Source organism: Glycine max, chromosome 15, assembly GCF_000004515.6.
Source record: "Glycine max cultivar Williams 82 chromosome 15, Glycine_max_v4.0, whole genome shotgun sequence".
Classification (NCBI taxonomy): domain Eukaryota; kingdom Viridiplantae; phylum Streptophyta; class Magnoliopsida; order Fabales; family Fabaceae; genus Glycine; species Glycine max.
Genome location: NC_038251.2, coordinates 52807148 through 52916147, shown reverse-complemented (window position 1 = coordinate 52916147; position 109000 = coordinate 52807148). Strand labels below are relative to the sequence as shown.

At 32.3% G+C, this 109000-nt stretch overlaps 9 protein-coding genes and 2 pseudogenes across 12 annotated transcripts; 7 read left to right on the top strand and 4 right to left on the bottom strand.

Moving 5' to 3' along the window:
• Positions 1-10532: 10532 nt before the first annotated feature.
• LOC100785696 (transcription factor bHLH130) lies at positions 10533-13644 on the top strand. 3 transcript variants are annotated; one of them, XM_006598189.3, is made up of 7 exons: positions 10533-10740; positions 11051-11684; positions 12211-12548; positions 12646-12816; positions 12926-12991; positions 13080-13148; positions 13252-13644. In XM_006598189.3, the coding sequence occupies exons 1-7, from the start codon at positions 10720-10722 to the stop codon at positions 13321-13323; spliced, it is 1371 nt and encodes a 456-aa protein (XP_006598252.2). In that variant the 5' UTR covers positions 10533-10719; the 3' UTR covers positions 13324-13644. The 3 variants fall into 3 exon arrangements, with proteins under 3 accessions (XP_006598252.2, XP_014622874.1, XP_014622875.1); XM_014767388.3 differs by having other exon boundaries at positions 10567-10740; positions 13080-13159; XM_014767389.2 differs by having other exon boundaries at positions 10702-10717; positions 13080-13159.
• Positions 13645-16090: 2446 nt separating this feature from the next.
• On the bottom strand, positions 16091-34667 carry LOC100785880 (clustered mitochondria protein). 2 transcript variants are annotated; one of them, XM_006598187.4, is made up of 29 exons: positions 34461-34667; positions 33631-33862; positions 31789-31850; positions 31296-31485; positions 30939-31079; positions 30670-30826; positions 30386-30579; positions 30190-30291; positions 26623-26761; positions 26366-26494; positions 25666-26053; positions 24910-25014; positions 24524-24642; positions 24050-24158; positions 23832-23969; positions 23093-23227; positions 22798-22968; positions 22556-22642; positions 21552-21686; positions 21193-21348; positions 20665-20733; positions 20069-20227; positions 19580-19636; positions 19463-19503; positions 19158-19277; positions 18071-18380; positions 17889-17996; positions 17251-17322; positions 16091-16969 (listed from the first exon to the last, which is right to left on the bottom strand). In XM_006598187.4, exons 2-29 carry the CDS (start codon positions 33851-33853, stop codon positions 16481-16483), a joined length of 4305 nt encoding a protein of 1434 aa, XP_006598250.1. In that variant the 5' UTR covers positions 33854-33862; positions 34461-34667; the 3' UTR covers positions 16091-16480. The 2 variants fall into 2 exon arrangements, with proteins under 2 accessions (XP_006598250.1, XP_003545968.1); XM_003545920.4 differs by having other exon boundaries at positions 26623-26758; positions 34461-34630.
• A 1326-nt stretch (positions 34668-35993) lies between these two features.
• On the top strand, positions 35994-37535 carry LOC100785157 (thioredoxin-like protein Clot-like). Its single transcript, NM_001252715.2, is given in 2 exon segments — positions 35994-36219; positions 37023-37535. Coding segments are annotated over 2 exon segments (399 nt in total). The 5' UTR covers positions 35994-36074; the 3' UTR covers positions 37277-37535.
• A 10577-nt stretch (positions 37536-48112) lies between these two features.
• Positions 48113-54872, bottom strand: LOC100784630 (chaperone protein dnaJ GFA2, mitochondrial). Its single transcript, XM_003546824.5, has 18 exons — positions 54652-54872; positions 54398-54488; positions 54085-54171; positions 53729-53811; positions 53264-53347; positions 53108-53146; positions 52687-52779; positions 52150-52200; positions 51980-52067; positions 51789-51853; positions 51629-51703; positions 51381-51453; positions 50885-50976; positions 50705-50776; positions 49155-49211; positions 49027-49075; positions 48800-48866; positions 48113-48514 (listed from the first exon to the last, which is right to left on the bottom strand). Exons 1-18 carry the CDS (start codon positions 54721-54723, stop codon positions 48418-48420), a joined length of 1335 nt encoding a protein of 444 aa, XP_003546872.1. The 5' UTR covers positions 54724-54872; the 3' UTR covers positions 48113-48417.
• A 5643-nt stretch (positions 54873-60515) lies between these two features.
• Positions 60516-64423, top strand: LOC100785340 (FT-interacting protein 1). Its single transcript, XM_006598185.4, has one exon. The coding sequence runs from the start codon at positions 61729-61731 to the stop codon at positions 64159-64161; it is 2433 nt and encodes an 810-aa protein (XP_006598248.1). The 5' UTR covers positions 60516-61728; the 3' UTR covers positions 64162-64423.
• A 1735-nt stretch (positions 64424-66158) lies between these two features.
• On the bottom strand, positions 66159-68392 carry LOC100784101 (60S ribosomal protein L6). Its single transcript, XM_003546823.5, has 4 exons — positions 68071-68392; positions 67173-67279; positions 66514-66695; positions 66159-66421 (listed from the first exon to the last, which is right to left on the bottom strand). Exons 1-4 carry the CDS (start codon positions 68322-68324, stop codon positions 66266-66268), a joined length of 699 nt encoding a protein of 232 aa, XP_003546871.1. The 5' UTR covers positions 68325-68392; the 3' UTR covers positions 66159-66265.
• A 4952-nt stretch (positions 68393-73344) lies between these two features.
• Positions 73345-77883, top strand: LOC100783567 (RNA recognition motif (RRM) domain-containing protein). The gene is made up of 4 exons (NM_001361086.1): positions 73345-73755; positions 75519-75620; positions 75733-76032; positions 77478-77883. Exons 1-4 carry the CDS (start codon positions 73456-73458, stop codon positions 77514-77516), a joined length of 741 nt encoding a protein of 246 aa, NP_001348015.1. The 5' UTR covers positions 73345-73455; the 3' UTR covers positions 77517-77883.
• Positions 77884-85326: 7443 nt separating this feature from the next.
• LOC100784279 (serine/threonine/tyrosine-protein kinase HT1) lies at positions 85327-86686 on the top strand. The gene has a single exon (XM_006598592.3). The coding sequence runs from the start codon at positions 85327-85329 to the stop codon at positions 86311-86313; it is 987 nt and encodes a 328-aa protein (XP_006598655.1). The 3' UTR covers positions 86314-86686.
• Positions 86687-87984: 1298 nt separating this feature from the next.
• Positions 87985-89288, top strand: LOC100783748 (pentatricopeptide repeat-containing protein At4g01030, mitochondrial-like; annotated as a pseudogene).
• LOC121173517 (sucrose synthase 2-like) lies at positions 89288-91461 on the top strand (annotated as a pseudogene).
• A 7571-nt stretch (positions 91462-99032) lies between these two features.
• LOC100783037 (vicianin hydrolase) lies at positions 99033-102706 on the bottom strand. The gene is made up of 13 exons (XM_003546821.4): positions 102502-102706; positions 102072-102141; positions 101526-101584; positions 101362-101437; positions 101205-101276; positions 101031-101118; positions 100685-100937; positions 100437-100552; positions 100109-100323; positions 99985-100016; positions 99715-99817; positions 99481-99589; positions 99033-99381 (listed from the first exon to the last, which is right to left on the bottom strand). The coding sequence occupies exons 1-13, from the start codon at positions 102670-102672 to the stop codon at positions 99213-99215; spliced, it is 1533 nt and encodes a 510-aa protein (XP_003546869.1). The 5' UTR covers positions 102673-102706; the 3' UTR covers positions 99033-99212.
• Between the last annotated feature and the right edge of the window lie 6294 nt (positions 102707-109000).

The following is a 109000-nucleotide window of genomic DNA, read 5'->3' as shown; positions in this document are numbered from 1 at the left end:
ACACGTTTCCAAAATCACTTTCAATTGCTAAAAACTTCGAAAGCTACAAATAGTTTAAAAAGCTAAAGGAAACCATGTTATAAAGAGGAAATCAAATCAATTAGGATCAGTAGATCCAAGCTTATGCAGCAAAATGAATAGTCAGTCAGACATAAACTGTGGTATTAACCCACATTTTATTATCTGCGTGCTTGAGTCAAATTTTATTATCACTTCCCAATTCTAATTCCTAAATCTAGATATAAGGCCCAATAATGTAAATATAGTCTATTTCAAATAAAGGCCATGCTCCAAAATGTGAATGGAATCTCCATCAATAATGTATTCCACTGAAACATGTCAGCCGACATGCCAAGTAGGAATCTTTGTCCAATTATGCAGTTCAAATCAAGGGTCTTCATGCATACGAATCACCTGCGAATTTAAATTGGTGCAAATTAATTCAAATAGTTTGGGTTGATATTTTTTTGTGGTAGGTCAAATTTAACTCAATCCATTCAAATTTGTTAAATTTTGGAGTCAGATTTTAATATCTGAACCTTGACTTGATCCATTGACCTGCTAATTTATATCAAATAATTATTATTTATTTTTATATATAACATATTTTTAAATTTTAAAAAATTAATTACTATTATGCTTCAAATTTTGTGGTTCAAATCTGTTTTAATGTTTCAAACTATTTTAGATTTAGTTGATGTTTTAGTTGACACTACTCATTTGACTATTTAAAATCATTGGATTGTAAAATTATATTATAATAGTTTTAGTTTTTGGACATTTTTAGCTTCGTATGTGTTGTGCTTGTTTATTATATTTCAATTTTTAAATCATGTTTAATATAGTATGTTAGTCTATGTGATAATGGTGATAATAATACGATTCTTTCCTTGATATTTTTTTTTACTGGTTGACTATAGGTAACAATTATAAATAATGTATTTGATATTTTATTTAATAAAAATTTAACTTATAAAAAATATTAAATTACAAAAAATAATAGATAAATTTAAATATTTTGATACATTGATACAACCTTGATTTGGATTAGATTTTCAATTTTTTCTTGAAAAATCAATTCAAACTAACACGTTTAAATTTAATTGAATTGACTTATTAGTTTGACCAAATCCAACTCAAAAGTGATCCTTATACTCTCCTAGTTCAATTCAAATGTTGTATGGGCATTCCTAAGTCCTAACATATCCAGAAAAATAGATTTAAATATGTTTCTGATTTACATAAATATATCTGATTTATAGTTTTAGTTCCTATCCTTTTTCCTTTTTTGTCTGTAAAATTTCGTTTCACGATTTTAGTTTTTGATATTATGTTTTTAATCTTTATGAAATTGTAAACGTATAGATTCATCTCATGTAGGAAGACATTCATTTAGTCCATGTTATTTAAAAGAAACATGAGGCCTGTTGCCTACTATATGATTTTTACATTATTAGTAAATATTGAAAGGGAATAAAGCTGTAAAACAAAATTTTGTAAAAGACCAAATCCGATCAAAAAATTATAAAGAGTAAAACCATAAAAAAATATATTAAACAGAATAAAATCACATTTAAGTCTTATTGTATTTTTTTTACACAAGTCTTGTCATATTTATTTGTACAAGTTATTTAATCCCTCAAATATTTTTTTATCATGTTATTGGTACGAAATATTCATAAATTTTGTTGATGATTAATTTTTATAAGAAAATATGACTAACTACTCCCTTTAGGGGTGTTTGATAGAGAATATGTTTTTTCATGTTCGAAAATCATGATTTTTAAGAATCATATTTTCTAGGAATGAATAAAATTGATTTGATTGGTCATTGAAAATTTTTAGATAAGTTTTTATCAAATTAAAGAGTTACACATATTTTTATCGATTATTTTAATTATTTATCAGATTATATAATTTAATAAAGAATAACAACATTTTTATTGAGGAAAAGAAAAATTAAATGCGAGAAAGTAAGAAAAAGTTAAACTAATTAAAAACCATTTTGGGAAACATCCCTTTTCAGGAACATATATTATTTTTCAAAAATACTTACCAAACATGAAAAATTAAAATTTTCAACCTATAATTCCAGGGAAATTAAAAACTTTTCTCCTACCAAACATCCCCTATATAAGTCAGATTCTCCCTCCTAATCATATATATTTTTTTCATCCAAAAAACTTAAACTTGAGATCCTGCTTTGATCAATCCCTCTAATATGGATAAAGATAACAAGATGAAAACCTTTTGATGCCAATCACTAACTATTATTTTGTGGTTAAGGTACCTCTCTGCATGCATGCTACCCAACATCCAACAATTTTTATTTTTGCTCAATTTCAATATTTCTTTTCCATATGGATTACAGCTAACGCGCAAGAGGGGGATCGATCTTATGAAATCTTGCCTTTTGTTAAGGATAGGGATGCAAAAAAGAAGTGGGGAACACAGTGCTTGTGCAGCTTATCTCAGACATTGGAATAAAAATAAAATAGTTGTACTTCATTTCTATATTCTCTTTTGGTCTTATAATGTGGCATATTCTCGCATGCAACCTCTAGAATTTCGGAACAAGGAACCTATCTAATAATATATGATTGCAAGAGAACGAGATTCCAGTGATATCCTTATACTGCTTTTCGTCTGCAAACCTAATCTTATCTTCTAGGCCTTCATTATATTGGAGACTTAAAGTGACAAGTGCACGCTGTAAAAGTCTAAACGCTGAATTGGTGATTGGTGTAAAATGCAATTTATTAGTTGAAGTGAGGAAAGAAACAAAAAGGCAACAACAAGATTTGTCGTTTTGGTGTATCCTAAATGATACTATGATTCTGTACCTAAAATAGGATCAGGTGAAGTCATTAAAAATAACCTGAGATTTTCCATGACATCAGAGTGTATATTAATTATATTTCTAAGTTTTCTATGTTAAATTACTCGTAAGTGAATTTGACAATAAAGGAATGTTATAAACATCTAAAGTAAAGTGCTTAAAAGTAGAGAAATGTGTTTTATATGCAATAAGAACACTAAAGGGAATCGTAAAACATACCAAGAAAAGTGAATTTGATTTATAGGGATAAAAACGATTACATATCATATTCAACTCCTAACCACTACCATAAAATTTAGGAGATGATGGTTTACATGTTTTCAACCACCTATCCATTTTATACGTTACCTCCCACGTACCTTAGGCTGTTACATGCTCCAAATAATGAGTATTGCCCAATTGATTTTGCCAATTTTACCCCTATCTCCTTTGTAAGCTAAAATAGTCGTTGTCATTGACCAATTTTACCCCATCTCATCAACACTGTAACTTATTTTTTACAAGAAAGACAGAGAGGAGTAATATTTGTAAATTATAACTTGAAAATAAGTGAACACGTTTTATATTTTAATTTTATTATATCCGTAACGCTTAGATGATATAATAATAAGAAAAAAAGATAAGTTTTTATAGTTGAAGTTGTGGCCCTAACTTATAACAAGGGACATCTAAGAAAACTGCTTATTGAACCAGCGATCTTAAAACTAAAACCTTCATGGTTTTCATTTTCCTTCTCCAGTTTTGTTGTCCCTTTCATAGCCTTTTTGAGTTAATTATTGTTTTCGGTCTTATGTCGACAAGTTGCAGAATGTCAAATGATATTCTTGTTTTGTTTTTATTTATTTATTTATTAATTTGCAGATTTTGCTAATTAAGCCTTCATACACGACCCTTCCAATTTCCAAGTGAATCAAACTTGAATCTTTAAATTTGGTTGCAGTTCACACGCTTTGACTAATTGAAGGCCGTCAAGAGTATCTGAATCTCAACGGTTTGTATTGTCCCAAATGTTATATTAATTTGTGGGGCATCTTTAAAGACAAAAATCTACTTTAATAAATTCATGGTTGTGTTTTGGAGCAAGATTCTGAGAAAGAAAAAATGAGTATTTTCACACTTATATATGAGTTTCTATCTTTTCTTCTGAGTTTTGTGCGAGAAGAATAAGTTTTTCTAAAATAAAAATTTCATAAATCTAATCATTGAATTATGTGATGTCATGTTAATAATCATAAGTTTTCAATTTTAAATAAATTAAAAATTTATAAATATATGTAGTTTTATAATCAAAATTTATTTATATCTTAGAAATTAATATACATTAAAATAAAGCTTATTGATATAACATAAAACATTTTTTAAATCATATGAAATTTTATAGACATAATCTATTGATTAGTGATTAGATTAATTATTTTTTTTATAAAAATATTAAATAGAATAAACTAAATTTGGCTTATTCTTTTATACACATGCCATACACAAAGTATCTCTCTTACTAGAATAGGCTAGTATTATTATATGTATGTCTTAAGTTTTTTCTACTTATTCGACTCTAAAATTTCATTCTATGTCAAGTTAAACTAATTAAACAAAAATATAATATAAAAATAAGAAAGATTAATAAGGATGTCTCTCCGAAAGAAAACAACAGCCCTTCACTTAAAATAAAAGCTAACAAAAACATATTAAAATAAGGTTAAAAAATGCTGCACCAATACATTTTAATGTGCTCAACATAAATACTTCTAACGACCCTTCACTTAAATATGATATGTTTTACTTGAAAAAAAGAAAAGAAAATTTGTGCAATATAGATTACGAAATAATACGACTAGGTTGAAACACTCATAATGCAAGAACAGAAGTTATATAAATATTTATGTAACGCTGAGATTACCATATTTTAATTTAGTTGAAACACTCATAATGCAAGAACAGAAGTTATATAAATATAAGACACTATAGGATGTTTTTATCCCCTTCTCATGTGAAAAATCACCTATTTTTTGGGACAAAATTGAGGATTTAAAAGACAAAGGCCAAAGTCCAAGTCTTCAAAAGGGACCCAAGTTGGGGTAGAAAGTATGAATGGCAACAAACAAATATACGTAATATTTGGGTCTAAGTTTTTCAAATCCTTAAAGAGAAATTGCAGATAATGTCGGCCATGGGAACTGCAACTACTGTACAATGGCTAGTTTGATATGAATAGGGAAAATAAACTGTTTACTTATTGAGTATCCCAACAAATTTTGAAAAAAAAATTGACCTGGGCGCATTTTTTGGTATGAAAGAAACACTGGACTTTTTTTTATTATCAAATTAACGGTTGAGAGGTTGTTAGCTAGTGTGTTTTCATTTTTTTTTTACAATTTTGTTATAAATAATTTCATTATTGGAACATTTTATTAAATATTAAAGTTGTAATTTGGTAAAATACATATATTAAAACTATAAATAATTGGTTAAATTAATATATTTTCATTTATTTTTAAAGGAAATATTTTAATAGTATTATACTTTTCCATTTTAAAAAGAAAGTACATCATCATACATAATGTTTTTTTATGACAAAATTATTGGATTTTATTGATCAACAATGTTCAAAGAAATTACATTGTTGAGAAGGATTTGGTGCACCTGAAAGAGAACCTCCTCTATCCAGCAATTATCAACAAATTCAAAGCTTTTTTTTAGTGAAGCTGAGCACTTGGGATGAGTTGTGTGGTAACATTCTTTTATTTGGAGATGCCCTTCGACCAGGACCAAATATAACAAAAGTTGCACAGTCTTTCATATTTAAACGTAACCCTAATGGGTTCTTTCTCTCCATTCCTCACTTTCATAAATTGTCTGAGAGGTTTCTTCACATTCAAATCGACTTTCACATGTAATGATTTACTCCTTTTGTTCGCATACCCAATGGCAGATTGTATATCGTTATCCAGAAAGGACATGCATATTGATAAATCCAAGGAAGATCCTTGAGATAATGTTTATGAAAAAACAGGGTGCAAAGATCAATGACATTCACAAGAACTCTGACGGCTCCTAGGGTTTTGTAGCAGGGCATACATAATGTTATTTGCACTTTCTCTACATTTTATATGTACGTTATTTTAATGGTAGTTTTATAATTTGTCAACATAAACTTATCATAATTAGAGGATGTGGAGGTTGAACAAATTGAGTGTAACATAGATATTATTCTTTGATTTACTAAAAAATGTTAAAATATATAATAATAAATAAAGGAAATATAATTTGTATTAACTGCTTTTTTCGCCACTTTTTAAGACCGTTTTACCCTTAAAAATATTAAATATTACATACATATAATATGAACAACTAGCAAATGAGCAGAGAAAAATAAAGGCAAAAGCTTAATATGAAGGGTGACAGTGGGAAGTTACAAAATCATTTTGTTTTGTATATTAAAATGATAGCACTTGGCACGACCTATACTTGAGGGTGAAATATTTGGAACTTGGAAGCAACACACACACAAAGTCACTTATGCCTATATAGGTGGTAGCAAAACCTCTTGAACTGTGTTGCTATTCAATTCGTTGAGCTCAAACAATGGCAAGAACTTCCTCCATTCTCTTCTACCTGGTTGCCTTTTGCTCCCTTATAATCATAGGTAATACTATTTACTCTTCTTCCATCTCATTGATTCCTTTTCAATATATGTCATGTAGTGTAGTGTATAATATTACTGTCATAATTCGTGCATTGAAGATTTCAGAGGAATCATTTGCGAATATTAAACCACCAACTTTGTCCCCAAATATTTCCCTCTCTCCTAAATATTCCATAAAACAATAAGACTATTTATTAAGTAATTAATTTTTGAAAGTATTGAATATTAGTAAAGTTCATAGAACAGTTTGAGTGTTGTTTTTTAATATTTGGATAACTATTTAGTATGATTTTTACTAATACTTATAAGACTAAGTGTTTTTATTTTACTTTAGGGACCACTTAAGAGAAAGTGTAATACGTTATAGATGAAATTGATGGTTTACTTACTCTATAATGATCATAGCTTATATAACAACTACTACAATAATACACACAAATACGATAATGAAAAAAAATACAATAATTTTAATATAAAAAATACAATAGCACAATAGAAATGCAAATATACATACAAGTGTTATCATGTCTGTGTTTTCACTAGTAATAATAATAAAAATATTAAAATTTCTAATGCATATTATCCAAACTCCCTCACTAAGTCAATCCTAGTGAGTTATTTAGTTTATTTTAAAGAAATAGTTATTTATATTTATCACAATTTTGAGAGATATTTTTAATTAATTATTTTTTAAAATAATATATTTTTAAACTTACTTATCATACGGAAAGATTTTACAAGAGAAAAAAAGAAAAGATTTTTACTCGTTTTTATTAACTTTAGTAACGTAGGTTAGCTTACGGGGATGGGCATATATATAAATTTTTAATAGTTGCCAATGTATCAGATGTTCAAGAGGAACTAATGGGTCAATCACACTTTAGTTATACAAAATATTAATTAAAAGAGTAATTTTATCTTTTTTTTCTACAACATTTGTATTAATTTTTTATTCATTAAATAAGACTATATTTTAAGATATTAGATTATACCCTTTTCAAAAATTTCTATAAAATATTTTTAAAAAAAGGATAAAACACTGCTAGCTACTACAAATTAGTTTTTTGATGTTGGTGTTTTGTATTTTTGTTTGGAGACCCAAGTTGCTCCTTAAACTTCGTTCTTATCCATGCCACTGCATTGCTTTCTGCAGGGGCAACGAATTGAAGTTATTGAAGACTTCTGTGTCTTAATTTGAACCTTTCACAAGGAAAGGTGTATGCTCTTATATATCCATTTATTTTGTCTTTTTTTATCAAGGAGTTGACATTGAATCGTACTTCACTAATTATAATATCTTGAGTTTTTTATAGTGCCTTGCAACACGAGAAATGCGTGCAATTAATATCAATCGAGAATGAGTTAGGTTCAATCCTCTTCAGAAAAAAATGGGAGATAGGTTCAGTCAAACTAAGACAACTAATTAATTACATATCCCTTGGTTTTAAGTAACTGGTTAGAAGACGAGGGATCCTATTATTAAAAAAAAGTATTTTAAATCAAGAGAAAACAATTTATTTAGTCTTAATCTCTAAATTTCAATCAAATATTTACGGAGGAATATATTTGCATCAATGATAAAATGTATAATTTTCATTTGCAATGTCTAAATTTTAGTATGGTAAAAAATGTTAATAATTGAATAATTTTGTATAATTATTTTAAAATAATTCATTAAATATTTTTCATGAATAATATCATATGAAATGAAAATTTAATAAAATAAATAAATAAATATTTTTCCTGTGATTAAATTTCAGTCAAATATTCACAGAGGAATATATTTTCATCAATAATAAAATCTTGTATAATTTGTATTAATAGTAAAAAATATTATTAAATAAATAGTAATATTGTCATATTATTTTGGAACTAAAATATACAGCAGATAAAACTTATATAAGAAAATAAAATAAAAATTAAATTTGCATAATAGTTAGTGTAAAAATTTAGTTACAAAGTATTTTTTATTAATTTGACAGAAATAAATATATTATAATTAAAGTAACTATTTAAAAGATAGCTATTGTTAATGAATAAAAAATAAAATGGTATTAATTATATTTATTATTTTAAAAGAATTGAATATGAAACTATCATCTGACATTCCTCTGAACAAAATATTATATATATATATATATATATATATATATATATATATATATAATTATTAGATTTGCAGGAAAATTGAGTATATTTCTTTATTAAAGTATATATGTTAATACTTTGGTACTAATTTTACTTATGTTCTCTTATTTATGACCACAAATATATCTTACTGCCACCAAGGGATTAGTTCTCTGAGTTTTGTACAATAGTTTATTGTGAAAGGGGTAACTCAGCTGGAACTTGGATGCATGCTTAAGAACACCTTGACCGAGACTTATTTGTCTTCATTGAGCATTAATGGCTGGTGAAACTCTGTGGTCCTAACTTAATTGGGGCATTCTGACATCAGACTTTATTTTAATTTAAAATGTCCTTGTTGACATTTAAATAAATACCAGCCACCCTGGTTACAGTGTACAAGTTAAATGTTTTAACTGAAATAACGAGGAAAATTAATTGATATACATTCTCAATGTAAAAATATTTGTAACTAAAATATGTTTTGGATTTCTCAAATTTCGAACAAAATTAGTCTTAATCTCTATATTCAAAAATGATGATTTTAGTCATGTATTTTTCTTATAATAGGTGAATTTTGTCCCTCGTCCTAGTACTATAAACAGAAATGAAATTCACAAATACAAAAACTAAAAGACTTTAAAGATATTTTGCTCATAATTTTTATACAATTATCTAATAAAATTGGACTATTTTACCACATCTTAAATTTAATATAATATGGTATGTGTAAAATTATACACTAATATTAAACTCTAATGAGGCAAAAAGTAATAGACAGCTCTTGTTTCCTTTGCTTCCACGTTCTGGGATGTAATAGACAGCTCTTGTTTCTTTGTCCATATTTACAAAAATATAATAATAACAATATCCGCAATCTGAATACCAATACAAGCTACTATACCATAACCATCCATAGTTTCTTAGAAAACAAAAAACCTGCCAGTTTTTTGTAACTCATCCTAAGAATTGTACTCTTTTTTCCACCTTTGACTAGTAAGTTCAATGAACATTTTTTTTCTTATCCAAATCAACCATACAGTTCCAAATATCGCCCAAATAATTATTTTCCCAATTCATAGAATAATATCCTTTTAAGGATAACCAACCTCTTCGAAAAGTACCTTTCTTTGGTAACCTACAAATCCCTTCTTGAAGAAAAGGACAATGTTAAATAAGATAATAGAATCGCTCGTTAGGGATAATGCATGAACATAACAATCAAGAAAAGTAAAAGTTGGTGTCCTTTGCTACAACCAAAGAACACCAACCATACAATTTCCCTACACCACAATCATCCCTAATGCATAGACAAAGGTCGCTTGATCCATAAGCAAAGTCATTGTTCCTACTATTAGCAAGTTATGTACCAGCAAAGTGAAATGCAATTTTCATATAATTGAGTCTCTTGAACATAAAAGAGATTTAAATCTTAATCGTGTATATTGAAGAAACTTGGTTAGAAAAGCAAAAAGTTATTTTAATTATCTGGAAAGAATTAATATTGATTCTAAGTTAATACTCTTGGCCAAAAGAATAAAAAAGCTAGCAAGTACTTATTAGTATCTCAATGTGTGTATATTTATTTTAACTATTATATAAATATTTTTATATAGTTTCAACAAGTTATTAACTTACATAAAAATGACGTGACACTGCCTGCTTTTCTAAATTAGTACATCTATGTCGTTATTTTATACTTTAATCTTATGAAATTAGAAAGTCTAATAATAAAAAAAAAAATATGTTGTTATCCACTTTCACCATTCCATATGCAAAGCCAAATTTGATCCCAAGACTAAGATTTTGATTATTTCTAATTCAATGACTTTAGTGGTCAACGGCAAATGGACCCCCCTTGTGTCGTCAAGGTATAATCGTTATTTTTGTGGAATCACAAGGGTTGTTACTGAACATGAAACTGCATAAATATGTCAAAGGTGCAAGACAAAATAATAATCTCTGCTTTCTACTCTCACAACTCTTTATTTTCTTCCTCTATCTCAACTGTGTTCGTGTGTATGCTTTTGAGTTCAGGGACAGACTCAAGGAGCTGAAAGACAAGAAGAAACTTGGATTTGAATCAGCCAAGATTTGAGTTACACGTATGCCCTTTGTGCCTTTCAAGGTTTTCTGAGCTTTCTAGTCCCCAAAACTAGTTTAATTGCAGTAGGCACAGAATTCAAGAAAAATTCTCATCTGAAATGTTGTTTTGTCATCAATGAAATAACATGTTTTTTTTTTTAACACTTGAAAGATGTTTGCACTCGGAAAAAAAAGGTTGAGCATATAGTTTGAATTTTCCTTTGGAAGCATAATTTTTTGAGATATATCATGCATAGTAACCTCACCAAGGCAATACTAATATACTACCATTTACTTAGCTAGCTATTATATAGAGGAATTATAATTTACAATTACAATGATGATTTTTTCAGGTAATTGCAAAGATGAGTGTTATGTATAGTCCTGTTCTCAATTACTCAGATGTGGAGTATCAGCTATGGAAAAACCAAGACATGGATTCAAGTATTGGACATCCACAACAACACTGTCACCAATCCAATTCTGGACTATTGAGGTACTGTTCTGCTCCAAGCTCAATGCTGGCAAGCCTTATTGACAACACCATTCATGGCTGTGTCAATGAGGAACCATTCACAAGTGAGAATCAGCAGCAGCAGCAGCATTATCTTCCATCCACGAGTTCAGAAATGGAGACCATGTTGTCCAAAATGCCACCATCCAACATTGGATGGAGTAACTCAGAACCTTTGCAAGAATTTGGAGGCAAGCCTGTGAAGCAGGAAATAGGGCAATCTGTTCCACAAGGACCACCAAAGCAGAATGGTTATTCTTATGGTGGCTCTCAGTTAATTTACCAATCTCAGCAAATTCAAGGCTTGCCAAATGGTTCTTCCATTGCTTCTATCAGTGCTTTTGATGGCTCTTTTGGTGCGGTGAACTCCATGGCTTCAGAGGACTCCATTCAATCTAAAATGGGTGTCAGGAATTGCTCCAATCTCTTTAGGCAAAAGAGCTCCCCTGCTGGATTTTTCTCCATTGAAAATGGTATGCTTTTTGTCTTGCTTGCTAGCTATTTTTTTTAGTCTTCTTTCCTATGGTTTTCCTTTCACAGTCTTGTGAAAAATGAAACATGTATGCTCTATCTAATCAGTCTCAAAATCAACACCATATATTGTTGAAATATTCAGAATTAACTACACCTTGCAAGATACTTATTGTTAAATCAAATCACATCCCTATTTTCTGTTGTGATGCAATTAGAGTACAGTAATTGGGAGTTAGTTTTTCATATTATTCTTGCAGAGAATGGGAAGCATATTTAGGTGAGAGGTAAAACGGCAAGAGTATGAGAGTTGTTAATCTTAATTAAAGAATCAAATTAAATAGTCAAAATCAGATTTGAGTAGATCATTGTGAGGGTTGTATTATCAAAATTGACTTCTCTTATCTCTCATTAAATATGTTCACTATATGGCTCTATACATGTGTATGCATACCCAATTGCACATAATAATAAAAAAGACATTAGTTTTGATGTTATGACTAATGAAAACTTTTCTATTTATTATAGATCTTGCGGCATTGAGAGAAGTAGGAAGCTTTAAAGACAATGATGTTTCAAATGGACAAGCCACCGCATCAACTAGTGGGTTGCATAGTTCTCTTACTTTCTCATCGAGATCATCTTCATGCTTGAAACAGATGCCACCACAAATAGCTGAAAATGGAAATGAAAGCCTAGAAGAAAATTATGATCAAAGTAGAAACCTAGTAAATGACAACGGTAGCTCAAAATGTTACATACCTAGCTTCACCAATGAATTCTGGGAAAGTTCTGCATTCAATGCCCCCAAAACAGAAAATGAAGATGAAATCATGTTTTCCACTTCAAATGGTTTGGAATCTCAGGTACGTAACAAATTTTATGAATGCACATTCAACCAATTGACCAATTGAACTTTTTTCACTGTTGATCACTGAAAATTGTTGTTGTTATCATCATCAGGAAACAGATTTCAGCTATCAAAATCATGGTTTGACTCACCATTTGAGTCTACCTAGCTCTTCTACTAAGATGTCATCCATAGAGATGTTTCTTCAAATTCAAGGTTCTGTTCCTTATAAAATTCGAGCCAAAAGAGGCTTTGCCACTCACCCAAGAAGCATTGCAGAGAGGGTAAAGTTCTATCACATTTAACAATTATAAATCTATAGTAGCCAGTTAGTCAAATTCCATTCTAACAAGACCATGCAACTCAACTGTTTTTTTTATTTATGATCACCAGGAGAGAAGAACAAGAATTAGTGAAAGAATCAAGAAACTGCAAGACCTTTTTCCAAGATCAGAAAAGGTAATTGAACAATTGAAATTTGATTTTCATTGAAATTCCACTTGCACTTTGAAATTTGATGATAACTTGATAATTCCTCCCTTGGCAGCCAACAAGCACAGCAGATATGTTAGATTTGGCAGTTGAGCACATTAAGGACCTGCAACAACAAGTTCAGGTACAAGAGAAGTATAAATCTTCCCATAATTTCTGAAGAGAATAAACGCATTAAACTCCACCAAAGTCATATAGTCTAACTAAATTTCTTTCACCTCATGCAGATACTCTCCGATCGTAAGGCAAAGTGCAAATGTACCAGGAATGAGAAGCATTACACTAGAACTTGTGCCTGATTTATTTACATGTAGATAGCAAAAGGATGGAAGATTTTTTAGTGTGCCAAAGTAAGCAATTGTAATTATATAAAATAATGCTGACACTTGTCTGATGTGAGTTTAGGAAGAGGTGATTTTTTTTTTTCATTTATTTCCCTTTTTCTTTCTTCATAGTTTGATCTAAGGACCATAAAGTCCTAGCATGTTTAGCAGGAGTCATGTAGCTTTTCATTTTTTTTTTCATATGAGAAGTTTTGTTGGGTTAAAGAATTATCTGAAACAAACTTCAATACAATGTTCAATACTGAAATTTATAGAGATTGCTTTTGAAACTAAAAATTATGATCTTTCAGTCAGCTTTGACGTTCACATCTATACACAATTTTCACAAATTCTAGCATGTTCTGTCCCACGTGGAGATACGACGTGATTTTTCACTAGGCATAAAGTAAGTATATGTAACTTTCACGTTTTTAACTGAAATGTACGCAGTTTCGGACCGTGATTCATTCACCTTTTAATTATTATTTCAACTTTTACTTTCTTTGATTTTTGAACTTAATAACAACTAGGTAATTATGTTATCAATATCTGGAAAAATTGTTAGTAAGAAAATCTAGTTCAATTGATTCAATGTGTGAATCGTTGTAAATTCTTAGAATCTATTTTGATTCTTATGGATAAAAAATATCCAAATTACTTAAAATAATGTTTATAACCGGTTAGAATACAATCTTATATGATCTCTTGTTAAAGGAATCATAAGTATTTCAATTTTTCCATCAAGCTTGAAAAACCACTAATTCATTACAAGGGTTTAACTTTACCCAATATAAAAAATATATATTTTATCAACTAATTAGAAATAATCATAAATATACTTTTCAAACAATTATTATAGAAATCATCGATCTTATCATACATAATAATATGTAATTGATCGTAAATATAAAAAATATTAAAATTAAATTCTTCATTTCAAACATAATTGTTATTGGAAAGAGCCACCTTAAAGAAACATAGTTTTGTATAAGTTGAAACTAGTCCCTTCAAAAACAGAATTAAATCTGAAATTATTTTCAAGAATTCAATTTTTGGACTAATATATGGCTTAATGTTAAAAGTATTTTTACTATTTGTATCATTATAACAAGACTGTCAGTGTAAAAATTCTACACTGTCAACAAATTAAATATATATATATATATATATATATATATATATATATATATAAATTTTTAAACTAATTATTATAAAAATTATCAATTTTATCCTACATGACAATTCATGACTAAACATAATATAAAGAAATATTTATACTGTTAATTTATTCTAATTAAATTTCTTGAATTTTTTTATCACGGAATGACCAACGCAAAATGAATTCTGATAGTCAGAAACTAACTACAAAAATTGATTTGTTAATTAAACTTATAGCAGAAAAGAAAGAAGAAAGATCCAAATAGAGATAGTAAAGAAACATTACAATAACTAAGACCAACATCATGTGAATTGGGACATGCATGATGCTTGTAACATTGTGAACTTGTGTCTTGTTTTTTCCATCATTATCTTATTTTTCAGGCAACAAAATAAGACATGAAGAACAAATATTAAACAGTTTTCTCATGTCTCTTCACAGGCATCAAATGATAGGAAAAATGACAGACCATTTAGTTAGGTTTCTGCTTTACATGATTTAAGATTGAGAAAAGATATTTAGTACGAAATTAAAATGTAAGTGCAAAAAGTGACGAATCTGATGTGTAAGTATTTGATTGGAAACAAAAATATGCACCAGATTAAGGTTATCATATAAAATTTCAAACTAGTCTCAATATCTAACAGCAAACGATAAAAACCCATACATTTTAAGTCGAACAATATCAATCACGTAAACATAATTAATTTTATTAGGTTAAACATGTAATTTAATCTATATATTTGGTTCCTATATGTAAAACTAACATATTAAATTAGTCCCAACAAGTAAATGTTATCAATTTGGTCTTTGTCATCATACATTAACCGTTAATTCCCTTAAATATACGTATAAAACATTTTTAATAGCAAATTTTCAATTAGGAACCAAATTAAGAATGTGCTATTATATCCAGAGACTAAATTAAGAATGTCACATTTATAAGGACCAAATTTACAAGGCATGAGGATGTTAATGGAAGTTGGTACCAAACCGATAACGCTTATGCATACAAGGACAAATTTAATAAACTTTTACATATAAGAAACAAATTGAAAATCTAAAACATATAGAGAGACTAAATTATATGTTTAGCCATTTAAAGCAACTTAACAAACGATTATCAATTAGGGACCAAATTAACAATCTATTCAATTATTCAACCACTTTCTCATATACAATAACCATGGGAAACATATCGCCACGAACAAAAACACAAAAAGCTGACAAATGACTTGTTAGAATCTTAAAATTCCCTATTCAATTCATACAATTCGATACAATATCTATCAATTTGAATAGGATAATCTCATTCTCAAATAACTTCAAATCTTACTATACAGGAATAAATAATCAGTATATTGTTGATACAACGTCATCATACACACAAATCAAGCTCATTTCAAAACATGTTTACCCCAACAAAACTCAAACAAGTCACTTGTGAAATATTTTTAAGTAATTTAACACTAGAACTAGATAAATATAGGCACCAAACCCGTGCTGAAAAGCTTATATATTCAAGATCAAACAATTCACAGACAATACCAACATTTTATTAATGATAATAATGTCATACAAAAATTGCAGCAAAAAATTCTACAGGATAGATTATGCATTGAATTTGCCTCAATTCAGCATCAATTAAATTTGTTACAGATGCAAGGGTTCGTTATCAAAATGATCGTCGTTACCCTATATCCCCAAATATATAATTTACTGAAAGATTATCAGTAATTGACCAGACAAAAAATGCACTTGATCACTGTCACTTGCATTCCATGTGGATATTTAAATCTACCAAATCTACAGAGAAAGGACAAAAAAAGGCGCCAAAATTATTTCTGATCGCTACAACACTCTTCAAAAAAAAAAAACTGAGCAAAGTACTGGTCAATCCAACCATCTCACAAAGAATATTTGATCTCAAATAAATCTACCATTGCCAACTACCAGAGCTTACAGTTCAAAATTTCAAGCCCCAGCCTTTGGTTTCGATTTTTGTTTCTTAGCATCCAATGATGACAAGCCCTTGCCTAGTCCAACCGGAGAATGTGATCCAACTGGAGCATGTTCCTGTTCTTGCACAGGCATTGTTTGGCCTTTCTTGGCATCAATTGAATCACTTGGAGGAATGTCATTTGCTTCCTTCTTTGCTCCGTCTGCATTCCCATTGTCCACTGCATCTGGAGTCACACCTGAATTTATAATATTCAGAAGTTGGGTAAGGGGTGGCAAGGATTGGACTGGTACACCGTGGGGACGAACCGACAGGCCCCTTGCTGCAGCCTTTTTCCTGACTTCGGCAGCTGCACGTGCAGCTCTTTCATCAATTCCCCTTCCTCTGGAAAGTGCCTCACCCATTACTGCAGCATTGAGGGATTTGTTAGCAGATGCACCTGAACTTCCAGATCCTCCAGCAATTGCGGCAGCTTGGAATGCATGCATCAAATCGGGATGAGCCTGTAATATAAAATGAATTTTTTCAGTAGGAATTAAAATACCAAAGAAATGACAAAATATAGAATTGGAACAAAATGTAATAATCTCTAGCATGTTAGGAAGCTTCTATAGTCATATGTTTTGTTTTTTGTTTTTTTTTTCGAGGAAATAAAATTCTAAGAAAAAGAAAATACACTGAGAGTGTTGCAAACCTATGAAATGTTAGAAAAAAAAATGGAACCAATGAGATAGTAGAGAAGTTTTGACCAAAAAATAAACTAGACCAAAAAAATATAGGGTACCTTCAAGATATCAATAGCCTTCTGAGCTGAAGCTGCATTCAGAGTTTGACCCTTTTGCTTTTGAGCATTCATCTGCCAAAACAAGTTGTGAAATGTCAATAGTCAATACTACATGACTACAATGAAAGACGTTCATTTTCAATGTCATTTATAATTCACAGAAAATAAAAAATATAAAAAAAAGTCTGTAATCCAAAACATCCGCATTTTACTAACATGAAAATTACCTAAGACAATGTCAGGTAATTCAACCTGTCTGCAAATGCTCACAAAATATAGGAATGCTGAGGAATACATATTGATATGTTTGATAGCCTTCATAAAAGTATAACGCCCAAACCCACCTAACCAGCTAACCTAGAAGCCCACTCTTCTCCCTCTTGGACACTGAGCCTCCTGCCATATCTTCATTGTCATTTCGTAAAATATCTCTATCTCACTTACACCCAAAACACTATCTTCCTCTTCCCTCCGGTGTTAGTTACCTGATTTGATGTGATAATTGCCTAATTCCCCTTATTACAATATTAATCTCTTAAAATTTCCAAGTCTCTCGAGAAATACATTTTAAGTACTGCCAGTAAATTGATGCCATATAAGAATGTATAATTCTGTGAGTTATGGGAGTGTACACATACCTGCAGCTCACGCATCTTAAATGTGTTCATCCAATTCTGCGAATCCCGTGTCCTTGAATCATCTTCACCAAGTTGTTTGACAAGTATATCATATGTTTTCTTCTCATGCTGTCAAACCAAATGCCAAAATCAATTAACCACGTATTGCTACTATCAGGAATCAACTTTACCACCACGTTTACCTGGTGAGAGAGCTTGAAAGCACCCATACAATTAAATGCAATAGCCAGAGCATGATAACAAACAGCAGTTTGAATATGTTCCTCGCCAAGAAGCCTTTCATTCTTCTTTAAAGCTTCTTGCAGATAACGAAGAGCTGTGTTCATCTTTCCTATATCCTGATACATCATTGCAACATTGATAAATGTTGCTGCAACATCAGGATGATCTGGCCCCGATGACAAACTTAATAATAGAAAAGCACGGGACATATGGCGAAGTGCAAGTTCTGTCTGGTTAAGGCCATGGTAGAACAGAGCCATATTTCCATAACTGCAACAACAGTATTAAATATCACAAACTGTTCTAGACCATACTTTTTTATAACATACACTTAATGTTTTGAAGACCGGACCGGTCCTTGAACTGATTACAGGAGAGATTCAAGATTGTGGTCAACCAAGGGTAGAACTAGGTTTGTGAATATACATGGTAAGAGTGAGAATATAAGTAAATCATTCACAAAAATAATATAAATATATATATGGCAAGAGTGAGTAAATAAGTAAACCATTCACAAAAATAATATAACTATATATATATATATATGGCAAGAGTGAGTAAATAAGTAAATCATTCACAAAAACTGAAATTTATCTCATACATGATCAAATTGCTTCATGACACACCTAGTAAGCCAAAACTTTAAAGATGTACACAATACCAAGCATAAAATCATGAAAAGCAGCAATTCAAAAACTTGGAGTTAAGAATGAAATTAACAACTTTAATCAACCAGGAAAAGGAAAAGACCAAAAAACCAAATGAATTCAAAATAGGTTCAAAACATTAAAAAAAATGAACTTGTTAAACAATGATCAAATGGTTCAAAAATAGATTTGACACTGGCTTTTAATCTCGGTTATAGAAATCTGAACAGGCAGTTATGTTCCCAATCTAGTCTAGTTTTTAAAACCATGCATACATCCCAATTTTTCTGTAACTTGATTATCCAATTTATATTTTTGGCCCATTTTAATTCGTAAGATTCCAATACAACCCCTAGATATTATGGGAAAGAACCAAGAAGATCAATAGAACAGGGAATGCCTGTGAGCAGTGTCAGGATGATCTAGACCAAGACAACGTTCATTTATAATTAGCTCCTTGTGTTGTTGCATAATAGCCCCAGCCATATCTCCAGCATGATACAAAACCATGGCAAGATACCTGAAATACAATATTTTCAATAGGGATTAAATATACCACATACAAATATGTCAACTGAAACTTGACAAGCAAGACTTTATAACAAAGAACACAGATGTTGGCAATAAATCTTTAATTTTACAAGGAATGGCAACTGAAAACGATGAGATTCAATTCACATTCATTATCCAGGTATATTGACATACCGACAGCAATTAGCAACCTCCCGATGCATGGGACCAGTCACCTGCAGCCCATGTAACAATAATTATTTTATGCACAAGTCATCCAAAAAAAAACAAAACAAGATCAGAATTTCATGCCTGTTGTAGAATCGAGAATGCCTCGGAGAATAAAGTGTAGGCTTCACTGAGCATGCCCTGCAACAAACAATAAATTACACATTAACACATTCAGTCAGAAAAATGAAATAAATAAATAAAATCAAGCCTCCATAATTTATAAATTTATATCACATCACAGTATTGAACACATTTAAGAGTTCTGTCTTATGAAGCATAATTACTTCAACTCTAGTGAAGTTATACCAACTCTTGTGCAACTTCAAGAAGATAGCCCACTAGTAACAAAATCTTGATTTCTGTTAAAGTTACACTACTTCACCCAAAAAGTAGAATCACATTTAACACCCAAAAAAGAATACCACAGGTACCAATAACATCGTAGCCTAAAATAGGTACATAAATGTGTATTGTATTCAATCCTTTTTTGTTGTTTGTTACAATGGCAACATAGAGGTTAGTGCCTATGATCTGCTACAAAATACCCAAACCACAAGGCATGGTAAATACCTCAGCCAATTGAAGTTTTCCAGTTTCCACAAGTTCCTTGGCTTCTGAACAGGCAGGAACTGAATGCTTGACAACCGGACGGAGATCTAAGACATCTGATGTTTGGAAGGGAGTTGCAGAACTAAGATCATATTTACGAGCTGCAACAGTTATACCAACCTGAAAACCAAGTATGGCAAAACCCACTCACAAGTTTAGCAGCTACAAAATTGAATGGGTTAATGGAAACATGGTAAAAGCACTATATTCAACATAAGAGTTCCAATAATTCATACCATGACCAATAAATTTTAAAAATATTTGCCAACAGCAAGTGCAAGCATGCATTGAACAGATGAGCAAAGTTGGAGAGATTAAAATACCGAATGTATTATAAATTTAGACAATATCACGGTGTTTGCAACATTAAAAGGAAAAGATAGCCATAACATTTTACATGATATAAAAGATCACCAAGTTGGTATTTTTCAAGAGCTTCATGCTATTGGAACTCTTTAAAGATTAGAAAAGTCTGAACACGAAAAATCCATAAAAATTATTTACATCACAAACATTCAAATGTGCACTGACTAAATTGTAAACAGTCTTGTGCTTACCTTCAGACAGAGATTACGTATAAGAGAAATTTTCTTGACACGCGACCTAGCATCTGCTGGCAATTCAAACTGAAACAAATTGATTTGAAGTTCAAATGTATAGCAAAAGAGTTAGGGTGTAAAAGATAGAAATACAAAGCATAAAAAAGACATTGCTGTAAATATTCTAGTTAAAAAAATACATATTTTCTAAAAGAAATTACATGTGAAATGTAAGAGAATAAAGAAATTGGGGACTTCAAAGAACACATAGCTATGCCCCTGCTAGTGGGGTCTGAGAAGGGTAGATGTGCACTGCCTTACACCTGCATGCACAGAGGTTGTTTCCAGGATTTGAGCACAGGACCTCTAGGTCACAACATATAATCCTACATCCTTACTATTGTGCCAAGGTAAGCCCTCATTCAACCAAAAACAGTTAAAATAACAAAATTTACATACTTTCAGACTTATTTTAAATGGATGAGAAAAACCCAACCTCAATGTCCCGGTTAATATTATATATTCAGGTTAGGTAATAGCTGATACCTTATATTTAACCATTGCAAATTCTTGAATGTCTAACCAAAGAGCTTCCGAGCTGATACTTGCATACAAAGGTTGAGTCTTTCTTAAAGATGCCCTGCCTTTCCACCGAGCTAGCCCTTTGGAATGTTTCCCTGGAGACCGTTGCCCTGCATGTTCCTGTAAATAAAAAAGACAGGACCATAGATTGATTAACTGGAACTTAAACGCTTATAAAATTAGACAAGAAAACAGAATGTGTTCCGTACTAGCCCAAATAAAAGGAGAAGGAAAAGTTCACAGATTGATTGAAGTAATCATAGCACAAAAGAACAAGCAAATTAAGTTGCAGCTATCTTCATAGACAGCCATAAAGGACATGCCTTTTTAGGAGTGTTGGACTGCGTGCTATTAGCAGGAACTTTTCCACTGGGAGCTTGACAACTTCCAAATAGGCAATTTAAGAAATGAGATACTGCTGGTGCAAGATCATGGTCCTCTGTCTCTCTCAATAAATCCTGATCAGAAACACAATCTTAAATATCAATCATGTTCTCGATGCAAGTGGATTAAGAAAGTTATTTTCAGAGTATGTTGTCTACTCTGAATGATTCATCATGTCAACATCAAAATATATCATGTTTCTCATGCTCAAGTAGTACCTTATAGCAGTTAAACAAAATTATCATTTATCAGCTAAAACATGAATAAGATATATGCATAGTCGATAAGGACAAAAAATATAGAACTAGCAAACTAAAGTCTCAAGCACTCACAATACAAAACATGGTTATCAAATAATGAGTCAAATGGCCAAAAAATATAGAACTAGGCAACTAGCAAACTAAGTCTCAAGCACTCACAAGTTATACAAAACATGGTTATCAAATCCGGAGTCAAATCATGAATTGGAAGCCTATTTCATAATCATTGATCATTAATCATAAGATTCATGATCAATAATTAGAAATAGCATAAAATGTATTTTTCACATAATAGGACATTACAAACATTTAGATGATAGCATTTTTAAGTCAAACAACGCATTAGATAACAAATATAAACCTTCTTCAAACAATATTGAAGTCAAAATAGTCAAAAAGGCAAAATTAAATTTCAGGGCATGATAGTGACTGTATGGTTCAGCCCCTCCAAAAAACATAAAGATACCACATCACTATTTCCTTGCATATTTAAAAACATTCAGAAGAACATTGCTTTTTTTAAATAAAAGAAAATACTAGTTTTGAGTGTCGGGCTTTTGCTCTGTGATTTTATCAGAAAGCTTGCTGAATTGGACTGAATTGCATGAATTAAATCAAGATTCATATTATGTTCAGCAGATCAAGAGTAAATGTAGTGCTTAATGTACAAGAGCTTTTCTCACCTTGATAATATGCTTAGCAGATCTGACAACAATCTCACTATTACAAAGATCCCACAGATGAGGTAGATGTTTAGTCCCCCCAGCCACCTTTACAGAAAAGTGGGCATATCAGAAGTAATATAAGAATTATCAAAAGTATGCAAGCAAACCAACATATATTAAACGGAGTGTAATTCACTTGATCAGCATCGAAAAGAATAATTACAACAGTACTTTAATTGACCAAAATACACAGTGCTTACTCTGCCAATATAACGAACATTAATTCCATGAGCATGCAATGCTTCAGTTAATGTCTGGCCATCCATTGGCGAAACTTCAAGTGTACATAGGTCTTGTATAAACTTTGGAAGTACCACATCTGTAAGATATTGACTAACTTTTCTAACATTATCTTCATCAGCTGCTATTTCCTGGTGAATGTGATCAAAAGCAGTAATGTAAGAATATTGTGCTAAGAGGCAAATGTTTACATAGAGAGAAAAAGTAAAGTTATAGTTAGATGTAAAAAAAAGGCAAAAGAAGGGGGAGAAAAACCTCTGGACTCCCAGCAAGTTTGAATTCAGTGAAGACATTAGGATTAAAAACAATATCCTCACAACCATCAGAGGCTTTGGCAATCACAGAAGCAAGCTCTTTAACATCCTCAGCTTTTTCTTCCTTTGTTGAATCCTGCAAAAAGCAAGTAAAAGACTTAGTTACAGTCTACACATGCAATTGTAGGAACTTAATCACAAAGACAATATTCCTACCAGACATAAAGTAATAATCAGTCAAATACAGAAAACACAATACCCTTACCAGCATTACTTTTGGTTGTTCAACCAGACAACTAGTCAAGCATAAAAGCACAACCATCTTTAATCAGAGCCAAAGGTTGGATCATACAGTTAAGATAGCCATTTTAAAAAAATAGAAAAATATAAAGAAAAAATAAACATAAAAGGCAAGCAAACAAGAATACTCAAATAAATGCTTCTGCTTTTCCATTCCAGCAGTAATTCTTCATGTGAATACATCAACAGAACACCCAAGTTACTAAATATCTTTTACATACTTTTGATCCCACAGAACCTGGATAGATAAAGTGTATGCAGTATGGTATCATGCAGTAACATTCAAACAAATGTACAAGCATTTTCATTTAAGCAATTCAACAAATTTGTTTTCAACTTGGTATCAGATAAATGCAGGAAGAGCTGGATAAAAACATTAGTTTCAGATAAACATAAATTAGAAAAGGACAAACATATGTTAACACTGCTATAACACTTACCAGCTTGTCAGCATCAGCAGCATTTTGGGAATCATTTACCAGCTGGTCAGCTTCAGCAGCATTTTGGGATTCAGTGGCCAAACTGTTTGCCTCTTGAAAATTCTTCTCCTTAGATTTCAATGCCTCTGCTGCTTGGGCCTGTTCCCACAAAGAGCCAGCTGTTGAAAATTGAAAATACAAAGAAAACCCAAATACTCTTAACATCATAGTGTACTTACCTGGCAATAGGCAGTAATTAATTCTGGTCTCAAGATACAAAATCGGGAACCAGGTCCAGTATAGTTGGCATCACGAGGAGTTACTCTCAACAAATCAAGAAGATAATGTCTGATTTGGTTACAAAAAGGGCAAAGCATCAGAGCATAAAAGTAGCACAACAGGCAATAGGCTACCGGAAAAAATAGATATTATAAACTAAACTAAGAACATTGCAACAGATAACAACTTGAATTAACTTCAAATGTACTAGCATTGAACAGCACATATTCAACAATAAATAACATGCAAAAAAATAGCCAGAATGGAGTTAATACATAAAAGAAACAAATAGATTAGAGATGTTAAAATCAAAATCTTCCTGTAATTGGAAATTATGCCTTTCAAATGATGCATTAGGAAATCGGCAGAGAGCATGTAGCATGTCACCAACAAAACACAAACTGTAAATAACCAACTAACTCAAAAATAATTACCGGTCATCACCACCAACAATGCCCTTGCATTCCACTGGTGCAGCTAATTTGAAAAGATTTCCAGATCCATCAAGGACTAAATGTTCCTTCAAATGAAGGCATTTGGCAGCCTCTGACACCTAATAACATAAACAAGCTTAGCAGACATAAAATAAAATCCATCTGATATGGAACGCATGAGATACAGAAAAAATACCAATTGATAAAGAACACGGCAAAAAAAAAACGTAGTTACACTTTACAGATAATGCAATTTAAAACATACTTATTTTCTTTACCCTAGCAACAAATTTTCTTACAATTCAAATTAACCCACAGTAAGTATTCAGTAAAATGCTTAAAACTCAAATCAGACAATGTTAAACTGCCACACCCTTCTTCCTTACCTTAGAATGAAAATCTTCATTCCAGCAAATTTTCTTTCCATTGTCAACAGAGCCATACAAGAGAGAGTCTGACTTGTCCCCTTGAAGAATGCCTGGTAAGACACTCTACAGTAGAATATACAATTTGAAATCAAAACAACAATTTAAATTGAGAATTTCACGAGATTTCAAATTACAAAACTAAGGAATTTTAAGTACAAATCCAGCACATAACTAAAGCGAAACAACATAAACTTCTATAGACTTCATAACCAATCTAGAATTATTAATAGAAAGCAATTTGGTACATCACAAACATTTATCCTGCACAGTTAACAATAATCAGACAATATAAAGGAGCACTTATAAAAGATATTGAAAATATATTTATGTACCAAAATGAATATAAAATCAGTTCATATAATAATAAAGAAAATAACTGAAGAAAAATAATATACAACATATGTTCATCCTATAAGCTAATAGAAATAAGAAATTCAAATGATTTTCCATGTTTTAAAACCAACTTAATACATTTCAGAATGTCCTAATTCTTTTTTCTCACCATTGTGAAGCTGTTTTGACAAGTTCTAATCCATTCAGTTGCAATTCAAAATAATTTTGGAGCAAATAACTTCAAAAGGATAAAGGATTAGTTAAAACACCAAAAAGCCATATCTATGCTTCTTAGACAAATTGATGTTATGAACTATAACCAAACTTTCATTAAAAAAAAGATGAAGTCAGCAATAGGTAAATTTGTGCTTCACTACACACCTGAGCTACCACTCTATGACCCCTGTAGTCAATTATAGCCATAGCAAGATTATAAAGTCCAGGAACATCAGCTTCTTGGTAAGCCTTTGTGCCCTTCAAATCATTGTTTGCAGAAGCATATGTGGCTTGCTCATTCTCAGCCAGCTGAGCTTCTGGAGAAACATCTTGAGTAATTTCTGTGCCATTAAGATCTTCTGAACTTGAACTGTCATCTTTACCCCCATTAGGAACCTGACTTTCTCCATGAAGTGGAATGGAATCTTTATCAGAAGAACTTTGCAAAGTGCTGGAGCTCCAAGATTTTGAATTAGCATCCACACGTTTCTTTGGCAGCTTCTCAAGGTCAGCATCAATAGCAAAACTAAAGAATATATTGTTGTGCACATACCTATCACATAAATTACAGCAATGAGCCAAAAGGCATTCCAAGTACAAAGGAAAACTCATGTGGGTAAAGAGGCAATATCAAAGATACAAACAAAGTATATGAACATGCTTTTCACTAGTAATATTTCTGCGCCAAGGAATAATTATCTTCAGTTCCCTATTTCCCTACCCCCTACCCCAAAGAAAAATTTAACATGCAACTTCCTCTAGACATTACTTTTCAACATTTTAAAATAATATACTAGTAAAATGCAGGAATAACTATTTAGAATTTCAAGAAAATAAAGTTTCAGGATTTAAAAGACCTACTAACATGTGAAAGCATTCAGGGTCAGTTGGGTTTATCGGAGGAATGCAACCACTGATCACTCCAATAGCACCATTAATAGCTGCATCAACAAAGTCTGATGTCACTTTATAAAGTGCCCTATCCCGCAAAATCCTACAGCAATGAATAAATCACACAAGAAACAAAGATAATCAATGATAATAAGTTATTGCCGACGAACCAAACTACAAAACAGACCTAGTTCCAAATCCATTTATACGAATGAGAGAAAATAAAGGCACCTCTCCTGAGGAGATGTATGAGGAAATTCTCTACAAGACTGCAGCTCTTCATTCCAGTCTCTTTGCATGCCAATTGGCTCATTGCCATAAAGAAGAGTCAAAGCATTCTCAGCCCTGGCTGCATCACGTCTGTGGTCTGCTAACACATGAAACCAAATTAAGAATACATCAAGTCAGTCTGAAATTCACATATTAGAAACCTGATTACAAGGTTCCCCTATAAGTCCATGTCATTATAAAGGTAGCTTCTAAATCATAAAACAACAACAAACAAACAAAACAAAAGTCTTTTTTTTCCTTCAAGGTAATAGCTACATGGGTCAAATGACTCAGTATGCTGGGAGTTTCTCTTGTATATGATGAGGATGGGTTTCTGTCCTAAGTGGATTACATGGATCGAAAAATGCCTGAAATCAGCTTCTATTTCTATTCTGGTCAATGGGAGCCCAACAGCTGAGTTCACTCTTCAGTAAGGTCTCAGGCAAGGGGACCCACTAGCCCCTTTTCTGTTCAACATTGTTGCTGAGGGACTAACTGGTTTGATGAGGAAAGCACAATAAAGGAATATATTTGAAGGCTTTAAAGTTGGGAGTAATAATGTAGACATCAGTATATTATAATATGCAGATGACACAGTGTTCTTTGGGACAACATCGATGGAGAATGTCAAAGCAATCAAGGTGATGCTGAGATGTTTTGAATTAGTGTTGGGATTGAAGATCAATTTTGCTAAAAGTAGTTTTGGGGCGTTTGGGACGACAGAAAAGTGGATTAACAATGCTGCCAGCTACTTGAATTGCAGAAGGTTGCAAGCACCCTTTTCTTATTTGGGTATCCCTATTGGGGCAAACCCAGGGCATAGTGAGACATTGGATGCAGTAGTTAAAAAATGTGAGAGAAAATTGTCAAACGGGGAAAGATTGACTTTGATAAAGTCAGTCTTGAACTCAATCCCAATTTTCTAGTCTTTTTTTTTTCAAGGTGTCGAAGAAGGTGGCAGACAGGTTGGTAAAGCTACAGAGGTGGTTCTTGTGGGGAGGAAACCCAGATCAGCAGATCACCAGGGTGAGCTGGGGAACAATATGCATGCCAAATATGAAGGTTGGCAGGATTTGAGGAAGTTCAACTATGCTTTACTTGGGAAATGGAGTTGGAACTTGTTTCACCATCAAGGTGAGTTGTGGGCACAAGTTTTGAATTCAAAATACGAAGGTTGGCAAAATTTGGATGAGACAAGAAGATCTAACAAAGAATCTATATGGTGGAGGGACCTGAGCTTCATTTGCAATCAAGCGGAGGAAGGGAGCTGGTTTAATAGCGACATAAAATGGAAAATAGGTTCTGGTTCAAAAGTGTTGTTTTGGAAAGATGCTTGGAAGGAGGAGGGAGTGTCGCTGAAGGTGAAGTATCCAAGACTGTACCAGATTTCTCAACAACAACATTTTTTTTTTTTGCTCAGCAAAAGTATAAGTAGTATTAAATGAGTACCAGAGGTACTAAGCTTACAAATATTGATATCAAGCACTAGGTTCCAGATCAGACTTGCTGCAGTCTTGATAGGAACCCAAGCCTGAAATCAGAATTACATAATTTGAACACAACTGTAACATGATACTCCTACTCTAACTCCTAAAAGCTAACCGAATATTGGTCGACCAATGGGTAAAGCTTGTCTCAAAATCCTTCTCTAAGTTACGAAGCCAAGTCCATAATAAAAATAATGCATCATCCATGATTTTGTTAGCATTGAATATGTCATTAGAAAAGATAATGTTGTTCCGCTGCTGCCAAATAGACCATGTCAACGCTAGCCACCAACACTTCCACCTGCTGACCTTTACAACAACATGTTCAGCAAATGGGGATAACAACAAATACGGGTTGGGAATGGCAACTGTAGTGGAGGAGGTTTTTCCGGAGGGAGAAATAGTTTCAGCTGCAAATTTTATGGATGATATACAGGGTTCAGTAGTACAAACACAGCAACAAGACACTTGAACTTGGGGAGGGGATTCAAGTGGGAAGTATTCAGTGGGAAATGCTTATATACTTCTCAATAGAACCTTCTCATCTATGACTCAGGATGAAGTGTTTAAAGCAATATGGAAATTAAAAATCCTAAGTAAAGCCTCAATCTTTGCTTGGAGATTAATTCGGGATAGATTGCCTACAAGGGATAATTTAAGATGAGGCATGGAAATCAATGATGCTAGCTGCCCTTTTTGCAGAAGTCATGAGGAGGATGCATCTCATTTATTTTTCAGTTGTGATAAAGTCTTGTCGTTGTGGTGGGAGTCCGAAAATTTTCAGAAACTCCGAAAAACCATTTCCTTCAATTTTCTAATTGTAATTCTGATGGTTTTGGGGGTCAACAATGGCAGAGTTGGTGGATCGCACTCACTTGGTGTACTTGGCATCATAGGAATAGGATTGTATTCCTAATTGGAAAGCTCTAATGGTCATAAATTGATGGAGGATGCATTATTCTTCTGCTGGACCTGGTTTAAAAACCTGGAAAGAGGATTTGATATCCCATTTCACTCGTGGTCTAGCAGTATTAGGGATGTTTTTTGTACTCGGAGGGGGGGGGGAATAGTATATAAAATGTACAGTTTTGAGGGTGGGTGGTTACCTAGCTAATAGCCAGATCTTTGGTACTCTAATACTTATTTTGTATATTGTATTAGCTAACCATAGGTCTGCTCTCGTTGATGCTAGGCTGTTTGTAAATTAGTACCGCTTATACTGCTTTCATTAATTTATATAATATATCTACTTTCGCCAATCAAAAAAAAAATGTTCTATCAAAAAGCAAGTCTCCAAAGGTTCTACTTATCCTTGATAATAATTTAACTTTTTCTTGATCTCCTTCAAACCTTCACTGTTGAGTTATTCCTCATCTGCTGAATACTTTTTTGCCGCCTTTTTGGTCTTGTTCTTACATGATCAAATCATCTTAGAAACAGTTCTACATTGCTTTCGTCAACAGTTACTACTCCAACTTTTTCTTTAACAAATTCATTTCAGATTATCTATGCTTGTATGAAAATCATTCATGAAATTCTCATCTCAGCAACACTCAGCTTAAGCTGTTGTTAGCATTAATAATCACACACTAACACAAAGCAATCTTAGTTTCCCGATCATCCTTAATCAACAATAAATTTTCAGATCCATAACAAGTTACAATGTAGGACCATTTACACAAATGAAAACTTCAAAGTTTATTTCATCTGTTATTCTGTTTTGACTCATTGTTATAACAAAATAGTTCTTGAAATTTATTCATCAAGCAAATATGACAGTAGCACCCTGTGCCAAAAATGGCTGAATAACTTCCTTGCTTCTGATGAAGTAAATGATAACAACAATGCATGAAGACTACCAAGCTAACTAGACAAAACTGTAGATGTTTAATTAATGTACTCCTACAGAAAATAAATATGAAAAATATATATTTATCACTAAAGTAAAGGCAAAACTATCATCAAGTCCAGATAAAGAAATTACAACATAAAAAATTGAAAAGAAATGCTGATAAAACAAAATGACAGAGGCTAAGCTCACCAGGAACAGGGTATAATCCAAGCCAAGAATTAGGTGGCAACAAAGATTGCACATTTTCAAAAGGATGGGCAGCTGCTCTACCCTCCAATACTTCACGGAAAGCTTCAAAATTGAACAAATGGTAATAAAATTTTGATGTTGAAGCAATTTTTTGAAAAATTTAAGTCCTAAACAATGAGTTATCACACTTTATTACCTTTTTTGAACTTGGGGCTAATCTTCTGTAAGAGAGCAACAAGAGTTGTTGCTTCAAAAGTAGCTTTACTTGGCCTTGGGTCAAGATTGTTTGCTGAGCTTGAGTTGACATAAAACATTTTTGTACTCCCCGTAATGCAAAATTTGTTTCCCTCAAGAGTGACCACATCCAAATAAATTAAATCTCCAACAAGCCTACAGACCGCAAAATGGCCTTGTTAGAAGCATATACACTAAACAGGGCAATGAAATTACATTAACTAAAGGGATTGCTTCTTGTGTTACCTTCTATAGCTCGGAGGAGGATTAAAGGATGAAAACACTATGCTCTCAACACATTTAATATCCTTCAATGGGGACGATAATAAATTACCCAATGAACCAGAGATGTCCTCCATATAACCAAGCCCATCAAGCTCAGGAACTTCAGGTTTCAAGGTATCTGATAAATCCAGGAAATGCAGCAAACTAGTAACTATCCCATACCTCCTGAATTATAACAAATCAACAAATTACAGCAAAATTCAATAAAGGGAAAGAGAACTATCCCATACCTCCTGAATTTGCACCTTTATTTTGTGCTATCTCATTCTGTAGGGCAAGTGATGTCGATAGTGAAGCATGGAGGTTAGAAAGGGAAAGCAACTCCCTTGTACGATGAACATGGGCCCTTATAGATCGATCATCATAAAATGCTGCAAAGAGGATTTATTTATTTATTTTATTTTATTTTTATCAGCAAAGATAAATATATATATAATTCTGAGTACCAGAGGTACAAAGGTTACAAAGTTAGGATAGGCCAAACAGTTGGTTCCAATTATCAGCCTTAATGTAGCCAAAGAGGATTTATGATATTATATAATCTACCAATGTTTAATCATCATATTACTGCAAGTTCATTAACATACCAGGAACCATTTCCAAGGAGCAGCCACCAGTAGTAATATCAGCTACTTCAGAAATTTCATTATAATCTTCCAGGTGATGAGTGGATCCATCCTTCGTATGCAAAAGTAAATCATAGCATGTAATAAAACATGTCTCAGGAGCATCAAGGAGGAACTGTCTAACATCCATGACAGAGTCTCCAGGATTCAACTGTGAATCAATTATACAAGTTAGAAGAAGCTTGATTTCTCAATTTTTCTTCATGTGAAATAGTAAAAGATATAAACTGATATGATAATTAGTTAAATGTTCAAACAATTTTACATCAATAATAAATGATGGAAATAGTTAGATCTCTGACAAGATCATCTTGTAACCACTTGATTCCTCAGTTTCTCTCAATGTGAAATAATTTTTTTTTGGAAGGCAGAAAATATAGTATATTATTAATCAGAGCTATAGCAGCACCAGAGGTACTGCTGCAGACAATACATCTCAATGAAGTTAACTCACCTGAAGCTCAAGCTTCTCCCCAGTTTGGGTTTTAACAGAAACAGGGTAAAGTTGAAGATCACCTGCATGATCAAGTTTGGAAATGTTGGTCATTAAATGTAGGTGAAGTTCTGGCATATCCATAACCAAAAAGAATGAAACCAGTTTAACTAAATTGGCAATTTTCGCCATGACTAAATTTGAACAACATAAATTATCAAACATAATGCATAGCACAAAACATGAGAAAACTTGCACAATCCAATAAATTATCAAACATAATGATTAGTAAATCAAAGGATATATGGCAAAGCATACATTCTCATGTAAAAAAAAAACAGAAATTGCAAAAATTACATTATAGATGAACTTAGTAATTTTAAATTTTAAAACATAGGATAAAAAATATTTAGTAACAAGAGTCAACGAAAAGAACAAACAACACAACGAAACATAAACAATAATAGATATACTAGAAAACATAGGACTAGTTCACAGACAGCACCTGTAAGCAATGGTCTGTCAAAGTTATTCCGAACCCTAAATTAGTTTCAAAGAGACTCAATTTTGCAAGAATTTTTTACTTTGACTTTTGAATTTGGAATAAACAGTTGGGAGTATTATCCACAGGTGAAATTGCTGTTACAAAAAATGCATAAATTATTCTCTGCAGTCATTTAGAAAATGATATGAAAATAATACCATGTAATTAGAAGATCATGATTGGATCCACATATGTTTGGTAAAAAGAAAGAAAAATATTCTTCTTTGAGAATAATAAAAAAGGAAAGTGTTCAATTGGAACATGAAAACGTGACAGAATTTTAGTAACCATAGGACATATTCAGTTACTTCCACAAAACTTATGAGGGGAGATTCATGCCATTAATTTTTTTATTTAGTCTAGTCAAATGACATGGCAGCTTCTACGGCAGTAAATCAACAAACACCAAGCAAGGACAAGGAGTAGTAATTGTGGTTGTAATTTCAACTTTAAATTGCGGAATGGGCATCAGAATTCAATTTTGGGACTTCCCCAAAAAAACACTCAAACTATGGTTTTAAATTATAATTGTGGTTGCAATTTCAACTTTAATATGGCAACCCAAAATATCACACAAAGGCACCAATGCAAACTTAAATGTGGTTGGCCACGATTAAACAATTAAAAATCATTATCAAAGATGCACTAAAATAGGATTGCTTTTTCTTCAAAGATACACATAAAGGCTTCTTTCACTTCAAAAATGAGTGTGCGGCTTAGAAACAGCTGCATACCAGTTGGCTGGGCATCTACCCACCCCAAATAAATGGCACTGTATTTCTTTCAAGATTAGGGTTTTCACAAGTAGTATTCACAAAGGCACACAGCAGTGGCAGTGAGCTGGGACAGCAACCCAACTAGTGACAACAACATGCAATTTGAAGCATTCAGCACATCAATTTGAGTTTGGTTGATTTGAATTTTGTAATTTCTCTAACTACATATGTTTCACAACCATCTGTGGTTATTTTAATTCGTTTATAATTTATTTTATGTTCTGACATTTTTGTTTTTCTTTAATGTAATTTTGTCGTTATGTTCTTTACTTCTTTGTACTTCTTATGTGTAAATTTCATGCAAAAATAGTCAATATTTTACTGATTTCATGCAAAAATAGTCAATGTTTTACTGATTTCACTTTCTGATTTTCAAGCATCTCATTGGTAAGGCACCCACTTTTTGGCAACTAACACCTCTTGCATCAAGAGGTTAAAACCATGTAGCACCTCAATAGACAGTTTCACCTTCAACTACCTTAACTACTAAACATGCCAATGCAAATGTATAAAAGCAGTACAAGTACTTCTCAAACCCATTACCCTGCTTTTGTTGGCTCCCTTCAGTTGTTGTTTCATTCTCCTTCACCTCGGGATTGGCAACAGTAGAGTTGCCTGCAGCATCAGCTGCATCAGTTTTTGCTGATTCCAAAGTGACTTCCACATTATCCTTCACAGGAACATTGGAATGGACTGGAGGTTCTGAAGCACTGGACGCATTATGGGACCCTTTTCTGTTCCTCCCCTTGCCCGATTTTCCAGCCATTTCCTCCTTCTAAAATCCAAACAACCATGTCAACATATGACAAAAGGAACAATAATATAAAGCGCACACAAATGGTACGTTTTACATATCCAACATGCAAACAATCATAACCCATCTCACAAAACCACCATTAACCTAATTCAAAAGTATGCAAAGCACCATAAATGTAAACTCAATGACGCCATAGACAATGAAACATAATAACACATGCAACTAAAGCAACCATCACTCAAACAATTCAAAACAGAATTTCCAAAATAAGCTTATATCCCCAACAAAAGAGGAAAAAAAAACACGTAATCAGAGAAACCAATTGAAAGGTCTCAACTTATACCACAAACAGTACCATACATCATGTTACTTCCACTTCCGATAGCTGATTCCCACAAAACCCACGTAAAAAAACAAAAAAAAATATGAATTCAAAATAATAACAACCACCACGACGACGACAACATTCATTATCTCCTTAATTCCCACAAAACCCACATGGAAAAAATCATCAAACATAAAACTCAGTTCCGAAAATTAGACACTTCAAGGTTCCATTTTTTTTTTTTTTTTTGTGAGGGGGTAAAGAAAAATATTATAATAGAAGGTTTGTTACCAGCGAGAATAGGACTTAAGCAATTAAAGGTGAAGTACGGATTAGATAAGAAGGAGAAGATGCATAGAAATAGGAAAAGGGGTTTTAGAAGGTTTTGAGGTTTCACAGAGCGAGAAGCAGTGGCTGGCTGAGGCGGCTTCTCCCTTGCGCGAGAGGAACAAGCAAATGGAGCGAATGTAATAATTTGGAACTAATGGGCTTGGGCCCTTTACACTTTTTTTTCATTTTCTTCGTTAAAAAAACAGAAAAAATATCTATTTTATTTCTTAAAAGTGTATGAGTGAGATTGATTGATAAATTAATCTTTACAAAAATAAAAAATTTAAATTTGTCAACAAATGTATAAAAAATATGACATATTAGTATTATTGTTAACTCAACTCCATTAACTTTAAGGTTTATGTTTATGTAACATTTCTTGTAATGACGTGACAACTAATAGTTGTCACGTGTTAGAAGGTGAATTTTTCAATTGATCTCTAAACTTAATAATTTGTTATCATTTTGGTCCTGAATTGAACTACTTGTTGACATTTTGGTCCCTGAAAATACTTTCAAACTTTTAATTAAGCTTTGTGATGCATATAAATTATTAGCATACACATTAGCATACTCTCTTACTTTCATTCTTTGTCTCTCATATTTTCATCTTCTCTTACCAATTTTGTCATTTAAATTATACTATAAAGATGAAATAATTTGTGAGTCATAACCCATCTTCTCTTACCAATTTTGTCACTCATTCTCGGCACTCTTGAAAAAATTCATAACCCACCTCTACAACTCAGAAATACAGTTCCACCTGAGTCACACTTCTGAGTTCGCTCGCTCTGACTTGGATCCCATTTTTAGGAAGCAAAGATCTATCGCCAAGAACCACTCCTCTGCTGCCAACAAGTGCTTCGCCCCCAGCTTCTCTCGACATAGCCTCGACGTCGCCATCGACTGTCACCGGAAATCGAAGTGGGTGGAGGGATATGTAGGGATGATGTTTGGTTCTGAGAGAAGGAGGGTGGAGTTCTAAGGAGGTTAAGGATGTTATGGGTTTGTATTTGCAACCGAAGAAGAAGGGACGAAGTCCGCCTAAGAAGGTGACTACTTTGATTTTAGTTGCCTGAGTTTGGAATTTCCATGACTCTTACTTCAGATCAGAGAAACGACACACGCCCTAATCTCTTCGGTCTTTGTTGCAGTCTCTGCCTTTGAAGCCTCCTACTTCCAGCTCTAAAAATGACACACGACATTTAATTTTTTTTAAACCCTAAGTGTAATTCCACTTAGGCAACGAGTACACGTGGCACCACACATCGCATGTTTATGTGTCCGATTAATGTCCACGTAAGTAGATAACGGATCTCGACTAACATCAAGGACCTCAAAAAAAATTTTAAAATATTAGGAACTCAATTCAAAGAAATTTTTTATTAAGGACCAAATGTTAAAAATGAATATATATCCATGTTTTTTTTTGCATTATTTAAGTCTTTTATAAGTAAGCATATATAAGGTAAGGGGGTGTGGTCGGTCATAGACTCCAGAAAACCTATTAAAATTTCATTTGGAAAAGAATCTGCCAATTTTGCGGTGTGATATTTAGGTTGGAGAGAAGAAAAGATGCCGTTGAAGGTGTTAGAGGCGACAGTGTCGAGTTTCGATGTGGTTTTTGAGAAGTTCCGATCAGAGGCTCCACAAAACAAGGCCAATCTCATCCTCTTCTTGGCGGACAATGACCCGGCTACCTCTCTCAGCTGGTGCCCTGGTCTCTTTTTCTTCTTTCCCCTTTAACTATGTTCTTGTTCTCTTTCCTCTTTTTGCTCTTACCCACATCAATTTCTCTTCACTTTTTTGTTGCTGTTGCATTCACCCAGTTAGCAAATAAATGACAATCATTTGATAAAAAATCAGACGACTCGGAATTTTTATCTTGACAAATGAAACTTAAAAACATGTATTGAAATCTGAGTCTTTTCTTCTTCATCTAACTGTTCTGATTTAATAACTGTGTGAGAGCGCGAATTTGGTGACGGCACCAAATCCATTTTCAATCTTTCAAGGAATTTTCAGTTTTTCTTCTTTTATTTTGGAATTTATGAGGGGAAAAACTGCAATGCTTAAGATTTCGTGAAGCATTTGGCAATATCGATTGAAATTCTTTGCTGACATAGCACAAAAATTTGGGGAAAGGAAGGGTTTTTTTTTTTTTCTATGCCAATATTGGGGAAAACAAGTATATTTGTTAACTTGTGGGAAGCATAGCTTGTCACTGATTGATGTTCTATGAATGCTTTAGTATATTTCTTTCATTCTATGATGGTGAATGTAAATTACCAATGAAAGTATTATATTAGACAAGAAAAAAAAAAGGTGAGATTATTTTTTGGGTGCATTATTTTCTTTTGGTGTACAAACAAAAAGGTGAGATTGATATTGATTACATTTTATTTTTTGTATTAAGTTGTTAGAATTTGGTTACAGTTAGAGAAGCATGACTAGTTTATCAGAATCCATGAATATGATATGTTTTTTTCCCTTCTTTTTTAATATTTTCATTTTTCTTCTTAGATTGTGTGAGAGCAGAACCTGTGATATACAAGAAGCTGGAGGCTTCACCTGATGACATTGCACTATTGAGAGCTTATGTTGGAGATAGACCAACATGGAGGAATCCCCAGCATCCATGGAGGGTGGATCCTAGGTTCAAGCTCACTGGGGTGCCAACGTTGATCCGTTGGGAGAACAACACCGTCAAAGGTCGCTTGGAGGATCATGAAGCTCACCTTGAAAACAAAATCGAAGCTCTTGTTGCTGACAAGTGACAAATGATTGCCAGTGCAATGTCATAGTTGGTATACATATAGTTTAAATAATGTATGCTGTACTCTTATCAGCAATTTGTCCCTCTCATGCTTATAATTTTGCTGCTGAAACATAAAATAAATGATGAGTACCAATGGTGACAAGGGAAGTCTATAAATCAATGGTTGGTCTTACATTGTGCTTTTTTGTTTGTTTGTGGTTTTGGACATCATATTTACTCTCTAATCCTTGATAATGTTCAGCTTGCTGTGTATGTAACCGAAGTCAACTTGAATTTTGCACCAGATACCAATGTGGTTGTGGTGTTTCTGCAGACTGAAAAATAGTTTCACTGAATTTTGATTCAGAATTTATACCTTCATAGTTGATACTGCCTAGTTGAGAGCAAAAACCATATTTATAGCCTGTGTGCGATAGTAAAATTTTAACATTTCGGCTGTTTGTTCAGAAAATGTTTTTGCCAAACATGCTGCTGCATTTTTACTGTACAGTCACTCCTTTCACCCTCCCAGAGTCAAGACAGAGAAAGTTGGGTCAATGGTAAAAAAAAGTATAAATATGATTTTGATCCCTAATAAATACTTGATTTTTGTGTTTGTTCTTAATAAAATTTTACTTTACGTTGAATTCTTAATAAAACAACACCTTTGATATTTTGTTCTAGTCTCGATAAATCACTGAATTTTATATTTGTTTTCTAATAAATTAATGAATTTTGTTTTCGTTCAAATTATTAACAAATGGAAAATTTTATCAGGTCACTAATTTGCCAAAGATTAAAAATAGTTGCTAAAGATTATAAATAAAATTATTGTTTTATTAGGGACTCAACATAAAAATAATTATTAAGAAAAAAATTAAAAAAAATAAGATATTTATTAGGAATAGACATATATTTAAACCTAAAAAAATGTTAAATTCAAACAAACTGATGAGTTAGAGATAACAAAATATTATCAGATTGATTATTGAAGATGCTTGTGCTATGTTCAACATATGATGAGCTTGAGTTACATTATACTAACTATTCATGGTTTTGAATTGCATGGAAATCCTCGAGAGCCTAAGAAAACACTATCACAGACCCATTGAGAAGCAAAGGCAGGGCACTTGGCTGTTGGAGCATCATCTTTATCTTCCAATTTTTGTATTGTGTACAACCCTACTAGAGGGTATAACTGTGTCTGTTACATGATCTTTATTTATATTTAACATAAATTATGCGTCTAAGACAAGTATAAATAAATCCTCATTTACGGAAAATGCTTGAAAACAACTTAATTATATGTCGCACTTGCTTATTAATTGGATAAAAGAATCAGACCAAACTACAAAGGTGAAAAATTAAACTTAATCCTAAATTATGTTCTTTTTTTGCCAACTATATGTGGATTAAATAAAAAAAAGTCAAATCATTATAGTTTAATATACATGCAAAACAAAGTGACAAAAGCATGTCTTCAAGCTGCTCATAATTTGCCTTGTGTGTGCTATACACAACTGCAAAATCAGAAAAGAAAATTTGTGAGAACTACCTTTTAACATGTGGATCAGCAAACAGAGACATTTCAAACGATATTTTGGGTTGTACAGTTTCAAAGAAGCTTCAAGTTAAACACATTCTTCACAGAGAACTTTTATTTACATCCTTTCATTTTCCTCTCATCCCCGGAATTCTCCAGAGAAGGAATATGATAATGGAGTATCAAAATTGAAAAGCAATACAAGGCACAAAAATATCAGGAATATTGAATAAAGTGACTTTAAACCTAAGCTAAGATTTGAACAAAGCTAACTGCGTGTTTGGTACCACGTCTCTCTGCCATTGAGTGCGTCAAGTTGAAGCAAGTAATACTTGCTTTCACGTTATTTTGGCCAATTTGACGTGAATCTGTATGAAAACATGGATATTCACCATAGCAAATTCAACATGCACAAAATCTACAAACACATGATTTGGGGAGGAGCAGGGCAAGGCTCCTCAAGTGCATGATGATATTATAACCGATTAAATTAAACTTTCTCATTTAAATATTGTATTGGTAGAATTTAGAAGTCACCCATGATATTATTAAGAACACAAGCTCCAAATCATTACACAAGTCTTTGTGGTGGATGTAGCATGGATATGAGTACAATACCAATATCGAGTATATATATAGTTGTACTTGTATGATTCAAATTTATAGTTTTCATTTCATTCAATAAAAAAGTTTTCATATCTAACAACAAGTAGGATGAAAATGGGAAAGAGGGAGGGGGAAGTCCCTAGTTTTAACCAAAAAAACTATCACTTTTATGGGGGAAAAAAATCTAACTAGCACCCAAGACATACCTAGCCATACCTCAAATTGCACTTAGTCTCAGTTAGAGTTACACCCAAGCATACCCTCTTCAAATAATTTTCATGCTAGGTACAACTTGCAATGAAGTACCCATGCTTCAGAGGTACTTTTATTCAGATAGCCATGCCAAAGAACCAATTTATTTTATGCTATACCATTTTATATAAAGAAAATTTGTTATGGGTGTCTTGAATAATTAAATATTTATCAAGAAGTTACCATTAAAATTAATCACAAATTCAGAGTTTTCTCACTCAATTAGTTTATATTATCGCAGTCAAAAAAAAAAAAAAAAACTTTCTATTATTAGCCTCAAGTTATAAAAAGTATGGAACTCTTACCTATATACATAAGGACCAGCAGACGATTACAAGGATCTTAATGAAAATATCAACTTTGAGCATTTGAAAGCGTAGTGACCAACTCCAAGCTGATGTCACCATAAGGTTGTTCTTGATGTACACAAACAAGTTTGTTAGTCTTCAAAACCTGTAATTGAACTTCCACATCAGTCACAGAAAAAGAAATGTTGGGGGAAGGGGGACTATAACTGTTTAAAAGGATGCTTGCTTTTGAAGAAAAAATTATTTGTAGGACTTGAATTGAAATATGATAATAAATAAATAAATTTTAAAATCGAATTTACTACAAAATTTTCAACCAAATATTAGCAGAACTAAATCTGTAAGCAGGATTCAAAGCTATAATTACGTTGATCACAAGAAACGGAATCATGCAAACTTAATAGGTAGATAGACAGAGATATAGATATAAGGATTGCATCAAGTGAGAAAGCAATTTTTGTACAAGAGCAAGAGGACTAAATCTTAACTATACAACCATACATGAATAGTCAAACGTGATTAGTTTAAAATATCACTTGACTTTTAAATTTTAATCTTGTTCAGTTAAATTTTTTCCTCTCATTCTCACATAAAAAGAGATTTTCTGGACATTATTAAGATTCTAATACATGGATATGGAAATATTTCAGAAACTATGAACCCACCAATACTTCAAAGAACATGCGAGCAGCAATTTGTCTTGCTTTCCCTTCCAAGATGCTATTCAAGCTGATTGGAGAAAGTCTTTTCACATATTCAGCTGCATGCCTGGAATTACATATGTGAACTTTGAACAATACTGGCAATGTTCAGACACTATAGAACTACAATGAATAAGCAAAAAGTACTGTGAAGAAGCAAAAGGACATAAAGGAAACTTATACACAGTATGAATTAGCACATTTTAACTTCTGGGAAAAAATACAACATGAAGAAAATGGTTTTAATTGCTAATAGTCCACCACTTAAACAAGTGACTCTTTCTTAAACACCACGAAAATGGTATCTTTATAAATGCCCTGTAAAACCGTGTAAGGATTAGGCTGATTAATGAAACATCTTAATTGCTGACCCCTGCTATTGGGAAAAATATTTATCTCACTTACACCACAATGTCGTGAAATAAGGTACACATAAGCAATTTTACAAATTTTCATGGGAGAAATCACGTCATTCGAATCTTCTAACTGTAGCCATTCAGCACAATCGCATTGACAATTATCTCTTTTGAGAGTGAAAACATAATAAGCATGACTAGAACGACCCTTAGTTAGAGCAGGTATAATGCATGACATGAGCATATCATATCATATCATATGTATAAATACACCCAAAACCTTAGTGATGTTCCCAACATAGTATACATCAAAAGAGAAAAAAAAAATAGTTTCACTTAATTAATTAGGGAGTGAAAATGAGAAGCAATTCAATGATGAAGTTTTCTAGTTACAAGGCAGTGTCATTGTTGTGGTTTTTGTTGATCATGGCAGGGTTAGTGGCACAAGTTCAAAGCAGTCCTTGCACAAGCACATTCTTCTCTGCACTTGTGCAACTCATTCCTTGTAGGGCAGCAGTTGCTCCTTTTAGCCCTATTCCTCCAAGTGATTCTTGTTGTAATGCCCTTAAGGCACTAGGGCAGCCATGTTTGTGTGTCCTTGTTAATGGCCCTCCAATTTCTGGGGTAGACCGTAATATGGCCTCTCAGCTCCCGGACAAGTGCACAGCTAACTTTGAACCATGTGATCTCTCTCTCTCTCTCAATGAAAACACACACACACAAACAAAATTCTTCTTACACTCATCTCTTGCATAGGAAGAGAGCAAGAATAAATCTTGATCGTGCATGCACACATATGATTAAGATGGTTTTAATTAATTTTGATTTTAATCATCCATTTTAATGATATAGATTCATTCTTCTTACACTCATCTCTTGCCAAAAAGTGAAAGGAGTAAATCCTGACCGTATAATATATACACACAAATGGTTAAGATTATTTTAATTTTAATTAGTAATCTATTTTAGTTGTAAAGTTTAGATTCACTTTTCTTACACTCTGATCTCTCATCTAACATAGTCTCCCTTCTCCCCGCTCACTCGCTATATATTAGAATTCGAATGGTTCATTTAAATGTTAACATTGTACAAAGTCTATCATTTAGTCAAATACTAATAAAGCATTACAATTGTCAAGAAAATTTCATGAATGACTTTTTAAAAAGTAGTGAGACTCTATCATCTGATTAGTCTCGTGAATTTTAGCTAATAGCTAGTATTAATCAGCATGTTAATTAAATAATGCGTATAATTAATAATGTTTAAGGGAAAGGGAAGGAGTCGTGTGAATCAAAATTTTCCACACTCCTTGAAGTGACTCTCCCTTGTCGTTTGGCCTTGTTATGTTTAGCAAGTGAAAGGATTAATCTTCTTTATCTCTGTATTTATGCAGGTGACATCATGTGACAAAATGAAGTTGGAGCAGCATGAAGCTGGAATGCTATTAGGAATAAATGTTTTTTAAGGAGTAATTTGTGTAGTGCTTCTCATAATAATGTTATATGAGATCAGACTATGTAATCGGTGGGATTAAGTTTTAATCTCTGTTGTACTCTCTGATTGTTCTCAGTTACAATAGTCAGTTGCTAAAGTAATAAAACATGGTCCATATTATTTGGCCTGAAATTTATCCAATTGTATTTTCTTTGCATGAAATTTAAAATTCTTTAGGAGAAACACATTAGTACGCATCTTTTTAAGACGATTCTGGTAAAATTGTCATTGATCCAACGATGTGAATTTTTTTTTTCTAGTAGTGCGTCTTATGTTTGGTACAGGGTAACAAAAGTGGAAGAAAAAAAACTTGAATGGGAAAGAAAAGAAAATGAATTTTCATTTTTAAAAGACAATTTTTCTCTCTTTATTTCTTTTTACTTTATTCTCAATTAAATAAAAAAAATATATTGCTATCTGTATTTTCTTTTTTTAGTCCTTTATTTTCTTTTGCAACGGATGATTAGTCCCTTATTTTTCTAATTCCTTCTATGTAAACATACCCTTAAATTGAATATAGCCATTTTCTTTTGTAAAGATAAGAGAAATAAAAGAGTAGTCTATATATCAATTTTTATAGGTGTAATGTTTAATTTGATTCTCTAATTATATTAAAGTATTCAATTGGATTCTCATATTTTTAAAAATTCAATTAGATCATGTTATTTATTGTTATTTAATAAAGAATAAGACTCAACATTTAATAATTCTTGCATGAATATAATGTTACTAACATTTTATTTAATTTATATGATTTCTTATAACATTATCATATACTCACACCTTACTTAGGTTTTCTTTTTTTCTTTTTTCTTTTTTTGAAGTGAAAGATAGCATATCATTCAACTACTGGGATCCAAGAACAGATCAATATCATGCTGAACATAAAAAAATAACTGGGATGGCATGTTCTCTACCCAGTATCTTTCTCACCTCTGGTAAAAGCTAATCTAGAAAGCCTATGTGCAACAGAATTTGCTTTTCTCTTTGTATAAACTAGCAAAAAAATTCTGTGAATTCACTAACATATCACGACATTCCTGCAAAACAGCAGCAATGTATGTGCAGTTCTGGTTCTTTGACTTGTTCCATGCGTTTGTAAGATCTTGACAATCAGTTTCTTACACAACATTCTGCAACAAAAGATGGTGTGTGCCACTTCAATGCTCCATTTAAAAGCTAAGCTCTCTGCTATTTGAGGCTGATAACATTGGTTGTCCAGGTAAGTAGCAGCAGCAAGAACCTGTCCTTGATGGTCCTGGAATATAACTCCGAAACCAGTGCCTTAACCTTTTTGCACAGATGCATCAAAATTGCATTTAATCTTCCCTTCCTCTGGGGGCTTCCATCTCACCAAATGATGATCATTATTATCACTAGTGCAGAAATAGGCTTATACGGCGGTCATATGAAGCCTTCTACGACAGTCATGACGTCTTTGAAAGTAACGTCGTAAAAAGTGTCGACTTTTCATAACAGTCTCCTTGTAACCGACTGTGAATAGCAGCAATCCTAAGATGGTCTTTAAGACAAAACCATCTTAAAATGATTGTATTCAAAGATGATTTTTAAAAATTATCTTTAAATGCGACCATTGTAAAACGATTTTCTTTTAAGGACCGTCTTTAAATAGTAGCAATTTATTTGAAGACGGGTTTTGTTTCACCTTTGTCATTTACATACATCATAATTACAAAAATGTCGTTTATTATTATTTTAAAATGATTTCTAAGGACCTACATCGAATGTGAGTCATAAAAAAGTATTTTTCTAATAATGTATGCCGGATAGGATTCTTTTGTGAGTGCAACGAATTTGCTCTTGACACAATTACTTAGGTATTCCTGACCACCAAAAGAAAAAGAAATACTTCGATACTCCTAGCACTCATTTCTTAACTTATTCACCCTATATTCGTAGTTCTAGTTCTTGTATAGACATTATATAAATGATGATGTGTCTCATATAAGTGTTAGATGATCTATTAGCTTAATCTGTTGTTGTTGGCCATTCTAACAATTTTATTAAAATACTGTATTTAGTATCGTAAGATTTTGCGCATGATTTAAAAAGTTCAAAAAAATAAATAAATAGATTTGGAAAAGGTTAATTTTGTTATGAGTAAATGCCAATTTAGTCCTAAATTTGTATCTAGTTATCATTTTATATTTTATTGTCTGAAATTAAAGAAAACATAAACAAATCCCTAGAATTTTGTTCAAGTCCCTGAAATATTAATATTTTTCTCATTTTCATCTCTAAATTTATGTTATTATTATTACATAAGTCTCCAAACTAGAGACCGAAATAAAGGAGGAGAAGGCCACTTTCAAAAAAGCTTATGAAACCCTAAAAGTTTCAAACTTATTTGATTTTTCATCAGTTTCAAAAACTAAATTAACGAGATACGAATTTAAGAACTAAATTAATTATTTACTCTTTTGCTTTCAAATACTTGATAGAAGATCAACAAAACATTTACGAAAAAATCCTATCGGCATAGAAACATTTACTATACATATTTAATTTTGGCATTGTATTATTGGACTATCATAAGATATTCATTAAAACATAACATACTTTTAGGTTTTAAAAATTAATAAGAGATGTTTGTCTCACCATTTTTTATTTTATTTTCGAGAATGTTATTCTTAGGAATATAACATGAAAATATTATTTTTGGATATTTTAATGTTAGGTTATTTTTTAGTATTCCTAAGAATATTTTTTTAAAATTTAAAAACAATCTAAATAAAAAAAATAAAAAGGGAAATAACTTGTATATTAGACAGTAACTTTTTCATATTTTCACGGAAATATCACTTATCTATTCCTTTTCATGGGAATAGAAATGGAGTAAAACGTGTTTAAAAAAATTCTAATATTCCTAAAAATTAATAATATCTAAGAATACTTTTTAAAAACTTGTAACAAACATTTTTCATGGGTGCATTTTTAAACATACACTTTTAATATGTGAAAAAAACACACTTATAATTTTAGTCTTCATTTATATTTATTCACTTAGTCCATACATTTAACCAAAAAAATAGTTTTGATCATTCAACAGTTACCAAGATTCAAAAACTAGAAACACAAGACTTTTACAATTTTATAAGACTAAAAATTAATAAAATTTTATAAATAAATTTTTTTTAAAAAATCAAACATGCCTTAAAACTTCTGTATTAAATATCAGCATACTTGGAAATACTAACACAACAGGATTTAAAGCAGAGACCAAACATAACTGCAGAAAGCAAACAAACGGAAGAGCTGTGGTGTAACTCCAACCACCAAAGGGCCACGCGTTGGTTACACGCGCCTAGCTGAACCTCACAAAAAAGTGGCGCATTAATATATAAAACAAGTTTATAGAAAAAAGAATACAAGAGAGTCCCTACCTAGACTACTGTAAACTAATACTACTAGATACAATAAAACTTTTCTAACATACATAAATGTAACAATGTCTCATCCCTTTTAATTTTATGTTTTTACATGTTAAGCAGATGAAGGTGTACGTGCTCAGACATGTGCTATGAACATGGAGCTGCTTGGAGGAAGCTTAGCATATCCCAATGTACTGGATTTAGTTTATGTTTATGCGTCTTTCTTATGTTTTTATGACACATAAGTGTCAAGACATTTCTACTAGATTTATTCATGTAATATATATTTTGAGTTGTAGCTTCTGTCTGGTTAACTTTGGCATTCTTATATGCTAAGTTTTATATTTAGTTACATAAGGAGATAAAAGATAATATCTTCTAGAATGTTATGCATACAATCACGCGGATACCATACTAATTTTTATATATGCTTCCCGTCAATTAAGACTTTAATGGTTATCAAACATTGTTCTTTTGAATAGGGTATAGGTATGACTATGTATGTTTTTTCTTTTCAAGGAATAACTATTTATGTTGCTTAGTTTTTATTAATTATATTAATAAAAACATAAGTTTTGAACAAATTTAGTTATTCCTTCAAAAATAAATGTGTGCACAAAAATAAATTTGTGTGTGGGTGAGTTTCATTGCTCATAACAAAATCTGATGAGAGTGTTCGATGGTGAGAGTTTGTTCTTTTGGGTTGTGAGAGTCTGAGAAAACGGTAGGTATGGAAAAGAGGATTTTTTTTAAAAAAAAAAGTTAAATTAAATAAATATTTTAAAACCAAATCAATTGACAGGTGTCTATTTTAAGTGGGTCCGAAGATAACTCGCTTACTACTAGTGGAAGGAAAAAGCATTTCTCTTAAAAAAACATAAATAGTAACTTAAAAAAATATTATGTTGTCCTTTTAAATAGAGTATAACTATTTATGTCACTAAACTGGAAATATTACTATTCTAATTAACTATTTTAAACTATAGTACTTTGCTAGGTAGCTAAACTGTCCTTGCCATTCCCTAGATTTATAGAGTAAAAAAGTGGCTTAAATGTTTTGTGTTCATAAAATTTGAAATGTACATTTTTAATTCCTATAAAATTTTTAATACGTTTTTCGTTCTAGTAAAATTAAAATATCATTTTTTTCAGGAGCAAGATTCCAACATCTTTGACATTGTTAATGTCTTGACTTTTGTTATTAATTGAATAATTTGAATCAATTACTTTTTAGTTTAATTTAATTGTTATTTATTATTTATAATATTTTAATGAAGTGGCAACATCTCATAGGAGCAGTCCTCCACTATATTATATCTACTTAGCAAACATTTGTTTCAATTTTCAAGGTATCAACAAGATTTTCCGAAGAAAGTCGACTTAAGAATATCACACTTTCATGTGATACAAGTTTTACAAAAACATTTTCAAGAATAGATGATACCAAAAATATAAAATTTATACTTTTCTTGCTTTCGAAAAGAGAGTATCCTACATTTTTCCATGGAAATGAAAGTTGTTTGCTACAATAATTACTTATTTCCACATCACTGTTTCACACTTCTTTTTTTACTTTTTATTTTTAATTAAACACATTTCATGTATTAAAATTATAAATTTCTGAAAATGTTATTCTCAACAATACAATTTTACACCTTCAAACAAATATCCCAAGTCCATATATCTAACCCAAAAAATGTGTTGTTTGTCTTTAACCCTTTATCAAGATTCAAAAACTAAACACATGCCTTTTACAATTTCTGCCAAGACCAAAAATAACAGACATTTGAAAAATAAAACACCTTAAAATTTCAGTATAAATATCAGCATACTTTGAAATAGTAAAAAACAGGATTTAAAACTGAGACCAAACAGCATATTTCGGTTTAAGGTCAAATTTGATTTAGTATAATCATCAATTGTATGTTAAAGTGAAGTTGAATTCCAAACCAAAGTAGTAAACTAGTTCACATATTATTATAAAAAAATAAACCAACCTGTACAGAAATGTACAACAGATTTAAAGAAAGATAATGTTAAATTCGATAACTTACCATAAATTGCCCTTGTAGACCCAATAATTTTTTTAGTCATCACTGGCATAATAAGAGAACAAATAGCACAGATCCACAGACAGATGACTATATATTGTTTCATGTTGATACTATGCAGAAATTATGTTCTAGTTTTACCCATGGTCCAGTGATAAAGGCTCCTCTTTATGTGATGTGATAGTAGGAAAAAGAATCACATTTAGTGACTTGCGCCCTTTCTTATGTTATAAGGAAACTATATACAGCACTGACTAGAATACTAGCCTAGAGAAGCATGAGGGGATTGCCTTTAAGTTCTAACAATAAAATTTTGAATTGTGATCATCCCTTGCGATGAGAAATAAATATTAAATACACTCGAAAAAGTGGAAGGAATAAATTTTTTTACCAATCCTACAAAACTTCAACACCTGCCTAGTTGAGCATATGATTTGATAATAACTCTGCAATATTTTCAACCAGAAGCAGATGCAACTCTCTGTTTATCAAAATCTCCTTGCTCTTCCTTGGCAAACTCTTCAATCAATTCACGCTGTCTCTCTGTCAGATTGCTGCAGAATATCACACAAAAAAGAGGTCACTTATACTCTAAGCATCCATCATACCATCATCACAAAGAAGTATCGTTCCCTTAAAAACCTAAGCCTACACTATTTTTATTTGTGGGGTGAGAAATAGGAGTTAATTCCCATTTGAAGTCACCAGTTCATGCTTTGGACATAAGTTACAAGACAAACTTTTACTCAAACCAAGGTTTGGAGATCTTTCCAAATGGAAATCCAAACATGCACTGGGTAGCCCATAAACTATATTCAAATATCAAATGTAACACTCACTTTGGAATGCTGACGTTAAAATGAACGTATTGATCCCCAAATGTGTAAGAATTTTTTGTCTTGATCCCTGTGAAGAGAACAAACAAGTTAATAAAGGTGAAAAGATCACCTTAAACTGAACACTTTCAAAAATCCATCCAACAGGTTCATGGAATTTCAAATATATTTTCAAACAACGCATTCTGGAAAATACTCTCAAATTATCCATAAGCAATACTATAGCTTACCTTTCTTTTTCAGAACCACCTTCTGACCAGGTTGGGTGCCAGGACGAATCTGCCAAACAGAACCCATCATCAAACTTAATCAGTTACTAAAACCAAAATGCCATGAGAAATTATGTTGCAATACAAACCTTTAGAACAACATCTCCAGTAAGAGTTGGGACCTGAATGGTTCCACCCAAAATTGCCTGAAAAAGCAAGCGTTTAAATAATTTTCAAGAAACATTTAGCACCCCCATAATGCAACACAAATAACTAGCAAGATGTTTAAGATCCTAAACATGCACAAAAACAAAATTTATAGCACAAAAACAAAATTTATAGCACAAACCACAACCGCCACTGCCAATCTAGAAAGTAGACCATAAATATACCAGAATCAGAAAGGTTGATGATTGCTATGTCCCCAACCACAAATCCAATTAAATATCCGAACTCCGAAGCCTTTAAGTCAATCAGGAACATACTACCATGCTCCCAAACCCACTTTATATTTTTTTTCCTAATCCTTTAAGATTTATAATTGGCAGAGCTACTTGATTTTGTCCCTAGATTTAAAAACTGAAGTCCACATGAGCACATTTAGTTTGCCAAATGATATTTAGTGTAATTGAAAGAGGGAAAAAGGGTGAATGAGTTAGAATGGAAAGTCATTTGAATGAGCTAGCATCATAATGGAAGAACAATTCAATTTTCTAAATAAATTCAGTGGGTGAAAAGCAAAGAGGTAGTGCAATGTATTTTGACACCTGGAGTCCTCCACTACTATAATGAAAAGATAGGTGGAAAGATAGGACAATTATTGTCCATTGAGTCTCATTCATGAATGGAGTCATGAATCTGTCCCTATAAGGGGGTCATGAGAAAAAGATGAAGCATCCCAACCAAAGCAAGAGAAGAAAGCAAGTGCGCGAGTCTCTTGTAATGAGCATGTTATCATTTCTTAAAACTCTTGAATAGGAGTACTTATTGTAGAGTGATACATAATTTGGAATGGGTTACAATTCATGTGATCATATTTGAGATAGTCAAACTCTTTTGAGACAGTTTAATACATTAATTATAGTGTGTTCCATCTTTTGGCTGTGTGGGTAATTCTGTTGGTGTGTTTTCCCCAACAGTATTATCAGAGCTATGGTGGGGAACACACAAAAGTTTGGGATCTTGTTTGACGGGGAAAAAAATTATGCTTTGGCAGTGTATCATTCAAATCTGCTGTTAGAGCATGTTTGTATTTGTGTTTCTGATCTACATTACTCTTCAGAGCATCAAAAATAAGGAAATGACACAAAAGTAACTGTGAGTTCCTTCTGACTGATCCGCGTCTAGAGGTAACCATCTTACTAAACACATATGTAATGCTAGGAGAAGGTGATTTACGCAAAAGGTATCACTACTTTAGTAGAAAGAAAAGGTCATCCCTCCCAACCCCAATGAATGTCTCAACTCCATATAGGGTTAGACTAAATGGAGCATTTCACATGATTTCAAATTGACAGCAAATATAGAAAAACACATGCCCCACATGGTCACAAAATTTTCTCTATATAGGGCAGGCCACCAATTTGCATCCCCAGAATTATAAACTAATACTACTAACAAAATGCAGGCAAAAGTTAATCGATACCTGAAAATAACCAACCAGACATAGGCTCAAAACTTTTTCATTAAGGAACAATACCTGAGTGATACTTAAGATAGCATCTACATGAATATTAGATCCTTCTCTACGGAAGACAGGATCGTCCCTGACCTGCACAAAGGAAAATGATAAAAAAAATGATTGGGCTTATGAGAAGATATACAATAAAAATGGAATGATCACCAAGCTATGAAGAGATTGAAATTATTGAGGAGTTACCTTGATAGTAACATAAAGATCACCAGGATTATCTCCATCAGGATCTGCACCACCACTTCTATAAACCTTTATAGTTTCATTGTTGTCAATCCCTGCAAATGTACATACATGTAAATGTGAATCAGTCAACCCTATTTGTATTTTTTTCTCCCATAATTGATTAAATCAAATTTATCAATAGAAAGATAGTCAAGACCCAGCATCACTCCAAATTATTAAAAATTCAATGACCAAAAGCATCATTTTAATATTTTTAAGATGCTAAACATTTTTAGCTTCTTTCTGTTTGTGTTTGTTGTCATATTAATACTAATATATAACGGCAAAAATCAGATTTAGTGTTTGGTCTCTTCCTAGTTCCTACCAAAACAAATTTTAATCTGAAAAGCAGGATAAGGAAAATCAACAGGGAAATTGCTCATTCATTTGATTTTTTTTTCTTTGTAAACCATATGAACATAACAATGGATCACAAAATTTCAAAAATAATGGTTACCAGCCATAATATCCAATTTGACCGATTTTGTTCCTTTGGTAACCTTTGTACCTTTACATGACTTGCAGAAATTCTGGCACCAACAAGAAAAGAACAAAATTACTAGTGATTGGTATGAAAAACATGCATAACTGCATGCATATATGAACCTACGTTATGAATCACCATCAAATCCAACATATCCAAACTCGTACAAAAAACTAAAAATGATAGAATTAATATGAAAAAATTGATTGTTTGCATCATACCGATACAATTTTGCCAGTTCCCTTACATGTACCACAAGTACTCTCCATCCTAAATATGCCAGTTTGTACATATGTCTGGGCATATAACAAATCAATCAGCTTAACATCAACATCATCATAATAATACATTAGTAAAGGATAAATTTAAGACAATACTGACCACTCCTGACCCTTTACAGCGCTTACAGGTTTCAGGTCTTGTACCAGGAGGCACACCACTTCCACCTGCAATAGTCAAGCAAGAGAAGGAATTTATCACCTTTCAGGTGCACAGGCCTTACAAACTAAGCTACATATAGTAGAGACAGCTAACAATTCAGCATATCAATGATGGTTAAGTCATGAGCATACCACAGGTGTTACAAAGCACTTCTGTTTGAAATGTAATAGTTTTATTGCATCCCCGGACAGCTTCCATAAAAGATAGTTCAATAAAAGTCTGTGAAAAACAGAAGATGCATTTCCTCAAACAAGTCCTTGCATACTTAAAGATGACCAGAAGATATGAAGAAAGAAAGAACCTTGACATCTTCTCCACCAATATTCTGATGAAAAAAGCTCTTGACAAAATCCTGATCATAGGCCAATACCAGAAAATTAAAAAAAAAAATCATATTAGTCTTCTAATACAGGACATACAACTCAAGCAAATTTCATACAAATTTATGTTAAATAATAGAGCAAATAATTTATAAAATTTATAATTTCTGCTACAATAAAAATTTAAAAGCAGAACAAATGCACAACCAAACATACCATATACAAATTAAGATGCTTGATTGATTGCATGATTGTTGAAAGCAAGCACATTTGTACACTATTAAAAACTAAATAGATCATTCTGCCTTTGGATTGAACTATAGTAATTGATGAAGTTGCATGATTAGTGTTTGAACTGCACACATTTAACATCAAAACTATATATAGAGTTGATTATTAAGCAATTCCTAATATAATTTCTAATGCAGACTATACTATTAAAAAAACGAAATAGGATCAACTAATATACAATTAGGCACGACCAATAAAAAAGAATATAGAAACCAGTAAGTTGTTACATGATCACGGAACATCTGCTCAAATGGATTAAAGCCACTGTTGCCTCCAAAACCATTGGTGCTTTCTTGGTTTACATATGCATCATGGCCAACCTGCATACCCATTTTAAACTAAATCAAATAAAAGAGATTGATGGTAAATATGATAAAATAATAATGAACTCAAAAAAAAGTGCCATTGTTCTCCAACCCCTACCCTCCACTTTTTCTTTCCTCTCAATTTCTCTTCTTCAATCTCCATAAAACAGAGGTTCTCTGGTTAAGTCCTACTATTGTTTCTTTGTTATGCTCTTATTATCTATATAGTTTAGGTCTCTAGTGCATAGAGTCGGTTACCTATTCTATACATTTAACCCAATACAGTATAACAACAAAATGTTCAACAAAGGAGCCAAAAAACGTATATGGAAAGACATAAGACCTGATCATACTGTTGGCGTTTTTCCTCATCCTTCAAAACCTACAGTGCAGTTATTCAAATGAGGGAAAAGTCAAGAAACTAGAAGCCAGTTCAGTCATCAAATAACAATTTCAAGTAGAGCCATAGGTATTAACAAGCACAACAACAACAGTACACCTCATATGCCATTGAAACTTCTTGAAACTTCTTTTCGGCCTCAGGATCATCTTTGTTTGTGTCTGGATGGAGCTTCTTTGCAAGCTGGAGAACATGGAGAAAAAAGACAGTACAAAAGGAAAATAGAAAGAATTATTTCAGACAAATAACTCACTTAGGAATAAGTGATTGCATATGTAAGAGCAACATTATATAAAATAAACTCTTCCTCATCCAATTCAAACAATTATTTTTAATCTCCCCCCACTTGGGAAATGATTACAATATCCTCATACAAGAAGGAAAAAGGGAAGTTTGCTAAGCATATGGGAAAGACTTGAAATTTAAAACAATGCGGGAATGTGAATATTTGATCCCTTTTAACCAGAAAAGATATAAGAAATTGAAAATGTTTACCAGGAAATAAGTCAGATGTTTACCTAAAAAAATTTAAAAACAAATTGTTTCTTGATAAACAAAACCTACCCCATAGTATGCTTTCTTTATTTCAGAAGAACTCGCATTCTTACTCACACCAAGCACTTCGTAATAGTCCCTTGCCAATGATGCTGAAAAGGAGTTAAGGGAGAAAAGTAATCATTCACCTGCAAGGGGCAATAAACAAGAATCTATCCAGGGGAAAGACCAAAATAGAAAATGCATAGCTAATTCAACAAAAGTAGCATTAACTTCAGGCAACTTCTACTTCTTCACCAAAGCAAAATAGTAGACAAAATGCAAGCCATGAATAACCAAAGCAGCTTTCCAAATGCATTTCCATATAACTCCATAAAGAATGAAAGGTAAGGCAACCACGCGAAGCATAATTCAATATTTTATACCTGACCCATGAATGGATCTAGATGTCCCCCAATATGTATTTGCGGCTCCAAAAAGCAAATAGTTCTTCAAATTACCACCATTTCCAACTGCAATTGGATAGGGCGGCAAAAGATCAACAAAAACAACACCAAAAAAATATAGCCTTCATTTTTTTAATAAAAAACTCAATATAACATCACAACAAAAACAACAATAGGACCAATAATTGTCAAACTATCCCGTTCAATACGTTCTCATTCCTCTATATGATTGTATAACCAAATCAAAAAAGAAAAAAAAAACGAAACTTGACTAAATAACTTTAACACATACCATTTGGAGATAAGTTCCCAATAACTCTGGATGGATTACAAAGACCTGAACTCAATGTCCTATAACCCCATTGGCACATTCCTTCGTATATCTAAGATTCACCCCAAAATAAATCAATGAAACAAAACAAAACAAAACAAAAATCCGAAAAAAGTGTTCAATCTAGGTTGACACAGAAATTGTCTTAAAAATCGAAGTTGAATAATTAATGACAAATCAATCAAGCCGCAAGATAGAGAAAGAGGGTTGAGTACGCGTTCGTTGGCGTGGCGGAGGAGTTTTTCGGGCAGCGATCGAAGGAGCCTGACGCCATTGGAGCGAATCATTTGGGAGCTCTTTAGAAGAGAAATGAGGAAGCTTTGGAAGGAAAATTGGGGGTTTTCTGGTTGCCAAAAAATACCCTAAAACCCCTTCCAAAAACCCTAATAGCAATTGGAAGGTTCTAGTTGCGTTGCGGTGAAAGAGACAGAGAAATGTTGTGTTTATTTTGATATATATAATTAAAAATCTAATAAATTGTATGCTGTGTATCAATTAATAAGAATAAATAGTCAAATAAAATCTAACTTAAATGTAATGACATTGTAAATGTATTTTATAAAAAAATTGTCATCAATAGCTTCGTAATAACTACTATTTTCTTCTCAATAAAAAAATTAACTGCTATTTCAAAATTACTATCAAAGGTAATTTTTAATTATTTGACAATATAAATACTTATACGGAAAAAATTAAAATTAATTAAATAAAAAATATTAAAATTAAAAATATAACTTTTATCTTTACAATACTATATTTGAATATTTAATAACTAGTGCATGGGGTAAATATTTTGGTGTAAGGTGTAATAAAAAAATTAATTTACATGTAATAATATAAAAACAAATTTATATATAGGATTTAAAAATATTTAGTATATGAATCTTGTTTTAAGAAATTAATCATTAATAATAAGTATTTATAATTACTAATTTAACCTCAATTATGTTAGACAAGTGACCTTAGATAGGGATGAATTAAATTTCAAAATTTTTTCACTAACAAACTTTAACCCCCTTTTAAATGATAGACTCAAAGTGCAAAAGAAGAATCAATAGTCAATTTAATAATGTTCTTTAAAAGTGCAAAACAAAATTGATTGCAATAAAATAAATAAGATAAAGTATGAGAATTACAAACTCGATTTATACTTGTTCGGCCTCTTCCCGTGCCTACTTCTAGTCCTCAAGCAACCCACTTAGATTTTTCACTATCTCTCTAAATTTAGAGACTTTGAACACACCTTGAGATCCTCGTCCTTATGTTCAAGATTCTCTAAGAGACATCCCGTCTCTTAATTACAATTCTCATAACCCAAGAAACAATCAGTTTCTTAATTACAACTGACTTTCTGAGATGAACAAAAAGATCCCTCTCCCTTTAAAGTGGATGATACAAATTGAAGATCTTATAGGAATTTCTCTCCTTTAGACATGATAATATAATTTGAAGTTCTTAGATGAATTCTTAACAGATTTGTAAGTGTTTGTCCAAGAGTTATTGATGGAGCATTTGACAATTAAGTTCTCTTAGAATATCTCTCTTGCTTTTTGAAGTCAGAAACATATATATATATATATATAAATCGTGCTTTTTCGCAATGGTTTGAAAAGATGTGTCTTTTCAATTTTTTTTTGAAATTCTTCACTAGTAATCGATAACAAGTTTCTGGTAATCGATTACACTGTTATATTTTGAACGGTCATGACTTTTTAAAGTGTTTTCTGAAGTGTCGTTGCTCGTAATCGATTACATGATTCAAAATTCAAATTCAAAACCATTTTTAAAAGTTATTTTTCAATATTGTCTTCTAGTAATCTCGATTACATGATTTAAAATTCAAATTCAAAATCATTTTTAAAAGTTATTTTTTAATATTGTCTTCTGGTAATCGATTACCAGAGCCTTGATCTCTTGAAAACACCTTATTTTGAGACAAAAGCTTGATCTTGAATTAATCTTGAAACAATGTTAACCTTTGAATTTTTGTTGAAGTAATCTTGAAAAAACAATTATTTAACCCATCTATTTTCAATTTAAAAAAACATATAATATTTTCTAAAAGTTTAAATTTTCAAAAAGAATTTTAATAAATTTAAAGTAAGTTATTTAACCCTCAACTAAGAATAGCCATTTTCTTTATAAAAAAAATCAAAGAAATATGCCTAATACATAAAAAGGTTAAGCTAATTAAAATTAAATAAATTATTAAATTACCTAAAGTATTACTTTAGAATTAAATTTCAATATTAGATATTAGAGTGTATGACTCATGTCATGCACGGGTAAAAGCTATTCATGAATTTTTTATAAAATATTTTAAATATATAAATATTTTATTTATATTAGGAATCATATACAATTATTTTTTTATTTTGATCATATATTGTAAAGTATAATATTTTTAATTATTGTTTATTTCTATTCATTATAAATATTAGTTCATTATATATCTAGTAGATTATAATCTTTAAGATACAATAAAACACAGTAATAAAAAATAATTTATTTGTTAGGTAAGATAGTAATTTAAATAATTTTATGAAATTTTTAGTTATTGATTATTTATATCTATTATAGATATTAGTTTATTATATATCTAGTAGACTATAATCTTTAAGATACAATATAACAGAGTATTAAAAAATTATTTATGTGTTAGATAAGGAAGTAATTTAAATAATATGATAAAATAATATTTCAATAAATCCAAAGTATTATAAAAAACAATGTTATAACAATGAAAGTAATCATATCATCTTTGTTTAAAATATTATAAAAACAATGTTATAGCATTTTCTACTAGATTTCATTCATTATGAAATAGAAAATAATCATATTACATATATTTAAAATAATTTTCATTATTTTAATTAAAATATATATTGATCATAATTAATTTTCCTAATTCATATCACAATATATGTTAGTTGTAATTACTATAATAATAAAATTGTGTATTTTAACATATAAAAAATAGTATTTTTAATAATATTTAAAAATTATGCTTAATAATAATAAATTATATACTGAAGTTGTGTTAATAAAAAAATTATCCCAAAGGAAGAGTAAAGAACTGAAAGGTTCTATGCCATCTGTGAATGATGAGGTTGCGTTGAGAAAATGAATGATGGTCAGAGATACATTAAGATTTAGTGGACAAAGAGGTTCACGAGACCTAACTGAATTAGTGAGTGTGACTACCCGACATTTGATGCACTCATTTGGTATTGGGAGCTCACAGGCCTCACTTTGTTATTTTTGGCTGGCTTTAAGACTATGCCTTTTGAGTTGGGAGCTGGGGATCGATGTACATTGTATCTTTATATGACGATCACTCTCGACTATCATCCACATAAAAGTATAAGACCATCATGACCTAGGAGGCTTGGTGGTAGTGGTTGGGCCCTATTGTGAAACAAGTGGAATAGTTATGCACTAAGGACGCGATAATGTTGTTTGCTTAGACAACCACATGCAGTGGTTACGTAAATTGTATACTATGGTTTTATTTGTTGTTTGTGGCGTTTGAGGAGCGGAGGACTCACCCCTACAACCAACACGTGTCACACTCTAGTGCATATGGTGCCAATAGATAGACCAGATGTCATACCCATCACCATCGATCACTTTCGATACTGCTTCATTCCTTGGGGATTTAGGTCTCGCCAGCAACTGAGTGGTTTGAAGACATCAGTTTTTATCTGGGCATGGAGGTGCCTTACTATGCTCAAGAATTCATAGTAACCCAGTGAGGTTTGATGTGAGAGGTAATATCCTAAGTTGGAGATTCGAGTTAATACGTCCCACCATTGAGGATCAAGAGATCACATCGATATGACGTGCGATGAGGAGGAAGAGTATCATGAGCTTTTACGAGACTTAGAGCCTTAGTTTGAGGAAGAGAAGGATTGATTACCTTCCTGTGTCTATACCTTAGGCGTTAGTTCAGTACTTATAGTCGGGTAGTGATATGCTCTAATCCTAGATCCTTTTTGATAATTTGATGCATTTGGAGGGATGGGATCTTCATTGTAAATGTATTTTTTTATGTAACATATGTATATCGATCGTTTCACTACTTTTACACTTTGGGTTGTATCCAAATTTCTTCTATCGTGACACTATTTAATTGCTTTATTTATGTACAAGGTTTTGTATCATAAATCTCTGTTCATTTATTTACGAATTTAATTGCGACATGAAAACTTAATGCTTTCCAAGCAACACACTTAATTTACTTTATTTTATTTTATCTTATTTATAAAAAACAAAAAAAAAATTGATGAGATATCTTGCCAACTTAGAAATAGAAATTAAAAGTTAATGATGTGTATTCCATAATTTATTATTTAAATAGTGTTTGGAGCAAAAATTTCGGAAAAAGAATTTAAGTTGTTACAACCGAGGAGGACAATGAGATCAAGGAGGATCTAGAGATGTTAGAGGAGGAATGGCGCAACAACAGTTGGTGGGGAGCTTCCCCCAAGAGTAGGCTGGCTTGTGGAGGAAAGCAGTCAGGAGGATCCCGATGAGGATAAGTAGGATGTCTCATCTAGAGAGTCCCGCTGTTAAGGACATCTTAATTGTTGACTCTTGACTCACCCCTTTTTGCATAAAATTTCTCTCCTAGGATTGGGTCAGTGGTGATTGCTTTGGGACTGAGTGTCCTCCTTTCTTTTGCATATGTATGAGTAGACTTAGGTCCAAATATTTTGTATGTACTTGCGGTCATCAACTTTTATTTTATGTATTTTGGGACATATCCACACTCTAATGTATCCTCGGCTTCAAATTTAGTATTTATCGCAATGAATCGTCCTTTATTATATAATTCAACAACTTCAGTTTATAATAATTCTCCTTCTCTTCATTAAAAAAAATGTATGATTTACATTCAAAACACTTTTGCTTGTATCAAAGAACAATTTATATTTCCGTCACGACTTGTATGCATAAAGGACTAAAAAGAATAAGAATTTCTAACGTTTTCTTAAGGTAAAACATTTCTACAATTGGATTAATGAACACAATTACATTAGTAATGAGTTTACTTTAAAGGAAAAGTGCATGTTTATTGATAATAGATTTTAGGGCGTCACAATTTATCCATTCTCTTTTCTACTCATCTAAATAAATGGAGAGAAAAATTTTCACTTTCTTTTTCTACCCATCCAAAAAACACAATTTTTCATTCTTTTGTTTTATGAATTTCATCCTTTTTATTTCTTTCATCTCTGTTAATCCAAACAAAAATATCATTGAGCGTGCGAATCAATTAATGCTTGATTATTCTAACTTAAGTAATGATCTCGAGTTCAAGGTTCCACAATTGTGTTAAATATTTGAAAAAAAAATTGTTGCATATAATGATTCAACCTATTGGAATAAAATTGTCTCTAATGAATAATATATGTGATCCCAAACAAAATATTAACATAGTATGATATTCAAAATTTATTAATTTTCAATTATAATATAAAATATGATCATTTATTATTAAATGGAAATATTAAAACCTTTATCGGTGTGTCTCAATAAAATTCATTTTAAATTTTTTAAGTCATTTCCAAAAATGAGTTCAATCTAATTACATTTGTACACGTGATAAATTCCGTAACTAGGAAAACTTTCTAATCTCGAGGCAAATATTCATCCATGGAAGTAATGAACAACTTCAAAAAGCATCACTATGTATCTTAGCCAGAACCGACTTTTAGTTAAAAAATCTATGTCACTGCATCACCTTTTGTTCTTTGCCCATCCTTTGTGGGTTGCAGCAATGACCTGACCCAGCTAAAAAATTGACTCCAAAGCACTTATGACAACTTTTGGCAGGGATTATTGAGTTGGCAAGGTAAAAAATTAAAATAAAAAATGTAAGCAATCTGAAGATAGAAGAGAGAAATTATAATTATAATCATAACATAACTCTTAAAAGGAGAAGGAAAATAAAGCACAAGGGAAAGCATCTTTGGGCAATGTCGCACAACACAAGCCCTTGGAGCTAAGCCACCTTTGCTTTCTTGCTGTTTCAAATCTGCCTTTCACGTCTATTTCACTCACTTTTTTTCTCTACTTTGGCATTGCTGCACATAGAAGAAAGAACTGATCCTTTCAACTAGTTCCCTTTAAGCAAATAACCCTACTCATTAAGCAACTGCATTACCTTAACACAAACCTTGGTAAAAACAAATTGAAACTGCATTATTAAATTATTTACCATTTAGCATTCCATGTTTCATACCAAGTAACTAGTCTCATATTTTGTAACCATTAAGATAACTCATCCTTGTGTTAGATCAATCTCAAGCTTTTTCCCTCCTTCCTTTTTTAATTTCACATATTGAGATTACTAAAGTTCATGCAGCTTCTTCATCAAATTATTCCTTTCTTAAACCAAAGAAGTAGTGAGCACTTCTATTGTGTGGGAAAGTGAGACAACCATTACTGCGTTTTCTTCCATCTTTTGCCTTCTTAAGTAAAATTTGGTTGCTTCAGAATCGAATATTGGGTTACTTGTGGATAGCCACATAAGCTTTAGCTTCCCGGGGCATAGAACACCAAGAAGAAAAGGATATGAAAGGTGGTAGTGGAGATCATTGATGCTCATGATCAACAAGTGCATTTGTTGAAGTAGACTTTGAAAACCAACTTAGCAGAACCAGAATTGTTCCAAAGAACCTCAACCCCACTAGGAATCACAAACTGTTATTCCATTTGGATGCAATCAAACGTTAACATCACCAAATTATTGAAGTCTCAGTCTACCACTAGAGGAGACCTATTCCGGGCCAAAACTTCCTTCGAAGGGTAAGAATTCCTTGCTCTAATCTTGTTAAGGAAGTGAGGAAATTTATCACACTTACCCTTTAGAGAAGAAGTGGTTTTTCTTTTCTGTCAAGGGTGAGAGTGGCCTGAAAATTTATATTGCATCATCGCAGTCCAAAACCAAAGCTCGTTGTTTCATTATTACTTCAGAATCAGAAAAACTTTCATCTCCAACTTCACCAAAAAGTACCGGAATCCAAATCCAATTATACTAGTCTTCCTCATTGTCCACCCCAACCACAGAAACTATAGACATTACTGGCATAACATCAGAAGCTGACCCCAAAATCAATCACAGAAGAAGCTGAGAAAGTAAACTCAGCTGCAGTGACAAATTTTCACTCTGCAACAGCTCAGTCTAGTGCCATTGATACAGATCAAGATCCAAAAGACAAAACCATAAAGCCTATCCAAGAGATATAACACAGCAACTACACAAAAACCAAGTTCACCAGCAGCCAATGATTTCAATAAAGAGAAGACAAAGAGGTGCTCCAGTCACAATGCACTCAGTTGGCCCTCAAGTCCATCCTAGTAGCCAAGATGAAGACTACAATCTGAGGGAGACTGATCCACAACTCGGTGGTGACCGGTGGCCTAATGCCAGAAGAGGGTGGATCGGTGGTGAAAGATTCTCAAGCACATATGACCTTGTTGAGCAGATGTTCTATCTGTATGTTAGGGTGGTGAAAGCCAAAGATCTTTCCCCCAGCACTCTCACCTCAAGCTGTGATCCTTATGTGGAAGTGAAGCTGGGGAACTACAAAGGAAGAACAAAGCACATAGAGAAGAAAACCAACCCAGAATGGAACCAAGTCTATGCTTTCTCCAAAGACAGAATTCAATCTTCTGTTCTGGAAGTCATTGTCAAAGACAAAGAAATGCTTGGAAGAGATGATTATATTGGAAGGGTGGCCTTTGATCTCAATGAGGTTCCAACCAGAGTTCCCCCAGACAGTCCATTGGCTCCTCAATGGTACAGGCTCGAGGACCGGCGAGGAGAAGGGAAGGTGAGGGGTGATATCATGCTTGCAGTGTGGATGGGAACTCAAGCTGATGAAGCCTTCTCAGAGGCATGGCATTCTGATGCTGCCGCTGTGTCTGGAGAGGGTGTTTTCAATGTCAGATCAAAGGTTTATGTGTCACCAAAACTGTGGTATCTCAGGGTGAATGCCATTGAAGCACAAGATGTGATACCGAGTGACAGAAACCGGCTGCCAGAGGTTTTTGTCAAGGCTCAGATGGGGAGCCAAGTGTTGAGGACCAAGATATGTCCAACTAGGACAACCACACCACTTTGGAATGAAGATTTGGTATTTGTGGCAGCTGAACCATTTGAGGAGCAGTTGACAATCACTGTGGAGGATCGCGTGCACCCTTCAAGAGATGAAGTACTTGGGAAGATAATCTTGCCACTGACCCTCTTTGAGAAGCGGCTAGACCACAGGCCTGTTCATTCACGCTGGTTCAATCTTGAGAAGTTTGGTTTTGGAATGATGGAAGCTGATAGGAGAAATGAGCTTAAGTTTTCAAGCAGGATTCACCTAAGAATTTCCCTTGAAGGTGGATACCATGTCCTTGATGAGTCCACTTTGTACTCAAGTGACCAAAGACCAACAGCTAGACAGCTATGGAAGCAGCCTATTGGGGTGCTTGAAGTAGGGATCTTAGGAGCACAAGGACTCCTCCCAATGAAGATGAGGGATGGCCGCGGCACCACGGATGCATATTGTGTTGCCAAGTATGGCCAAAAATGGGTCAGAACCAGAACAATTCTTGACAATTTTAGTCCAAAATGGAATGAGCAATACACATGGGAGATTTATGATCCTTGCACTGTAATAACACTTGGTGTTTTTGACAACTGCCATTTAGGAGGAGGGGAAAAAGCCACTGCTGGCACTGCAGCCAGGGATTCAAGAATTGGAAAGGTAAGAATTAGGCTCTCAACACTTGAAGCTCATAGGATATACACTCATAGCCATCCCCTTCTTGTTTTGCACCCACATGGTGTCAAGAAAATGGGTGAGCTTCAGCTAGCAGTGAGGTTCACTAGCCTCTCACTGGCTAACATGGTTTACATTTATGGCCAACCCTTGCTTCCAAAGCAGCATTACTTGCGCCCTTTCATCGTTAACCAAGTAGAGAATTTGAGGTACCAAGCCATGAGCATTGTGGCTGTGAGGCTTGGAAGAGCTGAACCTCCCCTCAGGAAGGAGGTAGTAGAGTACATGTTGGATGTTGATTCCCATATGTGGAGCATGAGAAGAAGCAAAGCCAACTTCTTCCGCATCATGTCACTTTTCTCTGGCATCATCACAATGGGGCAATGGTTTAGCCAAGTTTGCCATTGGAAGAACCCCATCACATCAATCCTAGTTCACATTCTCTTCCTCATACTCATTTGCTACCCTGAATTGATACTTCCAACCTTGTTCCTCTACATGTTCTTGATTGGCCTGTGGAACTATAGGTTTAGGCCTAGACACCCACCCCACATGGACACAAAACTCTCATGGGCAGAAGTGGTTCACCCCGATGAACTCGACGAAGAGTTCGACACATTCCCAACTTCTAGACCACATGATGTGGTGAAAATGAGGTATGACAGGCTTCGAAGTGTTGCGGGAAGGATTCAAACAGTTGTTGGGGACATAGCAACACAGGGAGAGAGGTTTCAGTCTCTACTGAGTTGGAGAGACCCCAGGGCAACCAGCTTCTTTGTAGTGTTCAGCCTTTGTTCTGCTGTGGTTCTCTATGCAACACCACCAAAAGTGGTGGCTATGGTAACAGGCTTGTACTATCTGCGGCATCCCAAGTTTCGTAGCAAGCTGCCTTCTGTGCCCAGCAACTTCTTCAAGAGGCTTCCAGCTAGAACAGATAGCATGTTGTGATGCATAGTGTAAGGCTTCAGTGTGGATTTTATTCAGTTCGTGTAGTTTTTTCTTTAAAAAAAACTTGTAACTTAATGGCATTTCTCATCAATGTTACTTGACATAAATGTTAGACCCCAGATTAAGATTGTGCATCAGAGTTTATCCTTTGCACAAAACTGAAATGGTTGTATGCATCATAGTTTGTCAGTTCTGTAAATTTATCTAGGCAATATCAATGATAACTCAGATCTAATTATGCAAATTGCTAGTTGTAAGTTTGACATACGGTTAAAGGATACTAATGAAAACCATACCATCACTTTCGTGGTCTAACATCATTTGTTTTAAATGGACTATGATAGTAGTACATCATGAGGTCAATCTATGGTAGTAGTAAGCTCAACATAGTTTTGGTGTGTAGTCATCTCACTGGTGAATCTCAATAGAACAAAAGATAAGACTCCGGAGTTATCAGAAAACTAGTTAGGGGTTCAAGATCGCCACATATCTATAGTCTTAACTAATCTTTAGGTAACATGTGTTTATGTTTTTATAATTTTAAAAAAATGTTTGAATATGTGTCACGTAGAGATTAACAGAAACCATATAATCTAGTACTACCTAATAATTTTTCGAGTAATCTTCTTATCCAAAAAATATATTACTAAGACACGGAATAAGGTTAGGATCATCAATTACATAGTAGAAATGTAATTTTAATTACATGAAGTGAGTGATATTTGAAAGTGAAACAATAGATAGATTTGGTTTGTGTATTGAGTTATGGCTTGTGTATGGTTGAATTTGAAAGAAATGACAGTTACTATATAGAGTTGTGGAATAAAACGGGAAGACACATGTTGAAGATTGTAAATGTTGGATTTTTAAATAGTAGAAATCAAATTAAGAAAAATCAAATTAAAGAAATATGATTTTTTTAACTTTTAATTAGAAATTTGTAAAACAAAATAAGAAGAAAAAGAAACAAGAGAAAAAAGTTGCAAGAAGAAGAAGGAAATAAAAAAAGAAAAAAAATTAATGTATACCTGATTCTAATTCTTAACTTTAGTGTGATGCACGATAAGGTTGATTAATGAAACATATAAAATTCTACTAAACAAGATTTGATTTACCTCTACATCAATGTTCTCTTTCCAAACATTCACGACTAAATACAAAGAAATGAATTGCACAGAATGAGATAAATAATAGTTTTTCATGTTTTACTCACAAATTTATAACACATTGATTGATAGTAGATTTCATGCTTTGTTAAGTTTAGAAAAGAAAGATAAAAAAAACTCTTTTTTATTACTAAAAGCAGACGGAAAGAAAATGTATAAATATACAATGACATAAATATCTAATAAAAAATATGTAAAAATAAGAATAATTTAATATCTTAATTACATTAAAAAAAACATTTTTCTTATAACATTGGTGAAGTCCATTTACATTTTACATTTCTTTCCTTCTTGTTCGATTGCTGCCATAACATCAACTTCAAAAAGAATCCATACACACATTGTGCACTAGTAAGTGAAAGCAATTGTTATCAGCGAAATTGGAGATGGAATGACATGTTATGGATCAACCATTTCAACAAGAGTAATTTTGTATATTTAAGTATTAAAAAGTCTTGCTGTAAATTTAAGAAAGGGATTAAATGGTTTAATCACTGAATTTTGATTTTTGTTGGATCAATACACAAGTGAAAAGGTACATAAAATTTGTAGTTCTTATTGGAGCGATTGTTACCGAGTGATTTAGTTCCTTCAGGCTTCAGCTTATGTTTGAAGCGACTTGAAGACGAAGGGAAAAATCGTTCCTTCTTTTTGTTGTGTCAATGCATTTTGAAGTACATACATGCACTACTGCACCAAATGTAAAAGATACGCATATTAACACTCAGATAACGTCACATTCGATTATCAATAATGTATAAGGAACTGGCATATCAATGTTACTTCATTTTTAGTAGAACTATAGAAGTATAAAATTACTAGAACCAAAACTGGAATAAAAAACTCTTGAACAATGTTCATTATCATGATGAAAAAACAGTACAACTATTGGGACCAAGCTTCGACAAAAACAGAATGAAGAAAATAAATTTAGCACTCTAGAAGACTAGCTCATGGGGCTTCACTCCGGCCTTCAAAGAAAACCTAGCACCCAAGTAAGACTTGAGGTCTGGAACATTCTCAATGGCCTTTAACAGAGTAGTGTCCACGGTTTTTTGGTCATCTTTCTTTTCTTGGGGAAGCACATTTTTCTCCTACAAATGGATAAAAATGATAATAGAAATCAGCATCATAGAAGCAACTCAAAATAACAAGGGAAACATTAAAACAAAACTGTCAAACCAACCTCCTTCTCTGCCTCGAAGAACTCGCCTTCGCCCTTTGTTTTCTTTTTCTTGGCTTCCTTGGCAAAGTACTTGTCATCAAATTTATCAACATTAACACCAGAGATGTCCACCTTTGTGGATGTACCAATGACATACGATTGGTTCACCCTTCTGAGAGGAACCCCATTGATCTTAAAGGGACCTAAAACGACAAAGACATCAATACTGGAAGAAATACCACATTTCGGTTAAGGTACAAATCCAAATCACATCATAGCACATGAGTAACATTTCGAAATTAGTAACTACCTTCATCAATGCACATCTAAAACTCCATAGAAATACATTCTAAAGCACACTCAAAGACATAATCACTAGAATTTTCACAAAGAAAAACTATCTTGGCAATATCAAGTATCAGTTTGGTGGGAGCAGAAGGAAGAATTGTTTCCTAGACATTATTATGTTCTACAAAACAGAACTAGGCATTTTGAAGAACAGCCAACAAACATAAGAGGGAGCTTTTGGCAACCAGATTAAAATAAGAACATATACTAGAGCAATCAGATTAACTTGATGAACTATTATAAACGCAAAAAATAAATAACTTGCCACCAACAAAGCTCATCAGGCAAAAACTAAATGAATTGAAGTTAATCTCATCACAAACATCACACACCAGTTACAAGAAGCAATCCAGATGGGAGCTGCTTCAGGAAAACAACCCTCTTTCCCTTGAACCTCCCAGCAAGCAGGATCAACACAGTCCCTGGAGTAATGCTAGCCCTGAATATCAAAGCAAACCAAATATAAACCCCACTTATTGGAACAACACATACAAATTACAGTTCAAAATATTAGGAATTTTCATTGGAAAACAGTCAATTTTATCATTCAATATCGAAAACATTGGAACATCCCATAAAGCAAATGAAAAAAGCAAACAAATTAAGAAAACACACTTCAAATTTTATCAACTAAAAACTGACATTAACATGACTTATTGACTATACCCCAATCAGCATCTCATTCCACCTCCTAAGCTTAAAACGATAAATAAGTAACAGTTTTCACATATTCTAATTATAAAACCACTAAAACAGAAACAGTACCCATTACATCTAACAAATCAAATATAACAAATTTATTAAAACACACAAAATGTGTTACTTTACTAGTTAATATCTAGCGTTGGCATATTAACTTTAATTTGCAACTCCTTCCTCCACCCACAAGGTTTTAAATAAATAGTCACAAATAAAATCTCTTACAACATTCTCCTACAATGGAATGTTCAAAAACCCATCATAGCCAACAAATCATAATATTAAAACACACAATGCTCACTTTACCAGTTAACATTTCACATTGAAATCACGTTTGTTCAATCTGCACCTCATCTCACTTCCCCAACTCAAAAACAAGTTCCAAACAAAAAAAAATCATTTTTCCACATTTTCTACCCTCAATAAGATCACTAAAAAACCTACCAAAGCTAGCAAATCAAATCCTTAAACACACAAACACACACGAGTCTTAAAAACAACGAATGCAACTAACACTATCGAACCAAGCACCTGAGTTTCGCGGGTTTGGGCTTGTGCTTGTTGACGAGGGGCTTCTTAACATCGTCCGCGGGGTAGAACTTGGGCGGCTTCTGGGCCGGGGCCTCGGGCTTGGGCTTGGGATCGTGGCGGGGCAAAACGCCACCGTTTTTGGCCTTGATGGCCCAGATGCCCCTCTTGTGGTACATCTGCGACCTCGAATACTTGCCAATCCCCCTAACCAAATCAGGGTTCCTTGTCGTGGTTCTCGGCTTCTTCGGCGCCATTGCTTTTGCTCCTTCTGCTTCTCCTCGTTCTGCTTCTGCTGAGGCTGGTGACACAAAACCCTAACAATGGTTTATATATGCGCCTGAAAACGCACCGTGTTGTTGTTTCTGTTGGGCCGGGCTTTGTGAAAATACTCGTTCGTTCTCGGGTTTGCTAGGTGAACCCCTGCATTCTTTTCAAAATGCCAAAACTACCCCTCATTTGTGCTGGGTGTGCATGAGAGGGTGGTTCGTAAAAGACTTATGGATCAAGTTAATTCATATGTTGATATTTTAAATATACGGATCAACTTGATCCATAAAATTCTTAGGGATCAACTTGATCCATAAGCCTTTTAAGATCAAGTTGATCCATATGTTGATATTTTAAGCATACGGATCAAGTTGATCCGTAAAAGGCTTACGGATCAAGTTGATCTGTAAGCCTTTTATGGATCAAATTGATTCATATGTTTTTATTTTAAGCATATAGATCAAGTTGATCCGTATGTTGATATTTTAAGCATATGAATCAACTTGATCCGTAAACCTTTTATATAGGAACATTTTTTACTTTTACCATTAAGTGTTGGGTGCACTAGCAATAATGCTGGGTGCACCTAACAACACCCTTCTTTCTCTCAGGGGAAGGACCTAAGAGGCCCATGCGAATTACATTGTCCTGTTTTTTTCCTATTTTTATTACTCACTTTTCTTTTTAATAAAAATAAAAATACTCCTGATACGAATTAGTTTTCTTTTTGTGTGTATTTCAATTGAAATTATACAATGAAAATGTTTAAGAGAATGATCATTTAAAAAATCATAACCTTAAAAAAAGTATTTCAAAGGAGGTGAGTGTTTTTTACAAATCATAACCTTAAAAACTTGATTAATAATTATTTCCGTCAATGATCGAACTCGGTATTATGCAAATGATTTAACCTTAACTTCAACACATTAACATTTGTGTCCAATCACTTGATGTAAGATTATGGTTAGCAACAACGTAACATGATCTTTATCATATTATTATTTGACAATAAATGTCACGACCCACTCTTAGGACATGACTGGCACACAGACTATGACTTCCTTAGTCTGGCCAGCCTATCCTATACAACATATCCGGTAAAAGCACACCATATATATATATCTAGACAAATCCATATGTTGGTATCTCATCTCATCCATTTAATAACAAAGTGGATTATAATTACTAATCACCAAGTGTCTCAAAACTTTGGACATTTTAGTGTAATTGATCTCTTTATTATGTTAAAATAAGAGTGCACGCTTGTTTTAATGTAATAACGAGATGTTCGGTTTAGGCAAATTTTGGAAATTACATGGAAGTGACTTTCAGGAAAAGGCAATTTTTTAAAAAAAGATGAAACTTCCATCAACCGCCAAAAATCACATGTTCATCAACCGCAAAAAAACACCTGTTCTTTGATCATAAATAATCATTCTGGTTCAGAAAGCATAACGGGTGACAAAACATACAAGACCAAAACAAAACTCTTGAATTATAATCTTATGATTTTATCCGATTGAACAATTTTGGTTGAACCCCAAAATTTGATTTAATCTGAAAGTGTTATACACGACTTCAGATTTATCCAGTATTATCTCGATTTTCAAATTAACCAACAAAAACATCATAAGTTCATCATCATCATAGCTACAAGAGAGAAGCATTTACATCCCAAAATACAAGAATTCTCTCTAAATCTCTTACTACCCTGGCCCCTATAGTTGCATTATACTGGAGTTACAATCAAAAAAATCCATCAGACACAATGGGGACCTACCAAAAAGATAATCAAGTTCCTGGGTGTGTCAGCAAATCCCAGGAAATTGATTACTCCACTACTGGGTATATGAGAAAAGAAGGTACATAAAGGGGTAAGTTACAAAGACTTAGTGAGAGCATAATATACTAAGCAGACATGAAAGAGAGCACCATTTAACATGAATCCTTCCATTTCAAAAGATATTAAAATGACATTTCAATAAATAATGAACGAAAGATACACTTGCTTTTAGAAATCCATGTACGCAAAGAATATACATTTCAGAATTTCTCATAATCTGGTATTCAAAATAATTACTTTAAAAATCAAGCATTTATTCTACTATGTGCACATAGATCACATTATCTCTTCGTTGTGGTGAACGGTAATTATATAACTACGACATTTAGCTCGTAGGCTGCATTATCTCTTCGTTGCAGCGAACGGAACATATAAATATACTATGAGAATTCAACTCATAAACTACATTATCTCTTCGTTGTAGCAAACAGAAATATCATTATACTATGAGAATTCAACTCATAGGCTACATTATCTTTTCGTTGTAGCAAACGACATATATCATTATACTATGAGAATTCAACTCATAGGTTACATTATCTCTTTGTTGTAGCAAACAACATATATCATTATACTATGAGAATTCAACTCATAGGCTACATTATCTTTTCGTTTTAGCAAACAACATATATCATTATACTATGAAAAATTATTTCATAGGCTACATTATCTCTTCATTGTAGCAAACGACATATATCATTCATGAACTCAACATAAATATAATTAAACAAACAGTTCAACATTCATCCTTATACATTATCAAGATCTCAAAATAAATTTCAAAGCTTACCAAAAACATATATGTTCGAAAGTATACTTGCTTCTCCATAAATGAACTTTAAGAAAATCGCTAAGTATATTAGCTACTCACCTAAATAACGCAATCACTGACTTCTACCGCTGTTAGAAAGGTCAACCATTGTATTTTTCACAGAACCTAAGCATTTAAATAATAGAACAAGGGATTAGACAAAATCCCCCAATTTTAGCAAACCTAGGGTTTTGAGAAAATCACAATAATCTCTAATACATAGTTTCTAACTCTTTTTCTCACAGCCCATGACTAATCAGTGCTATAACATACTCATCTAACATAATGGGTCGTAAACATTTACCTTAAAGAAATCAAATAGAAAAACTTAGGAAATGCGTAGTGTTTTCCCCTTTTTCCCGTCACCTTCTCGTGCTTGGAAAAACCCAAAGATGTAAAAAGCTTGCAAATTTCGGAACCATGGGAGGAGATAGGTGAAGGACCTAAAGATTAAATTTCGGGGGAAAAGTGTTAGCTTTGAGAGGGGGTGGGCTGTTGCACAAAAAGAAAATGGAAGTTTCGGAAAGGGGGAGAAGGGTCTCGGGAGGGGGGAGAGTTTGTATTATTATATTATTATTTCTTTCTCTTTCCTTTTTTTATTTAAACGGTGCGTTTCAATAAATACGTACTTAATTTTATTAAATTGTTATAATATGAGTGGATATGTGTAATCATTGGTTTTATTTTTTTATTTTTGTTTAATTAATAGCTAGCTTTATGCGGATTTTTTTTAATGCGTCAAAAAGATAACAAAACATACTTGATTAGTTTTGATTTAGAGGACTAAAAACAAACTTGCCTTAATTTAAGAAATTAAAAACATATGTAAGCTAAATTTTGTTAATTGTCAATGAGGGAGTTATTGGACTTTTGAAATTAGTTGTATCATTTTAACAACTCATATACTCTACTCAGTCAATTGAGCTAGACTTTCTTAATGTATCATTTTGTCATTTAAGTTCTTAAAGAGTAGTGTACTGTAAAGGACCCACTAATTACTCAGTTATCTTCAATCAAGTACTCCACTACTCCTACACGTCCATAGTAGATAGAGTTTGACAATTATCAAGAGAAGTATCAATTCGTTCACAATACACACATCTAAAACACCTATTGACTTAGACATCAAAGTATCTTTTCATGTACCCCACACCTCGCTTGGACTAGGAGATGTAGAGGACATCAGAGTAGACATTAAAGACCAGAGCAAACAGCTCAGGCATATTAGAACTTGGTAAAAACAAGTAGTATTCCAAATTTTTCCTGATACGAAGTATGGGTAGTTTTCATATTTTATTAATATTTTTAAAAATATCACAATAATGTCTGTTACACTCATTTTTGTTAAAGGTTCTACAATGATCAAACATGATTATTGTCTCCGATGGAAGATACTTGTGATGTAGAAAAAAATTAATACTAATTTTTGTTAAGACAAATATTTATTTTAGAAAAGAATTTGGCTAAAAAGGTTTATGTAGATATGAGATAATTTTCGTGACATGCAAGAGAGATATTTTTATAGATTATTGATGCAATTAACATTTTATAATATAAAAGTACAAATTTTTGTATGAATTTGATGTATATATATTTATGGATGAACTTTATTTGTTTATATTTTGACTCCCCTCCTATCTAAGTTTAGGTCCATTCCTTTATAATTGATTTTTATAATAACCATCTTCAAAATCATACCAATGATGATTTGAAATTAATTGATAGTGTAAAAATATTTTATACTATCAATCAATAACCATTAAACTCATCCTATAATCTCAACAAGTGTAAATAAGCATTTTTGTTATTCATACGGTGACACATTTTACTTGCACATTTTACTTGTACACTTATCTTATAATTTTAAACATTTTATTACACTTATATTTAGTTTTTTTTATAATATTTTTATATTTAAATTAATATATGTATGTATTGTTAATCTAATGTAAAATGGATTGGTCATCAAGGCTTCATTATATTTAAACTTTATATAACCCCTACAATTGGTCGATACATTGATATAAGATTTTATTGTGTTTAATGTGAAGAATGATTTGTTTAGTGGGTAAATCCTTATTCAATTCTCTCTATGTAAAATTGTAAAATTTTATTGGACTAACAACAATTCCACCACAGAAAAAAATATATTGAAACTCTATATTTTCACCCTTCCACTTTATTCTAAGTTTTATTTTTGTCCTAAATAAATTAACCTTAGTTTCTACTTTCTAATGTTATCCAAGTCCCTCTAAAAAAAAGAATGTTATCCGAGTCTGAATCCGATTAAGAGGCCAACCCGACCCAATAAAAGCCACGTATCCAAAACCAAAATGGATACTCTCCAACCAACACGATTTAGATAACAAGATAAACCTCCGACTCTGTTCCTGCAAAACGAAAACCTCACTTCATTGTTCCTTTGTAATATCCTCGTCACTCTCACACATCACACACAACAACAATGGCTTCTGTTCACTCTTCTTTCCTTCTACCATATAATCTCCTTTCCCTCACAACCCCATCAAGCTCTTCCACTCAAATTCTCTTTACCGCGAGACCCTCCGCGACCCACCTGCGACCCCTTCTTCTCACCACACGACGCCGTTCCGGGAGACGACCCTTTGCCGCGGTGGCGGAACAGGCCGCCACCGCGACCGAGGCGGCCGCGAGGAGGCTCTACGTTGGCAACATTCCCCGCACTGTCACCAATGACGAGCTTGCCAAGATTGTTCAGGAGCATGGCGCTGTTGAGAAAGCTGAGGTATTTCATATTTTCACCCTTTCGTAGCTTTTTAACTTTTTGTTTTCCTAATTCGCTGTTGTGAAGTTTTTTCTTGTGTTGGATTGAATTTTATTGGAGAATCCAATGGGTGTGGCTTGTGGGAAGAAACCAATTGATTAAAATTTTATTGAATTTTAAGCACATCTTTGGGTAGCGGTAGCTGGCGAGGTGAAGAGCTTTAAGTGTGTTGTAGTCTTGAACCGAAGATTAGTTTCATAGTCGGTCAAAATACTGAAACTTATGGTATACCTCGGAGTGTCAGCAAAGGAGCCGAAGGCCCCAATTATGGTGGTCAAGAAAAATTTATTGAAGAAGTGCATTTGGGTTTTTGTTTATTAAATGAATTTGAAAATGGGGTGTTTTGTTATTGTTGTTGTTATTATTTGGAATTGAAGGAATGGGGTGTTTTACTAAGGGATTTGGATAAAGCTTATAGAATCTTTCAAAATTGTTATTATTGTTTGGAATTTGAGGATATGATGTGCTTTACTAAGGGATTTGCATAAGCTTATAGAATCTATCAAAAAGCTTGTGAATATGGATTTGATTCCAAGATTGAGTGTTGGGTTTTGGAAGTCAAGGGAGGGGATCTTAATAAGGACTAGTGGAAAGACATCGTCCCTATCTATCTGTGTTTTGTTTTCCCGGCAAGATGATGAAAATAAGAGCTAGTATTTTATAAAGTAGCATGCTTTTGAAAAGGAAACTGAAATTAGAGTGTGCAGTAGCAGTTGAAGAGTAAAATGAACTAAGAAGTTGGAAATCTGTACACGAAAAATTGGTATGACCTTTATATATTGTTATAGATTTTCTATTTTTTAAAATAAAAGAAATAAAGTGATAGACTAATATAAACTTAACTTCTAATTTTTGTTTATTTTTATAAAAATATATAACTCTTAATTTAAAAGTGCTACGGAAAAATCTAAATAAAAGTTTTTTGAAAGATAAAAAAAAACTTGTTTTTCTAAAACAACAATACCAAACATGCGCTAATTCCTGTCAAAGTTTTGAAATTTCCCCCTATACATCCAATTTTGGTGCTGGTAACCTTTAAGAAAAAGTTGAGGAAATTCAAGTGTTTGCTTATTTAAATAAATGTGAAAATGGGGGCTTTTCGAGTTGATTCTTCATGGGGCTTGTTGAGTGTTTACTTATTTAAACATTGAGATGTATGAGCACTCTATGTACTGTGCTGCTATTTTTGTCAACAACCCTGCTTTGGTAGAAAATACATGAAGCTTGGCTGTTTTAAGTTTAATGTTGATTATCTCTCTGGTTTGTAAGGCAAGTTGCATAAGGAAAATTTTTAAATGTAGCCAAGATTGTGCATGTCCTGTTTTCTCTCATTGTTAATTGTTGCATTAATATGAAGATAGCATAATTTTGATTACATGGGCATTAATTATATAATCATGAGTAAGGTCCTTAATTTTTCAAGTGTTTTAAGTACTACTAGTGACTAACTTTGAATTAAAATGTTGAAACCTCACTCAAACTTATTTCTTTTTTTATGCTAAACTGCTCAATGGAATGATTATAGTTTGTATCGATAAGCATGGAATGACTAAAATAGTATACTGAAAAGTACATTCATTGCCTACTCTATTAGTCATAAATATGTAACAACTTCATTTGTATGGTTATCATAATATATGGAATCCTTTATCTGCGTACCACATAATATTGTATTAGTCATGGATACTATTTAACATTTCTTTATGCATGATTCATAATCATAGGTAATGTATGACAAATACTCTGGAAGGAGCCGTCGCTTTGCATTCGTTACCATGAAAACTGTTGAGGACGCAACTGCTGTGATTGAGAAACTTAACGGCACTGTAAGTTTCATTGCAGAATTTACAGGAACCCATAGAAAGATCGCTGATGTTCATTTAGCAGTTTAGACTTTAGATTTCTTTAAGGACTTGTGAACTTATGTTTTTCTGATAGGAACTTGGAGGGCGTGAGATCAAAGTAAATGTAACTGAAAAACCTTTATCAACACTAGATTTGCCTTTACTCCAAGCCGAGGAATCTGAATTTATTGACAGTCCCCACAAGGTGTATGTGGGAAATCTGGCCAAGACAGTAACAACTGATACTCTTAAAAACTTTTTTTCTGAGAAGGGAAAAGTTCTTAGTGCCAAGGTTTCACGGGTCCCTGGTACCTCAAAATCCAGTGGATATGGTTTTGTTACTTTTCCGTCAGAAGAGGATGTAGAAGCTGCAATCTCATCATTCAACAATTCTGTAAGTTGTTTACTTCTCTTGTTTATTTGCAAATTGAGGCATCCTAATATACCTCAAATAGAAGGCACCTTAAATAAAACACCTAGAGGATGAATTTCCATGTTAGACCCCCAATTATAAAAAAATGCATCAGAAGAAAGAGTATGGAGAGCATTGGGCCACTTGTGCCCATCTTGGGACCCATTAGTCGAGAATTTGACAGTTGCAAGACTTGCATAAAAAGGGAAGAGAGAGAGTAAGGTGTAAACAGATTGAGCGTATTCAGAAAGTTATGTTTGGGAATGGGTCTTTGGAGAGAAATGGAAGGGTAGGTAATTGTTTTAATAAATATTTGTTATGTTGATAACTTTTTAAAATAAAAAAATGATAGATTAGCATAAAATTAATGTCCTAATATCTTCTTTATTTTTACAAATATATGTCTCTTAATTTAAAAATACAAAATCTGTCCTTCCTTCTTTTTCCTCCTAAATTTCAAATCCTAAAAATACTCTTAGGGGAGGGAGAGCTAGGACTCTTGATATTCCTGGGAAAGAGAGACCTATTGCATTTTGCTGGTTCATCTTCTTTGTATTTGAGTTCTGGAAAACTTTGATTGAAGAAAGAATCTAGTTCAGTAAAAATTCCTTTATTCCATTCCAATTTTGTTCTCTTTTCATAATCTGAACTAGTTCTTACCATCCTTTTCGAATCATGCTCACGGATAATAGTGGTTCAGGTTTTATATACTTGCTAGGGTAGTTTGTGGTCAGCAATGTTATAGATATTGCAATATTGCATACAATCTAGCGAGTGCATCTAACTTAATTTCATATTTTAGTTCATTACATATCTTAAGTTTATCACAGGATGACTGTCAATTTGCATAAACTTTTTTTCTTAAATACAAGTAATGAATGGAATTAATGTTTGTTGGCACAACCACAATAGTCTGCTCAATTATCCAATGGTTATAGTTCAGTTGACAACATACACTGAGTTTGTCAAGATAGACCTGGGTACGATTCCTGCAAAATATATCATTGGGGAGAGGCAAGGAACAAGTGTGACAAGTTCCGGACAAAGGATTAGTCCCATATTGTGAGGATACCTTGCGATTCACTGGAAAGTCAAAAGCCCTAATTGCAATAGTTACAAAAAATAAAAGGTCTACTTAATTTTCATTATCTAGTTCCCTCATAAACATAGAAGTGCACATCCTCCCCATTATCAAAAAAAATAGAAGTGCACATCCAAATGGCCAAATAGCTGATCTAATCTCATCCATCTCCCATTTTGGTGATGCTTAGCAAGTTGTGACTTTGATTAATGTTTTTGATCTGGTTTTCTAATAGGACTGAATTTTGTAGACAGAAAATAATGAGACTTTTAACGAGTAATTAGTTTAGTTTTAAATGTTATGCTGAAAGTGATATGTTATTTGTCTGATGACCTATTGACTGCAGTTGTTAGAAGGCCAAACAATCCGTGTGAACAAGGCATAGAGAATTAGCAATTTTGCAGAGCATGTTTGACCACGTGTAGTCTAGCCGGAACAATGTATACTTTGTGAGGTTGAAACCACTAACAAATTTCCTTGTCTCTTGTATAGCATAAACCTAATCATTTTCAGTTGATAAGGTTCTACCAAAAAATAGTGGTTCATGCTTTCTGTTGCAGACGTTGTTGTTGCACCTTTAGTCCAGGATATTGGGACCTTACTTTTTCTTCATGATTATGTTGTTGCACCTTTTAACTTTGCTCCAATGTTGCAACCATTGTTGATATATGCATGTATTCAATTCCATTTTTTTCTTTCTGAATTTGAGTTACAAACTTAAAATAAACGTGCACGTGCAAATCTTGGAGTCATTATGCAAATGTTTGTCGTTGTATCAAGCATGTTACTACTAATTTTGTTGAAGTGCAAGTGTGAGGTAAAGTCTCACATCGTGTAAAGATAAAAAGTTTAAGCACTATATAAGAGAATCTAAGACTCATAAACTTGAGTCTTAAGGTTTTGGGTTAAAGTATAGTATCAGGTTTATAGTTGTTCATGACCCATTGGGATAAATCTCCATAGGATTTACTTCCTTGATTTTCCAACAAATTTTAACCAAATCTTATCTTTTTAAAATAATATATCAACCTACCATATTCATAATTCACATGTTTTTTTGGGCAATGCCTGTAATGGAATATGGAAAGAATTTTCTTGACTTTATCAACCTTCTATGCCCAAATGAGGTTAAAGAGGGAAGATAATTTTTGTTCTTAACTTTCTATATTTTCAACATTTTTAATTTTAGTTGAACAGTTAGTCTGAGAGTATGATTTTAAATTGGTTATCCTGGTGTAAAGTTTCAAATTGAATTATTTGATATATACACTTCGCTGATTGGGAATTAAAAAAAGATGGGAATTTAAATCTTAATTCATATTTTTTTTATTTTTTAATAATTACAGATAATTACCCTATGTTAATTAGTTTAATTAAGTAATAACCTATTATGTGTATATAAACGTCTAAGTGTATTTTTTATTTTATTTTACAGGTGTCTAAGTGTATCTATTATCTTCGTTCTTTTCAGTTTTCACTACTTTTATATGATGAAGTAATAAACTTCAGTCTCCCAGCATGCATTTGCTATATCTCCTTATTCTTTAAAATTTTAATATCAATTAACAATATGTAACTGAATATCATAAATTAATTTTTAATATTTATCATCAAAATTGAAATGTGTCCCAACTGAACAATTTAACTCATCTCTTTTAATATATCATTTTCAACCCTTTAGTTATAACTTGAATTTATTTTTTTTAAAAATAAATTATCAATAATTAAAAATAATATTATATTACAACATAAATTATTTTTCATAAATAGATATAATTTATGTATTAAAAAATTATTTATTATAAAATTTAATTATAATATAATTTATATATGAAGAAATATTTATTTATTATAAATTTTAGTTGTATAAAATAAAACATGTAGTGTAAAAGCTAAAATACTAATAAACAATCTAATTATCTTAATTTGAAAGAATTAAATACTAATAAACAATCTAATTATTTTAATTTGAAAGAATTCTACAAAGCAATCATTTAGAAAAACAATGAACTTAATGAACTTGACTAAGTCACAAATCAAGAATAAGTCTTATAGTTAACCTAAAAAATCAAAGCTTGTAGAAATATTTTGAAATCCTACAAGAAAGCCAAAGACCTTTAATTATGATGGTTATAAAAAAATTTCATTACCTTTATAAAAATATTTATCCTTCACTGTTTAATTAATTCGCATTTAAATCATAACATATACCGATCTTATTTATCATAATTAATTCACATTCAAAATTCTATATAACAATTACAAGTATAATTATCTTAATTTATATATTTAAAAAATATTTATTTATTATAAATTTTAATTACAATATGCTTCTTTATACATTTATTAGTAATTATTTATTAAAAAATTAGTTTTATAAAATAAACATTTATTTAGGCTAAAATACTAGTCGAAATAACAAAACAACACATCATTTTTATGAGTTTTGAAGTTAAAAAAAGTAGATGCAATGGAATTCATACCTGATAGTTTCCTGTGTCAAATATTTCACATGATTTACGCACCTTCCCATTTTATCAGTCATCTCTCACAACATGATCAATTAATTGCTTATTGCTTATGAAGGAAGATACTTGCAAGAAACCATGGAAATGGGGAACAACAACATGTTTTGTCCTCAAAACATTTTTGGCAAAGAAGGATCCACTCCCCACAGTATGGGTCGCCACTCGCCCCCTGAGCCAACTCAAAATATGCCAGTACACCCCACCAACGTCCCCTCTACCATTCATAAGTAAACACGGTGAGATTGCGATTTCGATTACTCCTGCGGATAAAAAAACTAACAAATTAACAATTAACATTTATCGAAAAAAAACACCACATCCTTTCTTCAATCCCAAACAAGCTTCAAGCCATTGTTTTCTTCTTAATTATTATGATTTCTTTGTTTCTGGTGTTGTTTATAGCGGATCATAGTCCTCATGGATCCACCCTTTAGCACATTGAGAGCTTTGCAGCCACACAGTCTCTTTGGTGTTGTTTGGATATAAATATGAGTGCAAAGACCTTTTCATTATTCTTCCGAGAGCGGCACGAGGGCCAGTTCAGTCCATCAATATGCTAGAAATGTTCCACGATCATAACATGTAATGTTTTATTAGCCTTTTCACTTTTGATGTTTTGAGTTTTTATGATATTATTTGTATTGCACACTTGGATAATTGGGTGTGTTTCAAGGAGGAGGATTTTCACTTGAAGAATCCATAAAAGATCAATCCAATAGGTTATATGTTTGGAAAAGTTGTATTATTGTTGATTAGAATATATTATTAAATTAGTCTTTGAAGGTGGTTGTGGTTTTGTCGCATTCCTTGATATTGCGGGAAGTGAGAAATTGTGGTTGAAACCATGATCCTCTACCTATTTTTAAAATTTATACGACATTAGTGTAGAGGGAAACATTATTTTAGTCCTTGAAAGATTTGGAATATGTTAGGTTAGTTCCTAAAAGATAAAAATAATCTTTTTTGTATTTAAAAGATTAAAAAGATCGTTAATATAATCCTTTGAATAGGATACTGTTTGGGTATAAGTGTGAGGTGAATTTTCACATCAAGTAAGAATAGGAAGGTTAAACATTATATAAGTGAGGATAAGACTCATAAACGTGAATATTAAGGTTTTGGGTTAAAGTATGGTGTCAAGTTCATTCATATGATTTGTTAAAGGCAATAGTGGATCCATGGACATGGAGATCCCTTGTATCAAACGTTTTCATAGCGGATGAGTCCATGCATGTAGTGCTTTGCCACATCCTACCAATCCTTGAACCATCTTTATGTTGGGTAATCAACGCTCCCTCAAACAAAATTATTCACACCCATAAAGGATTGTGAGAACACAACAACGATTACATCGTAGGAAAAATAATAACGAACACAAGAATTTAGCATGGTTTGACACCTGTTGCCTACGTCCACGAAACCGTCTCAAAAATATTTCACTATCACAAAAATGATTACAAGATTGTAACCCTTCCTAGATTGTGTATCACTTTACAAACTCGAGTTTCCTACTCAATGGTTACAAGAAATGATAACACTCTCACACAAAGACACTTTTCTCTCAACAAAGTGATTTTGTTTCACAATCTCTCTTCTCACACACTCTCTTTTCATGTGTATCTTCTCCACTAATTCTTTTCTCTATTTATAATGAAGATTACTACCAACTATAATAAATAAGTTCTCTTGGAAATTGAAACAAAAACAAGTATCAATGCATCCATTCAAATAGGTTCTATCTAGTAAAATGCAATCTTTTACTTTGCATTTAAACCACCTAAACCTTAGTGGCAAAAATTCAATTCCCTCTATGCATTAAATGTATCTTATTTTTTGGCTTGGAACTCTACAATTCTCCCCCTCAAGCCAAAAGAGAAATATCATTTGATCAATTTGAAAGTGAACAAACTCCTTCTCCAACGGAAGTATCTCCCAACACTTCTACAACATTAGAAAACTTCACTTTCTTCTTCACTTTGCTATTATGGTTCCTCTTCAAGGCCTGCCCATCCAAATAGCAAAAGCTACCTTTATTTTTTTGTCCCTGCAACACCAAGTGTCTTCCCTTGTACACCTTGCATCCCCACTTTGAACCAACATACTTGTACCTCTGTGATGTCATCTCCCATATAGAAATGATATTGACAACAACAGAAGGTACAAACCTCACATTTGAGAAAGTTCGAATAGCACCATCATGGAGCTTCATCCTCATGCTCCCTATGCCTTCAACCTTCATTTTTTCATTATTCCTTAACTTGAAATGAACGAATTCTTCATCTATTTTCAAAGTGTTAAATATCTCTCGATCTCTATGAATATGCTTTGAGGCAACAGAATCTATCACCTATTTTGTTTTAGCGACCTCATCGTTTTCATTTTTAACACTTTTTACTACATTAGCTTGGGAGTTGACACCATCTTTGTTTATATCTCTTAACTTCATCAAGTCCTCCTTCATTTGTTTGCACCTAGCTTGAACATGACCATTCTCACCACAATAGTAACATTGCATTGTTACTCATACCTCGTTGTGGATGCGATTGCGATTGCGATTTTGATCTTCCTCTTGGCTCATCATGTCTCCTTGGATGATTCCTCCCTTGCTTAGACTCCACCACAACTAGTGCATGGTGTTCATCATCAACATTTTCAGTTATCAAAATTCTTTCATTTTCTCTAAGAATGACATTCACCTAATCCAACTTCAAAGTTGATCTTCCCACAAGCAACATTTGAACCAAAACTTTGGAGGACCTTGGTAGTGAGGCCAACAACAACATTGCTTGCTCCTCATAAGAGAGTTTATCATTTGCATTCAACAATTGACTTACTGATTGAACTTGTTGATGGAGATCTCGTCCCATCTCCATTTTGAGTTGATACAACTCCATCTTCAAACAAAGGCGATTGGTTAACGACTTTGATGCATAGATATTATCGACCTTCTCTCACTAGGCCTTCGGTGTTGTCTCCTTTAACATGTTGTGTTTTATCTCGAGAACAAGGGCTAACCAAATCGTGCTCACAACCTTCCTTTGGATCTTAGTCCACTCGATTTCATTTATAGAAGTCGATCTTTCATCTTCTAATGCCTGATCAAGACCTTACTGCACCAAAAGGTCTTGAATAGTACTCTGCCAAATTATAAAATTTATTTTTCCATCAAACAACGATATCTTGAACCTTTGTATGCTCTCGGCCATAACTCTGATACTACTGTTGGATAATCAACGCTCCCTCAAACAAAATTAACCACACCTACATAGGATTGTGAGAACACAACAAAGATGATTACACCGTAGGAAAAATAATAATGAATACAAGAATTTAGTGTAGTTCGGCACCTCTTGCCTACGTCCACGGAACCGTCTCAAAAGTATTTCACTATCATAAAAATGATTACAAGATTGTAACTCTCCCTAAATTGTGTATCACTCTACAAACCCGAGTACCCGACTCAATGATTATAAGAAATTATAACACTCTCACACTTTTCTCTCAACAAAGTGGCTTTTTTTCACAATCTCTCTTCTCACACATCCTCTTTTCATGTGTATCTTTTCCACTAATTTTCTTCTCTATTTATAGTGAAGATTGCAACCAATTATAATAAATAAGTTATGTTGAAAATTGAAACAAAAATAAGTATTGATGCATCCATTCAAATAGGTTTCATCTAGTAAAATATAATCTTTGATTTTGCATTTAAACCTTAATGGTAAAAATTCAATTTTCACTATGCATTAAATGAACCTTATTTTTTTACTTAAAACTCTAGATTATGCGCTCTCTCCCGTGAATTTGGAGCAGTTATTTTATGTTTTTGGTGACTTGGTTTGCAGGGTAGATATACATTTTGAATACGTCTACGTCATTGGATCTTACTCCTAGCGTTGCTTTAGTTGTCTAGGTTTCAAATTCTTCACTCATAATTTTATCCATAGATCCCCATTAATGAAATCAAACCCCCCAGTTGTTCAATTAATATTCACTCACTTATGAGTATCTATATAGTTAAGATGTGATGTGATTCAAATGTTACGGTTTATATATATCATAAGAAGGAACCCAAGCATCCTTTCCTTCCAGAAATTCCACGAGGGAAAGTGTACAGTCAATAAGGTCATTAGGAGAAAATCATTACACTGAAGTTATTATACTTTACAGACCAGACGTGGAAAATTCATAATACGTGCATTTGTAGATTGGCGCGTCTGTAAATTGGAATTAGGTATGCACTAAGGTTTCGTATATATGTGAATTGGAATCCGTTGTGCACTGAGTTTGTTTTCCTTTTAGAAATTCTTAAAAAATAGTTTGTTTTAAAGGTTTTAAAAAACTATTTCTCTTATCATCACTTCTTTTTTAAATTTTCTTTCATTATTTTTTTCTTCCATCTTCTGATCCTTATGTTTGTGTTGCTGGAGTGATTTTTTTGTTTTTGAAAAAAAAAAGAAAATCAAATCAACAAACTCTCAAGTTTACTATCGAGTCAACCAGTTAGCAAGTTAAAAAAATTAAATAAAAATGTAAGTCATTTTCATCTTAATAACATTAAACCCTTTTCTCTAATAACATCAAACTCTCGATGAAAACTACTATAACATCTACAAGTTAATTGATAATTGATTGTCTGATGTATTATTACTAGACTTGTTTATTTAGATATTTTGAACTTTATGATTTATTGTTTTGTTTTATTATATTGTTGAAATGTTTAATTAATATGTTATTTATATATTTTTTGTTATTATTTTCACAAGAAGTAGACTCATACGGATCCAGTCTATGGATATTTTGTTATTATTATATTTTGTTATTATTTATAGAATTCTCAGAGTTTTTGGGTAAACTCTAGAGATTGGTAACCTTGAAATCAAGGATATATTTGTTTCTCATTTTTTAAAATTTGTTTTCATTTCAGAAATTTTTTAAAATTTTTGTTTTAAAAGTTATTTTTCTTATCATCACCTGTTTGTAGTTTGTTACAACGAATTTCCTATCATCCAGTAAATTTGTTTTCAACTTATTGAAAAAGTAGTTTTTTCAAACAACTGTTTTTAAACATTTTTTCTCTGTTTTAAAAAAAACTAAAGAAGCGTAACAAATTTTATACTTATTGTGTTTCCATTTACTGAGATTTAAAACTGCCCATTTTTTTTAATTTTAAAATATACCAATTTGATTTAGTAATAAAAGCAATGGATTTTTTTTTTTGTAAGAGCAATCGATTAAATTTATGTTTAAAATGTTTTTTTAAACTTAAAAAATAATTTAATGTTTTTTCAAAAATCAAAATTGTAGTTTCAATTTTTTTTTTAAATTTTACTATAATTTGTTTTTTCAAAGCTTACCCAAATGCTCCTTATTTTCATAATATATAATGATAATGATAGGATTTTTTTTTTTAACCAGAATGATAGGATAGTTAAGAAAAAAATGCCTAATTAGTTTTAAAATTTGAATTAGCATAACACTTTAAGAAAATGGACATTTGTTAATTATTATGGCGGGAAGTTGATATAGGATATAAACAAACTTTTTGATTAGATCCGACTAACTAGGAACTAAACACTACTCATTCAGGTTTCGATCAAGAGTTTTTAGTTTCAGCGAAATCATAACCAGACACCATTCTTCTCATAAGAGAGTTATTAATTTATTATGGGGAAGTTATCAATCAAATTGCACGATAAGTGCAAGAACCGCAAGGAATCATCATCATGGCCATTAACAAAGTGTTTTCAGCATGGTAGTGGAAGAGATGATGCAATTGGAATTACACAAGAATGGGGTATTGACTTTTCTAATCTCTTCATTGGGCACAAGTTTTCTCAAGGTGCTCATAGTCAAATTTACCATGGTATATACAAAAAGGAACATGCTGCTGTTAAATTCGTCAAGGTTCGATATAATGATCAAAAGGGAATCCCAAAATCCCTTTTAGAGGCTCAATTTTTAAGAGAAGTCACACATCTACCTCGTCTCCACCATCAAAATGTTGTGAAGTTCATAGGCGCACACAAAGACACTGATTTTTATTGCATTCTCACGGAGTATCAGCAAAAGGGATCTTTAAGGGTGTATTTGAACAAGTTAGAGTCCAAGCCAATTTCTCTGAAGAGGGTGATAGATTTTGCTTTGGATATTGCTCGTGGAATGGAGTATATACATGCACAAGGGATCATTCATAGAGACCTTAAACCGGAGAATGTACTTGTTGATGGGGAAATTCGCCTCAAAATTGCTGATTTTGGCATTGCTTGTGAGGCTTCGAAGTGTGACTCCTTGAGGGGTACGTACCGTTGGATGGCGCCAGAGATGATCAAAGGCAAACGCTATGGGAGAAAGGTTGATGTGTACAGTTTTGGGCTTATCTTGTGGGAGTTGGTGAGTGGAACAGTACCATTTGAGGGCTTGAGTCCAATCCAGGTTGCTGTTGCTGTTGCAGATAGGAATTCAAGGCCAATTATTCCTTCACATTGCCCACATGTTTTGAGTGGTTTGATAAAGCAGTGTTGGGAATTGAAACCAGAGAAGAGGCCTGAGTTCTGCCAGATTGTTCGAGTTTTGGAGCAATTAGATCAAGGCTGCAGCTTCTTGCCCCCCAAGAAACTCAAGCAACACCCTCTTTCATTACGAAAATGGTAATCAAGAGTGTAGTTTTACATTCTGAATTACCCTTTCGGTAATGAAAGGGGGTCGTTGACATTGAAGGAACCCAAAACATGGTGCAAAGGTGTAGTAGCCGGGATCATTATCATCTTTAGAATGAGTTTCCTCTTTGTATTCATAAAATTGGTCATGTGCATTAAGTAGTGGCCTGATTTTTATAACTTGGTAGTACAACCATTCCTTTGTTTTTTGAAAGGAAGAGTTAGTTGTTTTAGATATTTATCACCATGTCAACTATTTCATTTTGTTTGAATTCTGGAGTCAATTGTTCATTAGAAAAGAAGACATGAATTGATCGTCTATGTACAAAAGGTTTATATATATAATACAGTACAAAATCAAAAGCTAATGGATGGTGTGAGTGAGCACTTTATTTTGCTCACTTTTATTCAGTTAATTTCAATCTTTATTTCTTTCTCTATTTATATTCTTTCATCTTTGTTTATCATTCACTATACTCTCTTTTCAAATGTTTGCTTGCTTAAGCAAATGCTGATTGAGTGGAAGTAGAAAACTGATAATTTATTACTTATATACTCAGTTACTCTCGTTCAACATTTTCTATTGCAAGCTTTGTAGTTGTTCATTTTGATATCCATTCATTTGATCAAAGATTTGTTGATCCCATTCTTGCCCTCCAGCTGGTGGAACATATCATTTTGTAGGATTTCTTCTTCTTCTGTTGTTGTGTCACGTTGTGTATGTGTCATGAATCATGATTGGATTATAATTTGAAAGATGTGGTTAATACTAACTATGCTAGAAAATTGCTAGTTATACACGTTTCCTTTTATCCCTCTTTATAGTCGTGTATGAACATATTGTCCCTTTTTATAGCCTTCCCATGGTGAGAATTTGGTATTATGATTTATGACATATTCTGAATTGCAGTTGGTTTTAATTTCGTATACAGCTGGCCTTGGTGCTGTTTGAATTCTAATTCATTGTTTTCACCTTATGAGATCCTTTGCACTCATTCTGTTTGTGATGTTGAACCTTACAGTAAGAGTAACAATGTTTAATAACATGAGAAGAAGCCAACAGCACTAGTATACTTTTCTACCATACTGAAATCAATATCAGAATTAGATATATGGTGGCACAACCCACAAACAATCTAAACAAGACAGTTGCTTGCTGCTGTATATTTCCAGGATTAATGGACTTCACTCATTACTGGATTCTCAATCAATGGACAAGGAAGAGATTCCTTCTTCTTGTTCAAAGAGATGTTATGCACCCAAATTAAGCCCAATTGTTTTGCCTTTGCTAGTGTCATTAGTGCCTGTGTGGGGAAAAATGGGGCACTTCAACATTGTTCAACTCTTCATGCTCATGTCATCAAGTGGGGCTATGATACTAACAATTTTGTAGTCAGCTCATTAATTGATTGTTACGTAAATTGGGGACAAATTGATGATGCTGTATTGTTATTTGATGAAACTAGTGAGAAGGATACTGTTATACAATTCTATGATCTCTGGATATTCTCAAAATCTGTACAGTGAAGATGCATTGAAACTATTTGTAGAAATGAGGGGAAAAAAATTGAGTCCTACTGATCATACTTTATGCACCATTTTAAATGCTTGCAGCAGCCTTGCAGTTCTCCTTCAAGGAAGACAAGTGCAGTCTGTTGTTATTAAAATGGGTTCAGAAAGGAATGTGTTTGTGGCCAGTGCTTTGATTGATATGTATTCAAAGGGTGGTGATATTGACGAGGCTCAATGTGTGTTAGATCAGACTTCTAAGAAGAATAATGTGTTGTGGACATCCATGATCATGGGTTATGCTCAATGTGGGGGAAGTTCAGAGGCTGTGGAACTTTTTGATTGTCTATTGACCAAGCAAGAGTTTATTCCTGATCATAATATCTGCTTTACTGCTGTCTTAACAGCTTGTAATCATGCAGGATTTCTTGACAAAGGGGTGGAATACTTCAACAAAATGACAACAAATTATGGCCTGTCTCCTGATATAGATCAACATGCTTGCTTGATCTTTATGCAAGAAACGGAAATTTAAGTAAGGCAAGGGATTTGATGGAAGAAATGCCTTATGATCCAAATTATGTAATTTGGAGTTCTTTCTTGAGTTCTTGTAAGATTTATGGAGATGTAGAACTCGGGAGGGAGGCTGCTGATCAACTTATTAAGATGGAACCCAGTAACGCAGCACCATATTTAACACTAGCACATATCTATGCAAGAAAAGCTTTATGGAATGAAGTTGCTGAAGTCAGAAGGCTTATGCAACAAAGGAGAATAACAGAACCCGCAGGATGGAGTTGGGTAGATGATAGCACCATATTTGTGCGCACCTTGAAGTTAGATGTCGATGTGGTTAATGTTTTGATAACTCTGTATGTGAAATGTGGGGATGCCAACACTGCTAGATTGGTATTTGACAAAATGCCCCAACATCATCCTGTATCATTTCATGATTCTGCATTTCCTACACTGGCCTTTCACCTCGACCACACATGGAACCAGGATGGTTTTCAACCGAATCTAGAGATTCATCTTCTTCCTTTACTCTCAATGAAACCTGAGGACACTTCTTTAGAATTCAACTCCTGGGACTTGTTGTTTTGTTTGAAGGATGTCATATTTTTGCCTCCTTTTGTGGCAATACCAGTTCGTCCAAGACCTGGTGTTTGGGAATATGTCCATAATAATGTCTCTGACCTCAGCGTGGAGCAATTAAGCGTTTCTGAATATCTTTGCTTCAAGGAAGAACTTGTAGATGGAAAGATTAATGACAATTTGTATTGGAGCTTGACTTTGAGCCATTTAATGCCACATTTCCTCGCCCATTCCACTTCGCATACATTGGCAATGGTGTCCAATTTCTTAATCGCCACCTTTCACCAATTATGTTTCGCAACAAAGATTCCTTGCGGCCCTTGCTTGATTTCCTCCGAGCTCACAAATACAAGGGCCATACTCTGATGACAAATGATAGAGTACAAACCTTTTCCAATCTTTAGTCTGCATTAGCCATGGCCGAGGATTATCTTTCTAAGCTTGCTAGTGATACACTCTATTCAGAGTTTGAATATGTATTACAAGGAATGGATTTTGAGAGAGGTTGGGGTGATATAGCTGAGCGGGTATTGGAAATGATGCATATGCTCCTAGTCCCTAAATATTCTTCAGGCTCCTGATCATAATACACTAGAGACTTTTCTTGGGAGAGAGCCAATGGTATTCAATGTTGATATATTATCTCCTCATGGCTACTTTGGACAAGCCAATGTCTTGGGTTTGCCTGACATTGGTGGGCAAGTTGTTTATATACTAGGTCAAGTGCGTGCCCTTGAAAATGAGATGCTCCTTCAGATCAAGAAACAAGGACTTGATTTCACTCCTAGAATTCTAATTGTTACCAGGTTAATAGCTGATGCAAAGGGGACAACATGTAACCAGCGGTTAGAAAGAGTCAATGGTACTGACCATACTCATATTTTGCAAGTTCCATTCAGATCAGAGTTAGGAACTCTCAGTAAATGGATCTCAAGGTTTGATGTGTGGACTTAGACTTATGTAGAAGCTGTTGCAAGTGAAGTTGTTGTTGAGTTACAAGGGCATCCTGCTTCCATCATTGGAAATTACAGTGATGGGAATCTTGTTGCATCTTTATCGGCTTATAAAATGGGAGTTACCCAATGCACAATCATGTATGCACTTGAGAAGACAAAATATCCAGATTCAGATTTATATTGGAAGAAATTTGAGGATATATCCCACTTTTCATGCCAATTTTCTGCTAACCTAATAGCCAGATATAATGTTGATTTTATCATCACCAGTACATACTAGGAGATTACAGGAACAAAAAATACTGTCGGCTAGTATGAGAGCCACACTGGTTTTACTCTTCCCGGGCTCTATAGGGTTGTCTATGGCATTGATGTTTTTAATCCCAAGTTCAATATTGTCTCTCCTGGAGCTGATATGTCAACATATTTCCCCTACTATGAAAAGCATACTAGGCTTACATCCCTGCATAGTTCAATTGAAAAGCTGTTATTTGATCTTGAGCAGACCAATGAATACATTGGTTCATTGAAAGACAAGTCAAAGCCCATAATTTTCTCCATGGCAAGGTTAGACAGTGAAAAACATAACTGGATTGGTAGAATGCTTTGGTAAGAACAACATATTGAGGGAACTGGTCAACCTTGTTGTAGTAGCTGGTTATATTAATGTAAAGAAGTCCAGTGATAGAGCAGAAATTGTAGAAATTGAGAAGATGCATAAGCTCATGAAAAAGTATCATTTGAATGGTAATTTTCGTTGGGTTGCTGCCTAAACAAATAAGGTATGTAATGAGGAGCTGTATCGCTTCATAGCAGACACACTTGCAATCCTTTACAACCTTGAGGACATGGTTGATTTTCCAAAGGTGGGTAATGATAGCAATACCAGCAGCACCTACCAGGCCCAAAAGGAATGTTTCTGTTAGAAATTTGGCTTTTCTGCCTCTTCTCTCCATTCATCTCTATATATAATACATAGCATTTATAACTACTTTAATGACAATTGGTCCTAATTCCTGATTTGTACAACCTAAATTAGGAATCCTAAATATATCTAATTAATAGGCTGAATACTATTCCTAATTTATAATAGGAAATAAATATACATATAACAGAGCAGCTGATTTTTAGGAAGATAATAATGGTCCAGCGAATTCCTTTTCTAACATTACCCCTCAAATTGATGCGGGTGGTCAAGGAGCATCAATTTGTTATTGAGAAACTCATGCCGAAGACGAGGAACAACCTTGGTAAATATATGTGCAAGCTGAAGTTGCAAGGTAATGTGGGGAAGAGAGACAATACGATTATCAAGAGCCTCACGAATGGAATGACAATCCACTTCAATATGTTTGGTGCGTTCATGGAAGACTGAATTGGCAACAATTTGAATGGCGCTAGTATTGTCAGCAAAGAGAGGTGTAGCCTCGGTTTGAGGGAAACCAAGCTCAGCTAAAAGACCATGAAGCCAAATAATTTCAGAATAGACTAGAGACATAACCCGATATTCAGACTCAGTGGAAGACTTAGAGACTCGAGCTTGCTTTTTGTTTTTCCAAGAAATAAGTGTAGAACCAAGAAACATGCACCAACCTGTGACAGATCTTTGAGTATCTCGACAACCTGCCTAATCAGCATCACTATAACCCACCAAATAAAGAGACGTCCCAATAGGAAAGAATAGCCCCCTATGAGAAATACCTTTCAAGTAACGAATGATATGTCGGACAACAGCTAGGTGAATGTGGAATCGAGGCTACACCTCTCTATGCAGACAATATTAGCGCCATTCAGATTGTTGCCAATCCAGTCTTTCATGAACGCACCAAATAATTTCAAAACAGACTAGAAACATAGCCCGATATTCAGACTCAGTGGAAGACTTAGAGACCCGGGCTTGTATTTTGCTTTTACAAGAAATAAGTGCAGAACCAAGAAACATGCACCAACCAAGTGCATTTCCTTTTCTCGAGTCACCAAAATATGTGATGCAGAAAAATGGGTCCGGCATATTTTGTTGACAAACTCTGCCTTCTAACTAACTAATTAGGTGACCCTACGTTGCATGGATTTTTAATGTTTAACATTAAATATGATTTTAGTTTTATTTAATAGACTAATATTTAAAATATAATTTAAGTAATAGTTTCAATTGATGTATCTGACCAAACTATTTATAAAAAATTTGGTCAAATTATTTTAATGTGAAAATATCAATTCAAATATATTTAATTATTTAAATATATGTATGTATAAGATAAAATAAAAACTCATTTTAAAATTTAATAATCACATGATTTACTTTTTCTTTTTTATGATTATGTTTACAGCGTTATCATTCATTAAAAATGGCATCAACAAATGACCGCATTTAAAGATAAATTCTTTATTTCAAAATTTTAAATAAGCATAATCTTTTAAAGCAAAATAATTTAAGGATATTGTATAAACAAAGACACAATTTTCATGATATTTAATGTGAACAATTATTTTTTCTGTAATATGAGACAAAAAAAAAAAAGAGCAAATCTTGTTGTGCATAGTAGTCTAACAAGAGTGTCAAATTTTTACGCAAGTGTTTGAGCATATCTAAGTTGTATCTCTTCTATTATTCTTCCGAACGAAACCACCTGTGCATGCGGTTGATAATTATTTGCATGACATAATTAATTGATTTTGAAGGATTTTATCTAAAGAAATAATAAAGAGGACGGACACTAAAAAGAAAAAACATTTGATAGTGTTTGACAATATATCTATTTGATCATGTAAATATTTTATACACGGTTGTTTAATAACAAATCACTATATAATAAATTTTAAATTTTTATAATAATTATATTAAAAATCATACTAATTTTTTTTAACTAATTAATAAAATAAAACCTTATACACTCCAAGAAAAAACATGCATTTGTTCACAAATGGAAATTGAATTTAGTTGAAGTTAGTTTCTCATGACATGATAAATTGGTTCAAATGCTTATTGAAAGAGATGCTTATATTTTTAATGTTAGATTGTATTTTGAGAAAAATTACATTGCTTGGTTTAAGTGTTTATTTTCTATTTTTTGAAAATAATTTTATTTTTAAAATTTTAAGATTTAGAAAACATGTCTCAGGAAAAAAATTAATTTAAGGTGTCATTGTGTTTTTACTCATTCAAAAAATACTGAAAACATTGATTTTTTTTTAAATTTTTGGTCTGTCTTTCTGAAAATATTTTTCAAATTTTAAATAAACGTATTTTTAATCTTATGTTCTGTTTTCTTTAAAAATAAAAATAGAAAACACTCAAATCAAATTTCACCTAATTTTGTGGTTAATCTTTGATGAAATACCTACTACTTGTATTTTTTAATATTACCTATTGCTTTAGTTTTCAATGAGATATTAAAACTTTTTTTCCCCAAAATTACTCCAAATAATTTATACAAATTTTTAAGCACGATCATTAATCACTTAATAATTACAATGTATAAATAATGCATTTATATTTTTTTAAATATTATAGTAATTTTTTTTAATCCTTAAAGAAAAACTTCACACATTACTAGTTTATCAAGAGGAAGTAGGTATTAAAAAAAAAAAGCATAGATGCTCCCGACCACACTAGATAATTTCTTAGTTGTTTTTTTGGGTGTTTTTGCTTCATTGCACTCTCATTCCTTGGTTTGGCTTCTCACCTCCCTTCAAAATCTCAAAAACCTCTCTCTCTCTCGTGAACACACCAAGAGAACCAAACTCCTCCCCTGCCTCTCTCTCTCTATCGCCTCCTCTAGCCACTTCATCCTCCTACCGAAGCAGTCCCTCAACCAATCCCTAACAGACCAACCTTCTCTCTTCAACCCCTCTTTTCAACCTCTATCGGAATCCATCCACCAATTAGGTTTTGATCGACGTTTCACGGGTATGCTGCTTCTCTTTCAATTCGTCTCCTGCGTTCCTCCTCATTCACTTTCTCTTTCTAATTCCTCTCTGTTAGCTATTTATTTCTATGCATGCTTTGATCTTGTTCAAACTCCTTGCAAATTAGGGTTTTTGCCTTAGGAAAGAAGCCGAAGTGTCCCGAGGAGGACCGCATAGGAATAATGTTAAACTTAAATTTGATGTCATATTTGATTTGGCTTTGCTATGACTTGTGATATTTTTAAAAGAAGTTTAATTTTAAATATTATGAAAGTTGTAAATATTATGTAATTTTAAAATTTGGTATTATTTTGTATACTATAATAAAAACATTATTTTATTATTATTGATTCAATCATGGTTAGACCATTAAACCTCGAACCAATGCTTTCATGGGTTCTCAACTTGTCTATTTCTATCCAATGAGAGATTTCACATTCACACTTGTATTCCAACAATTATTGTGCAATGAGAGATTTCACATTCACACTTGTATTCCAACAATTATTGTGCATGGCTCATATTCTATGGGTGGACAGATGATGGAGTGTAATGGAGTTGAACACAATAGAGCATATGCCCTTTGGACTTGGGTCACTTGTTGTTGGGTTACAATTTGGGTTGAAGGTGCGGGGGTAAAGCCTCATGATACGGTACAAGGGTGATTTGGTAATAACGAATCATAGATTTATTATCATACAAATGAAGTAATCCTATTATGGATTAAAAAGAAAAGAAACTATTGCTATGCTCTTGAGGATGTGAGCACACTTATCGAACCTCATTAAATTGTTATTTACGTGTGTGTGTACGCGCGCACGTGTGATTTTATCTTTAATATTTCGGTTGTCGTTGTTAACAATCTCATTCAAATAGTCATGTTGATAATCTTTCTTTTAATAATAGCGCCTACTATTTTTAAAGACTTATGTATAACTTTTGGACGATCTCAATGGAGAGTTTTTTCCCTACATCTACTAGATTGTTTTTTGTTAACCTTAGCCAGAGCATTTCTGATCGACCTTTGTCAACATAGTTTTTGGTTGACCTTGCTTGGACTATTTTTGGTCAACCTCGATTGGGACTATTTTTGGTCAACCTCTTTTAGGACTATTTTAGGTCAACCTTGACCAAGGATGTTTTTCACTGACCTTTGTCAAGGTTGTTTTCAGCCAACCTTGGCCATGACTATTTTCAGCCTACCACGGTGATGGTAGTTTTTGGCTGACCTCGACTAGGGTTATGTTTGGCCAACATTAGCTAGGTTATTCTTTTACCAACTTCGACCAAGCTTGTTTTCTTTCGACTTCAACCAAGGCTGTTTTTGGCTAAACTTATTCAGATCTATTTTCGGCCAATCTCGGCCATGACTATTTTCAACCTACCTCGGTCGGGATAGTTTTTGGATGACCTTGATAAGGTTTATGTTTGACCATTATTACCCAGGTTTATTTTTTTACCAATTTCGGCTAAAGTTGTTTTCTTTCAACCTCGAACAGGGTTATGTTCTATATCAACCTTGTCCAAGTCTATTTTTGGTTGACCTTAGTCGAGGTTGTTTTTGGTTGACCTCAGTAGGGCTTTTTTCGCCTGACCTCATTCAAGGTTGTTTTTTATCGACTTTGACAAGGTTCTTTTTGGTTGACCGAACTAAGGTTATTTGCGACCAACATTGGCTAGGATTATTTTTTGTCGACCTTAGCTAAGACTATTTTCTACCAACCTTGACTAGCATTAATTTTGGTTGATCTTGCCCAAGGCTATTTTTAGCCAACCTCGTCTGCAGTTAATTTTGGTTAACCTCGATTAGAGTTATCTTTTGCTGATTCTGGCCAAAGTTATTTTCAGCCAACCTTAACTAGGATTAATTTTGGCTGGGATTATTTTTGGTCAACCTTGACCAGGATTAATTTTTTCCAATTTTGGTCAACCTCTTTTATACAATTTTTTACACACTCTTTTATACAAAATAAAAAATATTATAATAAAATATTTATTTGAAAGATGAGAATTAAAAAAAGGTCTAACTTTTTTAGCCCATAGACGGACCCTAGCCTACAAGACTTCGTGGCCTTTTTGGCCTTATGGGCCATTTATATATGTGGCTCATTTGTCCTTTTGGACCATATTTGCCCTAATCCACATGGGCCAAGGTCAAATGGGTTAAGACTGGCCAACTTGACAAGTAAATTTGACACCACACTTTAACTCAAGACCTTAAGCATTAGGTTTATTGGTCTTTCCACATATATTTATTCAACTTGCCTATTTCTATCAAATATTAGACTTCACATTGACACTTGTATTGCAATAATTGGCAGGCTAATAGAGACTCAACTTCATTTTTTTTTTTTACGGGTTTGATAGAGTATTCTTCAAGGCAAGGAGTTTGCTAAGTAGGATCATTGGACCATAATAAACGAGAATAAGGTAAATATTAAATTATAGTAGATGAATAACAACCACTTTACTCCATTCTAAGTTCGGATTGTTTAGTTAAGAGACACTATCATGTTGCTAAACAAATATCATGTGAAGTGAGAAGATCAATGAGCTCCTCTTCATAATTAAGGGACCCCATATAAGATTAGACATTTCCTAGGGAAGGTCTTCCATAATGCTTTTTCGATCATAACAAACATTTTTGCTATGAAGCATGGCTGCGCCTATGTACTATGTATGTTGTCCCATCTGGTGCAAGAGACAAATCAACATACTCTATTAGTCTATCCCTAAACTTAACTAGTTTGATTTAGGACACAAATAAAATGCTATTTTTATTTTGTGTCAAAGATTAATAAAGTACATTCTATAATGTCCCTTATGTTGTGGTACTGGTGTATTTGGAAAGCAAGAAACAAATTCATCAATCAAAAAAATTACTCCCAATCCTACCATTTAGTTTACATTTAATCAATGCAATAATTAAAACGATATAGTCTATGAAAACTTTTTTATTATTGAAAAATCAATATAATGTATATGATAAACAAAACTATTATAAAAGCTTGAGTTATATGTCACAACACGGATTGAAGTTTTTTCATCCTTTTCTTCGATAATCTCAAGAATGTGCCACTTGATACCACACGTACAAGGCATGCCAATAAAGAAACACCAAATTCATCAACTACAACCATCTTAATTGGTTCTCTAGAGTGCTACAACAGCTAATAATAAGTCTTAAGGGCTCAAAGAAAAGGCGTTAAAAAATCTAATCCTATATATCAGCTCACATGAATTATAGTAGAATAAAAAAGATAAAACAAATTCAATTGAATGAGACACGTACTAGATGCAGCAACACCATTATGCCCTCACGACCCCCATGACGACGATGACAACTTCAATGGTAAGAGAGTGACAGTGCAGGAAACACTACGGCGGTGACACTGAGAGGCGCAAAGAGATCAAGGCGGAGTGAGCTAGATGGAGTGAGGAGGGCTATGGTGCAAGTCCAAATCAAAAACAAAAATTAGTCTCATTCAAAGATGATTTTGGAAAAACGTCTTTGAATACTGAATTTCTATGAAAATTTTCCTAAAAACCGTCGTCGTTTTACAGTTTTAATGACGTTTTCGCAAAAGTCGTCATTGAAATGTTACTTGTATTTACAAAAATGTCACCACTTTAAAAGCAACAACAATTTTAGGAGAACCCACGTCAAACTAGCATTGTTAAAAGTAATTTCTTTATTAATGAGTAGAAATGATTGAATAAAAAAAGCATTCATAACTTGTGATTTGTACTTAAAAAAGAAAACCCAACAATTATGATATCTCATAAAGCAAAAGAACTCATCGTTAATATAAGTCATGCATACTTTACATGCAAAGAACAAGTTGTGACTATAATGATACTATTAGGTATGCTATATGGTATGCAATTTCTTGACCCTTCTTCCCACTTCTTGTGTTTGCGCAAGGACATTCTTAATATATTAAGTAAAAGTTGCAATAATCCATTTGCAAAGGCGAAGTTAGCCGTTTGCTTGTCTTATTCAATTATTTCTTTTCTTTTTCAAATCTTATTTTACTATTTTAAATTTTAATGTTGTACTAATTTTTGTTTTGTTTGTGATTCACAACTCTATAATGGATTACTAAATTATTTAGTTCAAGTTCCTATGAATTTTATTTAGTATGTTAAACTTGAATTTGGTGTCATATTTGATTTGGCTTTATGATGACTTATCATATTTTTAAAAGAAGTTTAATTTTAATTAGTATGAAACTGGTGAATATTATTTAATTTTTAAAATTGGAATTATTTTCTATACTATACTAAAAAAAATTATTTTATTATTATCGATTCAATCATGGTTAAACCATTAAACCTTAAATTAATATCAATTATTGGAAAATCCAAGAAGGATACACCAAAGAGATTTTCACTAATAGATCTCGAGCAAACCACATAAATGAACTTAACACCACACTTTAATTTAAAACTTTAAGACATCAGGTTTATGGATTTTTCTAAATATATGTTATTCAACTTTACTATTTTTATCCAATGTGAAATTTCACCTTCACACTTATATTCCAACAATTATTGTGCATGACTCGTATTCTATGGGTGGACAAATGATGGAGTGCAGGGGAGCCGAACACAATAGAGCATATGCCCTTTGGACTTAGGTCACATGTTATTGGGTTACAATCTGTGTTGAGGGTGTGAGGGTAAAGCCTTACAATACGATACAAGGGTGATTTGGTAATAATGTATCAAAGATTTATTATTATACAAACGAAATAATCTTATTATGGATTAGAAAAAATGAAATCATAGCTCTATTCTTGAGGACGTGAGTACACTTACCAAAACTCATTAAATTGATATTTATGTGTGTGTGATTTTATCTTTAATATTTCGATTGCCGTTGCTAACGATCTCATTCAAATAATCATATTGATGATAATGATTCTTTTAATAATAGTGCCTATTATTTTTAAAGACTTACTTATAAAAATATCAATATTAAAAAGCAGGAATGTAATTCCAACATACACTTGTCGAAGGTCGATAAATCATTGTTTGCATGTGTGTGATTTTATCTTTAGTATTCCGGTTGGTCGTTGCTAACAATCCATTCAATATTAAAAAGAACGAATTTAATCCCATCGAATATTCTAAATAACACATTAATCTAATATTCTTTATGCACATTGGTATAGAAAAAATATAGTGATAATTTTTTTAATTATTAAATATATAATAGCATTGATGCAACAACTCGAACACATTGTTGAAAAGATAATTTATTCCATTCTCTGGCATGCCATTATTTATTTGATATCAACGATGACTTGATTACATTGATCCGAATCGAAGAGCAAGTGATACACACTGCATGTCTGTGATATCCAGGAAACAAACAAGAAGAAAAACTGGGCATGCATGCCAAAGGAACAATAGATTTAGATCACTTGAGAAGGAATTTTTTCAGCCAAAACGCAGAGGACTTAGGGTATCTACTCAAATTGTTCTTGTAATCCACATATATGATGCCAAATCGAGCTGTGTAACCAGCATCCCATTCAAAGCTATCTGAAAATGACCATATATAGTAGCCCTTCACATTAACTCTATCTCTGCAAGATAAAGAAGGAATAACCAAAAATCATCAACATATTATATATTTAATTATGCTTAAATTAATTTTCTATTAAACCAGAGAGAAACCCTTTTACTTGATCGCATGAAGCAGGGATTTGAGATGGCCATCATGGTATCTAATTCGAATACCATCCTTTCGGGCTTCATTGATTGCAAGTGAGTCATTCTTTGATTCCGCAACGCCTGAGAACAAAATAATAATAATAATGTTATGTTAAGTAGAAAATATAGTAAAATGTTTCATATATGTAAGGATTGTTTTAATATAATTTTTCCCTCTCTATTAACATAAAAAAAATAGTATATACCATTTTCGGTAATGTACACTGGTGGATTATTGTAGTTGTCCCTTATGTATGTCATGAGCTTATAAATTCCCTCCGGATAGATAAAGAGCCAGCTCAGAGGAGTCTGCACAACAAAAAGATTTTGCTTCATTAATTTGAGTAGAATATTGCAAAAATGTTTTTTTTAACATAGATAAAAAAATTATGTGCTACATGATCAATGGTGTACAATGGCTAGACTAAAAATTAAAAAAATAAAGCACGATAGGAAGCATGGAGAAAGAATTATACCGGTGTGCCAATGGGTACACCATTCCTGGTCGCTGCAATGAAGAGAAAATTGATGATTCATAATGTTAAAATCCAATATATTAATCACAGAAGATTTTAATTGAGTGTTTCCATATGAACTTACAAGAAAGTTTGGCTAGCATATCAGTGAAATAGGTCTTGTTAGTGGTGGTTGGTGGAGCATATTCCACGAAATTTGAGGTGTAATAATTTATACCAAGAAAATCATATGAACCTTTGAGACTTTCAGATTGAGCTTTGGTGAATGTGGGGAGTCTAGAACCAACTAAAGATCTCATACTCTCAGGATAGTCACCAAATGTAATGGGATTAGCAAACCTGAAAAAATAAATATATAATTAAGTTCAACCATCAATTGCTTATGAATTAAAATTTATTGGATAATCCAATAGATCAAAGTTGTATCTTTAATTAATAGGAGAAATACATACCAGCCAAACATAAAGTCCAGAGCTCGCCTTGCTGCCTTGCGATCAGCATCACTATTAGATTTTGGTTCAAAGAAGAAAGTCACTATGGTGACTCCAATTTGTCCTTTCTGATGAGCCTATATATATATATATGGTACATTTAATATACAACAAATAAAGCAAATATTTTACAAAACTTGTGTGATGTTAAAATAATAATGTTTAGTAATGAATAAGAAATTTAATTGGTTAATTAGTATATGCATGACCTGGTATTTGTTCTTGTAGCAATTGACTGCTGCTCCATGAGCAAGTATTAAGTGGTGGTTAACAATGTAGGGCTCGGTGGAAGAATCACCAGCAGGGCATTTTCCAACGTAGTTAGAACATCTACCTGGTGCAAAATTTCCACCACTGTAGCCATTCACGCTGTAGCCATATGGTTCATTTAGGGTTACCCAGTGCTTCACCCGATCACCAAATGTCTTGAAGCAAAAGTCAGCATAGTTACGGAAGTCCTCCCTATTTTTATTTTTCCATAAACAATTACTATATTTTCTTTTTCATTATTTAAAAATACTATAGTGAATCATATATAATTGAGTATTTATTTACACTATTTCAGGTTTGAGAAATCCCCCATATTCATCTTCAAGAGCTTGTGGGAGGTCCCAATGAAACAGCGTGACAAATGGCTTTAAGCCTGCCCCAAATAAAATCCAAAACAAAGTTATCAACGAAAAGGTTGAAAATAAATGAATGCATGGGTAAATATCAATTCATGTTTACCATTTGCTATAATCTCATTAATGAGATCGTTGTAGAACTTGACCCCCAAGGTGTTAACTGCTCCCTTGCCCTCTGCACCAAATAATTGAATGCTTAAATATCGTTTTTAACATGACTTAATATTTGCTTTGGGTAATTAAACATAGAATTATCTTACTGGGGAATATTCTGGACCATGAGATGGAAAATCTGTATGAATCCAACCCAACTTCTTTCACCATCTTTATGTCGCTCTGTGAAATTGTACGGGCATGCAGTTTAATTCTCTAATTCGACATATATAGAGGACTAATAATTAATTAATCTTGCCAGTAAGTTTACCTTGTACCGGTGATAAAAATCAATTGCTAGACTTCCATCACTATGATCCCAAATCTTCCCTGCTCAATACAGATGAAAAACCTTGTTAGAAGGGTATGGTAGCTATCCAGTGACATTTTTCATGGATGAGATCCTACCCACTAAAAAAATATTATTATAATATATTTTTAGTATAAAGTAGAGTTAAAAAAATATAAGTTGAAAACCATCACACTTGGCAACAACAATATAACACTTAGCCATAGTATATTTTTTAATTCAGACAGTGCTTTGGCACCATTCAATCCATTTCTTGGAACAAAAAATAAAAAAGAAGGTAGATTTAGGCTAGTATAGTGTCCAATTATTGATTAAGTAATGATGTATTAGATTAAAATTGGATTACGTCAGACTGACAGTAGATACTAGAATAAAATATAAAAAAAATTCAAGTACTAAAAAAAAGAGTTAAATTTAGATAGTAAAAACAAAATTAAATATATTAGGGATAACAAGAATTTTGGACAAAAAAACCAACCAACTCTTTTGTTTAGTCATAGGGTTAACCTGGTTGCTGTTTAGTATAGGTGTCCCATATACTTGGTCCTCTGCCATCTATAGCTGCTGCTCCTTCTATCTGAGAATTAACAAAAGGAAATCACGATTGCTTCTTACAGATCAGTGAGTTAAGAGAAGAGATCTCCACAGTTTGTAAAAAAATTAATTTATAAGTTAAACCCTTGATATGTACTAACCAAAGAAACCACAAAAAAATTAATATACAATTTGATTGATCATTAGAAGTACAACTAACCATAACTTTAGAATTACACCTTTGAAACTTGAAAGATGAAGTTATTACAAGTTGACCAAGTTGAAACTTTCATACCAAACTTTATAATGATCATTTTAAGGGACCAAAACAACAAACTTTGTCACACACCGAAATGTATATTATATTTATTAACAGAATGCATTGTTGTGTGGTGACTAGAACCTGGTAAGCTGCAGAGCCTATTCCAAATAGAAAACCAGAAGGAAAAACACTCCTATTGAAGGGTGCAGCATAATGGCTTGGCTTCACGTTTGCTGGTGCACTTTCAATGCTACCAGCCAAAAGGGTCACAAGAATTATAAGGCAGAGGAAGGAGGGACTTATTGCTTTCATTGCTGCTTTTGGTATCCAAAAATCTCAGGCCAATGCGATCTATTTATACACCAAAGAGGAGTACTACTGCCACACCCAATTTCCCTATCCTGCATTTCACACGTTCTATTTTTGTGATATCTTTACTAATAACCTATATTCATCTTTATTAATGATAAAGTAAATATCCATTTTTGGTGTACAGAATTTTTAAACAATTTATTATTACGTCAGTTTTTGAACTTTCATTATTTTCTTTTAATAACTATCCCTCAGTTCTGTGAGTTTTCTTTTCTTCTTTTCTTCTAGTCTTATATATTTAATTTTTATCTTTTAAACCTTTTCTTTTCTTTTATTCTATTATTTATTTTTATTTAAAATATATAAAGAGACCACAAAGTACCTTCTTTTCCTTAATATAAATTAAGGGATATCTAATATTGAACAGATAGAGAACAACATGACTCTCTTGGGAATTCAACTTAATTCGTCTAAGCACAATAAATGTTACCAAATATTAATGCTTCGAGGTTCCAAAAGCAATTGGAGTGGCGAGATAAAGTGCTTAAGATAAGAAAAGGAGAAGACATGAGAGTTAAAAATAAAAGCATCTCTAAAATAGATAGTCAATTACCTAGAATCCTTATTGAGATCATGTATCATTCCTTTTGGTTTCATGTTTTTTTTGGCATAGATTTGCTTGCTTGGAAGAGGATTAGTATAATTTTGTACTCCCAATGTATGAGAGTTAGTTTATGTTCATGGAAGGCACAGAAGTATCAAAAAAATTTGTTTAAGTTTTATTCAAGTTATGCATCATTAAGTTTTAATTTCTACATAGTTATATATGATATTCTTATATTTTAACTTTTCAAAATTTAGTAATATAAGCCGATAAAATGTAATATTTTTCAGGGTGTTACAATTAATGATTTACTAAAAAATATGTTAATATCTAAATTATTATCGTAAAATCAATTTTTTTATTATAATAAGTTTCATTGAAATTTACTTTTTATGGTTTTCTTTTTCCTGACTTAAATAATGTATTGAATGTTTTATTTCACAAACATAAAAAGTATAAAAAAAAAAATAACACGGGGTGAATGATAAGTTGTTATTCTGGCTTTTTTCTAATTTTAATAATTGACTCCTGTATATAATCAATACATATCTTATCATCTTTGTCTCAGTCTTCTAAAACAGCAACAACATGGGTCCTACACTCTTGCACTCCGTTTCAAATCACAACAATTATATGTAAGATTTTTTGAATAATCAATACATATCAACGGAAAAAAGTATAAAAAAAAATAACACTGCGGGGGGGGTTGAATGATAAGTTGTTGAAATTGGAAGCAGATCCTTCTTCTTTAAATGGTCAATCACATAATGTTGAAAAACCTCATGAAGAAATTGACATTTTAAAGAAGCATATGTTCAAATTTGTTGGAGGATATGAGAACTTAGATAAACTTCTAAGATATCATATAAATCCTAATGACAATGATGAGTGTGTAGATGTTTGTTAATTTTGAGGAAAACTTGGACATGTAAGTCTAAATGCACACACTTACCTAAAAGAGGATTGTCCAATACCTCTTGCTCTAACAAATGTGGAAAAGGTCACATTGTTCCTGTTGCAGACATGTTTGACAACATGAAGGATACTTCAATCATGGTATCTAGAGAGTGTTTTCTCAAGATCGACACATGGCATGAAGATCTATGTTGTTATTAACAAAGAATTTTATGTCTATATTATGTTTATAGCACTTTTCTTGGGATAAAGTAAATCAATTTAATTTTGACATATTGATGTAATATTTTTAAAACGATAATCTATTTATTGTGGATAGAAAAATCATGATTAATTTTATATCTATATTATGGTTTTTAAAATGATAATTTATTTATCGTGGATGGAGGAGAATTTTACCAAAGATAATAAGTCAAGTTTTTTTAATGAAAATTAATTGTTAATAAAGTTCGAAAATACTCATACTAATAAGATGATAATAAAAAATATTAAATTTAATTTTTAAAATAATTTTTATAAAATTAACAATTTTAAGGAAGAGTTTATTTCACAGAAAATGTTTTTAGTTCCCAAGAATATTATTTTTGGGAATAAAATATGAAAATATCATTATACAAATGTGTTTGATTAACTATTAAAAATGGCCAAAAATATTTTTCATACGCCTAAAAATAATTAAGATATGTGTTTGTTTGACATTTTTTCTAGGAATATATATAATAGTTACTAAAATATCTTTATAGCACACTTGGTATATATAGAAACTTTCCTAAATTGCACTTGACAGATGTAATAAGGGAAAAAACAATTATAAGAAACTGGATTTGCTTTTCTCAAAATAGACATGATTATCCATTCCACAACATAGACAAGTTAACGTGGCTGTAAGCTTTTCCTATTATAATTGAGCGAGGGAAAAGACTTGTCAGACCCGCTCATGCAGTAATCAATGCCAAAAGACAATGATCCAAATTTCATTATTGACAAGATTTTCCAATTGTACAGTTATCATACCTTTTTATTTGTTTTGTGCAAAGATGTTGAATGTTGATGCCCCACATTAATTCCTGGTTTGGATTCTTAACACTGCATACATCAAGTCAGATGGGTCATCAACAAAATTAAGATTTACATGAAACTTCCTTCAAATTAATATATAAACACAATCAAATAATTTTTATGTAAATTAAAAGCTATTTATTTTCAATTGATGAAAAGATAATTTTAGAATAATTTCATTAAATAGGCTGTAATTAATCTACTATCTAATATATATATATATATATAGACATAAAGTAGATTTTGTAATATGAGATGATGTTACCTCACAGTCTTATATTTATTTCCTTCATAATAACATTTCTTTTACGGTTAAAACATTTTTATTTGACATTTAAAGCTTAAAAATATAAATTAAATAAAAAGAAGTTGTATTGTAATTAAACAATTTCAATCTTTTTTTAATCCCAAATGAAGTATGAAAATCACACAAAAATATTTAAAAAATAAATAAATTAACTATTTTTAAAAAAAGAGTAAAAAATGAACATCCAAATTAACATCACCTGAGTGAAAACATCTAACCTAGGACAACACTTTCAATAATAATATTTTTGGAACATGTGTATATAAAAATATATTGGCATATTTACTAATATATATTGATTAAAATTGAAACTAAATAATTAATAATATATTAAAATTTTAAATATTAGAAAAACTAATCTTATAAGATATAAAATATGAATTTAATGCCCGTGCAAAGCACCGAGCACTAGGCTAGTTTTTTTTATATATATTTAAGTCGAAGATGGATCAAATTATACCGATGTAACTTAAATATTTATTACACCATTTAATAAATTTTATATAAAATGAGATTTTATTGATCTAACCATTGAATTATATCTATATATTATCAAGATAGTATGTGTCAAATTTTATCAAAATTGAATAACAATAAGAATGTAATCAAATTATTCATATTTTAGTATATTTTGAAAAGTTTATTTTATGTTGATTATAATTTTTATGAATGAGGTAGTAAATAATTTTGGATGAATATGAAATATTGTATATATGATTTGTGTGAAAGGAACTTTCAATCTAACGGTCGATTTAAAGAAAACATTATCTAATTGAAGGTTATTGAATAATGTAATTGTTGGTCAAAGTTACACCAATGTAATTTAACCTATCCACGTTTAAGTCAACCAAACCTTTTTTCTCCTTGTAATAAAGTCCTAAGGGAGTATATATATATATTTTTAATTTATCAGAAAAAATAATACTTAACTATATGTTATGTAATACTTAATTAGACAACATGTAATCCTGACTCATAATAATTCATTGCCTTAGAGTTTTCTAATTATGATAAGATTCAGACATATCTTATCTCCTTAATGTAGGGAGATAAAATATATTTCGGTAAATGAGTTGCTTAAAGTTAAGTAATATTTCTTAACAAATTTTTCATTGGAGTTAATAATTTGATAGTGTGTTACTTAAGTGAGTTGTTTTATATAGACAACTGTTGCTTAATTGATTACTACAGAAAAAAAAAACAATTTTTTTAATCCAAAATTTAATATGACTCACGTTAAGTATTCACTCTAGCAACTTTAGCATTTAATTTAAATTTTGTATAAAGTTCTTAAATCTATGTGATATTATAGGGTTCACAAATTTAAAAGATAAGCAATCTATTTAAACAATTATACATTATAGATGATATAAGATGTGATTAGATATAACGTTATGATATGATTAGATATAATTGATATGTAGTTATGATTAGATTCCTTATGATTATAGATAAAATAAAATAGAATTGAATCTTAGCCATTAGGGTTGGGTTGGGTCGTCCTTCATGGATTGGGTCTAAGATCGATCGACCACTAGTTTGTTTGACAAGATCTCCTTCTTTAATAGCAGTGTATTACTATCAAAGACAATAATTTTGACATTCTCATTCTCAAGATTCAATGCTATTCCTTTCACACCACTGACAAATTCAACCATTTCCCTAGCTTGAATCTCCCTTCAAGTATTTAACGCAATTACATACTCTCACAACAGTTGATCCACACACTTAGTGGTCTATTAGAATATTTAATACTTATAATGTGTGTAAAATATTTTATGTATGATAAACTTAAATGAATTCCAAAGTAACCAAACCTCAAATAAAATAAAATAAGATCAAACAAAGGCTCATCATTGTACTGGGTTCAGTCTCCTTAAGCATGGTCTTATGTTGTGGATGAAAAAATATGGTTAAAAGAAGAGACCTTATTAAAGATGACTAGTCACCTAGAGATGGTCAAGGTGGTCAACTCTAGGTGTCTAAGTCAAAATTAAGGTGTGGTCCAAGGAGATAGAAATGATAATGAGATGGGATAATAATTATGAGATAAAGTGCTTAAGAAAAGAAAAGGAGAAGACACGAGAGTTAAAAAAAGGATCTCTAAAATAAAGAGTTAATTACTTATAATCATTAGAGCACTTACTGAGACATCATGCATGATTCCTCTTGGTTTCGTTTTATTTTTCCAAGATAAGCCGGGGGAAGCCTCATAGAAAGAGCTTGAGCATGGATTTACTTGCTTGGAAGAGGATTGATATAATTTTGTAACTCCCAATGTATGAGAGTTAATTTAGGTTCATGGAAGGAACATAAGTGTCAAAAAGAATTGTTAAAGTTTTATTCATGTTATTTATCATTAAGTTTTAATTTCTACATAGTTATCTTTGATATTGTTATATTTTAAGTTTTCAAAATTTAGTATAATATGAGCCGACAAAATATAATATCTTTTTGGGTGTTACAATGAATGATTTACTCAAAAATATATTATCTAAATTATAGTGGTGAAATCATATTTTTTTACTATAATAATTTTCATTGAAATTTACTTTTTATGGTTTTCTATTTCTTAACTTAAATAAATTATTGAATGTTTCATTTTACAAACTTAAAAAGTATAAAAAAACTACAGGGGTGAATATTTTTCATGAAAATATGATGAGAAAATTATACTTTTGACTTATCATGTTAGATTTATAAACTATAACACACGGATGAACTTTTTTTTTATATATAAAAATAAGTAGGAAGATTTACATTGAATTCACAAGGATAAATTTTTTTACTAAATATTTTTGTCCAATTAAAAATAAAATTTCCTTTTGCATAATTAGTTTATATTTAGTTACATAACAATCAAATTAAATCACCAAAATTACTATTATAGCCTTGAAAGGACAAGAAAATAGACTTTGCTGGGAGAATGAGACACATAAAAAGCAAGCTGAGAGCTTGAATGATAAGTTGTTGAAATTGGAAGCACATAATGTTGAAAAACTTCATAAAGAAATTGATATTTTAAAGAGGAATCTATTCAAATTTGTTGGAGGATATGAGAACTTGGATAAACTTCTAAGATATCACATAAGTCCTAATGACAAATCTGGTCATACATGCAAAGGAAAGAAATTTGTCATACATGCAAAGGAAAAAAATCTGTTTATGATGAGTGTGTAGATGTTTGTTACTTCTGTGGAAAACTTGGACATGTAAGTCTAAATGCACACACTTGCCTAAAAGAGGAGCGTCTAGTACCTCTTGCTCTAACAAAAGTAGAACTAAGTCCATTTAGATACCTAAGAGTCACATTGTTGGAGACATGTTTGCCAACACCAAGGATAGTTCAATCATGGTACCTAGACAATGCAATGTTTGCTCAAGACACATGCCATGAGAAAGGTCTATGTTCTTATTAAATAGATTCTAAAAATAATTTTGTA

What these genes read in the sequence shown, in the direction of transcription:
- LOC100785340 (XM_006598185.4), top strand. Translation starts at nt 61,729, where the DNA reads ATGATTTCAATAAAGAGAAGACAAAGAGGTGCTCCAGTCACAATGCAC.
- LOC100783567 (NM_001361086.1), top strand. Translation starts at nt 73,456, where the DNA reads ATGGCTTCTGTTCACTCTTCTTTCCTTCTACCATATAATCTCCTTTCC. An exon ending in GCGCTGTTGAGAAAGCTGAG is followed by an intron (nt 73,756 to 75,518) that starts GTATTTCATATT and finishes TCATAATCATAG; the next exon opens with GTAATGTATGACAAATACTC. An exon ending in TTGAGAAACTTAACGGCACT is followed by an intron (nt 75,621 to 75,732) that starts GTAAGTTTCATT and finishes TTTTTCTGATAG; the next exon opens with GAACTTGGAGGGCGTGAGAT.
- LOC100784279 (XM_006598592.3), top strand. Translation starts at nt 85,327, where the DNA reads ATGGGGAAGTTATCAATCAAATTGCACGATAAGTGCAAGAACCGCAAG.
- LOC100785880 (XM_006598187.4), bottom strand. Translation starts at nt 33,853, where the DNA reads ATGGCTGGAAAATCGGGCAAGGGGAGGAACAGAAAAGGGTCCCATAAT. An exon ending in AGGGAGCCAACAAAAGCAGG is followed by an intron (nt 31,851 to 33,630) that starts GTAATGGGTTTG and finishes TTGATCATGCAG; the next exon opens with GTGATCTTCAACTTTACCCT. An exon ending in CCTCCTCCGAGCTATAGAAG is followed by an intron (nt 30,580 to 30,669) that starts GTAACACAAGAA and finishes TGCGGTCTGTAG; the next exon opens with GCTTGTTGGAGATTTAATTT.
- LOC100784630 (XM_003546824.5), bottom strand. Translation starts at nt 54,723, where the DNA reads ATGATTCGCTCCAATGGCGTCAGGCTCCTTCGATCGCTGCCCGAAAAA. An exon ending in TCCGCCACGCCAACGAACGC is followed by an intron (nt 54,489 to 54,651) that starts GTACTCAACCCT and finishes GGTGAATCTTAG; the next exon opens with ATATACGAAGGAATGTGCCA. An exon ending in AAGTTTCAATGGCATATGAG is followed by an intron (nt 53,147 to 53,263) that starts GTGTACTGTTGT and finishes ACTGCACTGTAG; the next exon opens with GTTTTGAAGGATGAGGAAAA.
- LOC100783037 (XM_003546821.4), bottom strand. Translation starts at nt 102,672, where the DNA reads ATGAAAGCAATAAGTCCCTCCTTCCTCTGCCTTATAATTCTTGTGACC. An exon ending in CTATACTAAACAGCAACCAG is followed by an intron (nt 101,585 to 102,071) that starts GTTAACCCTATG and finishes TGTATTGAGCAG; the next exon opens with GGAAGATTTGGGATCATAGT. An exon ending in GCTACAAGAACAAATACCAG is followed by an intron (nt 100,553 to 100,684) that starts GTCATGCATATA and finishes ATATATATATAG; the next exon opens with GCTCATCAGAAAGGACAAAT.
- LOC100784101 (XM_003546823.5), bottom strand. Translation starts at nt 68,324, where the DNA reads ATGGCGCCGAAGAAGCCGAGAACCACGACAAGGAACCCTGATTTGGTT. An exon ending in CCCAAACCCGCGAAACTCAG is followed by an intron (nt 67,280 to 68,070) that starts GTGCTTGGTTCG and finishes TTTGATATTCAG; the next exon opens with GGCTAGCATTACTCCAGGGA. An exon ending in TCTTCGAGGCAGAGAAGGAG is followed by an intron (nt 66,422 to 66,513) that starts GTTGGTTTGACA and finishes ATCCATTTGTAG; the next exon opens with GAGAAAAATGTGCTTCCCCA.
- LOC100785696 (XM_014767388.3), top strand. Translation starts at nt 10,720, where the DNA reads ATGCCCTTTGTGCCTTTCAAG. An exon ending in TGCCCTTTGTGCCTTTCAAG is followed by an intron (nt 10,741 to 11,050) that starts GTTTTCTGAGCT and finishes TGATTTTTTCAG; the next exon opens with GTAATTGCAAAGATGAGTGT. An exon ending in ATTTTTCTCCATTGAAAATG is followed by an intron (nt 11,685 to 12,210) that starts GTATGCTTTTTG and finishes TATTTATTATAG; the next exon opens with ATCTTGCGGCATTGAGAGAA.